Source organism: Catharus ustulatus, chromosome 4 (assembly GCF_009819885.2).
Source record: "Catharus ustulatus isolate bCatUst1 chromosome 4, bCatUst1.pri.v2, whole genome shotgun sequence".
Lineage (NCBI taxonomy): Eukaryota > Metazoa > Chordata > Aves > Passeriformes > Turdidae > Catharus > Catharus ustulatus.
In genome coordinates, this window is record NC_046224.1 from 55,843,361 (window position 1) to 55,987,539 (window position 144,179).

At 38.2% G+C, this 144,179-nt stretch overlaps 2 protein-coding genes across 2 annotated transcripts; both read left to right on the forward strand.

Annotated features, from left to right (window-relative positions):
• Positions 1-3,195: 3,195 nt before the first annotated feature.
• YAF2 (YY1 associated factor 2) lies at positions 3,196-34,208 on the forward strand. Its single transcript, XM_033056987.1, has 4 exons — positions 3,196-3,398; positions 3,537-3,662; positions 22,346-22,498; positions 25,062-34,208. The coding sequence occupies exons 1-4, from the start codon at positions 3,373-3,375 to the stop codon at positions 25,297-25,299; spliced, it is 543 nt and encodes a 180-aa protein (XP_032912878.1). The 5' UTR covers positions 3,196-3,372; the 3' UTR covers positions 25,300-34,208.
• An 8,662-nt stretch (positions 34,209-42,870) lies between these two features.
• GXYLT1 (glucoside xylosyltransferase 1) lies at positions 42,871-73,709 on the forward strand. Its single transcript, XM_033056985.1, has 8 exons — positions 42,871-43,108; positions 50,659-50,751; positions 60,542-60,716; positions 61,673-61,798; positions 62,613-62,864; positions 69,212-69,335; positions 69,633-69,805; positions 71,810-73,709. The coding sequence occupies exons 1-8, from the start codon at positions 42,915-42,917 to the stop codon at positions 71,969-71,971; spliced, it is 1,299 nt and encodes a 432-aa protein (XP_032912876.1). The 5' UTR covers positions 42,871-42,914; the 3' UTR covers positions 71,972-73,709.
• The last annotated feature ends 70,470 nt before the right edge of the window (positions 73,710-144,179 follow it).

A 144,179-nucleotide genomic window follows, 5' to 3' on the forward strand; every position in this document is an offset into this window, starting at 1 on the left:
TAAGCTCAAGCAGCGACAAAGTGATTACTTAATTGCTCAAGATGCTGATAATGCAGCAACTGGCATAGGTTTGATGTGCACAGTGATGGTTCAAGTATTGACTAAATGGCAAAGTCTTTGTATGGATTTACACAGCACCAGTTTGTTCTTAATAACCTTGTATGTGAACACATTTTTTTTGGGAACAAGTGTAATTTTCTCTGCAGTAAGAATTTTCACACAATAGGTTCTTCAAAATTGCTACCATCGTCTTTCACATCCTCTTTATTTATGAATAAACTTTTAGCTGAGAAGTCATGAATGCCAGAACACTTATACCATATATTAAAATATATAACTTCCATGGAGCTATCAGCATATATAATTTTCAATATCATAATCATACTATGAGCATTTTTCTTGTACAATGCTACAAAAGAGGTCAATTTTAAAATAATAAGAGACCGAACACTAGCTCAAAAGTGATAACTGGTGTAAAAAGATACAATTATATTGCCCATCCCTTCTGTCTTAAGTGTGTGTTTACTTTAGCTCAGATGAATTAAAACAGGGGGCAAATAATTGCTTTGGAACAGCTGTACTTGACAAAGTCCAAATTCAAGCATTTTCAAAATGATGGTTCCCTTTTCTTTCTCAGAAATATTTTTTAAAAGATTTCTAATATTGATGCCATCAGTTTTGTCATTCAAACTTTCTAGATCATGTGTCATGCAAATATTTAGCAAAGACAGATGAGTTTTCTGGGTTCACATGAATACCACTGGGTGACAAAATATTTGACTATGGAATTCTTGACTTTTTCCCGTTTATTGAAGTCCCTGAGAATCTCTTCAGTATCTATTACACACACTTCTTACATATGCTTTCCAGCATTGCTGCCAAATAATACCTTTCATCACTGTTTCAACTGCAGAGATGACATGGGATGGCCTGATGCTTTCAGTGCTTTCCTCTTGTGTTCCAATTTGAAGACAGAACAAGGATGCAAGGAAAATAGTTTTTCTTTCATTTTCAGCATTGTTCAAGAATAAGACCCACCCTTGCACAAACACATGGCCACTGTGAGTCGCATCATGACCCACACACCTGAGCTTTTGTATGTACCATCCAAATCACATATCAGTTCCCAAAATAAGGGTTAGTTGGAGCTCAGGGGAAACAGGTCCAATGCTGCTGGGAAAAGATGATGATCTTTAGGCATGAGGTCATTTGGGTGATGACCTTGAAGCAGAAGGTCTGGAACGCAACAGAAAGATTACTCTTCTGTTAGGGATAACATTTATGGCTGGCAGTTGTGTTTCCTCCTCCTGACTAGAAACTGTCCTCTCCAAGAATGGTTCCTGAGGGATTACAACATATCTTGGCGTTTTGTAACTAGCTTGGAAGTTCTGTTTTCCTATTGGTATGGAGAAAGTAGGCTGTGACAGGGAAAAGGTCAAGAGAAAGCAGTTGTTTCAAAATAATTACTCTCCAAAAGTGGGGAAATAATGTTTATTTATACAGTAGAAAGAGTGTGCTATGGAAAAGGGCACAAGGAGACAGGTTTCTCCGCTGCTTCCATCAAGAGATTTCTACATGATGTCAGGTTCAAGCACAGGTGAGACACTTCATATAATTCTATAATTTTAAACATCTGCTTCTGGACTACTGGTGCAAAGCACTCTTTATAGTCAATGGGAAGAAATAGTCCCCATAAGAGAGAAAATTGTATTCCTGTCTTAGTATCAGATCAACCTTCAACATGAGCTTGTTTCTCCTGCTGAGAGCTGGGTCTGGGCTCCTAATTCATGTAGATGTCTAACTAAATGCAAATGAACCCAGGCCAGCTGTCTGTGTGTGGCATGCATCACCCTCAGATGTGCAATCTGTACATTTTATTCATAATTTGCAGAAGACTACATGAGAAGCATAAAGAGAGAAGGAAGAAAGAAATTGCAATAGAGAAAGAAAGGAAAAGGTCAGGCAAATAGAAAAAGAGAACCATAAGGTGAGAAAAATAGCAACACTGGAAACTGGATGTGAATGCAGAAGGAATTCAGGATAAATGGCCAACCACAACTAAATCCTACACAGGTTTCCAACTGCTGACACAGCATTTCCATAGAGACAGAGAAAACTGTGAATCTTGTTAAAGTGTTAGTTCTTGTGCATAAATGTTACATTCCGGTTAAGGAGTCTTTAATTGCTTTCCTAATGTGTCAAGTACTTAGCCTACATTTTCCCTCTCTATCCCAGTATTTCTAGATTAAATTTGTCTTGACAACTTTGCCTTCAGAATCAGAAAGTTTGTCTGTTTCCACTTGCTTAATTTTTAAACATGTCCATGTTTTCATACACTTCAGTGAAACTCCCCTTGGGTGTATTTTGTTCTCGAACCCCCATGATTTCTTGGCAGTGCATCAGCAATAGCTTTGGCCACTGAGATGCTGACCGGTATCATTTCATTGTTCATTCTGCTCTCTACCTGTGTCTAACTGCTGTCTTTGTTACGTACTTAGGACATGTGCTCTTTGTTCTGTTTGCACAGCATCCTGCAAAATGGCATCCTAGTCTGTGCCTGGGTGCACTCTGCTAATAGAGGCGATAAACACCCGTGTCCTGTCTGAGGTTGCTGTGATGCATGAGAACCACGCTGTACTCGCAAGCTTTTAAGTGCAAAAGTAGCACTCGGCACACGGGTACGAGGCAAGCATCGTTCTCTCCTGGTTTTGTATTTGGGAGTATTTGTATTTTTGTATTGGCACCCACAGTGTTCTCCCTTGGCCTCAGGCCAACGGGATGCTTTAGACCAAGACTTCCAAGCCGAAGTTCGTGTCCAGTTTATTCCCATTTGTTTCTTACTGCAAACCACGGCCTCGAGCAATTTCTGTGGGAAGCAGCACCAGACAGCCTAGCCGCTCCTGCGAGCAGCCCCGTGCGATAACAGAGGGCGGCTTTAAGGCGAGCGGGCGGGCTGCAGTCACTCGCCCCGCCGCTCTGCCCGCTCTGCCCAGCGCCGCCTCCCGCCGGGGCCGCCCCCCGCGCCGGTCCCGCCCCCGCTCCGCTCCGCCCGCCGCCCCCAGCAGCCCCCGCGTTGCCCCGGCCCCGCCGCCGCCGCTCGCAGCGCCCGAGCCGCGGCGGAGCGAAGGTGCCGCCGTGCGCGGCCCGCCGGGCGCCGCGGCCTGCGGGCGCCGCTGGTTGGCGGCGGGGGGACACGTGAGCGGGGAGGCGGCGGCAGCGGCGGCGGCGGCGGCAGCGGGAGTTTCCCCGACAGCTGGAGGTTGCGGCGGCGGCTCCTCCTCCCCGGGTCCCCGCTAGAGCCCAGAGACCCCCCGCGCTCCTCCTTATTGACAAACGCACAAAGGGCCGCGCCGGGACGCGTCTGGAGCCGGCATGGGAGACAAGAAGAGCCCGACCAGGTAGGGGCAGCGGCGGCGCTTTCTCGTTCCCCCGGGCCCTCCGGGAGCGCGGGGCCGGCGGCGATGGCGGCGGGGGCGCCCCGGGGGCGGCGGGGGCGTCGCGGCCGTGCTGCCCCTGGCGCGCGTGTGTCTCCGCAGGCCGAAGCGGCAGCCGAAACCCTCCTCGGACGAGGGGTACTGGGACTGCAGCGTCTGCACCTTCCGCAACAGCGCCGAGGCCTTCAAGTGCTTGATGTGCGACGTGAGGAAGGGCACCTCCACACGGTGGGTCGCCGGCGGAGGGGGAGCGGGGGCGGCGGGGGAGCGGCTGTGCGGCCGTGACAGGAACCGGGGCCGGGGGAGCCGCGGCGCATCCCCGGGCTGCGAGGGAGGGCGGCCGTGACAGGAATGGGGGCTCGTGTGGCAGGGGTGGGGGCGGGAGCGCACGGCCTCCCCCAGCCCGGGGCTCCTCGCTGAACCTGACCCAGCGGTGCGCCGGCGTGTGTGGAAACAGAAATGATAAATACCAGGAAGGGCGTAATTGCCTGCACAGCCTGACCCTGGAGAGATTGTGCCCCTCTCACGAAGAACTGTCGCTTATGATGTGCCTGCTAAGACGCTCGTCCTTTCAATTTTTTAAAATTTTAAATTATTTTCTCTATGAGTTTAACTTTGCCTTATACACAACCCCTTTGTTTGATTGTTATTGGTAGTATTAGTATTATTTTAATTCGCTTTTCGTCAGAGAGCATCACCCAGCAGGTTTCCGAGGGCTACAGGGGGTGGATTATAACCGCTCAGTGTTTAGGCAGGAATTGTTAGCTGAATTACACTTTATGGAATTGCCTCCCTGTGTAACTGTGACTTCCCAGGAGGACCTTTTCCCTGTACACCAGTCACAAAGCTTGCGGTGGATTAACTGGTTCCTGTGCCTGCCGGTGGCCTAAACGTGTGTTCTTAGGGAAAGGAGGCTTTTTACAAACCAGTTTGGGTGCTCTCGTAGCCACGCATGCTAACGGAAGAGAAGCTTGCTCAAGAATCCTTTCTTAGGGTTGCCATACCGATGGGTTAATCCCATTGCAAGGGAAGTTTAAATGGCAATCAAGTTGCAATCCTATCAAAAGCTGCAATTACATTGTAGATGTTGGTCAAAGCACTGCTGAGTATGACTTGCAATAAATGTTACATGTTTGAAATTGTAATTGCACGGTTGTGCCCAATTACTTCACAAAAATGATTGTTCTTTATTTCTGGAGTTGGTTTCCCTGACTTCTGAAAAACAGAATGAATAATGGAAGGACTTCTCATAACTTCAGTTGTGAATATTAGTTGAATATTTTGGTTTGGGTTTTTTTTTTCTTTTAAACAAAGGAAATCAGTAAGGTAAATGTGACAAGGGAATTGCATCTGTCACATATATTGTGGTTTCCAGTTATAACAATGGCATTAGGTTTATATCACAGCGAGATGTGTACAGATTGGTAATGTTTAGCAAAATAAGAGTGCTGAATTAATGCAAAGTCTTTTAAAAAATCATGAAAAAAAACCTCTTTAACATCCAGTCAGTTTGATCAGAAAAGTCAGTTTAGAATTATGTTTTATTGTATTGGAAACTCAACTGGATAAAAGCATTGAAACTCAACAAACAAAAAATGGTGCTCCTGAGAAACAAAATATTTTCATTGTCTTCTACTTGAATATTTCATCTTTTGTGACAAAATGTAATTTTTCTTGCGTTAGTTTCCACTTTCTCCCTGACAGTGACCTGGTATATTAAATGTAGTTGATAGGTTGATTTTTTATTTCTCTATTTAAAGTCTGTAACAATGTGTCCCTGAGTAGGTTTATGGGACTCTTTTTCCTGAAAGGTTTAGCGAGATTGCATCTTCATATGATAGCAAAATCCAGGTTTTACACATAGCATGAGGTGGATAAAAGTTGAGGTTTTAGGCCAGGCAGCTTTTGTCTCCAGTTCTGATGTATGATTTGGGCTAGTAAGTAGACCTTTGTGTCCATGAAGAGAATCATTAGGGTGCCAAAGAAACACAAAAGGCCAGCTGGGTGATTGTTTTTTTTTTTTTTTCTCCCCTCCAAGAACCTGGAGTCCAAGGGACCAAATTGTTACCTTGTTGATGTTGCCTATAGGACAAAATGGTTTTCATCAACATAGGGCAGGATAACAATACTACCATGTTTTGATGGCACTGAGAGTGCATTATTTATTTATTTTAGTCTTCCATTTTGAAGCTTGATGTTAGATTAAGGTGATGCATCAGTATGGTTGTTGCTGTGCAGTAGTTCTTACTTAGAAGCTTTAACTGTTTTTTTTTTACTTATTAGAGCTTTGTCTATCAGATATTGTAAAATACTATGCTTTTCTAAATTCGGAGAAATCTTTCTTTGTGTTGAAATGTGTAATACCTGATTCTGCAGGTTAAATAAATGTGACCAGATTTGCAGGTGGAAAACCAGGTAATTGTATTGAAGCTAAGTGGGTTTGAAGGCTACTGGAAATTAGGTGCAAAGTTGATTAAAATATATTCTTTTGAAATACTGATTATGCACATTTGCCTTTACAGAAAGTACAGGTTGGGTTTGTGGGTGTTTTCACTGTTGAATAATTTCTTCTCTCTGAAAATTATCTTTTGTGCCAAAGGCTAGAAGTGGCTTATGTTCTGTAGTAACTGGTACAACTGTTAAGATTAGTGCAAATTATTTTAACAATTTCTTTATTATATTTCTAGACTGAATTTTTAAAGCAAATTAGATCATGGAATTAAATTAACTTTTTGTCTGTGGCAGCATTGCATTGAATGGTTAAACTGGGCTGTCCTTGGAGGGGGATGTCCCAAGGGAATTCCTGGATACTGCAGGAAGTGGTGTAACTGATTCCCAAGGTGGCACTCTTTGGTTTAGTACTAAAGCATGGTGCCAGTTAGATGTGCCACAAGTCAGATTTAAAACTAAGATTCTATCTGTCAGATGGAGATCCCTCTACCTTTTACTCTACAGCTATTGCCAGACGTTAGTTTGGTAATGTCACTGAGGATCTGAAGTCTCTATGTGCACATGGCTTTAGTATTTACTTTCTAACCTAAATTGTTCTGTTTTGTTGCTTGGGTACTGAGAAATTACTATATTCCTCTTGGTAGGAGACTGCACCGAGTATAGTAATTTTCTGCATGTGACCTTTAAGACATTTTGAAATTTTTCTATATGAAAGATGTTGCATTTATGTAAGGAACATAGGACTGTAATAATTACTCCTTTCTTGAACAAATCTCCTGCTGAAGTTCATTAGAAGCATAAGTAAGTGAATACTAAATAGAACCCTAATGTACTGTGTTATAGAGGGAACTGGTAGCAACCTCTATATTTAGGTTGCCTAATAGTTTCCATTATAAAGAAATTGTATGACCTTTTTGAGAAGGTTTGTTGTTTGCAGAAACCATTGTAGTTTGGCAAGAAGAAAAGTCCTTAGGCTAAATAAGTGGTCTGATTTCCTTGCTCAATGAAATTATTTAAGTTTTGCTGAGACTAAATCACTTAAATCTTCATCTCCTTCTGTCACATATGTTGTACAGAAAAGTCTTTGCTAGAACACTGAAAAAGCCCAGATTGGAACAGTATAAAAGCAACAGAGGCAATGATGGTATGCTGAAAATCTAGAAGGGAATTACATGGCTCCTGGAGAGGTTATAATGGGGTTGCTGAATTTGGTTTGAGTCTCACAATTACTGCTTTGTCAAAAGAAAGTTGCCTTCATTGGCAACCTACCATTTCTTTCTTTCCTTCTGTTCTTCATGGCATATCTGAATCAGGAGTGTACCAATACTGGTTGACCTTCAAGAATTTGGCTGGATCCTTGGACAGACCTTATTGCAACGAGTATTTGCTCCCAGTTTGTCTGTCCTTCAATAGATGTTTGGATTTTGCTTTCTTTGCCAGCTAACACCATTAGTCACTGTAATTGTGATGTGAAGCTGAAGATTAAGTTTGTGTTGCTGGGAAGAAGTACATGAGAAGATTGGCATTCCCTCTAGAGGAGTACATGTTTCCTACTCTCTGCTGCCTTCTAGGAGGCTGCATTACTGACTACCCTGTTGTCACCTCTCTGCTTCAACTTCCTCAGAAGTGTTATTAATGCTCTTGTTATTCAGTTAGCAATAGCATCCAGGTTTAAAATTACCTGTCACTTTGCTTTCCTTCATGCGGTTGTTATGCCTGTGGTCTGATCTCTAGTTGCAGGATCCTATTCTTTTTCCTATGCTGTTACAAACCACTTCTCCTTTCTGTGTGAATGATGAGCATCCAGGGCAGTGTAGTGAGAGCTACAGGAGGAACTGCAAATACTGGCTTTTTAAAATTTGGAATGCTTGGAATTATATTCTACTGTGTAAACAAAGGGAAAAAAGCATGCAGGGACATGTGATCAGTTCCCCCTTTTCAGACTTGATAACTTTCAATAACTGTGATTTTTGAATTAGGAAAAAGGGCCAAATTCCAAAGGATATTTTCACTAACAGTATTCCCTTAGCTAGTAGTAGGGGAAGATTTGTTATACAGACATGTATTTTAGGATTGTTATGCTTTTATTTTATTTTTTAGAACTACTTTCATTACTTGCTTTGAATTCAATAAAAATTTAATCTTTGCAGTGAATTTGAGTCTTAGTACACCCTGTTCAATCTCCTCTTTTTGACTAGGGGAAAGGAGAATAAGGAGATGAAACAGGTACAAGTGACTTCTGTGAAGTTTTGTGGGTTTTGTTTTGAACTTGGATTTAGGATGGTTTTTTAAGGGATTTGTCTTTGTTGAGTGAACATGTTGAGTGGAAGCTTATATGCAATATCATTTATAAAATAACCCCTGAAATTTGTAGCCAGAATGAGAAAGTCGTATTTAGTCAGTATGAATTTTTTGTGGATTGGGATCTACGCCTCTTAATGTCCTTTACTGCTGAAGCAGAGATAATATATAACCAGCCAAATGGGGGCATGGCTTCTGTGTTCTGTGATCTATTGATCTTCATCACTGAATTATTCCTTTTCTCACTAAGGCTAAGATATGAAAAGCCAAATTTAAATCCCACCAGACACTTAAGAGTGTGAGATATAAGGAACTGGAATAGAATCTTTGTACATTTCCTCGGTATTTGGTCTGTGTTCCTTGACTGTGCCTGAGAGTGTGGCCATCTAATGTCTTATAATCATAGCTGATGATCTCCTAAATACAAGATACAGGTCTCTACTTGGAACTGCCATGAGTTTGTTTTGTGCTTTGAGATTCATAAATAAAATGTTTAATTTTTTAACTTGGATATCAAGGTCAATTTTCTTCAGAAAACATGTGCAATGTGTTTAGTCATGTACCATCTGGATGTTTATAAGCACAAATCAGTTACATTTAATCAAATCTGGTATTTGTATTTCTGTTGAAATGCAGTACTGCTGAGGACAGAGAGTTGGTACTTCTCTTGTCTATCTGGTTTAACATGTCTGTTTCACAACAGCTTGTTAAGGACTCTTCTGCCTTCCAGCCTCTGTGTGTGCACATGCGTGTGTGTGTGTCAGGGAGAGGGTTGGGAGGGAGAAAAAGGAAAAGCTGCCTGTTGTGCTGATTTTACAAATGTATGAATGTATCGAGCTCAACAGACTCAAGAACTGTTTGTTACTTGTGGTAGTGTAAAGAAGGAAATATTTGCAGGAATTAAGTGAGTGGAAAAGTCATACAGAGCTTGGTAAAAGATGGATTATATATTACAAGTTTTATGGTTTAGTGTTAGCAATAAATTATGACGAGGAGCAAGAATAAATGTTCTCTTTTGCTCTGTACATAGCCAGTGAGTAATCCAGTCATTCTGGACTTCCATTCTTATTTTTAAAAAGAGTTTTTGAATTAACCTTTAAATTGTTTGGGAATTTATTTAGTAATTGTTTTCCCTAAAAAATATGGTGAAACTTAAGAATTCTGCACATATCAATTTCAATATTGTTATAAAACAATTAATGAATTTTTATTGATTGGGCGACTCTGTTAGATGCTCCTCATGGATGTAGCTTGTATGGGCAATAGAGAATGCAATGGACAACCAACCAAAAGAAAATCAAGGCTGTATTTTAGAAAGGAGTAGGGAGAGTGTTGTTGGGTTTTTTTAAGGTTAAATCTCCCGTTAAATTGATAATTTTGAATCTGACAGTTATTTTGTTACTCTAAGAACCTCATAAAAAATTGTAATCTACTTGATCCACTGCAGTCTGGTATCCTTTTATATCTTGTTACTTACTTGTTACTTATTTAAGTAGGGCTTTTTTTCATGTAGTTGTGGGGCCTGCTGTGCTTTGTGCTGTCTTTTTTGGAATTCAAAATTTTCATTTTGGGTCACCTTCATGCAGGATTGTCAGATAGTTCTCACCACCTCTCAGCTTGATTCTTGTTCTATTCCTTATACTTTTGCCCAAAGTATAATTAAAAATACTAAATAGCATGCCTGTAGAACCTCACTATAAATTCAACCCCCTAGATACATATAAATATATCTACAGGTGTTTGTTGGGAACTGTTAAACAAGAATACCCAAATTTTGAACTTTGTTCTGCACAATTTTGTCCTCATCATAGTTTAGCTTAAGTGGTAGAACATTGTTTTGACTGTGTTGCAAGTCAAGACTGGCATAGTGTATTTCTTTTCTCCTAGTCAGCAGGGCTACTTGTCCATTAAAGAAAGAAACCAGACTGTCAAGCTGATGGGCTTTATTCTTTAATGCTTTTATTCTTTAATGTTAAATTTCATTCTAGTATCTTTCTGAAATTTGAGTTAGATTGAGGTTTTTATTTGCCCGTCTTATGATTATTTTTTTCCTTTTTTATTGATTTATTTCTGCAGTACCTGATGACTTTTTTCACCTTTCCTGTAGTTCTCTAAACATTTTTTTTCTGAGGGTGAATTTCACTGGAAGCTGTTCAGTGCCATAAATAGCATTCAGTGATCTATTTCTTATTCTAACTTGAACTCATACTCTCATTTAATTTGATTATATGGAATTAAAACTTTTGTGTGGGTACTGAAGCAAAGAAGACTTTATGCTATCCAGTATTTGCTTTCTTTCCATGAGTAAATGCTTACCTTTGGGGCATAAGTAATGTGTGTTTTGATATATGTAGCTTTGCTTACTGGTATTTGTTTTGTTTTTTGGGGTTTTTTTTTTGGTAGAGATGTCATCACCAGTGGTATTCTTATTCTATGTGTCTTTTCTAGGGAAAATTGTCTGTCCTAGACTAAAAGCTGCAAGGATTTGAATAAACACCTAAAATAAAATGAAGTATGTTAAAAGAAAAGATTAGCTGGCAAAAAGAAAGCACTTGTATCACTTGTAAAGTGATAAGAATTTGCATTTTCTGCCCTTAACTTTTTACCTAACTTTTCCTTGATTGCTGTGACAGCCTACTATGCCTGTTTCTGTTTAAAACTCGATAGAAATATCTGTACTTTTCATCTTGAAAGTCAGGTTAGGACAGTATGCTTTGCAGAACATTTCCTTGGAGTATCAAATGATGTCTTCTTGGCTCATACAGTCAGCTACAAGATACTTTTGAAGTAGGCTAGTTAGAACAAAATACTAAGTGTTCAATTTTTTATACTTTCACTCAGTAGTTTATCCTGGTTTAAGTAGGACAGAGAGATCCTGAGGATTGTCTATTCTCTGAAGTGCATTCCACTGGTATGTGGTATACTGATGTAGAGCAGGCTTGAACTTGGAGAGATTCAGCTGCAGAATGTTGTTGGAAGGCTTTTGGCTGGCAAACTTTCCATCAAAAGTCAGATTGAAAACTAGAAGATATCACCTTGATGTCTGCTACAAGTTTTTTCTTGTTTTCTTAGGAGAGGAGGGGTGGGGAGGAAACAAGCAATTGAAAGTTTTCCCATTCCAACTTACTGAAGATTTGGAACCTATTTTTAAACTTTTCCAAAATGCCTGAATATACTTTCCCTGTACTATACAGCTTGTATGACAGTGCCGAGTAGAAAAAAAAAAAGTCAATAAGTAGGGGTTTGAAAATTCACTATGAAAATAGAGTTCCCGGCTCTAAAAGCTGGAAAAAGTTGTTTTGGCACATGCTGTGAAGGAAAAGTTATTTGTTATGGCTATTGTTGAAATCTGTAATTGAATAAGAAGACTAAAAGAGAATGTGAGGACTCGTTCTGTGACATCTTTATGATTAATATACATCTTAATGAAGAATATTATGGAGACATGATTTTTTAGGGAAAGTGTGTAGCCTTTTCTTCTACTTAAGGTGGGCATCTTTGTGGGGCTGGCTCTGAATGGAAGAAGTTTCTAGATTGTTTTCAGCTTCTGGGAAGATGATACCTGCAGTACAGAAAAAAATAAGATAGGTCAGAAGCAAGCTTCTTCCAGTTTGATCACAAAACTAGGTGTACCAAGTGTTGGCCCTGTCAGTGCAACAGTGATTGTGCTGCTGCATCAGTGTGATCCTCATATTTTACATTTTTTTTTGCATAGGTGCAAAAGGGTTTCATAGTTTCTGCAGGAAAGGGACAGAGGAATAGCATGAATGATCCAGTCCTTTGTGGGATTGGCATTTGGAGGAGGTTACTTCCGCGTGAATCCCAAGGATCTAGGGATCTAGGAGACTGTAACCACTCCTTTTTCTGTAGACTCCTAAATACTGCCTCCTCAGAGGATGTTGTTAGATGAAACTCAGGTTCCTGACCCCTGCTCATATGTAGCTCATTGTCATCTAGGAAACATGAATTAGTTGATATCAATGTTTCTCAAGCAGGGTATTTTCAATATAGCTGTCACACTGAGCATTGGTGCACCACAGCCTGTGACAAATGGGGAAGAATTGTGACAACAAAATGCGAGAGGTTGGAACCTTTTAACTCGTTGTTGAAGCAACATTTGATGGCTGCATTGAAAACTATCCATGAAGATGAACTTTGTCTTTCTAAAGGTCCTGATAGAGATATTTCTTATAGAAGGCTGTTGTGCGCTGTACCAGCTGTCTTCAGGAGACTTGCTGGCCTCATCTGTTAAATGTCATCTGGAAAATGGGGCATTCCCTTTAAGGGAATGATTAAATAGGGACACTGCCTCAAGGGGTAGTTTTCTGCACATTTTTACAGTGACTGATAAAACCATATGGGTCATGTGAGTCTATTCTAATTGAATCAGCTTTTATTGAAAGATGGAATTGCTAGAAATGCACTGAATGGATGAATTCCAAGTAAATGATTCATGGTGTAAAATAGCTACGAATGTGAAAACACAAATCAGAGTTGTCTGACAGTTAGAATTCAAATATACATAGGATGTGTAGAAATTGCATTGCTACTCTGCTAAATGCAGATGGATCTATATCACATTTTCTCATATAGACCGCTAGCTCCATTGTTTGCACTGTCATAATTATTCAGTGGCATTATTTGCAGAGGCAGTGAAATGGCCTGTTAACAGTCATGGATATGACAGAAGTAATGGTAATGAGAAAAAATAATTTTGGATAGCAAAGTGTTGAAGATGCATTTAATCATGAACTGCTTCAATTTAGCAATAAAGACTAGTTTCTCACAAGATGGCTTTGTGTGGTGATTAGTGAGGGCACATTCATGTGACATGGCAAGCTAAACGTAGTTTAATCTGATAATTTTTATTCTATGAATAGCTTAATAGACTACTGATGACTCAGGGAGAGTGAACTGGTCTGTGTCAGAACCCAAAGACTGCTTCTCCTGATAGTGATTTAATTTATTTGCTAGCAACTTGTACTTGCATTACATGAACTGACAGAAGGAAATATTTTTTAGTTGTCATAGGACTGAAACTGTTAAAAATCAGGAGTGGCATCATTGCATGACCTGCTTGCTTCTGTGTAGAACATAGTTTGCAAGATGTAACTGACCACAACATTTTTAATACTCATTACACACATTGTCCCTGATGATTTCCTGTTTGCTTTAAATAATATCACTAATGTGCTTAATAGTCACTGATGTGTATGTTTTTTGTTTGTTTTTTTTAAATTAGGAGGTAAATTGTGGGTTACTGGAACTTGATCACAAAAACCAGCGATAGTAATGGAGCAAAGGTTTGTGCTGAGTTTATAGTGAAGTTCAAAAAGCAACTTTCTTTGTTATGGAATATTGTTTGGCAGAACCTAAAAGCTCTTGTACAAGGTGCTGCCAAAAGAGATTGTGGAGTACATATCATAGTTAATAAAAAGTTAAATATAATTTTAAAAAGCAAATGTTGTTTATGTATCAAATCTAGAAGAAAATGTTAAGTCAGTTGAAAAATTACCTAATAGAAGAAAATAAAGTCTGAAAATATTGTAGCTACTAGTCTGCAAATATATGGAAGGATATATTAAAAGCTGTTGTTCATTTTGTGTGTACAAATGCTTGACAATTCTCTAATTATTTGGGAATTAGTATTTTACATTTGACAAAAATAGTTCCTCTATTATTGAAGCTTAAAAAATATTGCATGCTTTTGATTGTTTACTGTCTGACTAACACTTGAAAATTTCATTGTCTTGAAGCACAAAGAAAGATCAATAGAAAAGGTAGGGAATTTTTTTCTTGGTTTCTGTGCAGTCAGATTGCATATTCTTACACCTTAATGGTACAAATTTAAGCATAAACTGAAATGAATGGCCTAAAATATAACAGTTAAACTTTTGCTTTTGTACTCAGAAGTTTAATAAGACTCTGCCACTGTGTGTCAAATTGGTTGTTGATTGCCAGCATTATTACACTGGGACAGATACTGCAGTGCCTTAATACATGTGTGTGTGTCTTGGTTGTAGTTACTCCTTTCTGTATTATAAAGGATTCAGGTAACAATTTCTTGACTCCTAGGAAATTCTTTTGCATTTTAAGCATTGGTAAGATTATGATGCGATATTTAATTTAGTCCTGTTAATTTTATTTAACACTGTCAATACCACTTCAATGTCTATACAAATGTAGGCCTCAACCTTCCAATATTTTTTGTGAATTCTTACTCTTGAAAAGAAGAGCAATCTCTTTGAAGTGAAACTGTTCAGAGGCAGAGGTTAGCTCGAAGCAAGGAAGAGTCAGGTAGCTGTGTATATGCTTAATTTTTAGGTGAATGTTTAGGTGAAATTGCTTAGATTTTTTGTCCTTAAAACCAGTTACATTGGGAGGGAAAAGAGACTCTGGAAGGGGCATAGATACAAAAATCACTAGTGTCAGTGTTACCTGTTTTGCAGAAAAAAAGCCCTCACACTCTGAAAAAGAGTGAAAACATGCCTGAGGAATGGGAATGTTAATTACTTGCTTGATATAGTAACTTATCAGTGTAGGTGGGTGGGAGAAGGGAGGTAACCCTCAATAAAACCTGTCTGATGGGTGGGGGGAAATTTTATTGACTTCTTAGTAAGGTTTACTTCAAGGTAATGTGGTACTTGTTGCAGAAACTGAATTTGAAATACCTTTCTTTCATTCTGGACCCATTTAGATGTTCTGCCGTCTCAATCTGCATCATTGATCCATCATGGAAAGTCACATTCCAAAGCTGCTGGCTGCAGTCTGTTCTGTGACCTGCTGAGTGAAAAACTGTTTAAGCTCTATTGAAGAGTTAGATCTTTGTACAATTAATGTCTTTTTGAAAATGCACAGGAAGCTTCCTTCTCATATTCTAATATTGCTACAATACTCAACTATAGATGTGCCCTATAAAAATTATGGAGGTAAATGCTGTAAAAACTTTCATATCTATGTGAAGGTGTTACAGCAGTATTCATTCCTTAGAAAAACTTCTGCTTAAAACCACCTCTTCACATCCTTCAATTTGTTTAAAAAACTGCTTACTGTAAAATCATGATGCTCTTTCTATTTGTCTCCCTGCTTGCTTTCAAGATTAGTAACAATCTTTTATTTTTAAATTAATTGTTCTAGTTACTGTGTTAAGAGATATTTAAGAATGTGGACCTTAGTGAAACAAGGACATGTGGTGGAGGAGATTGGAGTAAAGACTAGCTGGAATGTGATGATGAAGTAGAAAGTATGTGAAGATAAGCTTTTCTCGAGATTCCAGTAATGACTGGAAAAATGAAGATGAGAGTATTACTGTGGATATCAGATTTCTATTAGCTTCTTGAGACATTAATATTTAGGATAGATGTAAGTGGAAAAGGATCTTGAAATAAATTATAAGATATTTAAAGCCTGTACATTTGTATTGCAAGATGACCCAGTGTAGTAATGAAAGAATAGAGTAGAATTGGAATGATTCAACTTCATTCTCAACAAGATTTTGATTCCCTTAACTGTGTTCTGTTTAGACTTTAAAAAGACGTGTATGAAACAAGCATCAGGAAATCAGGATTTTTATCAGGGTTTGGAATGTTTACAAGGCATTTCTGAGGTCATTGCTAGATGAGGGAGTAGCAAAAGCTGGTGGAGGAGGAATAGTAGTGAATGATGCGATGCTGGAATTCCATTTGAAAAAAATGTTAGCTGAGTCAGCTTAGTTAGAAACACAGGAACAGATGGAAAAGAGATTGAAAAGTCTGCAGGGCATGAATAATGGAGGGATACAATAATCCCTTCTGTTTACAGAAGATTGTTTTTTAAGCAATTGTCCTTCATAAGCAGTAAATGAAGAGGAAGGTGGGATTCAGGAAAACTTGACTGGTTAGTTGGAGGCGCTCACTGACTTTTTCTGAAGCCCAGTGAGTAGTTCTAGGTAATTTTTCCTACAAGCTGGTTGACCTTGTTCTTTTATGCTTTGCACAAAGATCCTTAATTGAGAATGACTGACTTTGATTTTAGAGTTTCTACTGCATTCGTCAGAACTGTGACAAGGTTCTAGGTTTAATCCATAATACATCAACATGCCCTGTGTTTACAATGCAATTTTTGGAATGATCTCCAAGACTTTTCCAAGGACCCACTGTAAAAAAAGTCATATGCGCAAACTGTAAAGGCAAAAGCATTTATTTTTTTTGTACTGATTCTGTTCTTCAGCAGTCAGCTTCATGAGTTTGACCAAAGATGACATATATAAATTGATTATTTACTACTTGTGAGACTTTTTGACTATAGCAATTTTACTAATTCCTGTAAAACCCTGGACAGTAAAATTCAGGGTGCTAATTGTCTAGACTACAGGTTTCCGAAGAATGAGCCCTTTTTTGCCATGCTGGTGGGACAGAAACATGCTGAACTCATTGCCTAAGGCCTGTGCAGTGAGGGCCTAAAAGCAGCGAGAAGTTGAGTAGAAGATGGGGGAACTTGCATTGGCTTGGGAACATTTATTCTGTCCTCCTGAATCACATGAAAGGGAAAAATACTTTATATTTAAAGATTTTTCATTTTTGAGGAAAGAATTTTGTGACCAAGGGTAAGATGAATCAGTCAGATTTCTGTTTCCGATATTTCTAACTTCTCCTTCTTCAGGAATAAATCTACTGTCTCGAACAAAAAGTCAATGTCTCCTTGCAGGGAAGAAAAGTGTACGTAAATGCTACTGCTTAAGGATTAGGGGTACCTTTGAATAAAACCTCTTTAAGTCTCTGAAACCAGATTTGGCTTTTTTTCCTAAGTGGAGAATAGGATGAAATTCATTTGCAAAGTTGAAATTTTGAAGTGTATGTGATACCATGTAGAGATTTTACATTAAGAAGGTGAAAAATTATGTAGAGATACCACAGGCTTTGTTTTTCTTGGGAGCTGGGTCTTTTTTTGTTTGTTTTGGGTTGGTTTTTTTTCTGGAAAGGAAAACACGGTAGGAGATAAGATTGCTGTTCAGTCTTGAACAATAGACAATTCCAGGTGTATAGTAGTTGCCTCTTCTGTTTGATAGTATCGTGATCATATAGGTCTTTTCCAACTGAAACGATTCTTTGAATCCACGATATTACCTCTCTCATTGAATTCTGCTGTCATTCATAAGGTAATTGATTAGTATTTGGAAGAGAACTCAGAATAAATGAATAAATGAACCCAGAATAAATCAATACCATCTTGGGCAGCTAGAGCATAGCATCCTTCTGTAGGAACAGTTTTTCACAGACAATTTCTTCCTGATTCCTAAGGTGGCACAAGATAAGTTTAATAGGAAACCAGGAAGTAAGAGGAATTTGTAATTAAAATTGTATCAACTTTTTGATAGCTAAATAAAACTGGACTAGATTATTTTCTAGTTATTGGAGGAAAAGTTTGGCAAATAAGTTGACCAGAGCCCAGTAGCAGACTAAAGTATCAGGCCTAATGTGCTATTTTAAAAGTTTTTAGATATGTTGTGTGTTTCCCTAGCTTTAGAAAACAGAATTTGTCACTTGAGACAGGATAAGCCTCTGGCAAGAGCTATTGGCCTGAATTGAAGCCAGGAAGTGGTTGGACTTGAGAAGAGGAAAGGATCACATTAAAATGGAAGCTCTGCTTGACTGATATTCTGGATCCAGGTTTTCTATTGAAGAATGTCTTTCAGCTTGATTGAATAGTGAGGTGACAGCATTTCCTTAATCTAGACCCATTTTGTTTCAATTGGGAAATTGTAATTTTCGTATTGCTGCAGTAGTAAAATATACAAAAAAGGAGATAGAGCTTCTGGAAAGAGTGTGCCCTTGAGTAAGTTGCCCATTCTTCAGGACGTCTGAAGCCTCTAAACTGCACATTATAAATGAAAATACACTTCCCTCAACAGGTTGGAAAAAGCACTGGGATTTAATTGTAGCATCCAGAATATGTATAGAAAAGTACAGGTTTTGTTCTGAGATCTATGGATATTGGGAGGATATGAGTACTGGTTCTGTGTAGACTACTTCAAGTCCAGAATGGCTCCCACTACATCAAAGCTAATGTGTTGGCCGCTCTGTTGAACTGTTGATGTCTCTGCACTGTGCTTTCAGCAGTCTCACTTCTTTGGTGGCACTGTGCGCTGCTTGGCGCTCTTATTTGGCTGACTCTGGCCATTCAGGACACGTGGCACCAAATGGACAAATCTGCTCCCAACTTTACATGCAGGGGTACCTCATGCTAATGCAGGACTCTCTTGAGATGTAGGTAGATTTGGGGTTGGTTCATGGAAAAGCTGTCACAGTTGGCCCCATCATGTTCCTTGTTTCCAGACTGTAGCAGGTGAACCCTAAAGCTGATTGACAGATAAGTAGTTCAGGAGCTTATTCTCTTGAGTAGTGCAGAAGACATCAGATGCTTTACAGACTTGTGATTGTGATGGCTGCAGAAGCAGCACTGTGCAATGTGGTTGTGCTCTATATAAATTAAAATCAGGTAAACACCAAGATGCTTCAGCATTAAACTAGTTTGGTCGTCTGCATGTTTGACAACTCAGGCAAATGAGAATTTACTGTATCTCTGGTCAATACTGAATGAGTTTCTGCACACAAATGCTAGAGCAAGGACAAGCTTCTGCAGCCTCTCTAAATATGCTTTCTAAACCTAGATCAAACCTGGTAAAATAAAATGTAGTCACATCCTGCAACAAGACTAGAGTTAAAATGATGTCATTCTTATTTTTGAGCATTTGTGGGAATTTTAGGGAAGACAAAAACTTTATCCTTTTATGTTTGTCTTTATGACTGTTGGCTATTTAAAGACCAAAAATGTTAATTTTCCTAATTTTTTAAAGGAGACTATGAAGTGCCTATCAAGTAGGAACTTGAAAACAGCATTGGAATTAGATAATTGATAGAACTGTAATGGATGGGATTGGAATAGAAATGTAGGCAGATGTACGATTGATGTCAACTTAGCTGGAAAGGGAAACCTGGTAGTAGAGAAGGGGAGGTGATATTTAGAGATCTTTTGGAAGCTCAGTAAATCAGTTTTTCTGGGTTTTTTTATGGCTGCCGTGCTTAAACCGTAAAGTTCAACTCTGGAAAGAATTGCTAGCTCTTATCTTCCGTAATAGTGTATGCCTTTCTCAGTGTTCTCCTTCAAATGACTAAAGTGGAACTACTGGGTAAAAAATACAAAGCTTTTAGGGGGTGGCTAAGTAATAGGTATTGTTTTTATGAACATTTCTGCTTGTAGTTCTGGATTGTTCAGTTGTGGTGGTCCAATAGTGGTCCAGTGATAAAGGCAAAAATGCTTGTAATCCTAATGCAGAAGATTAGAGCTTCTTTCTAACCACTGGTTAACTTAGGTGCTCTTAAATATTCTTAAACAGCAAATTATCATAAATATAAACAAAAGGGGTGTTAACATCATATCTGCATAATCTGTAGCAGTGTGTTACAAGGAGTCTTTAATTGGTTTTGAAAATGAGTAATTTAAAATGTTGTCCTTTGGCAAATCATCAAAATCAATTTCCTGTTACAGGGTAGTTTATCTTACTTTTATCTTCTCTGAAATAGCCTTTTCTCTATGAATTTATTCATGCTTGAATGACATGATTCAGCTACTACTAAGCTGGAACAATTCTATCAGGTTCCAGCTTCATGAGTGTAGTAGAGTTATCTCCTGACGCCTGCATGGCTTTTGAAGTGCTTGGATGCAGTCCACTACCTCCTTTTGAGTACCTGGGGAAAAAAATTGAGCACTTGGAAGGCATTCCTAGTGTTGAGAGATGAATTGCTTTTTTTTCTGAATGTTTTTAATATAGGAACCTTGGATGCCTCATTTAATGAATCGGGACATGAGAAAACGTAATAAAATTTAGAACAGAGATATAGCTGTAGAAAAAATTGACAAATAAGATGGCTGTTTAATGGAAGGAATCTCTTGTCATAGCAAAGCCACCTATAACCTCTTGATTAATTGTTAGTGCATTTTCCAAAATATGGTTTCTCTGTGGTTTTTTGTCTTTACTGACTTTGGTTCCTCGTTCCAAGGACTTTTTTTTTCAGTCTCATTTGATTTATGGCATTAGGAAAAAAGTTCTAAGCCTAGGACTTAGAACTAAGCTTTCCCAGCTGTACTCTAATAGAAACTACCTAGTTTGCCCTCAGGAACTGAAACTGTAAAAAATTGCAAACTTGACTTGTCTAAGATTGTTTTTCCCCCCTCTCTACCCCTTTTTAACAAGTTTCCATAATCATGGTGTTTTCTGCACTCCTGGGAAACAATTAATTGTGTGTCAAGTTCATTAGTGTCTTAGTTCATAAGTAACATGTCCGATCATTCAGGTCACTGTGTAGTACTGATAAGATTGTCACTTGATTGTCATGAAAAACTGTATCCCTATCTCCTGGAGCAATCTTTGGTTCAGGACAGATCATCAGTTTTCTTTATATACCACAACTATTTTCCACCTGAAATTAAAAGGTTGTGCATCAATTACACCTTGGTTCTTACTCTGTTATGAATTACTGTGGCAAAAGTTTGAAAAAATTCTGGGACAAGTTTTCTTAAAAATGTCTGATGTACTCTGTTAACCTACACATTTGTAGTGCATTGAGTCCATTTGAGTTGTTCACTGTGGGCTCAGTACAGCGTGTGCTTCACAAGGTCCTAGTGCTGTAAGCTGGGTGGTTTTCACTAAAGGGATTTGTTCCTGGTCTTTGTCCCTCCATGAGTCAGCACAGGCTCAGTTCATGCGTGCCTAAGGGGTAGTCTAGTTTTTATCCCTAAGTTCTGTTGAGTTGACAGCTCGTTAATAATCTTTCTTATTTTAATTCATTAAGAACTTACTGTGAAGACTCATGAAATCTCAGCTGATTTATATTAACTATCTTTCGCACACTTTATGAATTCTAGTAATTTGGCTTTCACTCTGTAACTTGAACTATTCCAATCATTACTGAAAATATAACTTCTTAATGGGAGTTGCCTTGATTTCCTGCATTTGTTATTTTTCTCATCTCTTCACCCAAGCAAGCAGTGCCAGTAGTGTGATCTTGTGGGTTGGGATAAATAAGTATGTGTGTGAGCTGATAGCTTCTGTTGCTTTAATAACAGTTTTGTATTTTCAGAATATCACAGTGCATATAATTTGTGCTTTGTCTATTTTAAAAAAACCTGACATCACAATCCAACTAACAAAACCCAAGAGCTCAGCAGGGTAAGCATTCTTTTGGAGAAGGAATTTACATCTTCAAAGTCTTAATAACAGAAACTTTTCTATGTATTGTGACTTGAAATTTCCTAATTCTGTAGAACAAGTAAATACGCTTGCAAAGGAATGAGTAAAATGTTTCATTTCAAACTAGGATCATCGTATTCCAATACAAAACAGAATAAAAAAGTAATCAATTTCAAAATAGTATCTTGGAAAATGTAAAAATAATAAATTGTTGCAATTCTTTTACCTGCCGTTGCTCTTCTCACATGGGTTTTTAGTTTGGATCAAATTTGGAAATGAAACCTGCACTGTGTATACTGAAGAAATGTGGTCTTATGTTTCTCTTGCCAGCTTCCAATGTATGTATCTTCTGACAGCTATATCGTACCAATATTAGTTAGCAGTGTATTTTTGTTCAGTGAATAGCATGATCAAAATTATACACAACAGGATTTATTATTGCCTCCAATAAATTTGTTTGAGCTGAAAACATTTAAGTTTTATTCTATACGGCCAACAATGGCTTTAGCTCTGATACCTCAAAGGTCAGCTATTTTGCTTTTGTGATATGGATTGTCTACTTCTGTATTGGAGAAGACTCAAACCAGACCATTTCAGCATTTGAAGGGGCTGGCACTGGGTGGTAAAGTCATTTCTGGAAGAATTGTCTTTTGGAGCTCTCTATGACATCTGCAAGAAGAGGGCATGTTGCAAATATGGTCTCTAAATCCTGTAAAATAAAAAAAAGGAATCTCAATTTATAAAGCAAGTAAGTGAAACAAAAGGCTGTAATGGGTTTAAATTTTATATGCTATCTTAATGAAGTGTTAGCAGCAAGATATGTTTAAACAATATTTCTTCTTACAGTGATGGTTAATGTTAATTGAAGTGTAGACAGTTTGAGACTTGCAAAGTCTAAGCATTATGCATGTCTATATATATGTGCACACAGGAAACCTCGACCTGTCTCTCAGCTGGTTGCACAGCAGGTTCCTCAGCAATTTGTGCCCCCTACACAATCAAAGAAAGAGAAAAAAGACAAAGTAGAAAAGGAAAAAAGTGAAAAGGAAACAACAAGCAAAAAGAACAGTCATAAGAAAACCAGGTAAAAAATTTAGAAACTTTTGCAGTATTGGTAAAATGTAATTTACAAATAAAAATAAGAAAGTGTTCTTTGATTTTACTGCTTTCTAAGTCCTGTGGCAAACAGGTTATATATTGGTGGGTGGTTTTATTGGTTTAGGCTGTCTATAAATACAAAGACCTGCAGTGTGTAGTTGTGGCCAGAAGATGGAGATCAGCTGAACAGAAACTTTTGAAAAGTTATTTAGGATATTGTTTTAAGGCTTTATAGAAGTATTTTTTATAGCATACAAAACTGTTGATAAACAGATTGATGATATTAATCTCTGGAAAAAAGAGGGGATTGGAGCGATTAGTTTTCATGCAAAATAGTAGTGGGAGGAGAGAGAACCAGTACCAGACTGCAGATGAGTAGGGAAAATGACTTGGTTATTGATAGCCTTGTAGAACCTTCAGCTTTGAAGGGCTGAACTAGAGCCCACATAAATTAATGTGACAGGATAAGGTATATGTATTACCTAGTGATAGAAGTAGCTGTGCCACATCTGGGATGCTGAAGGACTCTTAAACTGAAAACATGAAATATTGCATACAGACAAGCAGTTGTAAAAGCCTTGATCTTGCTGTAAGGAAGGAGGGTGCAAACTGCTAAACAAACAGCAAGTTTAACCCCTAATTCATTGTAATCTAAGCATAAAGTTATTGTGGCAAGAATGCTGTGTCAAAAATCCTGAGAGCTGTTTAAGATATGTAGTCAAAGTAAATATGGGAGGAACTTTTTTTTTTTTTTGGAAGCACTCCAAAATAGCTCAGCCAAGAAATATCCTTTGGGATTAGTTATGCAGAGAAGTAGCAGATGCTTCTGTTGTGCCAGAAATAGGATCATTAGGATCAGAACAAGGGAGGGACTGAGAGTCAGCAGAGAGCAGTCATTAGGAAAGTCATGGTTAGGATTAAGGACATTGAGGTGTTATTTCCTTTCCTTTTTTCTTTGTTAAATACTCAAATTTACAAGTTTACCTCATGTAGCTGAAGTACTTCAGTTATGAAGCATTTGATGTTAGCATAGTGAGTTTTAGTTAAGCCAATTAAAAATTACAAATTTAAATATTAATGGGTAACTTGCAATAATACAGTAAAAATGCAAAAAGTGAGATAGGGAAAGAGTAAGGAAGTTTGAAAAATAACTAAAATAAAATCTTGGACCAAAATACCAGAATTGCATTGAGATTTTTTTTTTTAAATGTTTCAAACAGTTAATTTTTTCCAAGATTTGTTTGTCCAGGTATGATGGTAAGTTAAGAATGCCTGATTAGTTTAGGCAGATTTCTTCAGTCTTCTTTGAAAAATGGATACCCTTTCCTTTTTGCTTTAAAATGTGTATATTATTGCAGGAAACAGCTATAAAAATCTTCATGCACAGTCAATATAATTAATAAGCTTCAGGTACTCAGCACTTGCACAAGGTGATAATTCTGAAGTTTTTCTCTCTATTCCCATGATGCAGATCAGCAGATTTTCAGTTTTTTCTGAGATACCTCAATCATGCTGTTTCAGCCTCAGGGAAGCATGATGCCAAAGCCCATCTCAGTTTTAGTGGAAAAAAGGCATGAGTCGTTTCAGCTGAAGTGAATGGCAACCAATTCTACTTCAAACAAAGTTGATAGGGTAAAGGTTAGAGCTTTGCTGTTATCATAACTGCAAACGTGATGTCATTATTTTATTGCAGCTTGAGCCAGTGCTAGCTGTGGAGTCAGTTAAATACACAAACTGTGCTGTTCATTACTACTTGTATGAATTCAACTGTCTGGTATCAGTTTTTCATGGTGATCATGGGAAAAGACTAAATTGAAAGTCCTTTATACATGTCACTAGCAAAAATATGATTGTAAAAATATTAGCCAAAATATTCTTTAGTTCTTTGTTGTGAAAAATCAAACAATTGAAAAACTGAATGACGAGACTTACTCTGTCAACACTGTATGTAACATTGATCTCTGCATAATTTAAAACAGAGCCTATGCCAGGGATACCAGAGTTATACTGTGAACACAAAGTCCAGTTTAAACAGCATACTATTGTACTATTTGTATTATAGCGGTCCTAGTGAGGTTTTGAAATGAGGTAACTCCTGCTGCAAATTAACACTGTCTATGCTATTGAATCCAAAAGGCAGACACCAACATCTTCATTACTGAATCTAATTTTCAACTTAGAATTGTTGCTTCAAGCAGCTGCAGAAATGGGTGTTTCCCTGGATCAAATTCATAACTTTGCATAGTCAAAATAAAGTTTTGGGTTTTAAAAGTAAAAACCTTCACATATGCAGCACATACATATTGTTGCACAGTGGCATTATTCAAAATATCAACTTCTAAATAGTTTTAGGAGATGGTAATTATATAGGTGTTATATTCAACTATTTCAATGTAGAACATACTTCTGGTACCTTGTTTTCCTACATATTACATTTTGCAAAAAGAAGTCTTATATATATTTGTTCTCCAGTGCTTCTAAAAAGTAGGAGAAAGACAAGATAATAAGATGGTGTGTGTGCTTTTAATATGATTATTTGCTTTATTTAGGCCAAGGTTGAAAAATGTGGATCGAAGTAGTGCTCAGCATTTGGAAGTTACCGTTGGAGATCTGACAGTCATTATTACAGACTTTAAGGAGAAAACTAAGTCACCACCTGCTTCCAGTGCTGCTTCTGCAGATCAACACAGTCAGAGTGGTTCTAGCTCTGACAACACAGAGAGGGGAATGTCCAGGTCATCTTCACCCAGAGGAGAAGCATCATCACTGAACGGGGAATCTCATTAAAGTTTATTTCTTCCAGTTTCTTTAGTCTCTTCAAAACATGCAAATACATAAGTTCTGTCACCTGTTACCACATTTTCATGACAGATTAGTCATGCATAATTGATACGTTGCCTGGAACATAATGCGGTTTTTAAAAAAAGAAAAAAAAGTGCAGTGATAGAAACAGTAACAGCATGAAGCTGAGTCAGGGGAGGTTTAGGTTAGATGCCACAAAAGGTTTCTTATCCAGAGGGTGGTTGGGCACTGGTACAGGCTCCCCAGGGAAGTGGTCGCAGCACCAGCCTGACAGAGTTCAAAAAGTATTTGGACAATGCTGTCAGGCACCATGATGTGACTCTTGGGGCTGTCTTGTGCAGGGCCAGAATTTGGACTCAATGATCCTTTTGGGTCCCTTCCAACTCAGCTTATTCTGTGATTCTATAGTAATTTAAATGCTATCTACAAATGCTTATGAAGCATCTTCAGACCAACTTTTTAATCTACGTGCATAAGGGTGCCATGAAAATGTGGTTTGAATGTTCATAATGCAGTGTTATTGGTATGTCCATTTTCACTTTTAGTTTAGTGAATTCTAACACAACTCTTGGAGTCTCTACTATTGGCATGTACTGAATTTAAATTTTTATAACATAGTTCAAGCTGCCTAAATATGTATTATTTGAGAATTGTGAAACATAGTTATATGTATGCAAGTCAAAGATCAACTTAATCAATTATTGCTGCAACAGAATTTTCATAATAATTATCTTAAAAACACCTGCTGGTACTTGGTGTGGTTAAATAGGAAAAATGTTATTAAAGAAAACATTTGTATGGATTTTTGCCAATGTTTGACACATTTTACTAGATTACTGTTACTGAATTATGTTGATGGTTTTACCAATATTTTTTGACACTTAAAACACTTATTGTAATGTTTACAAGCAAAATAGAAAACGTTCTAAGCATTGATTAGTTAACCTTGCAATTCAGGTAAAGTACTGCATTGTCGCTGTACACTGGTATTTTGTGTTGTGTAACAAATACTGAACCTCAGATGGTGATGCATTTGGCAAAAACTATTTGGAAATATGAAAGTTTGAAAAAGCTTTAAAAAGAACAGAACTGCAGTTATCATTTCTGCTTAGTGCTGTTTCCTTGCCCCAGATTTTTCTTATTTCAGTACAGGAATATCACATGTTGCACAAGAATAAGGAAATATTTTTTTTTTCTTCTTGAATCAATTTCTTTAATATTGAATTGGCCTATTAGAATATATTATGTCATAAATCATTTGAAAAAGACTCAGTATCCTACTTTATGGCATAAGCGGTCAACATTTATGCACTTAGCAATATACTGATAAAGAGCAGAACTATTTACAATACCATCTGGTATTATGTAAAATTACCAATAAAATATTTTTGTGAATACAGATTTTGCATTTTTGTTTACAACCAATAAGTGTTTTGATACATGCATACAATTCATGTATAGATTTTAAATTATATATTCTGGTTCATCACAGAAGTTCATTTAGCTCCTTTTAGTGACATAGGGCACTTACACTCCTGTGAGCCTTTTCATTTTCATTCAAAGTAAATATATTTTTCAGCCTATGTGAAAATTGGATGGACCTTCTTGGTGGTGAATCCAGCCCCAAATTATTACCCACATATGATATGTCTTCTGAACAGCTTAAAACATTGGATTTTTTGTAGCCCCTAACAATTGTGATGTTTGGTGGTTTCTTGTAGTAATGTATTTTTCTGTTTTTAATGCAGTACTTCTACAGGCACAATGGTACTGTTCTATTTTGTAAGATGCTAGTTGTGAAATACAGTTAGTTGCATAAAATGAGAGTCTGATGTGATATCTGAGAACATACATACCTCATTCCTTGGTGTTGCTGTTTAAACTTTTTAGACAACAAATGTTAATTATAGGCTATTTCAGATGGATAACTACTGACCTGTTTATTATGTATTCTGCTTTATCTTACTAAGTAGGATGTCTATTCATTGCTGTTACCTGGCCAAATTTAGTATCTGTAAAACAATGCTTTTTAAGGTTCTTAAGTGTTTTTGGGGCCGGGCTAGTGTTCAGAATAACATGCACTAGTTTTTAAAAGAAAAATACACGCTTCTCAACTTTATTATTTTTATATTTTATTTTTAGGTGGGACTGTTTGCAGAATATACTGATATAATGGATTACAAGAGCTGAAACTGTTTAAAGTAAGCAGTTTAAGGATAGTGAATCTCATTGCAAGAAGTTTTATGAAATGTGTTTCTAATTTGAGATGTAATGAATGCTAACACATTTCAGAATTCCTTGCAAAGAAATAATCTATTACCAATAATTCACTAAATGGGAGATGTATTTTTATTTAAGTTAATGTGAATAAACCACCTAGCACTGCCAACAAAAGCACTCTATCTTCAGAATTAAGTAGCCATTTGGTTTGAAAGGCAGAATGGAGTGGTTTTTACTATGATTCAACTGTCTCTAGAGAATAATCTCAAAAATGTGATACAAGTACGGTTACCAAAAAGAATGCAAAAAGTCTCTCTGTTCTTTATGGAACACGACATTGAAGAGCAATTTCTATTGCAGGTGCTACAGAAGTCATCTAGGATCTTTAAAGCTGTGGTGGTTTTAGCTGAACTATTAGGTTGCCAGAGTTTCATTGCAATGATGCTTGTTTTAGCATTAAGCAAAGTTAAGTTTTTGCCTGTTGGTGATTACAGGTGTATGACAATATTGACAGCAGAGTAGACAAATTCTAAGCAAAATACTGCATTTTGCTCTGTTCATGATATAATTTAAATGAACTTTACTTTCATAATTTCTAAATACTTTTGACTTGTAGTAATCCTAAGTCCTTTTTTCTAACTGTAAATATATTTAAAAGCATCTTTACTCCATTTATAAAAAGTGAAAATTTAATGTTGTAATGTGTTCTGATTAGCTATTTTTCTCTGTGATTGCTCTCTGCATAAGAACTGTTATTTGTTAAATCTATATATGCACCAGTCTTCAACAGCCATACATCCTGGGATGTTCATGAAATGGTGGCCCCACAAAGACAAGTGTGATAGTGTTCCATGTAAATGAGTTCCTTTATGTGCTGATTGATTGTCTGGTTTCAGAAAGGAAAAGGGGGGAGAAATGGGGGAAAATTAAGTATAAATAGTTCATTGATAAAGTGTACAGTAATTCAGTTTCTTAGCTTCCTAATTTTGCCATTAATTGTAGGTGGTATAAGAAAAAGAACAAATATACAGTTGACTGATCTCTTTTTTTTATGAATTTAAATCTATGTATTGGAGATAAACAAAAATTCTTCTGCTCAGTAGCAGGCTGAATTATACTGTATAAAAATCTTGATTCCAACAAAGGAGGTAGTAAGAAATAAATTACATTTAAAAATTTAGGATTCTTGGTATTAAGAGTCAATAATTAAGACTATTATTGAAGTTTCAACCTATTACATGTTTATCTAGATATTTGATGTTTTGGGGCATAGATTGTAAAATCTCAAAAAGGTTTGATTTTATAATTTGTGCACTTTACATTTTTTGATATTATGAATAGCACATTTTCAAGTAGCCATGCAAGACAGTGCTTTCTAGAATTTGTTCTATTGGTTCACTGTAGTGTTTAGGTAGGTCTTCTAAACTTCATATCTTGCATCTTAAATTCTTTACGTTTTTCCTCTCCTGTCTCAAAAGCCTGACAATTTCCTATGTTTTGCTGATTGATTTTACTTTGTTAACAGGATTGATTTGGTATGGAACTGTGTATTGTGTACTTCTATCCAGGGTTCTTTAACTGTATCTGTTTGGGGTTTTTTTCTGTGACATGCCTTTATTTGACCCTGCTCCCTTTAGGGAGTCTGGGTATACTTCATTCAAAATCCGAAATATTAGGGAAATAGAAAGGCATTAACATTTAATTTCTCCAAAGGCAACAGCAAGTGCTATACTTGTAGTAAATTTAGCCTGTGCTTACTCAGGAATAAGAATAGATAACAAGTTAATGCTGGTTTTGGCTAGTGGACTAGTCAGTCAAATATGGCATTTTGAAAATGCGTACTTCTATTTCAGTGTTAAGATTTGAGTGTGCTGGAAACACAGTTTGAGCTCTCAGGGGTTTTCCTAACTTGAAATTATGCCCCAGCTTATGTCAGAGCAGTCTCAGTTTAAAAGGTTATAACTTCAAACTAGTAAAAACTGTACAGTAAAAGCAGTCAAACTGTAGAAAATCAGATGGCTTTCTTTTGTGCTGTCAAAGTTTTTAAAAGAGGATAAACTGTTAAAGAGACTTATAAAACTTGTATAAGACAACAGTCAGAGATTGAGTTTAGCTTGGCATCTGAAGAACCCATGTTTTAACAAGAATTAACAGGAGTTTACTTCTAATTGGAAAAGTACTTCATACGTTAATTACAATTTAGTGGTCTGTAGAAATTTTGTAACTTATTGTCTAGAATAGAGTAAATGGTGCAACAACAATGGAAAACTGCATGCTTGCTGGAAAATACTGTTATCCAACAGCAAGTGATGTTTACACGACTTTCCTAAGAAATTATACCAAAAGACAGTGATATGTCTGTGAATGAAACCCAGGGGTCCAGGTGTGTCCCTCCTACCTAAGCTGTAACACTAGATTCAAACAGTAAAAGAAAATGCAGTGAAAAAATGAATTAGTTTCAGATTCTAGAGACTTAGTAATGCAGGAACTTATTATAGCCTCTATTTAACAGTGTTGGTAAAAATTAATAGAAACAAACCACCATTGACTCATTCTGATGTATTCAGATCCTAATCTTGCCCCTTTTATTATGGGAGACAGACAAAATTCATCAGAATGAACTTGCTCTGTCTGCTGATGGCAGATTTTAAGAGCAGACAGTTTAATGAGCACAGGAAGTTTGAGGTGTACTTTTAAGAAGATGAAAGGCAAAAGCATATTCCATAGCTCTTAATGATTATTATTAAGAATAATTACAAGAGATTGGTGTCCCACTTGGGATTTTGTAAAAGACTAAAATATAACCTTATCTAATAATTCCTTGTCCCATATGTTTAAAAAGAAAATTACCACCAGAAAAAATATTGTTCAGGAACAAGATTCTAAAAAGTAGTTCCAAAATGGTAATTGTTTTGTAGAAAGTATGGCATATCTTGACAGACGGAGGACTATTTGAGCAAGACTATGTTTTCAGGATCTGGGCCACCTGGAAAAGTGTAGTGTTTGATTACACTGTTTTCTATCATGATTTAACCCCAGTTGGCAAGTAAGTACCACACAGCCCTTTGTGGATTCTCCCTCTGTGCAGTGGCAGGGAGAATTCAAAGAGTAAAGAGTCAGAAAACTCCTGGGTTGGGATAAAGGCAATTTAACAGGTAAAGCAAAAGCTGCACATGCAAGCAAAGTCCATTCCCAAGGGCAGGCAGTGTTCAGGCATGCCCAGGAAAGCAGAGCTCCATCACAGGTAACAATGACTGGAGCAGGCAAACACCATCCCTCCAAAGATCTCCCTCTTCCTTCTTCCTCCAGCTCTGTATGCTGAGCACAGCACTAAATGGTCTGGGATATCCCTGTGGTCACTTGGGGTCAGGTATCCCCTCACAATTCCTTAGGTACCTCCTGCTGCCTCACTGGTGGGACAGTAGGAGAAGCAGAAAAGGCCTTGACTCTGTGTAACCTCTGCTCAGCTGAATGATCTCAGCGTTATCAACATTGTTTCCAGCACAAATCTAAAACACAACTCCATACGAGCTGCTATGAAGAAAATTAACTATCCCAGCCAAAACCAGCACATGTGTGTGTAAATACCAACCTTGGTTAAAGCAAAGTGAACGTGCTTCCTCAAGCTTTTAAGACATGTGGCTGTAGACCAATGGTGGTCTAATTTACAGTGTAGGTATTGAGAAGATAGCTGAGGAAAAGTATTTTTTGATAAACTGCAAACCAAGTGCATGCAATTTTCCTCTTCTGTATGAAGAAGAAAAAGGGTGCAGAAAAAGGAAATAAATGTAACCCAGGCTAATGAAATGTGGCTCTTTACTCTCTTCCCAAAATCACTAGATTCTACAAACTTCAAATTCTGTTGGTTCAAAGATAGTCCCAGGTATTTGTCACTAAAGAAGGATGGAGTTGTTCAATCACTTTGCATCTGTTAAGACGAGTGAGGGGTCAGGCCAATTCTACTTTCTGAATACCCACTTTGGGAACACAGAGATCTAATTTGCCATTTATATGCATCTAATATATAACTGTCATCCATGAATAATCTATTTCAAGCTGACTCTTTGCACAGAACAAATAAAAATGCTTCAATGTCAAGCCAGTTCCTGATGGCACAGATCTCTGAGCAGGAAAATCTGGCATCTGACTGTTCATCTCTCTCTCTCTCTCTCTCTAACAGCCTTCAGCTATGAATTAATCTAGGCAAGGGAAATAGCTTCAGGTTACATGTATTGTCATTACTCCCACATCTGAAGGAAACACATTCTGATTCCTGATTCCTTCTTCTCCCTTTTCTTTTGTTTCTCTTAAATACGTCTATAGTATAAGTGAATGCAGTGAGTTTGAAGTAATTTATTATGCCTACTTTTTTAAATGGGGAATTTGATTGCTGTTCCCAGTTGTTCAACTATAGTTTGGTTTCTTTAAGATCAACGTGGTCATTCAGAATAATGGTATGTGGGAGCTTAGAGGTCAATATCAATTTTATCATTGTTTCTTTGTTTCTATATAATTGACTACCTGAACAGATTCTTGCTGAGCAAACTTAGTTACACTGATCTCATACTTTTCAAGCACTCTGTCTAATGTACCTGGCATTCTGGGATGCCAATTACCTGCAAGTTTCTGTAAATGGTATTATTCTATGCTGAGAGGCTTCCAAATGTGGCAAAATAAGCATAATTCTTTCCAGCTGATGGAGGCAAATGTTGCCATGTAAAATGCTTTCAGTTCCCGCTGGGGAAGGAGATCTGAGGAGCATGCACAGATACGAGTGCTTTCTCTGCTTTCCTACAGAAATTCCAAGTAGGAAGCTTCTGTTTCTAAAATGTAAAACATCTTCAAAAACCCTCAGTCCAACAAAAATAGTAATAAGGGAGGGGGTAAGGAAAAACAAAGAAAATGTATTTTCAGAATAGTCCCTAGGAGAGCCATATAATGGCTTCTTTGTCTTTTTTGTCTGTTTAGTGTTCCTTTCTCTGTGTGCTGTATTGGAAGTAGGCAACACGCAAGCTTCTTAGAGGTGTGTCTTGCTTTATAATTCTTGATGATTCTTGGTTGAGTGACATTTGGCATAAAGATGCAGGGTTTTGTGAATTAAATAGCAAATACCATGAAAATTTCACTCTTGCATACAGGTTATTTATTGAAAGGGCGCAAGTTTTAATGAAAGAGTTAGGAACAAAATTAATTCCTCTCATACAATTAGCTACTACACAATTTTAAAGGGTCTAATTCCTGGACTGCTAAGAAAAGGATAGCTTTATGTTGCAAGGGTGGTAAGTACCTAGACTAGAATGGATGTGGCTTCTGAAGAGTTTTGTGGCCAGTAATTCATATGGCTGTTTTCAGTGATTATTCCACACCTTAACCTGTTAATCTTGAAGCATTGTTAGAGCATCCTCACAAACAGATCAAAACTACCAACAGTACTGTCAGATGCTCTTAAAGTTTACTAAGTGCCTTACACGGAGCATCACTGAGGCAATGATTCAATTGCAGGGAAGTTTGATAAAAGATTTACTCCTCTGGTTGAAGTCACAGGTTGTTGGTTGTAACCAATGTAATCTTACATTTTATTGATGATACACATACCTAATAAAAAACAGTCCAGAAATTTTTGAGGCTTTCAGTTTGTAAAACATCCATTATTTGGAGGAGACTTTTTCTTCTAGCCAATTGTGATGGTCTACTGGAATATCACAGAAGTGAATAAAACTTGTGAGTATTTTTGGATGCTTTCACATTTCTCAGTTTCTCAGTCAAGGACAGTATTACCTTTCTAGGGAAGGGGTACCTAAGTTGGTTTTGTTCATAGGGATTATGTTTATCCAGATAGTTTTTTAAAGGTTTTATTATTAGAAAAAGGGCTTGTTATTTTGAAAATAAAAATCTTACCTGCCAGGTGTCTTCCCCAAAATGAGTAAGTGCCTTTTCTGTTCTGACTCTTAGAAGTATTTACTTTGTCAGATTGAATCTGAATGTCCTGGATAAACCAACTATTAAGTACCGAGTGTTACCAATGGCTTGAAATCCTTTCACTGGAACGAGACAGATTGTAAGCCACTTGAATTGTTTTGAGACCTGATGTTATCAGAAGTTTTATAACTGCTACAAGTAGTATACTTCTAAGAACAATGTAACTTTTCAGGAACTTGATATTGATAGGAAATAAATATTTATTAAAAGGAGTATATTAAATAAATATTTATTTACCACTTTGAGTAAGAGAAAATGTTACACCATGGGGGCAACAGTCTTGCTGTTAGCAGTCCTGACTACTTAATGGAAAGTAAAACTGAGGCCCTAGACTCTAACTATTTAAGAAAGGGTAGTATTTGGTGAGAGATTGGGACTGTGAATCTTATGTGCGCATTCTAATAAAGTAATTTTTCCTACCTAAGTTTTTACCAATTCTCAAGCAGAAAAAAAAAGCATGAGCAGATATCAGTAAGAGGCCCTCTGGTTTAATTGGTGCTGCTTCCTATCTCTAGTGGATTTTTTTTTAATTTTTTTTTTTAAACTTTGCTCAGGACTGGTACAGCTGAAAGTATATTTTCCCTTCATTCTTAAGCCTAGACTTTGAATGGAGTTTCTCTGAGACACTTTTGTAGTGAAATCGTATTCCCTACAAACATTGAAGACAAAAATAAACATCTCTGTGAATGAAAGAACTTGTGTGGTTGTAATTTTTTAAAATTTTTTAAAATACAGAAATTTAATTTAAAAAATCTAAAAGTACTCTAAGAAAATCATAGTGTATTGATCTACTTAAAAGGTCTCTGTGTAGCAGTCAGAAAGAACAATTTGCATCATGAGATGTTGCAGATTTTCTGTCTAGTAAGCTCTGTTCAATTCCTGCTTAGCACTCCTTTAACGATGACCATACATTGCGTTTAGACAAGCGTATAGTAACCCATTGGGATACTGCATCCAACTGACCTCTTCCTGACCTCAGTTCAAAGACCATATTAAACAATTTAAAATTCTGAAAGCTTGGCAGGAAAGCTGAGGGGAAGTGTCTGGGAAGAAAGAAGAAGAAGGAATCACAGTGGAAAGACTATTTTTTTAAATGATAAATGTTACAGAGTTAATGATAATGAAATTGTTTAAAAATTTACATCCCTATAGTTATTTCACATTGATGACATATTGTTGGTTTCAGAGGCGCATCAATAGATGTTTTTGATGCCTAGAATAGTGACACACATTGAAATGCCTTTCCCAGGAATAAATTAATACTTGCCTGTGAACAACCTGACAAGGAAGTATTTTTGGTGAAAACTAATGTAAGTGGACTACAATCTTGACTGGCATTGGTGATACTTAGGGTGTGTTACAATAAAATGGTTAATTATTAAATTGTTCAGAACCCCTTTCTGAATGTATTATTTGTACTGTCTAGGAGAAAGTGCAAGAAATACAAGTCAGCAATTCAGGGATAAATAGCAGACTTTTGGAATTTGATCTCAAAATGCCAAGAAGCCTCTGCTAATTTATTGGCAGAGATGATTCGTTACTGCTTTTGGTTATGATGGAAGGTGAGATATTCCTGGGAGTACTGCTTCTGAAGCAAGAAAGTATGAAAGCATCCATGCTTGCAAATTAAGGTAACAAATGAGGTAAGAAATTTGAGAAGGGGTCTTTGTCTACAACTTCATTTCATTGTATGTAAGAACTGTACTTTGCTACTGAAGCAATTTATAAAGCTATGGTCTGTGTGGGTTCTCTCAATTTATCTTCAATTCTGCGGTTCCTGTGTTCAGTTCTCTGAATTATGTATTTGTCATTTGTGTTGCTTTGCAGCATGAGCAAAGGTCTTACAAGGCATTCGTGAAAGAAGCTGATTCTCTTGCAAAGACCATCGGAGTTTCCCATTGGTGTAGCAGGTAACTGAAGTGTCAGCCATGAGTATGGGACCTCATCCCTGCTCCAAGGAGGCAGAATGTGGGACTGATACCTCCTTGGGTGCAGAATGCTTTAGATGCCACCGTGCCATTATTGGGCATAAATCCTCAAATGGAGGCAGCAAGTGTTGGGAAACTGTTGATGTAATGACCAAATTTGGTACTAGCAGAAGTACTAAATTGGCATCAGATACCAGAATAGGGCTATTGTCACTAATTAAAGGAGTCTAATTTAGTCTTACTTACTCATCTCTTTTGCAAGAACAGAAGGGATTCAAAGGAGGAGAGCCTTGTTAAGCCCTTCTATCACCCTTTTATTCATTTCTTTCTGCTATTGACCGTTAGGCAAGACTGCTACACAATTATGTGTCTGAAGATCAAAACAAATTTCTTAAATTCCACACAAATGTTTTGGCAGCCATGGGAGATCACAGCATTCCCCGCAAATATGGGCCCGGTGCCTGGAGATAGTTTAGGACAGTGTCCAATTTTATTTTACCCTTTCTTGTCCTGAAAAAAAATAAAGAGTGCAAACTAAATTTATAAAGTTACAGATTAAAGATGGGCAAAGGAAGGCTAAGTTATGCATAAGTACAATCCTGAGTTAGCAGAACTTCAAATTACTTTGGGTGTTTCAGGCTCAGAGTGAAGCACTGCACAATATCCTGACTACTCACTGGCTCTGCTGCCCCTCGTGCAGCGGGATGGTCTGAGAACAATCCAGTTGACACCATAGATAAGGCAGTGTAATGTCTGCTCACCCCAGGGCTGCACAGGGTAGCACAGCGCAGGCTGACTGCTCACAGTAGTTACTTCAGTGAGCTTCAGGCATGACCAAGGCTGTCACCAATGTGAGAGTGCTGGGTACCTTAGGCATTTGTCTGTGATGTGGCTGTTCTATTCAGTGTTAAAAGAAGCAGTAAAGAGGGTGATATTAGTGTCATACCTCTTCTTCCTCATACTTCAAGTACTAAATGCTTTAAACTACCACATTTGACTGCTTTTGAAGCAGTCATGGTTTTGAATTTGTATTTATAAAAATTGAGCAACCCTTAGAGAAAAATGTGGAGACAAACAGTAGGATTTTATTTCTCTATCTCTGACATTGTCTCTACATCAGTTTACATGTAAAATTCTGCTTGAAGGGGGAGTAAAACCAGGATACAGATGAACAAAATAAAAAGGTAAATAAATTGGCAAAGTCAGTCAACACTACCTGGTTTGATTGATTGACTACTTTCCAAAATGCCTCCTTACTGAATGACCATCTGTTGTCTTTTGCATTTCAAAATATGAGCTACTGGCTCCAGTGTATCATCTGGCTTGCACTGCTGAATGGCTTTTAAGGACCTGACAACTCTACTATACCTCTGTTACCACTTATAAGGACAGCTGGCAGTTGTCATGTAAATTTTTTTTTCATTTTAGCTGTTTGCTAGATGTAGTTTTGCTTTCTAAGACATGTGGCCCTTTTTGATTGGAAATAATAAAATGCATAAAAATTGTAAATCAAATATGAAAAAAAAAAACCAAAAGCAATGTTTTTTTGTCTGTGGTCTGAATATTTCCTAGGCTAATGCATTCATTTCAAGGATCTTAAAAAAAGTGAATAGGATAACATAGTACAAGTAGAATAAATTCACTGTGTGGAATCTGCACTGTTACTGTGAAATGGAAAAGGTAAAAAATACCTTCGATAACTACTTTCAGATTATTTGATACATTTAATCTTAAAAATTGAACTTTCAAGGCATATTGCGGTTACAGTTGCACGTGGTTACTGCTTGTATTTTTTTTTTCTATTAGAGATAAAAAAATATATTGTAGAAATTGAAAAACCCTGACCTGGGTACTGGGACTCAAGATACCCGATGCTGTAGCAAACAACAGCAGGACACAATAAGGACTTTTAAACTTAGGTATTATTATGTATAAATAAACAAGTAAAAACCAGCCATGGTTGCCTTATTTCTATGTTTTTTGTGTACAGTACAAATTTGCATAAATAAGTAAGTTTGCTTTGACTCTTTCCAAATTACTTTAAACACAAATCAAAGAATCACAGATTGGTTTGGGTTGGAAGGGACCTTAAAGGTCATCTAGTTCCAACCACCCTGCCATGGGCAGGGACACCTTTCACTAGACCAGCTTGCTCAAAGCCCCATCCAGCCCGGCCTTGAACACTTCTAGGGATGGGGCATCCACAGCTTCTCTGGGCAACTTGTTCTGGTATTCTACATCTTCATAGCAAGTTTTTTTTTTCTTGTATCTAACCTAAACCGAAACCTTCTTTCAGATTTAGGCCATTCCCCCTTGTTTTACCAATTACATGCCCTTGCAAGAAGTCCTTCTCCAGCTCTCTTGTTGGCCCCTTTATGTAACAGTCTCCCCAGAGACTGTCTGTGACAGTCTCTCCAGGTTGAACAAGCCCAGCTCTCCCTGAGCCTGTCTTCACAGGAGAGGCCCTCTGGTCATCTTCATGGCCCTCCTCTGGACTCTCTCAGCAGGTCCATGTCCTTCTTATGTTGGGGTTCCCAGAGCTGGATGCAGTACTAGAGGTGGGGTCTCATGAGAGTGGAGTAGAGGGGCAGAATCCCCTCCCTTGCCCTGCTGGCCACGTTGCTTTCATGCAGCTCAGGACATGTTTGGCTTTCTGGGCTACCAGCACACATTGCTGGGTCATGTTGAGCTTCTCATCAACCACTGGTTTAGAGACAAAGATATTGTGTAGGACAGTTTCAGATGTTTTGCACAAGTGCAGGTATATGACATCTCTGCACTTCCCTCATTTGTCAGCATTCAAAGCCCACTGCAGGAGGTCACCAAATTCATCAGGCACGATTTGCACTTAGTAAAGCCGTCTTGGCTGTCACCCATCTCCTCTTTATTATACCCTTGCCAGGTCCAGTCTTTGGAAAATTTTAGATGATGCATAGAAACAAATGCCCAACATTGAGAATCCCTTCTGGACTGATGTGTGGGAGCTCCAAATGTAGTAATCTTTACAGAAAAAAAAGCACTTGACACACAAATATTGAAAAAAAAGATAAAAAGAAAATTTTCTTTGTGCTCCTAGAAAGTATTCATTCTGCTTTTTTAATGTAGTCAACTACTAAATACTGTGCAAGTCTACATATATAGATGCATACTGATTTAGAGCATGAAATCTGAACTTTCTTAAGAGGGATGATAGAAGTATTTTGACTAATGTTAATAACTTAAAATTGTTCAGAGAGGAACTATTAAATAAATTTTGAAAAGTAATGTTGATGAAGAAATTTATTCAAATTAGAAGAAACTAGGAAATCTGCAAAGTATTACACCACTTCCTAAACAGTTTACAAGGCAGCTTACTTAATTTTGTGCACTATTGTCCTAAATATTCTTCCTGTTTCTGTTGTCCTTGGGTGTTATTGTAATTATCAACAATAATTGCAAAATATTTTAAGCTCCTGCTTGAAGTAGGAGCTTAAACACACTACACTCCTGCTTAAACACACTACAATGCTAAACAATGAGGGCTAAATAGGAAAAGGATGGGGGAAGGTAATATTTTGGTTACCCATAAAAGTTGATTTTGAGAATTTTTGGGTTTATATGTTTGTTTTTATAGGAAATTTGAAGGGGTAGATGCAATAAGAGTGGAAGGCAGTTTTACCAGACTAAGTCTTTTTCTTAAATGGTAATAGGCAGGGAAAAAAGTGATATCTGGCAGCAAAAGCAAAGGGTCATTGCCCCAAGAAGTCTGATGATACCATATGTACAACACATGGCAGCAAAGCAGTGTCTTCCTTCTTACCCAACCCTGCAGTCTATCATAGCCAAGTGCTGACACTGCAGCTTGTATGAAAGGGCACGTGAACATCAAAGAAAGTGTCTTTGCATTGAAAAACCCTTACTGGTCTTCATAAATGGCAGTATTGACACAAATCTATCAGCACAAAATCTTATTGCTTTACCAACTTAATTAATGGTTTAATTTTGTGAAAGAACTAAACCGGGGGAATGACAGAAATGCATCTGAGTAGACTCCTTTTCTTTTTTTTCTTTTCTTTTCTTTTCTTTTCTTTTCTTTTCTTTTCTTTTCTTTTCTTTTCTTTTCTTTTCTTTTCTTTTCTTTTCTTTTCTTTTCTTTTCTCGATCTAATGAGTTGTTAGAATGTTGTTTTCCTTTTCTGGCTCACAGTGGCTACTCTTATGACCCTTATGAACACACTTGCAGAAGTATCAGATGCTGATTTTTTTTTCAAATTGTCTTATTTAACACCTGTAGTTTAGTAAGATAGCTTTTTTTCTGGGTTTGAGCTAGTTCTGGATGTAGTAAATAGAATTGTATACTAAAGATACAAAAGTTACCAGGGCTAAGTAGCTAAATTCTAGTCAAGAAAAGGATTTAAATATTTAAAATAATTGATACAAGGAGAGAATTTGTATCTGATTGTTACTCTTCATGTTTTTAGTTATTTAAAGACCTTGTAGCATAAAATGTTACATATTGTTCATAAACTATTAATGGTGAGTCATAAAGATACATTGTTATTAAAGAATTTAAAAACAGAATTGGGTTATTATATACCATCTGATAATTTTTTTTCTCAGTGATACAATTTAACTGTGGCATTTCAGTTACTTTTGTTTATCTCCCTTACTCACAAGGCCAAGTTCATAGTAAGAAGCATTTTATCTTTTATCAGACCAACTCATAGATTAAATGGACAGATTTTGCAGTGTGAAAAAAACCTTGTGTGTAAGTTCAGCCGTTTTTTTCTCCCCAATAGCAACAGAGAGCTTAACAACGACACTTTCTCTCTGACCTTGCCTTAGTTATATTTTTAGAGCACTGCAGATACATTCTCATTCATTAATTATTCACAGCACTGACTGAAGAGAAGCCCTTAAATTCATATTTGGGTAATGACATGGTTGATAATAATAAAAAAAAAATATATATTCCTATGTCACCTCTCTTTAGCACTCCTTTTTTATTGTTTTCTCTTCTAAGAATGTAATTTCTTCTTCTGAAGCATGAAACCTTTATTACTACCCATCTGCCACATTCATTCTTGGTGCCACTCTAACACTCTTCAGACCTCTTTCCCTAGCTGGAACACTCTTCCACCTAAAAGACAGGTGTCACACCTCAGCAGGGAATAAGTGGTCTCTGCTTTTAAGCTTGCTGTCAGTAACTACTCCACTGTATCTGTCTACGCTGACTCTCATGTCTCTGAGTTACTCATGCCCTGCCATATGGACTTGACAGCGTATGTGGGGTGCTGTGAAGTGGGAGAATGCAAGAATTCATGACACAGGTCGATAGGTAGATATGCAATGGGAGCAATGAACCTGATTTTGAGCACAAAGACAAAATCAGGGAAGCTGAATGGCAGGCTGTGGCAGAAAGCACTGAGGAACACAGAACAGAAGGGGCAGTTAGGACCTTGAGTGGTGCTTTCAGAGCTAGTTCTTCCTGCAGTGCAAGCCAGTAATCACTTTCCAGAGTTCTCTTTACATATCCTTTGCCATTTCATCTATGACTATCCCATCACCATCTTGCCATCTTTGGCCCTGATTTCTCTTCATCCTCCCTAGTTCTTTACTTCTCTTGATTCTACATTCTGTTTTTTTTCTCAGCCTCGATTTCCCTGTTTGTATCTCCTAATAATAATCCCAGTATCTCCACTGCAAATAGAGTTGAGCATCCCATATTTTCTGAGGGCCACCTTTTCCCCTAATTTCTTTTTTTTTTTTTATTTTGAGGAGGAGGTTATGAACAATTTTGGCAATAGTTCTCTTCCAGCTACCACTGTCGCCAGCTGGCATCCTGCTTTCCCCTTCTTTCAAGCACAGCCAAGAACAGCAGTAGGCTATGGCTCAGGTTTTATGGACATTCACATGTAACATACATCCTTAGACCACAAAAAGTATAGCAGAACTATATTTTATGGTTTATTGGAAATCATGTTGGCATTTTTCTTAAAATGCAGGGTCCTGAATGGAGATATTATCACTTATTTTTAAAAAAGGATGTTTCTAGTCCATAGAAAAAAAGTGAGACAAATGCGCTGTAAGGACAAAAAAGTATGCAGAATTATTCCAAACTTATATATATTTTTTAAACCAGTGTCAGAAGATGAGGGAGCAGCCCTGATTGATGACTTTAAAATACTTACCTTGGCAATAGTATAGGTTAGTTTAGCTGTTAGGTTTTTGCTCAATGGTCTGGGCTAGAGAGAGAGGATGTACTACTGTGTTGGAATCAGCTGAAACCTAACCAATATTCCCCCTATTTAGCAGAATGCATAGCTGTTATTTCCTCTGCCGCTTCCCAGCCCTACCTTTTGTTGTCCAGAAGCATGACTTGGTGAGTCACTTTGCTAGTGACTGCTAACAAATCCTTCGGGCTCAGTTCTCCAAGCTTCTCTGGTCCAGCATCTCCCTGTCCCAGGAGCACCCACCTGCTCCTGTGTGCCACACAGTCACCTGTGTGCCAGGGCCAGAGGTGGGAAGAGGGCTGGAGGCCAAAGTAATTTACATGCTCTGACTGTGTCTATACAAGGAGAAGGGACATCTGTGTAACTTCAGCTGCCTAAGGAATGAGTGGGAATATCACAAAATGGGTAAAGTTGAAAGTGAGCACAGTGGGTCATCTGGTGCAGCCTACTTGCTCAAGCAGGGTCTCCTCCTAGAATACATTGCACAGGACTGTGTCCATACGGTTCTGGAATATCCAGTGAGGGAGACTCGACAACCTCTCTGGACAATCTGTTCCAGTGCTCGGTCACCTGCACAGTAAAGTTCTTCCTCACATTCAGATGGAACTTCCTGAGTACCAGTTTCTCCTGCTGCCTCTTGTTCTATTGCTTGGCACCACCAAGAAGAGTTCGTCTCCATCCTCTTGGCACCTTCCCTTTAGATATTCATACGTATAGAATATCCTTGTGCAGAAGCAGCTGTGAAGCTTTCACACAGGGAAAGTTAGTGCAACAAAAACCTTGAGAGCGGGGGAATAGTGTCATTTTGAGGGAGCTTTAGCCCCACTTTTGCCCTTAATGAAGGTACACACCCTTTCACAGCTTTACACTCTTTTATTGAAGTTCTCAAAACTGTACACGGGATTCAAGGTGCGGAACAGACCGGGGCTGCCACTGTCTCTACTTTTGGCTATTTCGTGTCTCGACTTTTCCCAGGGAGCGATGTTCGGGAGGCCTGAACGGGCACGAGACCAGGGTGAGCACAGAGCTGCGGTGGAGGGAGGGATGCAGCGGGAAAACGGGGCGGTGGCTTTTTTCACTTTCCGAGGAAATAAACAGTGGGCGGCACTGCAGCCCCGCCCTGCGGCCCGCCCGGCCCGGGCCCCGGGCCCGCCCCTGCCCGCCCCTCGCACGCCGGGCCCGCGCTGGGATCGCGCCGCCGCCGCGCCCGTGGAGCTGCCGGAGCCGCCGGCCCGCCCGGCCGAGCCGCGCCGGGCGGGAGGATGCGGCGGTTCGCGCGGGTGGCGCTGCTGTGCCTGGGCTGCGCCGTCTGCTCGCTGCTCTACGGCCTCAGCCAGCTGGCCCTCTCCCTGGAGCAGCAGCCTGGCGGCCGCGACAGGCAGGCCCGAGAGCCCGCCACGCCCGGCGCCCGGCGGCAGGCGGGGAGCGCGGGCCGAGGCGAAGCGGGGAGCGGCAGGTACGCGGCGCGGGGCCGGGGATGGCGCGGGCGGCGGTTCCTGCCGCATTCCTGCGGGGAGGGCTGGGAGCGCGCCGGGCTCCGTCCCGGCCGCGGGCGGAGCGGGGCCTGGGAGGCGCTTTCGGGGCAGCGGGCGGTGGGGGCTCCGTGCGCTCCCTCCCGGCGTCCCGCGGGCCGGGGAAGCCTTAAAGCCTTGAACAAACAAAACTTTGAGTGGCCCCGTGCGCGGCCCCGCGGCGCTGAGCCCGTCCCTGGCCGCTGCCTGGGGGGACGGGGCGAGTGAAGCAACGAGGATTGCGTTTCCCTCTTCCAAAAGCAGAAAATTTCACGGTGCTCCTTCAGGTCTGAAACTTAGTAACTTTATGAGTTTCAACTGTAACTTCAGTGAAGCAGAGCTTTATTTTGGGGTACCTTAATACAATCAGTCTTCTCACAGAAACCAGTGAGTTCAGTTCTGTAATTACAGGGGTGCATATCCGAGCATCTCACACTCTGCATAGTTCTGTTCCCTCTGTCAGCAGAAATTTTAATGCGGCCAAGTGGTAAGTGAGGTTATGGAATGGAAATTACTAGTTTTCCTTTAGATTATAGTTTCATAATCCTGTTCAGCTGTGGCTACCGGAGTCCTAAAGCCAGGGAAAGAGGAGTGATAAGAAATCTGTTGCTGAAATGGAGGAAAAATTAGGACCAGACCATTCTGGGTCAGTTTAGCTCTACCTCTGCCCTGGTTTTACAGCAGTTTAAAGCAAAGTGAGTTTATTGGTTTGGCTTCCCAGTGCTGTACAAGCTCTGGCGCCCCCAGTCCATGTTTCCTTGTGCTCTGAGCGCACGAGTGAGTTCAGCTGGTGCGGTGACCTGCCTGAAAACTACCTGGATTTTGGCCAACTCAGCGCTCTGTATTGCCTCATCATGTAATTGTGAAAGTGTCGATGCAGTTGTAAAGGACTTACGGAGGACGCCAGGATGACAAGCTCTGACTTAACAATCTTAAAATACCGTGGAACAGCATTCTGAATTATTAGGGGTGGAGTCAGCTGAAATGTGAAACCCTGCTTTCAACTGGTGTAACTACTTAAAAGAATTTTTCCCCCGTGTTTTTCTTTAGTTCAAGTTAATACAGATTCTTCTAGCTCACGATTAAAAACTCCTTCTGACTGGTTGAAGTTTACTATTTCTAAATAAAAATACGATGAAAAAAGCCGTATGTATGATTTTTGCTTCACTAAAGAAAACATGCAGTTTAAATGAAGCAAACTTTTGTTGGGTAGAAGATGATAATGTTAATAAATGATTTGTACTATGAAACACTGAAAGGACATTAAGCAGCATCATACTGCTAGTAAGAAAAAGAAATTCCAAGTTTATTTTAAAAGCTATACTGTTTTAGTATTTGTTCTAAAAGTGTGGTTTTAAAATATGAGTGGGGAAGAACCTCAACAAGGTGCAAGAAGCTTCTTGCTGCAGTGATATCAGACGAGATATAAATCTGCCCTGTCTTGTCATATAGAAAAGTTTTACTAACTGAGAAAGTTCTTTTCTAAAGATCTCAAGTGTCACAAATAATTCCACTGCATACAGTTTTGTGGGGGCATATCTCCCTGTAAAATCGGTGTCCATTGTCACTTATGTGGGAATTCTTTGCCTATAAACTGCTGCCAAACTGAAGGCTCAGGGTAAGCATCCCCTGTTATAAGTTATTGAAACATGCTGTTTGTGCAAAAAGTGCATGTGCCAAACTTATTTGTGAGTCAGACTCTAAAAGGCTTTTGTTTAAGGAAGAACTCTCTCCGCTGGCTGTTAAGACTGAATGTTCCTTTAGATGCATTTGTAAATTATTCTCGAGTGTTAAACTGTATTACATTTGCTTTTGTAAGTGACACATGCATCTTGCTGAATGTGTTGGTGTTTTTCAGTTCTTAAACATCAGCTACTTCTTCACTATGTGCATTCACACAGTGCTATGGCCACCTGTCTGTTTTATGCCCACTTCTGTCTTGTGATCATATAATATCCTGAAGGGTGAATAACCTTACAGAGTAAATTGCATTTAGATCACTTTCTAATCCTTAAGTTTAACATTTTGTATGCATTAATAGTAACTTTCACAAATGGGTTGCTTCACCTGTGTTCACTGATAACTTTAAAATACAGTTCAGCAAAGCAAATCTAACTATCATCTTGAAGGCATTCATGCACTCAGCAGTGTTTTTCTGTTTTCTTTAGCCAAGAAGTGTTTTCTTTGCCTGAATAGTCTAGTTTGGTGTATGCCACAAGGGCAGGAAGAGCTTGATCATGCTCTGGGATGGGGGAGGGAGATGTTGGATTTTCTGGTAGTTTTTGGAAACATGTAAACATAAAAATTTCAAGCCTTGAATAATGTTTTGGAATATTACACCTGAAAGAATTTAACAGTGGTGATGGGATGTTTAAGAAGAAAATAATTTAAAAGGAAGTACCGCATTGAAACTAGAATTGCAGGCTGAGGCAGGATCCTTCAACAAACATCATATTCACAGGAATTTATTGGATAATCAGTTTGGTGAGGGGTTGTTTGTTTCAAATGCTACTCTGGACTAAAGGCTTGTATCTTGAGACTTGATATAAACAGCTGAAGAACGCTTTAATAATTTAGTAGCTAAACATCTTCATAAATGCCTTGGATGCAGGACTGGAAGGGATACTTAACAAGTTTGCAGATGAAACAAAACTGAGAGGAGCTGCTGACTCCCTCAAAGGCAATATTTTGTCAATATTGCTACTTCAGTTAGGCAGAAGATGTTTATCTTTCTATTCAGGTCCAAAAAATGCTATTCTAATACCAATTTTGAGATACACAGAAGGAATCAGTCTGTTGTCAGTTCTGTGAATTTAGTGAGGTCAGTGTTTCCCTTACACTGTAGTTCAGCATTTTTGTGCTGCCAGCCATACCTTTCTGCTATGTGCAGCACTGATGTTTGATTGTACTGGTCTCTTGCTCTCTAGCTGTTCTGGCAGAGGGAGAGTTAAGTGGATTATAGCACATGGGAAAGGGTACAAAAATATATCCACAAGCTTAGCAGAGGAGGGTCATTGTGACAGGTAGCTTGTTCTCTCCTTGGCCTGTACACAGCTGTTTTCATCAGTATCAGAGATTAACCAGCAGTTTCACCAGTTTGCTTCTCCTCTATTCTTATTTTAAGAAATTGGTCCAGAACCTGTCAAAGAACTTAAAAATATGAGGTAAACTTAACAGGGGGAAACGTTGAATGATTTGAAGTTGAAAATTAATTTGAAAACTGCTGCATTTGACAAACATTTGACCAGCAAATATTACATTTCATAGGAATGTTGTGAAGCAATGAAAAGTTAACAAGATTTTTCCAGTTAAAATGTTTAGGTATCAGACATCTAGCATTGCATTGACTATCTCCTGTCTAATAAAACCATTGCTTCTATGGCAAGATATGTCATAACAAATTCGTGGTATTGCTGCAAATGTTCAGAAAGAGCTATTGAGGAGAATTAGGAATTCTTAGTGCATTTGGGAGTTGAATTAAACATCTTATCATCCCAGTTTTTTACTTCTGTGTGATTATGGGCAAAAAGGAAATTCATCCTTCCTGTTTTGCTGCACTTCTGGACTATGCTGTAGGAGAGACATTAGTCTGTATTGGTTGGTTCATGCAGTTGATGAAACTTAGGTTGTTAATGAAAGGAATGGCAGGAACATAGTCATCAGGGCCACCCCCCTCACCATTTGGATATTCTACTAAGTTTGCTGTGGAGTTACAAAAGATGCCACATGGATAGAAATGTATTTCTGACATGGTCTCCATTAAAAAAGGAGGTTATCACTGATTGTTGAGGGATTTCTTATGGTTAAAACTTGACTTGCCTGAGCACAGGGCCTCAGTCTTCATGACTGCTACTTATGCAGTGCTGTGTATTTTACACACTAATTTGAAATTGTCTTTTCATTCTGAAAAGTTTTCAGAAATAGACCTTTTCTGTGTCTACAATACTAACATTTCTACTACCCCAGGATGTTGAAGCTAGAATGACTGATAAAGGTGTTAAGAAATGTCTGGTTGCTTAAGGGAGAGATTATTTGAATTAGCAAACAGATCACTGAGAATGCTTGTCTATAAACACCAGTGATTTTTTGAAACTTCACATTTCTTCTATTTTTTAATACTTTTGACAGTGGAAGGTTTAGGATATGTCCAGCCGAGTAGTGTGATGGAGGCAAGGCTGCTGCATTTCCGTGTTCCTGGGTCCAGGCAGTAGCAAAGCGCGGCATTTATTCCAGTGGGATCATAGGCTCTTAGTGCATACACACATGGGTGGCCACAGAGATCAGCACACATGAAACAGTGCTTGCACAACCACAAACAAGTGTCCTGATCCTGCTCCTTTCTCTGACTGATCAGGGTAAAAGGTTTTAATGAAAAATACATAAATGTATGTAAGGTGGATCCCTCCAGTAACTGGCCTTAGACACTTGGTCCATCCGTGAACAGGCTGCTGATCCTCTGGCCTCCACTGTTGCTGACCTGAGTGTGTGAATCCTTGAGGCTTGCAGCCCCAATTATTTTTCTGGTACTCACACCCTCTTGGATGTGCAGACACATGTTGTACAGATGAATGTGCTGGATCTTTCCAGTTACTGGCCTTAGCCTTGTGGCAACTGGCTGCAGGATTACTTCATGAAAGCGAGTCTTTTGGATAGCTGGTCCTTATCTATAGCCTTAAACGTTAACCACTCCTCAAACCCCAGGTGGCCAGCTCAGACTTTCTGGTGCTTCCAGTTGTCATCCCTCAGACCCTAATCTCTTGTGGCTAGGTAAGAGAAAGGTTTTTCAGTAGCTCTGACTCGCTGTTCTCTGCAGTCTGGGCCAGTCCTGTGGCCTGTCTGACTCCTGGCTCCTGAGCCTGTTGCTCTGCTTGCAGGCTGATCTGATTGCTGATGGTTCTGTGCACCAGCATGCACACACCCCACGCTGTGTGCACACACATCTCTCCAGTCCCTGGCACTGCAGGCTCGTGGGCCCCTAGGATCTGTGGCCATCTTCTCGTTTGCAGGCACTTTGTCCTCTGTATGTGCAGATGGAATAGAGCCACTCCTGTCATCCAGGAAAACAGAAGTCTTCACATGTGACTGGACCTTCTTGTCTTCTCTGTGTTTTTTGTCTCCTCCTTCCTCCTCTCCTTTGATCCCACAATGAGTCCTACACCCTTTCAGGCAGTAACCCCATTAGGCAGTTGGTAAACTGGCCTGGAGAGTCTCTCCTGTTATCTAGGCTGGTGGCTCATGGGCTCTCTGCCTCTGTGAATCAGAGCTGTGTAAGGTACTCTATGTGCATTGCTTAGTTTGTTTTACCTGACATTATTTTCCACTTTCTATTTGTGGAGACTGGCCTTTAATCACATAACAATAATAGATGTGAGCAAAATATCCCTCTGTAGTACTGAAGGTGACTTTCCTGTCTGACTAGTAACCTCTCTGAGGTCACAGTGATTGTACCTGTTTGTGAACAGGTACAGTGCATCTCTCTAGTTGTGTAAAGCAAGTGTTTGTAGTCCAAGCTTTCATCAAATTTTATTTCAAGTAAAAAAATGAGTGGCTTTTTATTGACCTTATTGTGAGTGATGAGAAGAAAATGTCCAATTATTCAAGTCTCTTAATTCTTCGTATAAAACAGCTTTGGAGAATATGGTAACATGTGGTCAATTGAGAGAAATTGCTGTTGACAGGAGAATGTCTTGAGCTAACATTAGGTAAATTGCATACCTATGTATCCTGTTTTAAACCTGCTGTTTATGAATCAAACTCAATGCTGATAGTCTTGTGCTATATGGAATGTTGGAAATGCCTAATGTGTCGGAGAAATTACTTAGCCATTATTTCAGATTTGCCTTGGTAGTTTGGGTAGGGTAATTCTCAAGAGAGCTAAGAAAACTCGTTGACAATTGGAAGAGGAATTCCCTGTAATAATAACATAATAGTCTTCCAAACCAGAAAACTCTTTTGGAGACATTGTCTATTAGTTTATCCTAAAAGTAATGAGAAGCAGTTACTTCGAAAAGCTAATAGTAGAGATCATGAAAATTGTTCTTCGTGTAAGTGCAAGACCTTATGTGCCTTGAAGTTTTTATAAAACATCAAAAGCCATGAAGAGTAATATAAGAAAGAATCTGGTAGAGAGAGCTCATGGTTTTTATACTTTGGTAAAGAGTAGTGCAGACATCCCTGAAATAGAGTTGCAGCCTATATTTTCATTTTTTGTACCTAGATATTTATTTGTGGAGAGCATTCTTAAGTCATGAAATAAAATTACTTGAAAATTCTTGCAAACACATTTATCTGCAGAATACAAGGATTTCCTGTCATCTACCAAAGAACTACACCATCCCCCACAGCACTTAAATGAGGCTTTGTGAAACACTGTGTTTATCAGGTAGTTTTTCTTAAGTGTTAGAAAAAGTAGAAATTACACAGCTTGACATTCTTTGATGCTATGTTAAGCTATTATTGTCTGGTGTTTGCCAAACATTGGCCTTTGCAGGTTTCAGATTACATTACCAGGATGATACTGATTAATTTCAAACTTGCAAAGCCAACTTTCAGTAGAGTTCTGAGCTATAGTCCTTAAATTCCTTTTCATCAGCAGCTTTTGGTCAGTTTTCTTCTTGCACATGTCTTTCATTCACAGATACTAACCTTCAAAGGAGAATAAACACTACTGGCTTTGTATCACCAGGGCAGGGAGCAGAGAAGGTCACTCAAGAGTATCTCTTGCTTTACAATATTGTGCTTACTCATTTCAGTTCATAATTCTTGATGTTGATTTTCTCACCAGAATCTTTGAAATATACACTTTTGTTTCTATTATAAAATATTTCCTATATTACTCTTGCATAAAATGTAATGGTGAAGTAGTAAACCTTGCTCTTTCTTTAGCTGTTAGTGTAGCACAAGTCAATAAATTATTAGTCTTGCTATTAGTATGAAGAAAGAAAACTTGTGAAGTGTTGTGATTATTTTTGTATTGCATTAACCATTTGTGATGAAACAATGGAATTCCTCGATGCTACTAAGTTCTGTTTTTTATTAAAAATCAGATTTGCACATTTGCACTGACTAGAGTAACAGATTAATAGGGATTTTGTTAAATGGGTAATGTAACCTCAAAAATGAAAAGTTACAGTTGCTCCTCTGCTTTGAGTAAACAAAGGTATTGAAAAGGTGACATTCTTTCTAGCAGTAAGTGTTGCCATGCACTCCTTAATTTAAGCCTAGAACATAGGAGGATCCTCAAAACTCTCAGCCCTTCTGTTTTTCTCATTCTGAAAACATATGAAGAGGAAAGGCTAAAGGATGGGACCATTTTACTTTTAAAAAATTCTGATTGACATCTAATACCTTCTCCTTTGTATTCAAGTTGCATTACATAACCAGTTTTCTGCCAAATAATTACCTGTTCAAGTTATGCTTGAGCTAGGAGACGTCATTTAACTTTACCATAAAATCAGTAACATTTATATAGGTTATTTTTGTCTTATTCTGTTAGGTGTAAGAATTTGTCTGTATCTTTCTGGAATTCCTATTGGATGCTGCCCTCTGATGTTTGTGGAATGAACTGCTTTTGGGAAGCTGCTTTTAGGTAGGATGTTGTTAAATAGTACTTTATTGTTTGATTGCAGACAGATCTAGCTGATGTTTTTTGGCTCTTTACCTGGGTGACAAAACAAAATATTTTGATCATTTCACCTGCTTATATTGTGATTGCCTTTAGTTGTTTTTTTTCTTGTAACATTATGTTCTGGAATTGTAGACTCAAGTGTTACTATCTAGAGTAGATTTTTCAATTATGTTGCTTCATTAAATAGAAACTTGCTAACATCTTTTAAAAGCCCCTCTTAATATCGTCTGAACAGTTAATGATAATTATTTTCCTAAAATAACATTTGCTGCACACTGATACCCATGATATAACTTGCAATAAAATGATATACTTAGTAATTGCATATTGATTTTTTAAAATTCAAGTTCTATGTTTCATCGAATTTAAGAATTTCCTTCATCCAAAAGCACTGAAGAGACCATTCTGAATGTTCTTTAACATTTCATATGTTAAAGATTAGACTGTCTCCTTAATGCTGCATCTTGAACAATAAGTTTAAATGTTTTGTCATGGTGGCTCAGATGCTTTAGGTTGTCACAGTACATAGATTGCAAAGAAGTAAGCTACTTATCAGGTTGTTCTCTGACCTGCATTGTTCTCTTCTGTATATAACTGAAGTTGTAAGTCTGTTTTTCTTACATTTGAAATTTTGCTGATCATCCTTTGATATGGTTATCTTTTCCTGTTAAAGGGAAAAATTCTTAGCTTCATACGACTTAGTATTTTTTTGAAAATTATAATTATGGGAAGGGTTTTAGATCCCTTATTCTTCTCTGTGTGTTGTCAGTGCTTTTTAAGCTCATCACTTGTCAAGAAATTCCTTAGAGAGGTTACTTAGATTGATTTTTATTCTGTTAGTGAACAATTTGGGGCTGCTGAGTTTTTCTCGTTACCGTTGGTAGCAATCCATACTGTGTCAATCCATAGGGATTCATCTGACTTTGTTAGGCAGATTTAGCTATTTGAATAGACATAAACAACTTTTTTTTCCTTCTAGGTTAGCTTTTGGGAGTTTTGCTTTATGAAGTTTAGTGCAGTGGGAGAAGCTGAATGTTGTTGATTGAGGGTGTAGGAGCTTAGCTTATGCTAGGTGGAGAGATAGAATGTGATTTTAAGCTTCATTTAGTCCTTGGACATCTGGGCCAGTCTAACACTTGTAGTGCTGAGAGAGGAGAGGGTCTTCATGTCTTCTGACCCCACTAAGCATGAAGAAGTCCATGAATACAAAGTAATGCACAAAAATAGCAGAAAAATTCCTTTCTGGATATTCTGTCAGGCTTGAGGCAAATGGATAAATCCCATGCAGTTTAGTTGCACATACCTTAAGCTGTAACCAGTATTAATTTATTAAGAATTCCATATGTGGCTGTGCAGACTATTCTGTTGGAGTATGCATTGATTATGGCTTTAGTGAATGAGTCCACTTTCATGATGAAATATGGTTCATAGTGAATGCCTAATGCTTGCAGAATTTCATGTTTATACATTTTGAAAGTGAAAAAAAAAAGATGCTTAAATGAGTAAAGGGTGTGTAGTGTTCAGATTAAACATTTCACATTAAGATGATTGTTTTATCAATGACCATTGATAATCCCCATGTGTTGTGCTGACTTCAGTGCTTGTTGAATTCCTCAGTGAGATACTGTAACGTAGAGTGGGCCACCACTTCTCTCAACCTTTACTTACTCTAATTCTGTTTAATAAGTTCAGTTAGAGTTGGAGAGGTGCAGTAAGTTTGTGTAAGAGAAGTGGGGAAGATGGCAGGGAGAAGGAGAAAGTGCTTTCTCTTTGGATAGCAACAGCAATTGCAGTGGCCCAACATTTGAACCTGTGTCCTAAGCCTCATTTCCCTGTATGGACTGGAGTAACAAAGAGAGAACTGCAGTTCGGTTTCAGCTTTGGCTATGAGTTATAATTGTGTTTAACTCTCAAACAAAGTGTGTCCATTGTACTGGGTGCACTGGGAAACAGAAGGCTGCTTCAAGTACAATACTTATTAGTTCTCAGGTTTGCAGTAGGATTTTTGAGGGAAGAACAATGAATTTAATTGCATGCATGTTTATTAACCACAGCAAGTGAAGTTTAGCATTCTTATTTTCTGGGATAGTATCTGAAGGGCCACTTCAAGATTCTTCAGGAAGATAGTATCTTGAAAGCTTTTTTCATAAAGAGACAACATTGTGATTCTAAATTTGGTATCTTCTGAAATGGGAAGGAACAACTGTTCTATTTAGGCCAAGTAATTTCATCCTGGATTGACTAAACCTTTGTGTTTGTCGTAGGTGTGATTGTTGCAGTGAGGTACAGAATGAAACTGAACTATGAAGAGACTAAGATAGGGAGAAGGATATAAGGAAAACCTTAGAGTTATGTATCTGATTGAAATCTGAGGATAGCTAACTCCACTGCTTATAAATGGGCCAACAAAATAGCAGGAAACCCAATTAATTTGCTTTTAATAGAGGTGGCAGAGTCTGGTTATTGAAATGCAGTAATAAAAATCTTGAATATATTTGGCCTGATTTAATCCGTGAAAACAGACGGCACTGTTTAATCAGCTTGTAAATGAGCTTGTGAATGGAAATTCTGATGTTCTATTCTTGCTGTTTCAATAAACTAAACAAATGTGTTTGTTTAGAAGAGCACATCATACAGCTGGAATATCTTTGCTAGTAGTGCAATCATAAAATTTATCTCAGAGTTAGAATGTCTCCATTTTCCACTGAAGTTTTTAAAACATTGTGGGCTTTGGGATTTTTAGAATTTTTTGCTGAAAAAAGTTATCTTTTTATCTCTTTGTTTCTAACTTGTAATTCCACTTAGCTTTTTTTCTCCTGGATATCAGAACCACGGGGATTTGTTTATCCCTGAGAGAACTTGACACAGATACTTTAGAAATGCAGCTTTCTACATTATTTCCTATAAGTAGCTCCAAGTGTATTAACTGAAAACTAATGTTGTATGGATTTTTAAGATTCGAGTATGTGTGATAGAAATGTTGGAGACATATAGAGGAATCTGGAAAATTTTTAAGAGAGAGATGTGTATATAAACTTCAGTATGAGTCATGCAGTAGTTGAAGATCATTTGAAATTGATGAACTCTGAACAGTCCTGGTTCTAATAATGAATAATAAGGATCTTCAAGTTGAGCAGTGTAAGATCAATTGCTTTTGCTGTATGTGGGAAGGACATTGTAGCACCCACATTTTTTCACCACCATTCTGATTATCAATTTTATTGAGAATGTCCTATGTTGTGCTTCTGGCACAGAGTATTTATTTGTTAGCTTTCACCTTGACAGAGGAAGCTTGAGATTGCTTTTACATACAGTGTATAGATTTTATCAAAACTTTAAAATGCTGATAAAGAAAACATGAGGCTCAGATTTTGCATGGTCTAGATGATGCTTTTCTGTTCTAGTACACCTTTCAAGGAACTCAGTACTGTCTAACTGGTATGGTTGCTTATTTCCTATTGGGACTGACTAAGAAGAAATTCTTAGGGGTCATTATTATGGCTATCTGACCAGGCTGATTTCAGTTGTTGGATGTTTCAGCTAAGTGGGTTTTAACTTGTATTGCCTGCTAAAGTAGAAAGTTTCACTAAGTTTTTGGGTATTTTGAGCTTCATGTGGTGTGGTTATATTGAGATGTATTCTGACAGTCCTTAAAAAAGGAATTTTTCTGAACTGTCTGGCTCATTGGAGAATGGGACTTCTATTTTTATAGTCAATTTAAAATTACTCATATTTTAACTTCAAACCTAATCTACTAATTGAGTTGGCATTGAGTAGATTACATTGGGACATCATATGCAGTGGTATCATTAGTGTACTTTTGCAAAATGAGCTCTTGATTGTGACATGTTTTTCATGCAGTGGTGCAGTAGAACATTAAGCTAAGTAAAAACTAGAATTTTCTTCACCTTCAAATCCAGATAATGTCTGTAGTTACCTTGATCCTACTTGTAATAAGTATGGGAGCTGCATTTTAATCAGTGTAGCTTTGCTGTCTTCTTCCTCTGCCTATATGCTTTGTTTTTGTCTGGTGACTAAAGGCTGCTGGTTAGGCTTCTTAGTGGTTGACTGATTTAGATCAAACAGGGTACTAAAAGCAAAAAGGATTGCGTATCTACCATTTGATTTTCTGAGGTATATTGTAGTACCAGCTTTGAAATAAAACAGTTTGATTATATGAATATACTTTCTCTGCATAGTTTAGTGAATGTAAGTAATATTTTCTATGCTAATGATGAAAACCACTTTTATTGCACCAAATTAGATGGAATTGCATACAGGATGTTCCTGAGGTTTTGGTACCCTCTCACCTGCTTTCCATGTGTTATATGAGAATAGAACTTTATACAAATAAAGGTGACCTCTACTGCAGTTCCTTCTGTCAAGTCTAAAGGACACAGCTAAGCTTTTTGTGGAGCTGATGGGTATTTTAGTGCCAATGAAATTTGTGTTGGTTTTTTTCCCCAGGAAGTGCAGCTGGGATGCCAAGAAGGTTTTAGAAAAGTGTAGCTTGCTATCAAATTGCAGCTTCATAATTGCTTTGACCTAGAAATGCTAATTTAATATACAATGTGTCATGGCAAACATCTTTAAATATAAGGCAGTGTCTTGACAGACAGGCTCTGGAAAACCTTGTTGTAGCAGATTCACTAAGGATATCCACCTATGTTCTTCTCTCAGAGGTTATTAACAACAGAATTAATCAGTGTGGAATGAAGGTCTACACTTGGCACAGAAATACTTCAGGCAAAGCTTGTACCTGGTCTTTTGCTGCTGCTGAGTAGCATGTTTTAAAATATATGCTTTTTACTCACATTGTCAAAAGTGAATTGTTTTAAATGTGCTTCCTAAACTCATGGGAGTATGTGTGGAGGTCTGTCTCAAGTGTTTTAGTTTTACTGTCCCTACCCCTCATATGTAATTAGTACCCTTATTTCTTCCTAAGACTCAAATTGTCATGGCATCCTGCTCGTATCTTTTGCTGGTTTACAAGTGCCTTCTTTCTCTTTCATTTTAATTACCAGAGGTTTATCTTTCCCTGCAGGAGATAGAACTCCCACATTATTGGAGATTTTTTTTTTTTTTAAGAGATTAGGTCTGTCAAGTTTTCTTTGTTAGTCTATGCAACGTCCTTACTAAAATACAGTTCATATTTCACTCTGTTGTTGCTTTTTCTCCAGCTTTTCCACTAGGTTCTGCCACACCAAAAGATGAAGCTATTAATAATTAGAAATGTGCATATAAAAATCTACTTTTGTGTTTTTCTGCCTCTCAACCAGTTTTTTGAAAGTATCTCCTCACTTTTGAATGCATCTCAACCCTTTCAGAACCTGTATTTGAGTTTCACTGCTGGTTCATACCAGAGCTGTGATACCTGATACCAAACCTGCTCAGGTTCAGACAAATTGCTATTCTTGAAGAATAAATTTTATTTTGCACATTGTCAACTCAGCAACTGATCTGCTAAAAAGAATGTACTGCCGAAAGATCTTGTGTCACTTGGTCATAACAGATGCCGGACCAGTTATTTAAAGGAACATGGTTTTCCTTTCCCTGGCTTCTGGTAAGGTAACTGCATGCCTAACTGCAGTGGAAAAAGATGGGGAGAGGTGGGAAAAGAAGGGAGCAGTTGAAGGCAGGAAATTTGGGAAGAAATTAGTGGAAAAACTGAAGCTGTGTAGGCATAATATTGAAGAAAGGAGTGCAACAAGTAATGACAAACATAATTGGCTCTATATGTGGAACACGTTCACGTTGAAGGTGAGACAGCAGAGCTCAAGCTGATAAGCTGTGCTGAACAATTTACACTTCATGCTGCCTCTCCATCAGGAAGAGGGAAAAGTGATGAAAGATGCTGGCAGCTGAGGGTTATTGGTAAATAGTGTTACTGGATGAAGATGGAGATAGGACTTCTCTCTGGCAGTGCACAGAGGTGTATATGGAAGGGAGAGGAGCAGCACTGAGGTCTGGTTGCTAAAAAGGAGGCTGTGGTTCCCAGTGGTCTGTCTGCAGGGAAGTCAAGTGCAGCTTACAGTCACTAGAGGATGTATTTTTATGGATCTGGTGTAAGGACCACAATCCTGGAGTCTCCTAACTTCTGTCTTAATACATCTAAATGTCTCATTCCTTCTGTAGTGGATAGTCTAGAGAGGGAATGGTGACTCCGTCTGCTTCAGGGATAAAGCTTTATCTTGTGAATTTATGGATCTGAGTCCAGATGTTTCCCATTTGGTATGAGCTGAAATTCAGTTTTTGTTAGTTCTTTCTAAATTTTCTTTTTCATTTAAATAAATAGTTTTTAAGCACAGATTAAAAAAAATTGAACTCAATAAGGCTGAAACTTACAGAAGAGGTTGTGTGAGCAAAGTGACTCTAAGAAAAGCATTATAACATGATCAGTCAGTTTTTTGGTGTGTGGCTTAAAATGTCTTTTTATTCACAGAGGTCACTAGATGTAGAAATAATAAAATATAGTCTTTGAATCTTAGTGCATTTTTTAGTTTCTTCAACATAATTTTTGCCATACTTTATTCATGGAAAGCCTGTGTGTTACATGTAGTTTGGGAGCTTGGGTTTCAGCTATACAGTTTGTGTAGGTTTTGCCCTTATTTATCACATGACCTTGTAATATCACTGTAAGCTCTCATGACTTCAGGGCTTAATTATTGTAATTCCTTTTTGAGTGGATTAGTGATGAGGCTAATCTGCTGCTTGCAGCTTGTTCACACTATGGTAGTGTATTTATTCTGGGTTTCAACTACCCTCATCATATTCAACTTGCATTGTGTTTTTTACATTATTACTTACTACATGGTGTAATGTTTAAATTAGCTTTATGTATAATGGTCTGAATGGGCATGTCTCGATTATATTTCAAGATCTCTCTTTTTTTTTTTTTTTGTGAGTGTCTATGTTAACCTGAACTAATTTTCAGATTTTACTTCAAGATTTATAAAAGATTTCAATCTACAGATTAAATCTGAATATAGATGTCTGCATATTGATGTCTATGTCAGGTAGGTCTTAAACAGTCACTAAAATTGAAAGGGCATAGAGGATGATCCAGGTGACCAGCCATTTAGTTGCTGAGATGTACATGGTTGGTGTTAATCAGGAAGCACTTGGATATCCTAGACATCTCTTTAAGACTAGTAGGCAAAATGATCTTTGAAATACTCAGTATTTTTAGCATTTGGAGATCAAGTGGGATATTCTAGAACTTAATAAATGGCACTATACCTTAGTAGAGTATGTTAAAAATTGATTCAAGCCTTAGATGTTGTCCTGGTTTGGAGGACAGGTGACTGCTAAGGAAGGCAGGAGTCCTACTTTGAAATGGAGAATGTAAAACCCCTCCCTCCAAATTAATATAATTTTGAAATTAAGGGGCTCTCAGACAAAGATATGGGAATTAGGAATAACAGTTCTTTGCTAGGGAAATTAAAATAGAAATACAGTACTACAAAGAAACAAACTCCAAACCCTGACAAAGTCAGAGTACAACCTGACACCCCGTCAGGCAGGGTGTTGGTAGCAACCCCATTAAATGGTGGCTGCATCCTCCTGCAGTGACAGATGTGGCTCAGTTGGAGCAGTGCTCCTGTACAAGGTGCAGTTTCCCTCCAGAGGTCCAGTGGTGATGTGGAGAAATCCGGTTTTCCTCTGGAGTCCAGCGGAGAAAGGGACTCCCTTAGTGTCCCAAAACCTCTGTTTTTATCTTGGTAAGAAATGCTGGGCTCTTCTCCCTGGCTGGAGCAACTTCCAATGGGATGCAGTAATTTTATCAGTCATACAGTGGGACTCAATGGCCATTAGCAGAAAGTGACTGGCTGGAGGAAGGCTGGGTTGTGAAAAGATAAAGAACAATGCCCTGCCTGGTTTCAATGGATGGCCCATTAGCAGAATATCTCCCCTGGAGATAAGGATCACTGCCCCACCTGGTCTCAACAGATGGTGATAGAATAGATACTTTTTATCACATCCTGTATTGTAACCCAATACAGATGTTTACTTTGAAATAAGGTGAATTACTCTCTATACTCCATAACCTGCTCACTAGCTTTAATAAGACTTCAGACACAGTTAAGGTTAGCGTCTGCATTTAGGTGCCCTATTTTGGGTCTAAATCTGATCTTTGATGTCTTTCATTCATGCAATTTTTAATAATGGCCCAAACCTTTACTTTAGATTGGCTACATAATCTAATTAAATTTTTTTTTTTTTTTTTTTTTTTTTTAGTTCCAGGACGTTAAATTCTTTGAAAACTCAGAATGTTTATTAAATGCAGCAATTATTTATGACATTAAAATTCAGCAGTTTTATGGTGATAACTTTGCTTATATTTTGTCTTATGGAAGGGAAAATAATATGTGTAGCTCTTCTGTGCCTTAAAGAAGAGAGGCATATTTGCATATTATCTATTGCAAACTTACAGGAAAACTTGTATGTATTTACATGGTTGCATAGATTGAGTGGAGATTATATGCTAGGATCACATCTGGTAATTTCTGTTTTAACGAGTCTTTCTTCAACAAGTTTCTAAGAATGGGTCATTTGTTATGCATTTCTCTACTGTTATTAATTTGGTTAAGTATTTTCTAACTTCAGAATTTGTTTTATCTGTATAATTTGTCATTAAGCTTGTAGTTTAAACATCCAGATACTTTTGGTTCTATTAGTCCCCTCCTTCTGTAGTCCATGCATACAGCTCAAGTACATAATATTGTTTTGCAGATGGGCTTTGAGTTGATGTGTGTTCAAAAGCTTTGAAAGCTTTTCTGACTAAATCTGTGAAATCCATGAGATTTTTAATATACCCACTGTGTCTGCCACTGAACTAATGGTATTTACCTGATGACAATTTTAGTCTGTTATATTAAAGTGGTGAAATAACTTTAAAATGTGCCCTGTACAATATGTTCCAGGCACATCTCGCCATAACTGTTGCACAGGTTCCTTCAGGAATAAAGGATTTCCCAGTCCTGCTCCTTGCAATGATTTAACCTCAAGGCCATGGACAGTGTTTATGGTCAGTGTACCTGAGGGATTTCCCAGAACCGCTGGGAACACCAGGGCATCCCACAAGGCCATCTGAGCTATTAGTTTCCCCCCATCCAGCCCACATTGTACTCCTGCAAGACGAAAAGACAGGAGAAACCTTTCAGTGTTTTGTCAGTGCTTAGAGAAGCACTGAAAGGTGTGCTTGACAATAAAGGACTTAGTGGAGCAGCACATAGACAAAACCCAGATCAGTCAAAAATGTTCTTAACCCCTACTTTCAAGAAGTTCTGTTGTATCACTTCTGTTGTTGAGTTCAACTCTGCTGTATTTGTCATTTTCTCCTATGTCTGTGTTTAGTCCAGGGAAAGGGGAAAAATTTGTGTATAGACTTAACGTGCTGTCAGCCTTTGGCAATTTGATGTAACTTCACGTAGTCTTTCTTTTAGCATAACTATTTTGATTAATTTCCTTGCTATGATGAATAGAAAGATTGTAAAGAACAAATATTTGTGTATAGATCTTCTAGACCCTTTTTCCCTTGTAGGCTGGGATGGTGAGAATGATTATGAGGATAAATGTAAGCATACATATGAAGTGTAATGCTGTAGTTTGCATGTTCTGTTGAGTTATACTTTGCTGGTTTAAGTATAATAAAGGGTATTTTGTCAATTACTTGCTGCAATAAATAGTAGAGTTTTTCTTTAAGCCTGTGCTAGAAATAATGTCAAATGAAAAAATATTTTTGTATCAGATATGATTATATGAAAACACATCCTTCTGAGAAAATGCATCTAGCAGTGGTGGCCTGTGGTGAAAGACTGGAGGAGACTGTTACTATGTTGAGATCAGCCATTATTTTCAGCATCAAACCTCTCCATTTTCATATTTTTGCTGAGGACCAATTGCATGAGAGTTTCAAAGACATAGTAAGTATTCAAAAATGTATTCAATCAAATTGTAGCACAATTTGTAGCACAATATACAGCAATTCTTTTACTTGTTTGATAGAGTGGCAGAAATGCAGGAGTCTAAAAATAAGATAATAAGGCATTTGTAGAGTTGGATAGAGTTCTTTGAATTTTTTTCTGTGGAAGAATTCCAGCTACTGATACAAGAGTTTCTTCTAGAGACAGACTAAAACTTTCTGATTTGTTATCTTGAATCTGTTAAATACAAGCATGATGTTCTGAATGCAGACCAGTTACTTTGTCTGAGCTTGTTTAGAGTTGGCTTTACAAGAAGAAATTTGAGGTCTGTCCTTTTTTTGTCTCTGTGCTTACAGCATGAGTCAGTCTTATATTGTTTAGAGAAAGTGAAACACAGGTTTTTGAATATGGTAGATACAGTTATGTCTAAATTTAGTAAATTTCAGTTAATGAAACTGAAGCATAATTAAATTATGACTGGAGTAGCAGTTTTAAAAGCTGATGAGGCTATAACTGTGGAGGGTTTTACTATTTTTGTGCTTAAAATATCAAATTAACTGTGATATTAGTATGTTACACATGCTAGTTTATATACACTAGCATGCTAACATGTTATGCTAACAGTAACTGTGGCAAAAATGAAGTAAGATTTAATTTGGAAAGTTTTTGTTGATATTTTTTCTATGATAACTAGTTAAGGGGGAAGAGCTTTAATCAATATACTTACTTTTTATAAATACAAATTTATTTTGCTTCCTCTTCCTTTTGCTTGTGATCTGATGTGTTTTCATAGTGTTCTGCAGGTGCCACTTTTTGTTCAAGTCTTTTGATTAGCTGACAAATACTTAGATTTCTGTTACGGAAAAGATGCATTGCACTTGTGTTCAAGTATGAATTGATTTTTTTCTTTTGTAATAGAAATGAAGTAATTTTTGTGTTTTCTTATTTTCACATAGCTTGATGAATTCCCGTATGAAGGAAGAGTTAATTACACATTATATCCAATAACATTTCCATCTGAGAGTGCAGCAGAATGGAAGAAATTGTTTAAACCGTGTGCTTCACAAAGACTATTTTTGCCAGTAAGTTACTTTGTCATAAGGCAATCCAGAAGTCTGTTTATGAAGCATCAAACTGTCCTTGTTAATCTGATTTCTGTTTGATTTTAAATGAAGAACTATTACTACTCCTTAAAGTTGCTTTTATGACATCCAAAAAAACCCTCTGAATGTGACATTCTCCTATGGCATTAGTACCCTATGGAATAAAAGTCCTTTTCTCACTTGATGCATTATGGTACAGTATCCTCAGAAAGAGGTATAGGTTGTGTCATCATCTCAGAGGTAAGGTGGATTTATCAGACCTCATCTCCTCATTCAGTTGAAAAGTCTCCTGCATGCATGGGTCTGAGAAGTGCAAGGGAATAGGAAACGAAAAATGGGCTATTCTTGCCAATGTTTTCTGCATATGCTCCTCTAAGACACTTCAGAAAAAAGTACTTCAGGCTTGGTGAGTTAGAGCAATGGCAGCTATCTCCCAAAGATGGGCCCCTAACACTTGTTTGATTAGCTGCATGGGAAAACAAAGGAGCAGGAGCAAGAGAGGAGCTTCTGTTAGAGCAACATATACCTGGCCTCCACCTACTCCTAAGGAGCCCTGACATATAAAGTGTAGAATGAGTGGCTTTGATTGCTGTTCTATATAAAACTTATTTTCCTCTACAAAAATTCTTTAAAATGTGAGAAAAATGAATGATGACAAATTTATTGACTGCAAACTGTCAGTGTAAAGTGAATTTATTTGCATATGACAAAAATTTGTTAAACTTCCTTGTGTTTTATGAAGAAAAATTAAATAAAACTTAAAATCTTGTTTTTAAATTTCTTTCCCTCACAGTTAATCCTCAAAAATGTGGATTCACTACTGTATGTTGATACTGACATCTTGTTTTTGAGGCCTGTTGATGATATTTGGGCTTTTCTGAGAAAGTTCAACTCCACACAAATTGCTGCAATGGCACCAGAACATGAAGAGCCTCGTATTGGGTGGTATAATCGTTTTGCTAGACATCCCTATTATGGAGTAACTGGAATTAATTCTGGAGTCATGCTAATGAATATGACACGTATCAGAAGAAAATATTTCAAGGTATGTGTGTTGTCTCAGTTGTATTTTTGGTGGATTTCTGTTTTTTAATTCTGTTTCTGTTTCATATTCATATGTATTTCTCAAAATGTTTTTTTCTGTAATTGTAATTATGCTCTCGAAGTACACTCTGTTTAAAATAGTATATATTTTTTAAGTGTCATTCACTGTAAGACTTGTACTTGAATTTCAAGTGTGCTTGATTAATTTTTCTTAGTTCTGAGAGGTCCTTTGACTTGTTACAATTTGCTGTAAATTACCTTTGCCAATAGATATGCCCACATTATTTCTTCACTACAGGCATCCCAGAAAAACAATTGTAAACTTGTAAAATGTGTGTAGTTGTATGACCAGAAGGTGGTGCTAAAACATTTAGTAAGTTGTTGAAGACGAAGATTTCCAAACTTTGATCTTTTCCATTGTAGCCAGGTGATTATTGCCCTAAGTATCTTTTTATTTGCTTTGAAGTCCTAGTTTTTGTAGACGAAGTTCATCATGAAAGTAGCTATTACTACATACATGGAAGCAATGCACACAGCAGCAGAAATGGACATTGCTTCTCAGACTTGAAGTTTGTTCTTGTGTAGATTATGCTTGGGAGAAAAAGTACATCTCTGTTTAAGAGAAGTTTGATTAGGGAAAAATAATGCATCAAAAACTTCTGGAAGATGCTTCCATAAGAGGAGCAATATAAACTTGCAGTTTGTATTCATATGTATGTGTGTGTATATATATACATGTGTATATATATGTGTTTAAATATGTATATATATAAACAATTATATATAGTCCCCCATTTCCAGTGTAATAAGCAGCTTTCATCCTAGCATTCTTGCTGTGTATTTTTCTTGAAGAAGATTCAGAGAATTTAAGAGAAATGGAGAATGGATTATTTCAACTGTGGTTAAAAGAAATTTATCGTAACTATAGTATATGGTCCAAGAAAACTTCTCTATCATCATTTTATATATATATATATATAATCAGTGAAATCTTGCGTTGTCTACTTTCTTTGTTTTACTGGTTATAGCATAGGGAGAAATGATAATACTGAAAAGTATAAAGAGGAAAACATGAGATTGAAAGCTATATCTATATCTTAAGCTCTGTCAGTGCATTTTTGTATAGTGATCTATTTTCAGTAGTGGTAAACACTAAGATAAAGTTGGTCTTTTATTCATACTGTGCCGGAATTCTGGTTTGGCTTCTCAGTGCAACTTAGGTTGTCAATTCATTGGAAACTTTACGCATTTTTGGTGAAATTGGAGTTCAAATTTTCAAAAGCATACAGATTATGTAGGATACTAAATTGTCAGTAAAATGAGCTGTAGTTTTCTAGAGGACAGCATGAAGTCCTTTCTCCTTAACACCTAAAATTGGTGTTTTCTTCCAATTTAACTGTATATGTATACCTAAAAGATTTATTTAAGTAAAATAATTAATGAATATTTTGAAATTCAAAATGAAATGGTTCTAGAGGGCTAGAATAATTTTTTCTGTGATTCTCTAAGATCAGGGCTAAGAGAGCACTGAGCAGGGAAGCCATTTAGTTTATTCTCCCACAGTACCTAGAGTATGATCCCACAAGCTTGCAGAACATCACAGTGCCTGAATATGCACAAGCTTTATTACAAAAACTACTGTTCATGGAAACTTGCAGAGACTGTTTTCATCATTAGGTTCCTTGAATGTCTTATTCTAAAGCTATGCAGACATCAAAGCAAAACTTAGAAAAGGATTTAATGTAGCTGAGTCTATACGCAGTGGGCCTGAGAGTGTATGACTCTTGCTTGTGACTGATAGCAAAGGAGATACTATTCTCAAACCTTTGCAAAAGAGGTAGACCAAATTCAGGGGTACAGACTGTCCTAATACCCTTTGCCAGTGACACTACAGATGCTTTTGGACCTTATAAGTAACAATTTCATGTTGTGTCCCATTAACTATTCCAGTGAAATACAGTAGAACTAGAAAATGCTTCATTGTGTTGTGGGAAGATGTGAATTTGTTTATATTCTTCCAGGAGGTTCAACAAATTCTTCACGAAGTATATAAATTCTGGGAATTTTTGTATCTTTTTAAAGATGCCTGTAGACCTTTTTGCATGATACAGTAGAGCATTTATCTGGAGTGGAAGTTTTGGATCAGGATATTCCTCCAGTGCTGTGGATTTAATACTCTGGGTTCTTTGTCTGTTGTAGCCCAAATTACAAGCCATGCCGCTTGAGGCCTTTAACATCTTTCTTCTGTTGTCACATTGATTTTTGAGAGTCAGGAGGATCCAGAAGATGTATAAATAAAAAACAGAACCAGAGACTTTAGCCAGTGTTCATCTGGGTAGCAATAACCTGTAGTTTCATGTACTGCTCCAGGATTAAATCATCTTTTATCCACTTACCTATTCAATTTTCAATCTTTTCAGGACTGTCAGGACAGGCCATTTCAGACAAACATCCCAGCTCCAGGCTGTCAGTGGTGCCTAATGGATGTTGTTCCTTCTGATCTTATCTTATTTGTCTTGTGTGTTGTGAGTCTAAATGCACACATGTGTATGCTTGTATATAGATAAATGTGCATGCACAGATGTGTTACTGAATATAGTGTGGTCATTATACTGCATAACTGCACATGAGACTAGAATTCATAATGAAGCTTCTGATGGTTAGTGCCTACATGTTGTCTCTGCTAAGCAGCAGTTAGAAAATGGGATGTAAAAAACATTCAAGATTGTTTAGGATATGAAAGAGGTAACAGGAGGTGACTTTTTTTTGAATTGTATAGATATAGATGTAGATTTTTTTTTTAAATGAAAGAGATATAGCAAATGCCACAGGTATGGTGCTTTTTAACAAAAATACCAATGAAGCAATGTGAATAGAGAGGAATTACTTTTGTCATATTTATTAAGATGATTAGTTGTGATGCCTGAGGTGCAGGCAGTCAAAGAAGGGAACAAGCTTTTAGAAAATCAAACAAGTCTTAATTTATTTAACTTCAGATAGAGTGTGCAAAGTAGAGGTTTATGGGTATGCTTTAGAAATGAAAACAAAGTTGAGACAGCTTCTGTGACGTAAACCATTATGGGGTTGTTCAGCCTGGAGAAAAGGAGACCCAGGGCTGACTCTTTACAACTTCCTGAAGGGTGTTACAACTTCCTGAAGGGTGTTTGTAGTCAGGTGGGGTTGGTTTCTGTCACCAGGCGGCAACCAACAGAAGAAGAGGACACAGTGTGAAGCTGTGCCAGGGGAGATACTGGTTGGATATTAGGAAGAAGTTTTTCATGGAAAGAGTGATAAAGTACTGGAATGGTGTGCCCAGGGAGGTGGTGGAGTCACCATCCCTGCATGTGTTTAAAAAAAGACTGGATGTGGCACTTGGTGCCACGGTCTAGTTGAGATGTTAGGGCATGGGTTGGACTTGATGATCTTGAAGGTCTCTTCCAACCCAGTGATTCTGTGAATTCTGTGAACCTTTTTTTTACCATTCAGTGTTGCTTAGGGCTGTTGTTTCAAGAAATGTGGTGAGCCTGCACGAAACCAAATTGCTTCTAAAAGGAACGTTCCTATCTCTTACCAGCTGCTTTTCTCTGCTTGTCTTATTTACTTGGACATGGCCTTTGGTGTTCAGTCCTTTCTGTGATTCAATTCAATTTGCTAACAGTAGAAAAAATAAATCCTTCTGCTGGGTTATTGAAGTAAATCAGCTTACAAAAACATGCACTAAGTGTTAGCACTACACTGTTAGTGCAAGAACAGGATACAATCATGTAACTAGAAGGAAGAGGGCTGGCTCTCCCTTGGCATTGAGGAAATTTAAGTTGGTCAGCTGTTTGTGGAACACAGCTGCAGTTTGTTTAGATATTGGTGCGTAATTTGAGAATTTTTCCTCAGCTTTATATTTTCTTTCTAGAATTTAGAAAAAAAGTAAAGGCTAAATGTGACAGCTTTGGTAAGTCTGACTTCAGACTTGACCTGGCAGAAGTTTCCTGGTATAAAAACGAGTAATGAACAAGCTAAACAAACAAACAAAAAAAGAGCCCAAAATGTGAGAAAATACTTGTTCTTACACATTTTCTTCTGCTCAAGTAAACTAGAGTTTTGAGTGTTCTTAAGAACCTATGTCTATCAGTTTGATGTCATCACTATCATTTAGGATTTTTTTCTCAAATTGCTAGCATTCTTTGCATATTGTGGAATATTGGAGAGAAGGCTTATATTCTGGAAATTTTAAAATTATTGTAGCATTTTTCTTTGAGTTTTTTTACTTGAGTAACTTCTGAAAAGCAGTTCTATCAGCATCCTACTTCTCAGGCTGTTTCACCTCACTGCAATTTACAATGGAATATTTTAAAAAGGAAAACAAGTAATTATTCAAGTAGTTTCTCTTGCTCCTACACTGGTGTCATTATATATCACTGCTATTTTATTAATATGTAGCTCTTTTCTATTTATGCAAAGGTTATGGAAATACTACAATTTCCAGGTCTTAAATCTGACAGCATTATTTGTCAAGTAGTATTGCTTCTAGAAATCTGGCTCTGTGATGAATGTTCTTACCTGCTTTGCATCTTCTTGGGATATCCTCTGGATTTCTCTGCTATTAAAATTCTATGGGTGAAAATAAAATTCTATTAAATAATGACTTTAACAATTTAAACTTCTATTTCTATGTGTTGCTCTAAAACTATTTGTTACTGTATATTCTCTTACCATTATTTACCTGGTATGAGTGTACTAATTTAATTCTGCTTTTAATTCTTAGCATTTTATCTAAACTTAAACCTTAGGTCAGTATTCTGTGAAATGCAAATTTCAGGTGAGGGAGTAATCTTTACTGACTGTGATTCAGTCTTATTTGTTTGCTTTTTTGGAAGGTTTTGACTTAGTGTTAAAGCCTGTGTTTTATTTCATTTAATCATTTTGCATTGAATTTAATGATAATTCATACTAGCAAAGAATTTTCTTGTGCATTTCTTATGCCTGCACTCATCAAATACTTGCAGGCAATCACGATCATAAATTTTTTAGGAGAGAAGGGACTGCAATATTCTATTTGGCTTCTTGCATATAATAAGGTGTAGATCTTTTTCTGTATTAATTCTTGTCTGAAATCCTGTAGTATTTCTTGGTTTAGTCTTCAGTTCTGAAAGCCCTTCATATTTGATGGCTGAAATGATTTGAGGGAAGAGTAAAAACTGCAATTTTGTGCACTTTCTACTTTGTCAGTGTAAAACTCAGAGAAAGAAGTCTTTGATACTGTAAATCTCAAACTGAGTATTTTGCTCCTGGTAATCTGTCTCTTAACATGATATTCGTGTGTGCAAATCCCAAACTGTAATGGAGTTATAATTTTTTTTTTTTTTTTGCAATTTGCTTAAAATGAAGAAAAGGTAAAGTGCTTGTACTTGTTCAGGAAGTTTCTCTCTATGGTACTTATTTTTATTGCATCCGCACTCTCAAAACTGTGAAGTACAGGGTACAAAGTGAGCTGCCTTGTTCCTTTTCTGTTCTTCTTGAGCTTAAATAAGATGTAAAGATAAGAGATTAGCTTTGGATTATGTAACCATTTAAACTGCAGTTTTGAATCCCTTTATTAACATGGAATTCAGTGTAGGACAATTTACTCCAAGTAGCTGCTCCTCAACGAGAACCTTAGAAGAACTTATTTTCTTTTGAAGTGCCTTTGCTAAATCAAGAATTCGGGAATTTGGAAACAGCTGACTTTTGCTTGCTGATTTTTGCTTACTGACTTTTGCTAGTGTAAAGTTCTCGTGTTGATGTGGAAATTCAAGTTCAGTAACTAAAAAAAAACCAAGCTCAACTTGATGGAAATGCTTCTGAAAACCTTTGAAGGATTTCTGTATTTTTGTACACTGCTTTGTAGCCAGTATTTTTTATCTGTATGTGTTTGTAACTATTTAGGATTTCATTTTATATTGAACTGGTTCAAATTTTTGCAGTTAGCATTAGAACCTCTGTATATTATAACTCTGATAAAGCAAGAAATTGCATGACGTGTGGATATTTAAATACTCCCCATCTACTTGCTGCATGACTTAAACACAGTTTGATGTGTTAGATCCTACTGCTGTATAAAAAATCTATTGCTATTCTTAGAATTTTTGGCTTAAGATGTTAGAGGGAAATTTTTTGCTAAGTTGATCATTGAGAAATAAAGCATATTGGAAATGTCCGTAACTAAAGGCTTGTTGGCTTGAAGGGAAGAAGTTATCTGTACATTGGAGATTTGTACCTTTTAAGTGCAAGGTACTGCAAACCTTTAAGGCATTTCCTTCCCTATAGGTGTAACTGTGCTGAATGTGTGTTGTTTTGCTTTGTTTTGTTTAATAGAATGATATGACACCAGTCCGGTTACAATGGGGAGAAATTCTGATGCCACTACTGAAGAAATACAAGTTGAACATAACATGGGGTGATCAGGACCTATTGAACATTATGTTTTTTCACAATCCAGGTAAATCCACATTGATTTTCAGCCTAATGCTATGAAGCTATCTTTTCAGTGGAAAAAAAAATCCAGGAAAATATTCAATTAGCAGACTTTTGGGTGAAAGCATTCAAGGAACTATTCAAGGAACTATTCACTTCTTTAATTCTCTGAAAGCATTTGAGAGACAGTGCTGGAGCTTGCTAGAGTGTAATTTCAAAACAACTGTAGTAAAGAAGCTGTCCTAAATAAATAAAGAGAAGATTGGTTTATTTCCTGAAACAATTTTCATACTTAACCCAGAGCTCTCATTTTTCCACACAGAAAGTCTTTATGTCTTTCCTTGCCAATGGAATTACCGGCCTGACCACTGCATCTATGGAAGCAATTGTAAGGCAGCTGAAGAAGAAGGTATATTTATTCTTCATGGAAATAGAGGTGTTTACCATGATGATAAACAACCAACTTTTAGGGCTGTCTATGAAGCAATAAAAAATGTAAGTGATTTTTGCATTGTACTTGTTATTTCACGTATGTTTATCTGTAGTAGTACATGTATTGGGTGTGTTGATATTCATCTTGACTGCAGCAAAATATTTTTTTTCTCTTTTAAGTAATGTCAAGTGTTTTACCACTTTTTTTCTCCTTTCTTGTTTGGATGGAGTTCCAGTATATTCCTGTTTTGATGAGCATCTTTTGAAAAGAGTGTAGACTATATCTAGGTTAGGATTCTAAGAAAATGCCTGTAGTTGTCAGTGTTAATTTGAAAGGCTTTATTCTCATTTATTTAATAAATCACCCAGTAAACTGTTTCCATGAGGATTTGGACATCTTAGAATATCTGAATAGGAAGGGGCTGACAAGGATCACTGAAATCCAGGTACCTGGCTCTACACAGAACCATCCCTGCGAGTCACACCATATGCCTGAGAACATTGTCCAAACACTTCTTGTACTGTGCCAGGCTTGATGCTGTGACCACTTCTCTGAGGAGCCTGTTCCAGTGCCCAGCCACCCTCTGGGTGAAGAACCTTTTCCTGATGGCTAACCTAAACCTTCCCTGACACAGCTTCAGGACATTTCCTCGGGTGCTGTCGCTGTCACCAGAGCAGAGATCAGTGCCTGCCCCTCCTCTTCACCTCATGAGGAAGCTGTAACTGCAATGAGGCTTCCCCACAAGGCCCTTCACCGTCTTTGCAATCCTCTTTTGGGCACTAATAGCTTTATATTCTTCTTATATTGTGGAGACCAAAACTGCACACACTACTTACTCGAGGTGAGGCTACACCAGTGCAAAGTAGAGAGGGACAATCTCGTTCTCCAGGCTTAACAAGCTATCACCAGAAATTTCATTTTTCTGGAGATTTTAAAGTGCAGAAAAAAAAATCCCTTCTTCCCAGTGTTTGTATGTATTTACTGCAACACTTTAATACCTAATTGTATCTACATTTGGATTGTAAAAAATTTTGTATACTATGTTTTGACCTTTTCCAGAAATTCAGTGTATTAAGATGTTACTGTTCCTTTAAGTACTAAGCACAGTAACTTCTTTTCATTCTGCAAATAAGTCATCTAATGAACTATTTATCACTACATCAGCATACTCACTGAAGAGCTGTAAAACTTAGCACTGATGCACATTTTAATGTAGCAGGCTATTGTGTGTGTATAACCTACAAAAATCAAGAGTATATTTTAATGTTGCTTTATTACATATTGTCATATTTAGATATAAAAATGAAGAAAAGTACTTTTGGGGGTCTGAGAATATACATTGCAGGGAAAGTGATTGTATTTCCATAAAAATATTTCTTTGTTTCCTTTGAGCATTGTCAAAAATCGAAGAAAAAATTGTTTCCTTTTATTTATGATCCTATTTCGTACATGAACGTGTCAGAGAAAGTACGTAAACACTACTGATTCAATGGTAATAAGATGAACAAAATTATGTTACTTCAAAATGCTGCTGTAACTTATCATTTGTTTATAAAAAGCATTGCAGTGTTGGGCTAATGACAACTTTATTTCATGCCCGTGTTAAACATAGTATGTTTTGACCATCATTCAGTTTAATGAAACTTCAATACCACTTTTTATACTGTTGTTTCATTATAATTTGATAAGAATTGTATTACTCAAAGGTTATCTGTTATTTGAGAAAGTTACCATGCAACAAAAAAAAAAAAAATCCAGAAATCATTTTAGAGTTGTAAATTTTTAATTGGGTAAGATAATTTTAGTTATCTGAATATATTCATTTGCTTAACATTTAAAAAAAAAAATCTTTCTTGTTAGGTTTATTGAAAACCTGAGAATATAATTCTGTAATTTAGAGGTGTTTTTAAATTATGGCATTCAGAAGCACTTGTGAGTTCTTGAAAACAATGAATAAACCTATAGACAGCAAATATGATGCTGAAAGTAATTTTTATAAAACTCTAATACCTCTGAGTAATGACAATCTTCCATATTAATCTTAAATTTTCATTATCTCTTTACAGTATTCATTTGGAGATGACCTGGTTCATTCTCTGCTGCAGCCCCTAGAACAGGAATTACAGAAAACCACTCATACATACTGTGGAAGAGTATACAAAGTGTTCATAAAGCAGCTAACAAAAAGCATAAGAGACTTGTATGCCAGAAGATCAAAGGGAAGGTGATTTTTGACTCCTAGTTGTTACATCAAGAGACTGAATTAACACAGCTGGTCAAAAGGTGCAAGAATTCTATTGCAGTTTGAATGGGCTTTTAATGTGCCCAGAAAAAAAGTTTACTAGCCTACATAAAAATGAAGAAAATATTAATGTAATGAAGAACAAGAACTTTTTTTCTGCAAAGGTGACTTTTGGTTTTTTGAAGTTTAATCAGTGCTAATGTTTCTCATATCTGATGATTTGGGTGTTACTGGCTTCTATGGTCAGTACTTGTAGTCTGCATAATTCAGTTATCAAATGATAAATGAACAAGGAAGAAATGAAGACGTCTCTGTTGAGAGTGTACCTCATATTGTCTAAAATTCTCTTAAACTGTGAATGTAGCAATAACTGAGTCAGCAGCACTAACCTCACTTTAAAGGTGTGAGCCTTTATGTAAACAAAGATGTTTACAAGTGCAGAAAATACTCTCCTGTCAAAGAAATGTGTTGTAATCATTGACAATCTGTATGTGCCTTTATATGTTCATCTCTTACATGTTGAAGTACTGTTTTGACAATCTTGTTTTGTTTATCTCAGCTGTAAACTGCACACTATAAATATGATTTTCTGAGAAATTAATGTCTAGTATGTGATACTGGTTTTCTCTGTTAGTTAATACAGAAACTTTATATTAAAATTATTTTGTTTCAACATTGTAGAGCCATTAGCACCAAAAGCCAGAGCAGAACTGAGGGGGTTTTAAGTAAAAGTCCACTTTGAAGTTACTTGTCTTCCAATGATTTTTAAAAATTTCACGGTTTTGCAGCTTTATAGGGCATTTTGGAAGTAGGAAAAAAAAGCCCAGTGGTGGAAGCTGTTGCTGTTGGATTTCCATACTAAGAATAGTTATTACTTGATTATTGTTATACAGTATGTAGTAAAGAGCTGTAGTAAGAGTTCTAATGCTGCATCAGAATGTGTAGAAGATGGGTTTTTTAGGGAATGTATGTTGTTATAATATTTTTTTAAGAAATGGCTTTAAAATAGTTTTGGGGCAGACCCTCAACTACATGAATGCATTGCTGTCAACGGGGTGATAGTGATTTGCAACAGGTAAGGATTAGGTTCCCTCCCTCCAATTATCTTAGTGAAAAATGAAAAACTTCTGTTTGAGTAATAAAAACTTTTTCTCCAGAGAAAACCATGAAGAAAAAGGCTGAGTTCTAGTGTTATGGTAAAATATTTAAACTTGCATGGTATGAAATGTATTTGTAAAGTATATATGAACTTAGATAACCTGTCTAAGCGAGATGAAGTCTTCATAAAGTGAGCTTTTGGATTCCAGGACAGTTCCTGTGTATTGAACATGGAGGATCCACTCACTGACTTGCACCTTCATCCCAACCCCATTTTAGAAACTTAATTTTTGTAGCTGTTTCTTTGTCAAAGATAACTGACTCCCAGATCTGACTTCTGACTTCCAGATCCATGTGAGCTGGACAAATGCTCTAGCAGTACAAAACCACACTCTACTGTCAGCAGTTTGTATCCTGCTTCTAATTTCCCTGCAGGCTCAGGGTATAAATTTTTGGGATGGAATTGAGGAAGCAGTCTGCCTCTCATGTAGGTCTGTTTTCCTTGCTGTGTAACCTTTTGAAACCTGAAAATGTAGAAATCTCTGTGAAGGTGAATACTGTAACTGACTGGTTTTACAATATGCAGTGCATTATTTTTTTTACATAAATACTGATTTTTATATCTATATGTCTTCAACTTTCCTTTTTACTTGTACCACGTGTTTGTATTTAAAAAAAACCTTTCAACTTATTTTTTGTGTTTGTCTTTGCAGAAACTTTCCGTTTCAAATTTATTTTAATATGTTACAGACACGTCAAGTTACTGTTAAAACCTCATGGACCATTTAGTTAAAAAAGGGGAATGTGGACTTTAGCAGCAATCTTTCCACTTAAATTTCAAATTTTGTGGGGGAATAGAACAAAAATAATTAATATTGATGCTTATTGTAGGACAAAAATTCTTACTTTGTGCTTATGTCTATAAATGTTTACTTAGCATATTACAAATAGCAGTATATGCCCTTATGCCATAGATTTTGATTATTTTTTTTAAATATAAATGAAAAATGCTCACCTCAGATCATGTCCAGGAAACACTCATGAACACTTTGAAAAAAAGCAAGTATCTTCCATTATGTAATTCTCCAGAATATTTGTCTGTTTCAAATACATTTTTATTTTCTCTAATCCCTGTGTTTTAAACTTAGGAAAAAACCCTACAAAATCTGGCTTATAAGGGGAACATTGGGAGACACTAAAAAGGCTGGGAATCCAGGCAATGTGATAGAAACCAGTTATGCTCCCAAACATTTCAATACCTGGTTTGAAAGGTTAGATGCTTAGAAGCGTAGAGCTTACATCTAGCTTGGGATTCCTTATTGCTGTCTAGTTTTAGAAACATTTGCTTTTTCTACAAACATAATGAATACTAACAAATTACAGACCTTTAGAAATCCCATTTGTAATTATTTAGTTTTTGTAAAGTTATTATACAGAGTAAAGTTTGGTAGAAAAATGTAAACATCAGGAAATACACATTCAGGTTAACTGAAGATAAATCTGTGTTCCTCTTCTTGATGAGTCTCTATGTGATGGTACCATTATTCTGTTTCTTCTAAAGGGACCATGGTATTGTAGTAAAGAGATCTGTGTGATGTTATTATCTTATTTGGATATACTTCTGTCATTCCTTGTAGACAGTTTGAAAAGCAAGCTATCCCTTAATGGGACTGCATCATTTTTGTGTGTGGTGCTAGTCCCATTGTCAGTTAATAAGGTCTTATGAAAATGTCTGTCCAGTTACTTGTAATTTTACCAAAACTTAAACTGAGGTGACCTTTAATGCCAGTTGAATTGGTTTTAGTAAGCTTTTGGTTTAAGTTTAGAATGATTAAGAAAGCAGGTTTTGAATGGGAAAAATTATTTCTCATTATTCTTATTTTAAACATATTTTAAAAGAGTATGAAGTTACCTTCTGCTGGTTTTGACCTTAGTTTGGTCAAGTTGTAAACTTCTGGCACAATGCTGATTGGAAGACTGAACTGTCAGTGTATTTCTTAATTTATACCAGATTTCTGTCCATACCAGACATAATCCAACCATTCAGGCTTTCCACATTCCATATGTACACTTTACAAAACAGGATGGCTAAGAAACCAGCTTTCTTTTCCTCCTCTCAAGTTCCTATCTACACAGCATGGAAAAGGAAGTAGCTACAGTCCAGTGGTAGGAGGAGGAGATGGTCTGGTTGGTTGGTTTAGAAGCAGAACATGTAGGAGGTATAGCTGAAGGCATAACGTGTTGGCTGTATATGCATTGTTGGACTCTTTTTTTTTTTTTAATGGAAATAACAGTGAATTACTGCTGCTTCTTAACTGGCATTTATAGCTGTGGTAGAGTTTGTGGCAGATTAAATAGGGTGAAACTGAGCAGTAGCTTCAGCTTATCTGTAGGAAAACACTAGACTTCTGGTTTCTTCTACCTGGTTTAAAAAGGTGTCTCCAAATGTATAGATATATATATATAATTTCTACTCCTTAGAAAGCTTAAGTTATTTTTCATTGTCTGTTTTCTGGTTCAGACTGAAAGATTTTCAACTGTCAAATAAGTTTAACAATATCCATTTACTGGCAGAATGATTTTTTTTTTTAAATTTGACTAAGTGGAATATTCATATATAAGTAAAATGAATGTATAGGCTTTTGTCCAGATTTTTTTTAGTAAATTATCAATTTTGAATAGTTACTATTTTAACTTTCATGGGATCTTATGTGATTGTGATAGTTGTTGTGGCTTTCCTGCCCACTTCACTGCTTGTGAATGGATGACATTTCAAACAGCTCCAGTGATTTTGTGTGTTAAAATCAGTTGCAGAAAACTGTAATGTGAATATATTACTTTGATTAGCAGAAAGTGGATTCTTCTGTAGCAGAGACAGTAGAAGTAGGAAGTAGTGGGAAGGTACTTCTCATCAGCATGGATCTTGCGGGGTTGTTGCTGTCAGTCTGAGCATTTTTCTGTGCACAGGAACTTAGAAGTGATTTTTCTGTTTTATTTCTAATATCTTTGAATATCTTCTGTTTCTTTTTTGAAAGTTCAGTTTTGTCCAGCTGCTTTTTTCTGTATATTTGAGAAGAATAACTGATACTCCTACAGAGTTTTGCACAAATAACAGCCAAGTTATTTACTCAAGTTGTCCAAATGGGCAAAGCGTGAACCCAGCAAGTAAAACATAACTAAACACAAGTCTATGCACCCTAGGTTCCCTTAGGAAACAAAAAACGTTGTTTGATCTTTTTAACACTACAGAGAAACATTTGACAACTTACTTTCTGTATTCAACTGCCAAATCTTAATTCAGGATAATTTCCTATAGAAATGCAGGTTGCCTCACAGTTACATTGTAGTCTTAGTAGCCTATTCAAAACTATTACTCAGGTTTCAAAACAGAAGTTGTTTACAGAGGTAATAGTGAATTTTGCACTTCAGGAAGTGAGGAGAAAATCTCATTTTAAAGTAGTTCTCAAAATCTCTCTCTTGTAACCATTTAGTAGATGTATATGGGAACAGCTTGTCCTGCAGAGCTGTCATGAAATTTAAGATATGTTGGTCTCCTAAGATTTTTCAAGCCTTCGTGGACCTATTAAAACTTTAAGTTTCTGGAAAGAGTACTGAGTAATTGGAAATTCTTGTGTTAAAGTTCAGTTGTGTCTCTTCAGTTTTGTGGTTGCTTTATGCACAGCTGCAGTCAATTCTTGAGAGAGTCCTCATTTAAACTTATGAATGTGCATCTTCCTCTATATTTGCTTGCAAAATTCTGCAAGGCTTCTTTATGCTCCTTTCTGCCTTTTCCCTGCACTACATTTAAAGGATAATCACTAAGCTCTTCTTTCATTTGAATGCTTATAAAAATTGCAGGAGGTATTATTACAGGTCTCTTTGCAGAAACCTGTAATTAAAGAAGGACCTCTATTCCTGCTGTGGTTGAGTTTTATTTTTTTTTCTTCAGACTGCTATTTGATGATGTTCAGGTAGGAGGAAGTTTGCAGCCATTAGTAAAATCATTATGTTCCTTCGGTCATCGTCTGGCAGTTTCTTCCCTGAATATCTGTTCTCTTATGATAGATGCATGGCCTGATGCCTGCCTTCTTCATCGATATGATTGCAAGTTTCTTAAATCAAAGCAATGACCATCAGTTCTGTTAAAACTGGATTTTTAAATGCTTCTCTTATATCTGGGTGCCACCTTAGTTGTACAAACCAGGGACCCAGTCTATTTCCACTTACAGATCATAGAATTATAGAATGGTGTGGGTTGGAAGGGACCCTAGTTGCAACCCCTTCTCCTGGGCAGGGACACCTCCCACTAGACCAGGTTGTTCAATGCCCCATCCAACCTGGCCTTGAACATTTCCAGGGATGGGGCATCTACAACTGCTCTGGACAACCTGTTCCAGTATCTCACCATCTTCACATTAAAGAATTCTTTCCCTGATACCTAATCTAAACCTTCCCTCTTCCAGTTTGAAACCATTCCCTTATCCTGTCACTAATGCCTTTGTAAAAATCCTTCTCCAGCTCTCTTGTAGGCCCCCTTCAGGTACTGGAAGGCTTCTCTTAGGTGTCCATCTTTTATTTAATTTCCTTGTTTTATTTTCCAGCTAATCCATAGGAAAAAAATAGACAGATAACAAGGAATGCACAATTTTTCACAGCAGGAACTAAATAACTACAGATTTCAGAGGTCCAATTAACTATTTGGAAAAAGTTCTCTATCCTTGAATCTAATTTCTGATTTGGGGGATGTAAGAATTGGTGTCCTTTGTCAAATTATTTGACTTTTCCCTGTGTCAGCCCCTTATATGGAGGGATGGGCAGATAATTCTTAAAAGACTGATTCCTTGTTTGCTGTGAATTCCAAGGAAAAGAACTGTAACTTGTCACTGTAGATTCTTAGTATGACCCTATCAAAATTCTTTGAAACTAGGAATAACTGCCCCCCTTGCTGCTGTGTTGTTGTAGTGGTTTTACTTGTTCCTTAATGGCCATGCTAAAAGGGGAGAGGAAATGATGCCGTTATTTGCATCTCCTTGTTAGTTCCTGGCCTTCTGTGTTTGAATTCCACATGACACTTAAAAACCAACAACTAAACCCAGTTTCAGAATCTGGGTCAAAGGCAGAGATTAACACCTTCATTTAGGAACATGGATCATGTGCTATACTCATAAATTAGACATCAGGACAGTTTCCTTGTGTTGTTTTACCAAAACAGATCTATGAAAGCAGGACTTCTCAAGTCTGATACAGTTTGTTGCTGTTTTAAGAGTGCCAGACTTATAAAATGCAGGCGTGTTATAATCTAAAAGAAAGTGTGTTAGAAGCCTTTAAGCATATAATCTAACCATATAGTCTGTGAGTGCTATGACTACTTTTCAAGGTACCTGTTGAACTAATATTCTCACTTAAATTCCCTTCCCCTCTTTTCCACAGGTAATGTATTGATTTGTTTGTCTCCTTAGAGCAAAGCAAAAAGGTGGGAATTTACTTTAATAAATGTTTACTTGAAACCAAACAGAATTTTGTAAGGGGAGAAAAGAGATTGTGAAGTTTGTTTACTAGGGATTGTTTCAGCACTGCAGAACTGTCTGAGGCCATGGAGTACAAACTTGAGGCTTACCTGTGGCTTTCTGACTACTTGGAGAAGTGCTGCTAGATTGTGCTGTCTTTAATTTTCTCATTACAAGCATTGAATACCAATAGCTAAAAATGCTCTTAGTGCCTTTCTAAGTGGCCTTTCTATTTTATGCAGCTTGTATTAAATTATTAAACTGAGATGAGCAATTTATTAGAATTTTCTACTACCTTAGTATTCTGGGGGGCCACTTTCCCTCCTGTTCTTCCTTTGGGTCATTTAATATCATGCCCTCATTTTCAGAATTATAATCTGGGCACAACAGGTCCATTTTTTTCTTCTATGTCTTATGAATGTTAATGTTCTGCCAGTCATTTCTGTACACATTTTACTAGAGCAATTCACATTAAATCAGTCTGTAATATTTATAAGAATAGCTTTGGAATACAAAAGTAGATGTAGAAGTTATCGTAAATTGCAAATCTTTGTGGTTGAATTAATGAGTATTTAGGGCATTTTTTTTAGGCTTCCAAGAAAATTAAAGCAATGTAATCCATTTTAACTCATGATTTAAGACTAGGAAATCAAATTTAATTAAAGCTGATGTTTTAGCCTTATAATGCTGACCTACTGTGTCTCACTGAGCAGCTGGTGTCTAGGAAACTCTGCTTGCCTATTGGATTTCATGAAACTTCTCTCAAGTATTCAATGAAGTTCTGACTAGTCTCTGGTATATATATTTTCTTCATTTTAAAATATTTTGCTATGTTTTACTTTATTATTTTGTTTTACATTTTTATGCCATGGATCGCATTATTCAAGATTAATTTGGATTGCAGATATAAGCCCAAGAAATAAAAAGCTCCAATTTTGCTACCCAAAGTGTTTTATGTAGTAACATTGAGCAAGTCTGGGCCTTGGACGTGTCTGCACAAGTCCAGGCCATAGTTGAGGTTATGTGCACCAGCCAAACAATATTTAGCTATTGTTGTCCATATTTTGCTGTTTAAATACTTTTCCCTTTACTTGACTGTACTTTCCCATGTTTGGCTGTTTTTGTATATTTTTTAGTTTAAAAACATGTTTATAACAGGTACAAAGAAGAGACAACTTTAAGGATTTTTCTGTAACTTGTTTTAAAACCCTTCAAAGTTACTGAAACATAAACTGTACTAAAACAAAAGAAAAAATAATAAAAAACGGAATACCAAAATTAAAAAACCTGAAATAAAGGTGGGCAGCAAAGACCTAGACAAATGGCCAATCAACATGCCTGAGAAACCTCATACAAGATGTGTGAACAAAGAAATTCTCCAATCAAATAATGTGTAATTGCATAAACAGTAGTTCTAAAATGTATAATTAAAACTGAATATAAACAGTAAATCAACTTCTACATAATCATATTAATTTAGTGTCCAAAAGTCTGTTTCTCTGCTGCAGTTTTACATAGGTGTCTTGGGTTACAATACAGAGTGTGATAAAAGGTATCTATTCTATCACCATCTGTTGAGGGTGGGGGCAGTGATCCTTATCTCCGTGGGAGATATTCTGCTAATGGGCCATCCATTGAAACCAGACAGGGCATTGTTCTTTATCTTTTCACAACCCATCCTTCCTCCAAGAGTAATTTTCTGCTAATGGCCATTGAGTCCCACTGTGGGACTGATAAAATTACTGCATCCCATTGGAAGTTGCTCCTGCCAGGGGAAAGAGCCCAACATTTCTTACCAAGATAAAAACAGAGGTTTTGGGACACTAAGGTAGCACCTTTTTCCATCTGGACTCCAGAGGAAAACTGGATTTCTCCACATCACCACTGGACCTCCGGAGGGAAACTACACCTTGTACAGGAGCACTGCTCCAACTGAGCCACATCTGTCACTGCAAGGGGACTGCAATCACCATTTAATGGGACTGCTGCCAACACCCTGCCTGACGGGGTGTCAGGTTGTACTCTGACTTTGTCAGGGTTTGGGGTTTGTTTCTTTGTAGTACTGTATTTCTATTTTAATTTCCCTAGTAAAGAACTGTTATTCCTAATTCCCGTGTCTTTGCCTGAAAGCCCCTTGATTTCAAAATTATAATAATTTGGAGGGAGGGAGTTTACATTCTCCATTTCAAAGTAGGACTCCTGCCTTCCTTAGCAGACACCTGTCCTCCAAACTAGGACAATAGGTGTGTCTTTGGATTTACTGTTATTCATCAGTCTTATGGGTGAAATTGATGCATTGGGGGTTTACTGACTCTTATCCTTTCTGCTTGTTGTTCCTAGTTTGTCTCCTTTCTTCACTACCCCTCCAGTCTACTTGCTGCCTGTCTTCTCCAGGGGTTGCTGTCACTCTACCTTTCTGATCTTTCTGGATCTCACTGGCAGTTGTATGTTTTCTGCCACCAGGTCTGTGCTTTCAGAGCTGTTTGCTGTAAAAGGTAACTGTGCTAGCTCAAGCCAGAAGGGTTCCCTGGAGCAGGCATGCTGCTTTTTCCACAGACCTACTGCATGAGCACCAAGTCTGGGCATCTAAGGGTGTTCTTGACCCAGTGTAGTTCATAAGCAGTGCTGTATGTTTCTTGACTGTAACTTGGGGAATGAATTTAGTTTCCCTTTCAGCTTTGTATAGACTATTAGAAATTTTAATCATCTTTATTTTTCTTTAGAGATAAAGGCTTTCACCAGAGGCATGCTTTGAGGATGAAAGCTTGGTCTGTTGAAGCCATTACAGTTGAAAGGGAGGTGATCTGAGCCGTTCTGCTTGCCTGAGGCAGACAGACTCAGCAGGACTTCTGAGAGCAGCATGAGCACCTGGCTGCCAGGGCACCTGGTGTCAGAGAAGGGCTTGGTCTCTGCCCTGTTCCTCTAGGTGCTGGACAACCTCTAAGGAAGAAGCAATCTTCAATCAACTCTTTTTCTGCGAAAGTACAGGAGAGAAAATTGATTTATGACTTCAAAAAGCCCAAACAAAGTTTTAGAGGGATTGCTGAATGCAATAGAGTTCACAGTATGCAAAATTTTTCTGGCTGAAAAATTAACAGCTCCAAATAACCCCTTGAAACACACAGGATTTTGAGAAGTACCTTCTTCACGGATCCATAAAAACAATGAATAAACTGAGCCAAAATTAGTGATGGTAAGATATTGCTTAAAAACTAGATCAATATCTTATTTTTGCAGTAATTCTATTTTGCCTATTTTGATTATTCTTTGCCTAGAAGGATAGGGTGTAATTAATGAAAATTGATTTAATTTGAAGAATAAAGCATTAGCAGTTTGCTGTTGTAAGAAAAATGAAGCAGCTAACAAATTTGCTGTATTTTTTCATGTGCTCAAGCATTCTCTAAATTAATTAGAAGTCACTTTGTTAGTGTATATTTGTCAAATAATACATTGGAAAAATTTATATATTTGTACAAAAAGTACTTAAGTATTTTTATAAGTTTTAGAGTCCAAGTTTCAGTTAATACCCTTTTGCAAAATAAATACATTTTGAAAACAGCACCAGCACATGCTATGCCATAACTTTATAATTGTTAGATATGAAAGTGCTTGTTCTCTGCATAGAGTAGTATTGTGTCTCTGAAAAGGTTTAATTTTTAAGGAGTAGGTTATGTCATGCCTTGTACTTACCAGCACTCTTCACTTTCATCTAAATTATGACTCTCTGAGGATGCAAATTTTTTTGTGTGTGTCAATAAAGCAAGCATCCATTACCCTAAACAGCACTGGAAAATGAAGAGTTTTGTCATTATACCCACTAGCACCTTGGCAGGCATTAGAGGAGAGAAACTGAACTGAGTTTCTCAAACAGAACCATTTAGCAGTACTGTGCCTGACTGAAAACACTGGCTCACTGCTTCAGAATAAGCATAAAGGAAGTACAGTAATACTCAGTGTTTAGCAAGAAGGATAAATACAGACCTTCTGACCTCCTCAAAAATCCTCCCCTAAATTAGTAAAACTAATTAGTTTTACTCCTGAAATAGATGTTTCAGAGCTCCTTGAAGTCCATTAAGGATTTGACTATTGATTAAATATGAAAGTGCTCAGATACCCCAGCAATGGATAGCAGCATAAAGCACTGATAAATCAATTAATAAAGTTTGGCCTTGGGGGGAGGGTGTTAGTTCATCTAGTCTCATCAGTCGTATATCACAAGCCATCAAATTTCTCCCTGCTACGGCTGTAACGAGCCCAGTAATTTATTTGACCAAAGCATAACTTGTGTCCAGCTAGCCCGTGCCTTTCAGAGAAATGTCCAGTCCTGATTTGACTGCATGAAGAAGGAAAATGCTTCCTTTTGCCTTTTTGTTGCAATGGATCGTTGCTCTCACAGTGATGAGTGTGTGCCTCATGTCTCATTTTAATTTTTTTCTAGTGTTAGATTTCAGCCATGGATTCTTTTTATGTTTCTCCCCACTGGGGTAAAGAGGTCCTTAATATGCTGCAGTTTCTCCTTGTGGTGATACTTAAATGTAGCAATCAAATCACTTCTCAGTTTCATTTTGGATAAGTCAAATAAATTGAGTTCATGAACTTTTACTCAAACACGTCTCTTAGGTTTTGTGGCTCCTTTTAATACCTTCATCAGTTTCCCAGAAGCCTCCTTTAAATATGGGCACAGCATAAAATATGGTATTCAGGATTTCAGTATAGTATACAGTTTAGTTAAGGATTTGGTAACTTTAATATATAGTAAAAATTGGCCTAGCAATTTCTAAATTTATACATTGAGTGCTCATGTTAGCATACTTTCCATTCCTGGGTTTAGATCTTCACTCCTTGCTGTGGGGGCATTTGTCTTTGTTAGAATGAGCTCAGCCTAACGCTGTTGCATCACAGTAATGCAGATTCAGCTGTGCAATTGCTGTTGTTATCACTGTTTATTATCTTACCAGGTATTGTCATCTGCAAACTTCACCAGCCGTGATTTCATATTTACTTCCAAATTACCAGTGAAAGCTTTTAATAATGTTGTCCTTCATAACTTCACTGGAAACAGCTCTTTGATAATGATTTTCTATCAAAGATTATTTGTTGAGAGCAGACAGTTAATCTTTCAGGTTTTCTTGTGTTTCTGGTTTTTGTCTGCATAGCATAATCTTAACTTCATGGAACAAAAAAATATATTAAGGAATAAATACCACATTTGTTGGACAAGCTTTATTTTCCTGGAAAGCACATTGATTAATTCTGATTGTACTATTTTGTTTAAATTTCTTTCTAGATAATTGTGTTGCAACTTCTGTAATTTTTTTTGGTGTATGACAATAGTCTCATAGTAGTCTTAACTAGAAGTTGCTTGTATTTGAAATAATATTAAAATTATTTAGATTGTTTTGTGGAAATTCTAAGATTTGTTGAACCTATCAACAGCAGTGTTCTTCCAGAGATTCTTTCATGGTTTCCTACTGTAAATTGTCTAGATCTGTTTATACTTGGTCAATGTTTGCTTAACTTTCTTCTGATTTGCTAATGGACACAAAAGTATTTCAACACTCATGTGATGCAAACATACTTTATTTCTGAACTCAGAAGACTTACTTGAATGCCGTCACATTATCAACAACATTAGTAATGACCAGTCTTAATTTTGTTTGTTCCTAATTTATTCCTAAAAGTGCAGCATTGTGTCCCGCTTAATTGGGAAGGGAGGTGGTGGGAAGTGTTGCTTTTCAAATCAATTCATTGGTAAGGACAAATACTATATTATCATTTTAGAGCTGATATCTTAGAGATGTGTTGGAGTGATGTCTTGCTGAAGAAAAGGAGGTACCCAGTAATTTATTCACGTTGGAATCATGCTACAAGGTTCAGAGAGGCTGTGACATATTATTGAGTCAAACAAAAAATCAATACCCTTACCCCGTCTTCTCTCTCTCTCTTTTTGTTTTGTGCACAAAATTGCCTGTAGATGTGTAGTACAGGGACATAGGGAAGAACATTCCTTCCCCCATCTTCTAGTTTTTTTAATATCCAGATTTGACATAGAAATGGAAAAGTAACTTTTGAGACTTGAATGACGGATGTTGCACTTGCTTTTCCTGGATGTGAAGTAGCTGGTAAACTGAGTAAGAGTATATTTTACAGCATATGCAGCAGAACCTGAATACAGAGTAATTTCTAGAACTTACAAAAAGCATCTTAGAATCACAGAAGGACTGAGGTTGGAAAGGACCTTCAGCCCCACTACCTAGGCAGGGCTGCATAAAGAGCTGTTTGCCCAGGACAGTGTCCAGTTGGCTTCTGAATATCTCCAAGGACTCCACAACCTGCATGGGCAACATTTGCTGGAGCTTGGTCACCCTCACAGTAAAAACAAAATGTTTCCTGATGTTCAGAGGGAACCTTCTCCATGTCAGTTTGTGCCTGTTGTTAAAATTATTGAAAAATCAAACTCTTCAGGGAATGTACATAATGCCCATTCTCTTCAGTCAGCAACGAGGAGAAACCTTGCTGGTCAGGCTAGTACCTGCTTCAGAGCAGAGATTGTGTCTTGCAGTGTATTCTCTCCTTAAAGTTAACAGTCTAGTTGTATCACCTTAGGATATAAACACTATAAACACTAGGAATTAAACAGATGATGAACTTTGGATATGTATTTCCATGAAAACATTTCTGCTACTGAAAGTACATTCAGTTTATTTCCATCAGAGTTCTCCAGCTTTTGTGTCTGGTGTCCTTGAACGGGCCCGTGAGTTACTTTTTATATGGCAGTCCTTTGAGTTGTAAACTTGTATTGATGCAAAACTATGTAATTATTGCTAATGGTCTCATGTGTCTTGGATAACAGTTCTGAAGTAGCTCATAGTTATTTCTGTTGCATTCATGTAAAATTTAGGTGCAACTCAGTTCTTTTTTATCGCTGCAGTAATATTGAATAACTTTGTAATGGAAGTGAAGAATTTATACCAGGTACTACTTTTCAAGTATTCTTTGGTGCTACTTGCTAGGACACACCCCTGAGGCAGATCAGAGCACAGCAAATGGCCAATCGTTTGAGTCATTAACCTTTAACATTTCAGTCTCTCACACTGCCTTAATGAGGAACTCATGCGTCAGGAAATTTGTAGCTCCTTTACTGGAAACATGTTGGATTCATAACACCAAATTCTCTGAATTAATGGTTCTAGACCACCATTTAAAGGAAATTCTGTCGCTTGATTCATCTCAAGGTAGACATACACTGTAAATCAAAGAAATTTTACTCTAAAAGCTGTTGTTTTTTCCCTGTGGATACAGATTAGGAAGTGAGCTTAGAATCAAGTGCCATAATGCAGATCCCTAATGTGAGCTAAGGTGAATCCCAGACAAAGCTGGATCTGTTTAAGGTTTATTCCTTTCTATTGCAAGTATTTGAGGATATGTCCAGGAAATAATTTTTCTTCTTGAAACACTTTTTGAAATTATTTAAATGCTAAGTGTTGGTCTGTGGTTAAAAAGAAATCAGTAGATAGTAAATGATCATGTTCTGCTTCCTGGTAACATCATGCATTAGGGTTTTTGATGCAAATACAAATGTAATTTCTGCCCCCTCCACCCCCCAGCTGACATATCTGAAAAATCTACTCTGTGTTACTCTCTTGTTAGTAACCTCTAAGGGGATCTAACAATGATCAATAAAGTTCAGATTGGGCTTTAGAACAAGGTTCTTAATTGAGAGGGTGGTCAGTCATTGGAACAGGCTCCCCAGAGAAGTGGCCACAGCCCCAAGACTGCCAGAGCTCAAGGAATATCTGGAAAATGCTTTTAGCCATTTGGTTTAGTTGGTCCTGTGAGGATGAGAGAGTTGAGCACAATGATCCTTATAGGTCTTTTACAGCTTGAGATATTCAGTGATTCTTAAGAAAATTAGCTTCAGGTCAACTGACTGTTGCAGCATCTACACATTATATCTGTAGACTACTGCTGATCTGAGAGTTTTGGCTGATATGTGAATTATGGTAATCTCTACGTCTGCTCCTCAGTCAGCATTTCTAATTCTGGCTGCTGGATTGTTTCCCAAAGTCCTTTTGATCACAAAAGAAGGCCTTTGTGTAGGTAATGCATAATTAAAATAAGAAATACTGAACTTCAGGGACTGATAGAAGACCCTTCTGCCTTTCATTTCTGGGAAGTAATCCATGTATGCCAACAAAGCCAATTAGGAAGTTTCCACAAGTTACTATCTTTTCGTTTGTGCTCTGTGTACACTCGTAAGTTCTGGCTGGATAGCAGCTTGAACTAATCTCTGCCAAATACTCACCTTTGAGATCTGCATTAATTTTCAACATTTTGGAAACTATATTCACTACTTCTCACCTACTGTGATACAGGGTTTGATTGCACCCTCAGTAAGTTTTCAGATGACACCAAAGTGGAAGGGAATGTTGATCTGCAGAGGGATCTGGACAGGCTGGATCAATGGGCTGAGTCTGATGGTATTGAAGTTCAATAAAGCCCAGGGCTGAGTCCTCCACATGGGTCACAACAACCCCACACAATGCTATAGACTGAGGGAAGAATGGCTAGAAAGCGGCCTGGTGGAAAAGGAGCTGGGGGTGCTGGTTGACAGCCAGCTGAACACAAGCCAGTGTGTGCCTAGGTGGCCAAGGGCCAGTGGCATCTGGCTTGTGTCAGGAGCAGTGTGGCCAGCAGGAGCAGGGCAGTGATTGCCCTCCTGTACTCAGCACTGGTGAGGCTGCACCTTAAGTGCTGTGTCCAGTTTCCCCTGAGAAGGAAGGAGCAGCAGAGACATGTGAGAAACTGATTGCAGCCCCCATTCCTCATCCCCCTGAGCAGGGGCCAAGGAAAGGGAGAATTCAGGAGTGACCTTGAACCTGGGAAGAAGGGAGGGGTTTAGGGGAATGTGTTCTTAAGATTTGGTTTTATTTCTCACTGCCCTACTCTGATTTCATGGGTAATTAATTAATTTTTCCCCAGGTTAAGTCTGTTTTGCCCCTGACTGAGTAACTGAGTCTCTGATCTCTCCCTGTCCTTATCCTGACCTACAAGCCTTTTGTGCTGTTTTCTCTCTCATGTCCAGCTGAGGAGGGGATGATTGACTGGCTTTTTGTGGGTACCTACTGTCCAGCCAGGGTCATCCTACCACACAAGGTCTAATGAGAGTAACCCTTCATCACTATTTCCAGCCATGAGTTTTATAAGGAGATGTTGGAAGTGGTTTATGAGTGGATTAAATACTGTTTTTCCTTTGATACTGTCAGGCATTTTATTTTCCCTGGGGCTGGCTCCATGGAACGCAGAACATCCCCTACCCCATGGCCATGGCTCTCTGTGGCAGCTCTGTACACCCAACACTCCTTGTGCCCCACTCCTCTCCCCATCACATGTGGGCTGAACCTGCAGCATCCCCCATCCCCCCTGGCTCTGACAACAGTGCCCAGTGTGGGCCCCAGCCATGCTGCAGGGAGGCAGGGTGTCAGCACCAGCTCTGGATTTAGGGGTTGGTGTGAAACCCCTGCAAATCATGGCTGTGGCTCCTAGCAACCTTGGGAAGAGGCAGGAATGCCCTCCAGATTTCCTCCTCTTGGTCCTGTTTATCTGGTCCATCATATGCTTGAGGGCATCCTTGTGGCATCTCACATGGCAGCATAGCTTTATTCTCAGCTGTTCCTTTTTCATCTGGAGATTGCAATATAACACTGAGGGGGCTCTTTGCCTCTGGAAGATGTAGCATTTATGTTTTGTCACTGAAGCAGACATTATCAATGCCAATTTGGGTCTCTTACTGCTGGTCTGTTGGGTGTTGAACCAGCTTGCTTTTTAACAGCTTCTGCATTGGTATCTTGCTGCTTTGAATAGCAGGATTTATTTGCTTTGCATTTCAATAATGAAGTAGCTAAAAGTCACCTTTAGTACAGTCCTTAAAAGTAACTAATCTCTTGATGCTCTAGGGCTTTGAATCAAGGGTTTTAAATCAATATTTTCTCTATAAACTTACTGTTTTTCTTTACCCTGCACTCTATGGACTGAAAATTTGTGGGGTCCCTTTAGGAATTGTAGAGAAAATGGGATAGGCAAAGAATTAGGTGTTGTGTTCTTTTGGGAAATGCATGAAATTAAGAAAATAAGTAGCACTCTTCTCAATAAAACCTCTAGTGTTATAATTGTTTTCATGCAGTTTTGTTCTTAAATATCTCTTGGATACTAATTGAAAAGGAAACAGAATTTTATTTTTCAGGATGCAGCAAAATCTCAAACAGCAATTAAAACACAGAATGGTTTGGCAGTCTGTTATATAATTGGTTCCTTGGACAAGAAATGCTTTGCATTTCCTTCACGCTTGGTCTTAATTTTAAGAGACCATTACTACTTGCAGTCATCTAGGAGCTCTAGATTCAGTGGAATCTCAGGGGAGAGAACAACAGTGCAACTCCAATAGCATCAGATGTGTGTTTATCTCAACTTTTTAGTTTGCTTTCTAAATCTGTTATATTAAGAGTGTATATTAAGATATACACTACTACAATCTGTTTTCTTTGAACTTCTTCATATGTATATTTTTGAGAGAAGTTACTTGGTGCAAAATTGAGTTTTCTAAGAAAACATTAATTTAAAAAAACAGTTTTGTTTTCCTTATGTGTGAATTCAAAACATTCCTGTGGTCTGGAGTAAAGCAGAAAGAATATGGCCATGTTTTTGATGCCCAAGACCTTCATTCTGTTAAAGGTTTTCATGTTTTTCAAGGTTTTTTTGAAAATGATGGCTGTAGACTTTCAACCGGTCACTCACTCCAGTGAAGTGATATAAACTCAGAAAAATTAAAAAACGTGTGATTCAATAGCTATGAGAAATAAGATGTTTCTAAATCTCTTTAGCCTCTATAGCTGCAGAATTAACTGAATTATATAATTTTGATTTTGTTACTTCAGCAGAAGGGAAAAAAAAAGTTCTCATCCAGGTGTTTTCATCCCAGACTAGTGTGAAAGATCACAGTACTGCATTTCTCCAAGGAAGGAGAATGGCTTTTCCTGTATTCTCTCTTGGTCTTACTGAGCCCTGTGATAGTGCTCAGTAGAGGGGGAGAGACAGAGGAGTGCTGAAGTGTTCTGCTTCCTTTGTATATTGAAGTCTCACTTTTAGGGTGAAATCTGCCTGCTTTTGGCGGTGTTCTTTAGTCTAGTTGCTTTCACTAGTCACTGACAGCTCAACTGTTAAAATAAAATCCAGTTTTTAGTCTCCCTTGACAGTTATTCTTTTTAATCTCCTTTCTAGATTTAACTGTGTATTCCCTTATTCCCCTGACTGATGGGTGCTGCTGACTGGGCCACTTCCACAGCAGGCTGCTCTGCTTGGTACTTGTGGTGCTCCCCTGTCAGCATCCACAGTTCTCCCCACCTGCCTCACACCCTCACCCTACCCCTGTGTGTCCCCAGTGTGTCTGCCCACGACCTCCATACTCACCATCCCATCCTTAGGGTCATCCTGACGGCAGTGTTTCCACTGTTAGTCTGTTTGCTCAGAGCTTCAGAGGCTGCAAACCCACCTGTCTGCTCCCCTCTGTTTCTCATTTGTTTCAACCTCTCCTCATGAGTTGCCATCAGCCTAATTCATCAGTTCATGGTGAGAGACAGCTCTTTGCTGCTTTATACAATTTCAGCTGCTGGGCATCAATTCTGAGAGAAAGCAACCATCATATAAATGGTGTCTTGACACAGCAGCAGCCCACAAAGTCCAAATGAAATGGCAATGACAAAAGCAGCTCTGTCCAAATTAGGATGATGATGGCAGCTCCATCCAGTTAAGGATTCCCTACAGACCAGACCGTGACTACCCTTTCATTTTGGGGTCTTATCCAGGTGCTTTTGTGAACTGGATCAAACTGTGGATTGCAGATCTCTGCAGGCTATTAATAGAGCTGTCTGACTTGGTAATGATTGATATGAAGTGAGTTATGCGAGGAACTCTAATTTCTTATTTACACAGGCCTGCAGAAGGGCAGTGACAGTGGTAAAGTACAGCTTTTTCCTCTAAGGGAAGGTGTCAGAAATGGCTTGTGTTTCTTCTGGTTGGTTGATGCAATAAAATTGCACATCATGGACATGATTTAGAGCTCAGGGGAAACAACTACTGCTCTTAAAAGTATGGAAGGGTTGAATTAACCTTTTTTCTAATAGGTTTCACTGAAACCATGCTAAGTGAATGACTGGGCTGAAGTCAGCAGAACATTGCCAGCCTTTTCTGCCAGTCACAGAGGTGTTTGGTCACTGTGCTTCCAGGTATCTTCCTTCACTGGTATCTATCCACCTGAAAAACTGCTTGGACAGTCCTTTTTTCTTCATTCTTGCTCCTCTTGTGAGGCTATAGTAAATATGCAACCCCTCTCTACTTATGTCACACTGTTAGGTTGGCTTTGGCTTAGGGATTTTTTGTGCAGGTTTTGTGCAACTATCACTTTGTCTTTGGACATGTGCCAGTACCCCAATATCCTTCTTTTAATGAGCAGCCAAAAATTAAACACAGGATTCAAGGTGTGGCCTCACCAGTGCTGAGAACAGAGGGACAATCATTGCCCTTGTCCTGCTGCCCGCACTGTTTCTGATACAAGCCAGGTGCCATGGGCCCTCTTGGCCACCTGGGCACACACTGGCTCATGTTCAGCAGCTGTTGAGCAACATCCTCAGGTCCTTTTCTGATGAGCAGCTTCTCATCCACTCCTCCCCCAGCCTGAGGTGCTGCCTGGGATTGTTGTGACCCAAAAGCAGGACCTGGCACACTTGGCCTTGTTGAACCTTGTACAATTGGCTTTGGCCCATCAATCCAGCCTGTCCAGATCCCTCTGCAGGGCCTTCCTTCCTTGCAGCCTATCAACACTCCCATCCAACTTGGTGTTGCCTGCAAACTCACTGAGGGTGCACTTGGGAAGAGGAAGGGCAGGCACTGATCTCTGTGGTGAGCAGTGACATGACCCGGGGGAATGGCCTGGAGCTGTGCCAGGGGATGTTTAGGTTGGATATCAGGAAAAGTTTCTTCACCCAGAGGGTGTTTGGGCACTGGAACAGACTCCCCAGGGAAGAGGTCACAGCACCAGCCTGACAGAGCTCAAGAAGTGTTTGGACAATACTCTCAGGAACATGGTGCAACTCTTGGGGATGGTCCTGTATAGGGCCAGGAGTTGGACTTGATGATATTTGTGAGTCCCTCCCAACTCAATGTATTCTATGATTGTGTGATTATTGCTCATTTGTATTGCCCATTGTTTAGTGGGCAATTTAGAAGAGTGTCAGTGACTCTTCCGAGCAGCTGATAAAGGGTGATGATTGTATCATGAGATGTCAGGCTTATGAAGAGTCCCTTATTCTCTTCAGGACTGGGAAAGATCCTTTACACACCTTATGTGCTCTTTCAGTTGGTGACTTTGAAGTCTTTAAAAGAGGCAGCTTTTCCTCATTTCTATGGGAGATGTTGATTTGGGCATTTGGAAGTCTGAAATGTGAATTTCTCTTCTATTCATGGTACAGAAATCAATCACTTACCATCACTCTTGTGCTGATCAATGGTTCATGCTGGATGTGTTGAAGACAGGTTACCCTCAGGCTTGCTGGGTGCTTCAGGAGTCATTGGCATCACTCCTCCTAACTCTCAGACCCTCTGCAGCCTGTGACATGCATGCCTAAGCCTGATCTGCTTTTTGAGATTTCCCCAAAGAACTTTCACAAAGAAAGGCCCCTCAAAAGGCTCATCTTCAAATGGCTACTGACATGAGGAGGATTTGCACAAAGATGTGGCTCCTGAGCATATTAATTTTCCTTTTCCTGAGGTGTGCGCATACCAACCCAACTTCTGAGTGGTTTATCATAACAATGTTTTAGCCTGAGCTAGTGGCTCTGTCAAATGACATGTCAATATTGTAGCATACAGATATGCATATGTATAGGCTGTCAAATTCTGAACTTTTAAAAATCACAACCATGCTAGTCCTTCCAGAGAAACAAAACTCTATGCTTTGTTTTCTCCCTGTAGCTTTTGACAACTTACTGTGAACCCTGGGTCTTCATTTGTCTCTCTAATTTTAGACTCTCTCCATCCAAAGCTCATGGTCGTGCATTGTTGGATGGCAGTTGGATGGACCTTCCATATATCCCAGCTATTTGGAAAACTTAAGGTAAAGATGGTTTTCTTGCAGCTTTTGTTCTGAGACATTTGCAGGGCTGTACAGCAGATGGTGCTCTGCTTCCCTTTCTTCTAGAGGCTGTTATCATTAGCTAAACTTTTCAAACTGGAGGTTATTAATAATGTTTTCTGTACTGGCTGAGAAATTGGAGCCACATATTTTCAGGGACGGTTTGCTTAGCCATGCACTGGTTTTGTTTTAAGGAGCAAGAGAGCATAAAGTCTGTTTGTGGGTTAATTTACAGCACTAATCTATCTTCCCAGTGCAGTTAAAGCAGAGAAGTGACTTACATTTATTAAGGTATTCTTTTCATGTTTGCAAAACCAGTACTTGTTTTAAATGGGTAATTCTTCACTAAAATGAATGAATCACAAAGGAAAGTACAGGTTGAATTTAAACATTGAATCGCTAAAACTATCAGAATCTCTAAATCCAGCATAGAATTTCACACCTTAATTAACCAAAATGTTTATCCAGGTACCTGAAATTGGGTAAAATAAAAATGTTTTTTTCTGCTTTTATGCTGACTAGTTGAATTCCTGCTCTAGCTCTTTCATCAGAGTAAATTCTGTTTTCTGACACTTGGCACAGTTGGTCCAGGCTTTCAGGGGCTTGTTTCACAAGTGATAGCTCTTAGACGGCTAAAAGTGGTGTGGAAACTCAAATCCTTTTTGAGGATTTGGTGAGATACAGCACTGTAAGCTTTGAAATATTGCAGACTGCAGTAATACCATAGTAATCTTCAACAGCATTAGCAGCTTAAACAGACAAGCCTATATAAATTGGTTTAAAATCAATCAGGTAGAGAATGTCACTAATTCAAATTAATAACTCTGTGGGCTGTACTGTGAATTATCAGATTTTGCAAATTAGAAAGTAAAAGTATGATGCAAGGCTCATGGAAATCAAAGTACATACTTCCATTAGCATTACTGTACCAGCATTATCCCCTTACCTGGATTTCTGTAACAAAGACAACAAGAATACTGAAGCATGATAGGTAACTTGCTCATATGGACAATTTTTCTCGATTTGCTACCATTTTATGACATTACCTATTTCACTCTGTGACAATGTAATTGATAAAAAAAATATTGTTTTTTATGTGTTATTAGAGCTGAGAACACCAGTCATTCACCTGAGCCAATGGTGGATGCTGTGTGAACATGAACTGAGAGGACAGTGCCTGAACTTACTGCTCAGCATTTTGCCACTGGGAGGCTGTCTTGTGAACAGCCTATCAATAGAAAATTTTTCTCTGAAGTTCTGTGATTTTATATGCAGTATTTCAGATCTCTACATTTGTAATTCAGTCAGAAAGAACATCCTTATAAATTTATTACTGGTTTTCTTCACTCTGAATTTTGGAGTCAGTCTACCTATGAAAATAAAAAGCAAAATTCCATTTCTGTTTGTTGATACCTACTCGTTAGCAGAGTATATATCTCTTAAATAGATCCAAAGTATCTGTTTCCCACAGAAGATTTTATTTTCTAAAAATAAATTAAAGGGTTTTTGTTTTTCTTTTAAGGTGTGAGGAAGGGTGGTATGAAGATCATCAATGAGAAAGGGATCAAAATCTATATTTGTCTTTTCGAGACTATAAAAAAACCTGCTAAATATGAATTTCTGACTTGGAGAATATTTTCCCCAAGCTGTTACCTAAGAAATGTGTCTTCAGATTGATGGAAAGGGAACTATTAAATATAAATGTGGTTTGTCACTGAATTAGAGATACGAGGAATAAGACATACCGAGCAAAAATAAAAAGAGGAGATCAATTTCTTCTCAATTTTAACATGATTGCATGTAGACTTATAATTATCAGGTGATATGTTTCACCAGTGTAAAATTTCCACACTCTGGGAGGCCAGGACAGCTGACTTAGACAACTCAGATTAAGGCAAAATCAATCTGGACTGGCAACAGATGGAGCATGGAGAAATAACCATGGCATTTCAGAGTTCAGGAGGTGTCAGAAATCAGTCAGGCATTGAGTTCATTGCATAGGGTTTAACACTGGGACTAAAGGGGCCTGGATTCTCCCTAATGCTTGGCCTTCATTGAAGCCAGCTGAAATACAGTAAAAGTTATGTATCTCATATACAAGCTGTACCATGGCCCTCAAAAAGGTACTAAATTGGTAGATTGCCTCTGTCACCCACAAAGGAAATTTTGTGGACAATGAGAAGGGAAATCTGATGCCCTTTGAAGCCCCTTGAATTCAATGCCAATATGTTTCAATCCAGCAGAAAATGCTGATAACTCTATTCCTCCTTCCTCAGCTGATTTGATGAAAATTAACTTTCAACATCCACATCTGATCAAATCACAAGCTAAAATTATGTGCAAGCATGAAAAAAATGATGGCTTATTCCATAAATACACACTTAGTTGTTACTTTCAAATTATGTTAACAGAGTTCACACAGTATTAGTCAAATCCCTGTCATTAAGAAATGGTATTTCATAAGAAAGATGATAATAGGATACAAAGATCCTAAAATGATTAGATGATGACTTGTTAATGGGAATTCCTTTTTGTCATAACCAGTGATTTTCAGTTTATTCTAACAAAGATGATCTCTCTCTGATGGGAGATGGTAGTGTAATAAAAATCTGGAAATTATGTAAAGAAAAGAAACTGAAGATTGAATAATAGATTCAGTGATTTTGTAAAAACAGGATGATTCAATTTTAAAGACATTGTTGGGGAAAATAAGGTAATTCTAAGGCAGAACCTATGCCACTTCATATTGCTTATCTGCCAAAGCCCCTCTCCTACTCTTTTCTCCTGTGGGCGTGCGGTATCTCCCTTTCAAAGCATCACTAAAATCCAAACAAAGCTTTGTACAGGAAGCTTTCTGCCCCCTCTGGAGCAAGAGCTGTGGCTGGTAGTCTGACCACACTTCAGGCAATGGCAAAGGTCTCAGAGAAAGTTCTCTTACCATTGGTGAGAAAACTATTGAAGTATTACGATTTTTTCCAGGGACTGAAAGATCGTTTTTCACACCGTTAAATTATTTGAGCTGACCAATATATCAGCATACCTCTCATCAGCGTTTCAACTTTAGCTTTGTAAGTATTGGTCAGAATTTCTGGGTCTTGCCTTTCTTTGTTTTGGGTATACTACATTAACTAGGGCTAAAGAAATGTACCTTGAGTTTGTCATAGGAATGCTCCCACTGTCTCATGTCCTGCTGGGGCTCAAGCTATGGGTTAAGGAAGGGCTTTTTCTTTACAGCCTGCACACACAAATAATGTTGGTACATCTTTCTTCCTGAATGGAAGTTGCCTGCACTCCTTTCAATAATTGGCTTTAACGTAGGAGAAGGAATGTCATCTAAATGATTCCGGCTCCTGGGTGAAAACCTATATGATTTTTGAAAGGAAAACACTGTAGTCACTGAATGTCAAAGCTGTGATTAAAAAGCAAAAAGCTGACATGCTGACATGGATACCACTGTAATAGGGTATGTCTCAGTGGGAACCCACTGCCACCATCAGCTTTTTACGGTTTTTGTATTGCTAATATGAAACGAAATGCACCACTAGGAATACTGTTGCATATCAGACTATCTTATTTCATAAATTATTACTATATTACCCTTTAAATGTCCCAGTGAGTATAGCAGCATCAAAATATGATGTAAAAACAATAAAACCAAGCAAACAGCTATTATTGAACTGTTAGATATGTACAACAGTTTTTTAATTTCCTTCTCTTTGTTTTTATTCTGAATAAATTAACAGATTGCAACAGATAGGGTCATTCAACCACCTCTGTGATACCCTTGTTTCTGAATTGGAACAGGGTAGGTAATTACTACTGGGAATGTGTTGTGACAGGCTTTAAGAGTGGGTAAACTGGAGAATGACTTTTGATATTCAAATTTCCTCTCGTTTCCATATTCTGCTGCTGGCACTTACAAAGGAAGATGTATGATGTGTCTCATCATGCACTTGGAAGGGCTGAGAACTCACACATCTTCTCCCTTCTCAGCTCTCCATCTATGAGCCAGTTGGAGCAAACTTTACACAGGAAAGATGAAAAAAAGTATCTGTGAAAAGACATATTTTCTCATTTTCAGGAAATCATGTAGGATGGTTATTCAGAAGCCGTAACCTCTGTGGGAAGAAGGTTCATCAGTCACTGGCCTCATAAAACCTGCTGGTTATTAAGTAATTTTAAATATTTAAAAATAAACTAATTAAAAAAAAATCTCCTCCAAAAAATTAAATATGTTCTGTTGTTCCTTATCAGAATGTATTTCCAAGGGAAATTAGAGTCAGGTATTGTTGAAATAATCAGTTAGACCATTCACCAGTCAGCATTTGCCAGTGGAGAAATACTGTATCATGAGATCTATGAGTGTATCATTCATTCAGAACAATTTCAATAAAAACAGGGAGGTTAAGATTTATTTGATTTTTCTGAAGTTGAGAAGTTCTATTTAAAACTGTGTCAAAGTTCATTTGAGAGATACTGTCTGATCTTTAGATAGACCAGAATATAAATAATGTCCTGGCAAACAGTATTAATAATGTCTTTGACTGAGATATCATTAATAATCATAGTTCATATGGCTACAACTCCAAAATAAAAGGTTATCGTGGTGCAATAAACCAAAGAAATACACTCAACTAGTTTATGACTTCATTAAAATGGTGAGCTATAATTGCTACCTTGCAATCAGCAAATGCAAATGCTCTATTTGTAGTGCAGTCAGTTTTATTTAATTGTAACTTTCTCTTCAGAGAAGGGAAGCTTACCATATTTTTCTTGGATTTCAGTCTGCTGAAAGTTTATTCTTTGGAAATGTACTAATAACACAGAAATTAAATCGGAATTGTGAAGTATCTGATGCCCTTTTTGTCCATTTATGATGTGCCTCAAGGAAGAACACTGCTTGTAAAATACAAAAGGACTAAAAAGAATGTAGTTGTCATGACAGTATATGTGTCCAGATTGCAAGCCAGGCAACTGTCACTGATAGTTGGGATATAATTGACCACAGTATATGATAAGCACACTATTGATTGATTAGTGTGACCTAGTTGTATTTGAAATGTCAAAGAGGAAAATTGAGTTGTCATTTTGTATCATGTTCTTTCTCGAGTTGCAGATAAATACTATAATTAATGACTTTTCACGAAGGTTATCTAAAAAATTTAGGGAATATTAAACATCACATTATTCACAGTCACCATAGGTGAATATACTATTGATGAACATTGATAAATCTTTGCTTATGTGAAGCAAACATCAAAAGAAGTTCATATACTTTAATACAGCTTTTTAATAAGACATTTCTTCTGATCACATTTTTAAAATAATTTAATTAGGTGAATAGAGTCAAATTACTTTTAAAATTTAATAAGGTTTTATTTGTCTGTGGAATATTGAACTTGAAGGTTTAAGTTTGCCTCTGTTGAAATAAATTGTGAAACTCCTGTTGTCTAGAAAAGAATTGAGGGCTGATACATGCCTTGATACCATTTTCCCCTATTTACACAAAAGAGCCTTAAATTTTCTCAGGTAGTTGAAAAAACATGCTTTAGGAAAGGAATTTCCAAAAATCTTTCTCAGCCTTGCAGTAGATCTCAAAGACTCCTCCTGGCTATGATGGATTAAACAAAGCCAAAAAGAATCTGCAGCAAAACTCTGAAATGTTATCACTCACCATTTGCCTGAAGTACACCTGCAAAGGGAACTCCCTGTCACTAGGGGACTTCTTTGCCAGAAAATGCAAAGTCTCCAACATTTTGAAGGCAAAAAGAAATCAAGAGTAAAAAGTTTACCTGAATCGTTTCAGTCTTCATTTTTAATTTTGGCAAATTTGGATTTGTGTCACGCCTTTCAGGTCAGATATTGTTTGGGCTTCATAGTAACATAATAATTTAAGTTGATGGTGATTTCTTATGATGTCCTATGAAGTCCTTGAGTGTCCAAAATTCTTTCAGTGTTTTGAATTCTTGATACCAGTTCAGCTGTGTAAATGCAGGGTTCTTGTGTGACTTCAGGTGCCCCAGTCATGGACATGGGGTTACAGCTGTGCCACCTGAACCCTGGGAGATAGACACCCTCCAGGACCAACACCCAAAAGGCAGCTGGGATCCCCCAGGGCTCCTTGGGTAGCTCTGAGCACCTGCATTCAGGTACAGAGCTGAGCCCCCAAGTGACTATAGCACAGTGGGCTTAATCCTCCTTTTCTGAAGTGAGTGCATTGACTAAAACCGCAGAGATAAAATGGAAGCTTGGCCACCCAGTCCACATGTAAATATGTATATGTATATGTATGTATATATGTATGTAAATATGTATAAATATGTATTTGTAGGCATGCAGATTCTCATGTTTTAACCTGGGCTGAATCCCAATCTTTGTTATGTGAGCAAACATTTCTCAAACTTACATGAATCATTGGAAGAGAGTTCTGGTTTTTCTGGGATAATTTTTAAAATATGGGGCTTGTCTCCTTTGGTAATATCCTTGGAAAAGAAGAGGGCTTCATCAGAAAAGTGAGTGCGTTAGAGAATAAGCCAAATATACCACAATACATTTTAAATTTTCTTATATTATCAGTCTTCCAAAGCAAAAAATACCAGATAGAGGCTTGCTAAATTGTTCTCTGAAAAACAAAGCCCAATCATACTGCCTTCTCAAATCCTTTCAGAGTTTTAACATTGTATGTCACACTCCATCCTCAAATCCAGTATTACACAATTAACATAGTCTTGAGTTGTGCATCTGGAGAGGCTTCATTTTTCACCCAAGACTAAATGAGGAAGGACTGAGCAAAACCTCAGTCTCCCCCAGCTAGTGCAGCAAGCATGGCAGTAAGGCAGTAAGCAGGAATCAGTTGGCAGTGAATGATTGCTGCTCTTATCCTCTATCCCCACCAGGCTAGGACATAAGTACATGTCCTAGCATCATTATGGTCCAGGAGTTACATTGTCTGGTAGGATAAAGCCATTCCTTATCAAAGTGATGCCTAAAATGCAGCCTAGCCTACAGTTTATGGTGAAGATTGTGAGGATCACAGATACTGCTGCACTGGAGTAGAGGTGCCACTGACAGAAGCCAGGGAAAAGCACAAGGGCCTGTTTCTCTTAACCTTGAATCACCTCAGCATCCTGCCTCAATCATCTGCGGCTAAGCCAAAGGACTTGCCCCAGGATATTCTCCAAAATAGCTGATTGCATTTTTACTTCTCTGTTTTTCCTATAGTGGGATGTTTGCATGCAAGCACGCGTGCAGGAGTGGTCAGCAAATGGAGCACAGGACCCCTTGGGTGGGAAGGAGCATCAGAGGGACACCGCAGGCAGCCTCCTTCCCAGTGAGCTGGTGAAAGACTGGTGAGAACAAACAAGTGCTTATTCTGCCTCTGAACTCCATCATCAGGAGCCAACCTGTCATAAAGCTCCTTAATCTTCCAAAGAGTTGGAAAACAAAATCATAGCTTTCTAAAGGACAACCAGTTGTTTAACACAGTTATATACTCTGGGTAATGTTTTGAGCAAATGTTTAATTACAAAAGGATGGTGCCTAAATTGCCATAATTAATCTGTACCTGTGCTAGAGTTCACAGCAGCCAAGACTTTTTACTCTGCTGAATCACTCTCATTGAAATACTCTGTCCTTAAATAGCAGGAAAAGCTGCTATTAGAAATCTCTGTAATAGCTTTTATGAAAGCTATGGCTAATTTAGAGCCCAATTAAACCCAGAAATCCAATTATTTCGGAATAACATAATTGCAAAAAAGTAACTAGCATTGTAAGTATGCACTAGCTATTATGGAAGATGTTTTAATAAAAGAAATTCAGCTCCGAGCCACTGAAAAGATAAGTTCTTGTCGTAAGGATGGTCTGCAAATTTCTAAATTCTTCTATTTTCACTGCTTTGCATTGAGGGTATGTAAACCTTGGTGCTCTGCATTTCATGGGTCCATTTGGAGAGCAGATAAAAGATGCTAGAGCAGAGCCATTTATACAGGTGCTCGAAAAATCTCTGTTGAACGAGACAGTAATTATTAACTAGCTGTGGGTGGGATTGAATTTGGCCACCTACACACATAGAAAGGTTAGAGAAAATAAGGCAGACCGAGCTCCTACCACAGACTGACAGTTTTGCTCCTGATGGGAAAGAGAATCACAATTAGCCTGCCCAGGGCTGTGCTGCTGTCCTGGTGGGCATTGGTAGAAACCCAGCACTGAGCTGCTGCCCTGTAGCCCTTGGCTGCAGCTGGTGAGCTCCTGGGGCCACTGACCTGGTAGCACATTGCCTGAGCTCTGCAGCACCTTAGCAAGGGTGGTCATGTAACATCCTGCTGCTCCTCAAAGCCCTCGCAGGCAGAACAGGGAAATTCTGCTTTCCCAACATTGTAGGAAGCAGTATCTACAGTTTTTTGCATTCCAGATTTTGCATGGGTTACAGGCATTGATGAGTGAGGAGGAATTATGATGGCATTGGAAAATACTTCATAAACTCAGGGACAGAATTTTGCTTTGACTTTTCCACGGAGGTAAGTAAAGCAGAGGTTCACTTCACCTAACCTAGCTACTTGCAGTAACTTTCCACTTTTTTACCCCCAAAGCAACAGTTCAACTTTCAATTACTATTTAGGAGAAATTTCCCTCTTGAATCAACTGGAGTTTTTCTGGAGTGAATATTTTCCTTATTAAAATTTAGCTTACTGATTTCACTGTAGTCTGTGTTGTGAAAGACAACACGAATAAAGCCCTGACTATAAAGGAAGGCAGAAGGAGGAGAAAGAATGGCCTTCTGAAGGAGTGAGAAATTTCAAGTTACTATATATGATAATCATCTGATCTTGGTTGTAGCCAAGGAAGAAATTGTTTCATTAAATTATTGAGGTCTATTACAGAAATAGTTGCTAAATACCCAAATAACTTCAAATGAGGAGAGGGCTGGTGCAGCAAGGTTATCAGCTCAGCACTGTACATAAAGCTCTGCACACAGTATCTCCCCGTTTGATGGAGTTCAAGGTCAATATTTAGTGTTTTTTAAAGACATCTGAGTCATGAGCACTTAAAAAGCCATCTGAACAGAGCTGACAGAAGGAATTTATTATTTCAATTCTGGAAACACATTAAAAGAAATGAAATAAACTCTAACTCCAGAGTATAAGTTAAGAAAAGAAAGTGCTTATTTTCCATATAAGCTCCTGCCAATTTGGCATGCTTGGACACAGTAACTTTGTTTAATACATGTTGGAAAATAATTGCCATAAAGGGAATCAGATATATAAAATGTAGGGCACTAGCTTTACATTTTGATTTTAGAAGGATAGTAGATGTTTAGTATTGATAAAAATAAATTACTGTGTATTATTTAAGAACAGAGCTCATGATCCCAGTTTGAGACCATTTTGGTGCTAGGAAAAAAGAGTTTTTGTTAATTATGCTTTTAGCATGAGGCAATCTTTGAAAACTGCATTTTCAAATATCAAGGTTAGATGAAAGATTTCTTCAAAATTTGTCAAATGAGTGATCAGGAAGAGACTGCACAAATAGAGTGCATTAGCATTGTTGCCTTGTAAAATCAATTAAAGGAATCATCTCAGAGAAATTGAATGATTCTACTACTGCAAAACATAATGATTTGTGTGATTGGAGGAACTCAGCCAGAATCCAGTTTGAGTGAATTATAGGTCTTTATAACCAAGTACTTAGTTGAATTTTTTTTAATTTGGTTTTACCATCATATCAAATTTACATGTTTGAGGTATAATTAGCCAGTCTGATTACAAAGAAAAAAAGACTATAATTTAAAAATATAAATTAACATAAAATGACAAGCATTAAAAGTTAATATCAACTCAATGTTCATTCTTTTGCATTCAAATGAGTCTTATTATGTCCATCTAAATATCAGTATAATTTTCAAGTAATACACAATGTGTTTCATAATCTGTCTCTCTCCCTAGCCTTCCATTAGCTCTATTGTTTCTCTACAGCTTGTTACTCCAAAGAAACCATCTTAGAATTACCTTGTTTCATTTTTCACATAAAGTGCATAACTTGGGCTTAGAAATACAATTTTGGTGTGCCCTAGACCTTTAGTGACCATGTGTTGACTCTAAATATACTGATACAGGCAACGGCCTTTTTGTGAAATGTGCATAAAGAAGCAATAACTGAATTTCAATAAGCAAATCAACCCAATTGGTTTAGAATTATGATGCTTGGCTTTCTAATGCATATTCAGAGTGGTAGAAAAGAAAGTATGAAATTTAATTGTACCATAAAACTGTCATGAGAAAATATATACTGAATATCAAGCAGGATTACATTTCTTCAGTAGTGATCATCTGTGGAAAACTTTATTTAAAGAACTGCTGCATTTCTAATGCTGTATTTCTGGTCAGAGTTCTAAGAGCTACATCACTGAAAAAAGTGACAAAATATGATTTATTTGGTTCATCCTCTAGAGTTGAATGTTTCTGCACAAACTCGAGTAGTAATGTCTGTTTGGTACAAAAGGCAGAGTAGTGAGAAAAGTAAAGCAGCTTCTATAGCATTTTCTGTTTTTACAACAGTAGCACCAGACCAATAACACTCTGGAAGCTACAAAAACTGAGAAGTATTGCCTGATATCTGCAAGGGCCCTTTGAACAATTTGTATTATTTATTTGCCAGACAGCATAATCATTAAATTTATACTCTCCCTCATTACATATGGAAACACACCTTATCATAATTTCTTTTACACTGCAAGCAATTCATTTTATGCACATACATGAATTTAGCATTGAAACTACACCTCTAAGAAAATTAAATGAAAGTCTGATATATAAAAAATAGAATCATTGCATACAATATGGCATGTGTACACATATGTATCCAGCAAGACATCTCTGAAAAATGAGGTTTCATATTTTAGTAAAGTGTTTTCACATCTGTCAATGGATATGCTGCGTTAAACTGATTCAAATGTCGTGGAGTCCAAGGAAACAGTCAGCACTAACTTGGATAGCCTTTAAACTGAGTCTTGCCTGTTCCTACTGATTTCACTAACCTGAAAATAGAGATGAACCCATTAGAGAATCAGTAAATTAAATTTACTTATCATACTTCCAGTTACATACATTTAAGTGCATAACTAGTTATTGCAATCTATTATGATGACAACTAATGAACCAAAACCATTTAAGAAAAATAATATTAATGATATTGTTCCTTGTCACTGCACCAGGAGTAAGTTTAAACAAGATACTTTACCCCTCATTATTTCTCTAGGCATTTTTTTTATCATGCAAGAAACCCTGTTGTGGAGTCAGTATTTGTAGGCTACTTGTTCTTTTTTCTCTTTTCTTAAGAGACAGATATCATTCCTGTACCATTTTTGTGTATGACAGTATTGAGAAGATGTTCTTTATTGCCAGTGCCTTAATCTCAAAAGCACAGGACTCAGTTTGAAAATCTGCCTGAACAACCTTTTGTTGAGAGATGTATTCCTCCTCTTCCCAATATGGAGACATGGCAGTGGAGGAGTTGTGTTTGTTGTGTCCAACTCTGCTTCTAGAGCCAATTGACAATAGTAGGTGCAGGGGTGAATAAAAGCATTCTCTGTGCTGTTCATAAGGAATTAAAATCTGTGTTGAAGTCTTTGGTCCAGCTGGTGCTGACAGAGTAAAGTTTTTATTGGGCAGAAATAAAAATGCAACATGAAAAAACATTGTTACATGCATTTGCAGGAAGACAGTTATGAAGAATTCTGTCATCTGTGTCCAGCTGAGAAGTCTTTTCAGCACCTGTCAGTGACCTTGCTGATGACCCCTGTGAGCTCTGGGAGATATAGTGAATATCCTGATAAGCATAACTTGGCTGACCAACAAAAAAAGAACAATTTAGTCGGTGATGATCTTGACCTCACAGATAGAGATAAGTGTGTTAGTAATAAGTGACAACCAGTTTGCATAACTTTCTCCTTGCAGTAATTTGCATTACTGGAATTTGAAGGCTGGCCATGCCTAATCAAGTGCCTTGGGTCTTTAGACTCCTGTGGGATGTATTTAATGGTGAAACTTCTCACATGGTCTGCTTTTCAGTATGCCAGACCAGAGTGCAGTCTCCCTGTCAAATCAATGAAAAATAATACCTAATACTAGGACACATGGGTTCTTCTACCCTCAGGCCACTGCTTAAAATCCAGCTGAGTGTCCAGTCCTATCCTGCTCCAAAGACTGTTACCAAGCAACAGGTGTCTGGTGGCCTGGTTTCACTGAGCAAGTTGTATTGTCCCTTTTTAGGGAAAATAATGTGCTTACATGGTTGCTGACATGCCCTTCTCACAGCAGAAATATGGAGTACCTGAGGGACTCCAGAGAGTCAATTGTCATTTCAACCCTGAAGCAAGTCCTTCCACAGCATGCTTTGTTTGAGGCACAGGCCTGTGTGTCCCCATCTTCTTTGTCTTATGCCTTTTCTGGACAATAGGACTCTCACGAGGGCATTTTGTGAGAACACTGAATAGATTTTGAAAGGAAATCTTGCCATTTTCCCAACACATGCTAAGGAAACTATGTTATATCTATGATATCTATGCAATTCACCATTCATATTTCTAATATCTTTTTGAGAGGTTTTGAGAAGACCTGTGGTCTCCTCCAGGCAGGAGAAGCAAGAAGAATCTGAGAGAAGCAGGAGGGACTGTGAGAGAGAGATGAGTGGGGCTGTGACCTGGGGCAAGACCAAAGTGAAACAATCCACACACAGTAAGTTGTGTTTTGATGGCATGTCCTGTTTCCTACTGTGCACATGGTTTTGGGTTTTTTTCTTAAACATATGGACCATTAGGAAAAGCTTTTCTCATCTGACAGGTGGAGGCTGAACCAAGGAGATTGGGGAAGGGGATATATAGAAAAAAGGTTGCAATTACATTGGGTTATGTAGTAACGTACAGAGCACATGTGCTAACAGATGTGTGGGAGAACTTCTTAGCACTTCCTCAAAGAAGTCAATTCTTGCACACTACTTTCAGACATTCCTCCATTCCCCACGTCTGTGAGAAAGGACATATGAATACTCATTTTTCTTCTCACAGTTGAGTGCCACTTTTTTCAGCAAGTCTTCCCCACAAGTTTCAGCAGACTCAGGGCAATGCGGTGTGCTGGTGAGCCAACACTTGTTAGCTGGGAAAAAAACTTCCCTTAAGCTTCCTCAAGAGCAAACTACAGACCATTACTAGCACAACAGAGTTACAGAAACTGCCTTACTTGTTAAAAGTGGGGTAGTGTGCTTGATTACATTTACATTCATAGTTAATTGCTGGCACTGCAGAACATATGAAAAGATAATTATGACAATGGTGCTGGTTATTTTTAAATGGCTATATGAATATACATTTTTTAAATGACAACGTTAAGTGCATGTCTTTATCAAATGAAAAATGTATGTCTGCTATTCATTCATTAGCAAAAGATTTGCATCCACAGTAAAATATTTAGCTTTGACTGAAAAAAAGGTTCATTAGTCTTCTGAAGCAAAAGCATAGAATGAAGTGGAAACACTTTCTAAGTTTTTGCTGGTGGTGCTAGAGCAGCTGGGAGTGCTGAGGACCCTGAAGACTCCTGATGCCTACCACCCAGATGTTGCTCATTCCTCTGCTACTCCCATCAGCAGAAGGTATCTGTGTATGTGTAAGTAAACAGACCAGTCTGTACTGAAGTTTTGAAAATATACAATTGAAAATATACACTGAGACCTGTTTCAAAGCACAGTAGCAGGGCACTGAAGGTTATGTTCCAAGACTCACTTAAGCTGCTTACTTCTTAATCTGCTGTTAAAAAGATTGCTGACTGTCCTTTGGGTGCAATGCAAGAGTTAGAAGGTTGAATGATAAGACTCCTGGTCTCTCTGTTACAGATACAGACATTGCCCCAAAGGTAAAAGGTTTGTGAGTATGTAGCTTAGGAAAGAGCTTCATTGTCCAACAAGAAGAAATTAATAAGTCTGTGAATTTGCATGTTTCAAAGATTGTAATTGAATATTTGTGACTCTCAGCCACCAAATCAGCAAAATAAAGGATATGAACAATGAGTATGTAGAGTGAGGGAACATCATGCTGGAAGACGTGATGGAAAGGATCTCCAGCAGTGTGATTTCTATTTGCAATGCTAATTTCCTATTCCGGAAACTCTGAGCAGCAGTAACTTAAAAAATGTTCTTCAAAAATCTGTTTCTTCATGTACACTGAACTGACATGGGGCAGGGAAAGTGAAAAGCAATTGCCCTTACACAGTTACTGCCAGCATGCAATGCACTAGCACTATTGACCAAGAACACATGCCCTCCAAACCTTCAGTTATTTCTTGGTTTTGAGTAATTCTATGGAAAATTGTATGTGGGGGGAACTTTCAGCAATTCCAATTAAGTATTTTTCTTTGTGATTTCTTTCTCCAGACAGTCCTATGATGTACTTGGTGAGGCAGCAAGACCCCAACACTGAAAATGTGGGTTTAATTAGTAACAGTGAACTTCTCCTACATGCTGTCACTAAGCTCTCTCTGTGGTGCTTTATTGGTGGTAGGACTGCTTTTATCACCACAAGGATATGTGCAAAGCCTATTGAAGTCAGGGCGTATTAACAGGCACAGTGAAGGCAAAAATGACATCCCTTGAAATGGGAGCCAGTAAGATACTTCTAAAGCTGTCATTCTGTGTTATTTGCTGAAAGCTGGAACTTCTTCAGACTTGGTGACAGTCCAGAGGGAACACATCTTTTTCAAAAAGTTCTTCAAAATTCATTTCTATATAATATAATGATACAACAGTAACCTTATGGTGTATTGTGGCTAACAAGTCACTTGCAGTTTTGCTAGTGACATTCAGTGGCAATTGGATCAGTCTCACAGTGAAAGAAACCTTACAATAGCAGCTAAGGGATATAACAAGAATGAACTCTTCTGGTCCCTAAAGACTTTAAATCCTCCAAGCATTTGCTTTATCCTTGTTCTCTTTTGGAGGTGAATGGAATTCATCCTTGTTTCTGGACTTGCAGTAGAGCTCCACTGCCTGGGTGATTGCACAAGGGATTGGGAGATCAATCAGGATCCAAACCAAGCCTCAGCATCTCAGTTCCTTTCTGCAGTAAGTGCTTCTTTTATATGAAAAGACAGAAAACTATACTGTTGAAATCAATGACAAAACTTCTGCCTTCATAGAGGCTGATTTTCATTCCAAAAAGTGATGGTATGTTACTGAACAAAAAGTTTCAGTAGGAATCTCATAGTAAACTGTTGATTGATCCTAGACACAATCTTGAATAAAAACTCTTTTCATGATTGAGATCACAAAGAAAATCAAGTGAGCCTAAAGATCCTGGTAACTTTAACAGCAAATAAAAACATGCCTTAGAGGCAGTCATCTTCTGGCACTGGAGCTATTCAGACTCACGAAGTTACCTGCTGAGAATGCCCCCAGCATTCAAAGCCAGCAGCAAAGCTCCTGCACAACTGCTTTCCCACCCTCCTTTCCCAGCAGGGCTGCGAGAGAACGGGAAGAGAAAAAACAAGAAAACTCATAGATCAAGATAAAGACATTTAATAAGTTAAAAAACCCAGACAAAACCAAGTGATGCAAAGTCAATAATCACTCATCACCTCCCACCAGCAGAACAACGCCCAGCCAGCCCCTGAGCAACATCAGCCTTGGAAGCCAAAGCCCTTCCGCTCCTTTTTTATGCTAACCCATTGCTGAACATGACCTCACATGGCATGGAGTATCCCTTTGGCCAGTTTGGGTCAGCTGTCACAGCCATGTCCCTTCCCAATTCTTGTCCATCCCCAACCTACCCACTGCAGGGTAATGAGAGGGCAGAGCAGGAAAGAGAGAAGGCTTTGATGCTGTGAAGTACTCCTCAATAACAGTCTAAACATTGGTGCATTCTGGACAATTTTTTAGCTACAAATCCAAAGCTTAGCACTATACAGGCTAAGAAGAAAGTTAACTTCCCTTGAGGCAGACCTGTTACAGTATGACATGTTTAATTGTATTATGTTGGGAGTGAGAAAAGCCTTACTGAAGCCTTATTAATTAATAAAAAAAAAAAGAGAAAAATTGATCTATTCCTGTATGGAATAAATAGAGGAGACACTACTGTTGTACCCCAAAGCTCAATGCTACCTTCAAATCTGGCAGACATTGAGCCAGAGGATCTCAAAAGTGGCTGCTCTGTGTCTGGGGGATTTCCCGGACTAAATCCGCGCATCGTTACTCTGACACCTTCAGCTCACATCATCCTTGCTGTAGGTACACGAACCATCTGTGTACCACACATGTCATTAATTTGGTAGACCCTGGGGCTGCCAGATTTCTGGCTAGTCAGATGAAGCTACTGTGTAGGTATTCCCATAAGTTGCCACATATCTGGAAGTCCAGCAAATGCAACAATCTTTTTCCTTCTTCAAATTCTTCCCAGTTAAAATTTCCAGCAAAAAGCCAAATACAGCCAACAATCTGATATACGGTACCACATTTTCAAGAGCATTTTCTTTTTTACAGTTCACTATTTCAGGAGAAGGGATTTATGAGGGACAGGTGAAAAAAGTATGTGTTCTTTATACCTAGAAACAGTGTCTACTCCAGTGGTTTTTAGTTGATGTGTCCAGTATTCTCAATAGAAATTTTTGTAGCAGACTTTGGTGTATATTGTGTGTGCATAATGAAGAGTTGAGAGTACAGTGCAAAATAAGAACAGAAAAGATTGTTCACTGCAAAGATAAAACTAAGAAAAGGAGATTAATTATGTGCTACATGTTCAAAACCAGAAAAAATGACAATAACGTTGCATAAAGCCTTCTAATTTTCTTTTGTGTGCTGCTTTGCAGGGGCTCTATGGTTGCCTTTGTAAGCTTGAGTAACTAGTGAAACGTCTCCTAGCATCCACTGCCTGGACACACCAGAGCATATCAGCTCTGTTGCATATTTATCTGACTTGCTGGTCAATATGAAAGATCTGTTTCATCCAGCTTTAGCATAACGAAGAGTGTGAGCACATAACTGCACAAAAAATTCCCAATACACACTACAGCAGCCTGAGTGCATGAGCACTGGGAATTTCTCCTGTTCTCCTATGTACTGCTTTTCCTGCCTGGGCTCCCTTGTGCCTGTCTGAGTAACTTTGGGAACAGCTGGAAAGTCCTGCAGAGAACTGATGTGGAGATGTCATGTACTTCCAGCTCCTGTGGGCTGCAGTCAGACTTGTCCCTGCTCAGTGCCAGGGACAAGGTTGCATTAGGAATAGGAATGGATGGATTCCACTATGCATCCACAAAGGAAAAAAAACGACAAGTTAGAGTCAGCCAGTAAAACACTACATGACTCTGGTATAAAATTAGCAGTGATATTTAGTGAACACATTGCAGAGTGGAAAGCAGGCTGGAATATATATCTGATCATGCATAGGATAAAATAGGACAAAAGTCTTGTTTTTGGCCTGGTAGAGAGACTCAGACAAATATCTGTTTCCCTCTTAAATTTCTTCTGCTCCTAAGAGAAACAATCCACCAAACCCTTGAAAATTTCCTAACAGCTTAGTCTAACAATGACACAGTCTGAGACAGGTTTTTTTTTCCAGAAGGCCCTGAGTCCATGCAATGCAGAGGATAATAGTGAATCAAGGCAAGAAAGAATATACATTTTGCCTGAAAGGCAAAGTTCATTTGTTAGTCTGGTCATGCTAGGCATCCTGTAATGCAGGTATGATCCTTACCATCAGCTTCAACACCTTGTCTGCATTCACTGGTTTACTGATCTGTAAAACTCCTCCTCTTGGCTTCCAGGAGTTGGAAAAAATCATAGAGCAAGGTCTTGTAATTGAAGCTTGCAGCATGAGACACAGGCAGGAGGAAGGATAAACTGAGGTTGCACAGAAGTATCATAAATATCTTGTTTTCTAATTTCTACAATTGTTTTTATTATTAACATTTTTGTAATTCTTGAACATCACTAAGGGAATGGCAGAGAAGGGGAGAAATGATAGACTAAGAGTATTTGAAAATTTGGAAAGGTGTCATTTAGGAAAACTTTTACAAACAGTTTGACATCACTGGGAGCAGGTTGAGGGCCAGAAGTTGACAGCATTTTTTTTTTTTGTGTGGGTGAAAGTCAAAAAACACTGCTCATATAACAAACCAATGTTTTACTAGATGTCTATATCTTTGCATATATTTTTCATACTGTTCATGAAAGTTCCATTTGAAACCACTTTTCAAAAGGATTAAATTTCTTGACCATGGATCCTCTGTTTCATACCCAGTGAGACATAGTGTTATTGATTCATAAAATTAGGGTGTTTGATTTCATTGAATGTGAATGTGTGTTGATTAATATTTACACACTCCTCTGAGGTGCATGGTGCTGTGCAGACTGTAGAGATTACAAAATCCATGCCCTAGGATGCTTATAAAACAGACAACACAATGAATTACATTGGCTAAGAAGGGTCACAGTGGGGGTGAAAGAGAAAAGGAAACAACAGAAAGCGAAAGAAAGGGGATTTGTTTCATGAAATACTCATATTTACAAAGCATGACCATCAGGTAATTTGATTCCATTTGGCTTTTATTTTGGATTTGTTTTTCACTTTGTTTTATTAGGTTTAATAATCAGGCATGGGTGAGAGAGTGCACAACACTAGAGCTGAGATTAATGATGAAAGGCCAGGAGAAAGCTGTGGCTCTTGAGGAGGGATTTCAGAAAAAAAAAGGCATTTGGTTTTGCACTCATTAGAAGCAGGCAGGCTCAGGCACAGAAGAGTTTCACACTTGCGTGAAACTTTAAATTAACCACATGTGTAAGTCTTTGTGGGAATAGGGGACTAATTGGGTAGATTAGAATACAATTAACTGTGAAGTCTGGCTAGCACTAACTGACAGTGTTTAAAGAGTGGAAAAGCTGATAAAATCCTGCCTAGTTGAAAAAATAGCTATGAAGACATCTGGGGAGGGAAGGGGACCCTTTACCATTACAGGATGAGTGCCAGAAACAGAACTACAGATGAACTTTGTGCTCTCTGCTGTTGTTGTAGCCTTACTCAGCTACACTGATTTTTCTTCCAACATCCATTTCAATTATCTCATACCAACTAAGCCCACTGCTGACCTATAGAAACATTAATCATCCTCAGATTTCACAAACAGGAAGATACTGTGCTGCCTTAGAACTGGCAGAGTAGGGATGGCTCATGAGCACCTTCTCCAAAATCTAGCATCACTTCATCACAAAGTGTCCTGAAAGGTACTAAATTATTTAAATTACTACTTTAAGATATTATCACAGTTATTCAAGCGTTAAAACTTTGTGGGTATATTTCCTGAGCATTCAGTCATCTAAAGAAATACAGATAAAAAGTCCTGCCAGAACTTTCTAAGAAATACTAGGTAGTTTATTCCATTCATATATAAAATTTACATTAAATTAATGTAATACAATAAAAAGGAGTCTCTTTCCAAATTACACATATTCCACCTGTCAAAGATCTAAAACCTCTTCTTCATATTTTTGAATTGTCTCAAATTTTATGAATTCTTAAATGAAAGACTGACTTTCCTAAGGTCATCCATCAGATAATATAATTTATAAATGCAGTTTATATGCCTAGTACCTGCAGAAACCTGGAATTCATGCTGTTAAGTCTTACACGATTAAAAAACACTTGTGAAAAGTGTATAAACATTTTGTCTTTTGGAAGGATAGCATGGAAGAGTTGGACCCTGTATTGGAATCTGTTTGACCTTCAGTGGTTAATTGCCCTTCACAATGCAGCGTCTGAAGTCCTTTGTGTCCAAATGGGATCTCTGACTGAAGGAGTGTGTTGGGTTTGCTTAGCCAGGTTTTGATGGGTGTGTGTGTGAGGTGGCTTCTGTGAGAAGCTGCCAGAAGCTTCCCCCATGTCAGAGAGAGAGAGCCAATGGCAGTCTGCTCCAAATGGCTCCACTCATGACCAAGACTGAGCCCATCAGCCATGGTGGTAGGGCCAGATTTAGGAGGGGGAGAAAATTCCTGCACAAGAGTAATTGTGCCCAAAGAGAGTACTGAGAATATTTCAGAGAAACAACTGTGCAGAGACCAAGGTCAGTGGAGAAGGAGGGGGAACAGCAGAGGCTGTGACCCCATGGGATGCCCACACAGGAGCAGGCTCCTGGCAGGACCTGTGGCTATTTGGAGAGAGGAGCCCATGCTGAAGCAGTTTTCTTGCAGGATTTGGGATCCAGGGGGGGACGCATGCTGGAGCAGCTTGTTCCTGAACGACTGCACTCCATAGAAGGGACCCACAATGGAGCAATTAATGAAGAACTGCAGCCTATAGGAAGGATTCATGTTGGAAAAACATGGAATGCTGTCTCCTGTGAGAGGGACCCCATACTGAAGCAGGGAGTGTGAGGAGCCAAGGAGCAGTGGAGACAACATGTGATGAACTGGTCTTAGCTCTCATTCCCTGTCCACTTACGCCCCGAGGAGGGAAGGGAGAGCATTTGGGAGTGAGGATGACCCCAAGAAGAAGGGATTGGTGTGGGGGAGGTATTTTAACATTTCAATTTATTCTTCATTATTCTTTGATTTGATGGACAATAAATTAAATTAATTTCCTGAAGTCAAACCTGTTTTGCCTGTGATGCTAAATGAATGATCTCTCCATTTCCTTATCCTGACCCACAAGCCTTTCATCCTGTTTTCTCTCCCCAGTCCAGCTGAGGAGGGGAGTGATAAAACACTTTTGGCAGGCACTTTGCATTGAGCTGGTGTCAGCCCATCACAAGAAGGAAGGCAAATGCCTCCAATGGTGGCAGTGATTGAACAGAGAAACTTGTCAGTTCAATACTGGTAAAAGTTTAGATGCCTGGAGTTGAAGAAGAAAAAACCTACATGGATGTTACTTTGAGCACTGTATGTTAATGGCAATTTAGGTATTGTTTTCAAGATAATAAAAATAAAGTAGTGCATATAAATGTCTGACCAATACAACTTTCTGCTTCTTATACATAAATAATTAACCCTGATGTCTTTTTTTGCCTTTCTTCCTAAATATGCATTCAGCAGGATATATATGGTCACATACACAAGTGTGTGTTCAGATGTGATCAAAGACCACCATCTTCCATTCTTATATCCCAAGTCAAGGTGAGAAGTATCATGCATCTAAAGAGAGGACTATATGCTCCTGCACAGAATTTAGATCATGTTGAAAACAATAGTCACAACATTTTAATAAAGCACAAAATTTGTATCATCTGAGATACAGAGTCAAAATTACTTCTTTGTCTCCTCTATTCTCACTGAAAAACTGAGCAATCCATGAAGCATTTGAAAATTATTCACTCCAGTTTCACTGTGGCTGTTGGACAAATAATTTGACAAAATATTTCCAACAGTTTCTATTGTTTATGAAGATTTTTTCAAAGAAAGTTAAAAATTTGGCTTTGTCAAACTTCCCAAGGGACAACAACATCTTTTGTAAAAGTGGAGCCCTGAGTGCTATGTATTAATGGTGCTTCATGATGACCTTATTGCACGCTGTCACATGAAGGGCCAATTCCAAGAACTTCTTTGCCCTGCCAAGTACTTACCCATCTAAGAAATGATAGTGAAACGAGGTGGTTCCTGCTTCAATACAGGCCAAGCAATAAAGATGACAACTCCATGATCTAGTCCTGAGGACTAGTTGAAAAAACAGAGAGGAAACAAATCTTTCTTCTGTGTTATCTGAATTTTATAATAATATGCTGGTTTTGCACACCATCTCTGAGGGCCAAAATTCACTTAGGAAGAGTCACCTCTGATTTTTATGAACAAGATGAAATGTAGCAGTATGATTATGTTTGTATAATATAATATAAACTCATTCATGAAGGCAATATCCATAAATGTAAACTGCTGCTGAAGTAAATGCTCTTATATTAGTATATTTTTGTTGTTGTGTATTTTCTATTTCCTTACTCCCATTTAAGCCTGCCAATCTCCATCCTCTATGCTTTCCAAATTAAGGTAACCCCTTTTTGCCAGAAGCTTTATTAATTACTTATCATTAGTCTACTTGGTATTATACTGCTTTAAAAAACACTCATGCAAAAGGTTAATCTGATAAAACCTTGAATTATACTAATGACCACAAAAGGCCTGAATATTCTGTGTATACTCTAGAATGTAAATCCCTATGTGTAAATATTTCACCACTGGATTCAGCTGGAGTAACGTAGAACCTGGGTGTGTTCTCATTTTAAGCACAGCTTTTCCATTGCTGTCCACAAAAGGCAAGATGTTTACAGTCAAAGTGAGCAAAATCCTTGTCCCTTAATTTTTCACTCATTTAAAATATACTGAAATGATTTTTTTAAAATACAGGTTTTCACAATAGACATTAAAGAAATCCCCAAACACCGACAGTCTTAAATAGGACTTTTCTTCTTTTTGCTGACATAAACATCAGTTCTTAATGTGGATTCAAGCATCTGACTAATTTAAAATTTATTTTCAAACTGCTGTGAGGTTTATATTTGAAAACAGCTGCTGAGCATGGCCCTGAGCCCTGAGCATTGCTTCTTTTAGCAATGTTTTATTATCTTGACTAATCTTGTAATGGTGATTCTCTACTCTACCACTGACATCTTAATGGCTGCTTCACCAATACTGATGTTGTAGGAAGTATGTGGGACTGACTTTTACATCCATAATGATATGGTAATGTGAATCATTACACTGTCAGTGGTGGTTTATTGGCATTATGGTTTAAGATTATGAGGGTATTACAATGTCAGTGCAAACAAATACTGCTGCTTTTAAAGTAAGCAGATGAAAGACAGAAAAGTGCTAAAATAGTTGTAATATTAAATTCACAATAGCAAGATAATGTTTGCTTAAGGCAGCTCCTACCCTAAATTCATGTGTTATTTGCATAATTCAGTAATGCATACTGTGCAGTCATCTCCTGGTGATTCCACAACATCAGGCAGAAATAACAAATTACGCAGGGTAAATACGTTTGCCCATTTTGAGCAATAAGGAATTCACCCTAATTTTAGACCCTATCAACTGGAAGATCAGAGCCTGCAGTCAGAAACTGTCTGATATGGGGAAGAATACCTCTGAATTTCCAAAACCAACAGTGTATAAAATAGATTTGTTGTTGTTGTTGTTGTTTTGTTCATGGCTTTTTGGTTCCAGAAGGAGGCTGGTTAGAAGCAGAAAAAGGAAACAGCAGAACAGAAACGACACTGTCTGATAAGAACATTTGTATATCTAAACATCAGATCTGTGAACATGAACTCTGGTAAGACTGCAGACTGATCTGAAATTCACATATTGAGGTTTCCAGAGTCTTTTCCCATGGAATCCCTATTTGCATGATTCATCAGGCTTTCTTATCTAAACTCTTCCCACAAAAGAAAATGAAAAAGAACAATTTTAATATACTTGATAGTAAGTACTTTGATAACACTTTGCAGGATATTTTTAGAAGGCAGAGCAAAGAGCTGCTAAGAAAGGACTAAAAAAGAAAATCAGTTTTACATGGATTTTGTGTTTTGAGGGACATGGTAATTTCTAACTGATAAGAATAAGCAGGTTTATCTATATAAGAAATACTGTGGTGCAACAGGAATAAATCTATAAAGCAAATCACTTGGTGCTGTGGATCCAGCAGCCCAGCCCCATTCTTCACATTTTGGAGATTTGGTGCAGATTGGTTTGTACCAGGCTCTTCTGGTCTCAAGGATTCAGCAGTGGTTATGATGGGAGAGGATCCATGTACTTCTAGATTGCATCTTTTGGTTTAATTTTATCTGAAACGAATCCAGTTCATGCTTGTATAGCTCTGCACACAGTCAGGCACTTCTAAATTGGTGCAATCAGGAGGTTCACTTCGTAGATGTGTCACTGTTCTGTGCTAAACACTAACAGAGATCACAGAATCACAGAACTTTCTGAGCTGGAAGGGACCCACAAGAATCAGCAAGTCCAGCTCTTAAGTGAATGACCCATACAGGGGTCAAACCCACATCCTTGGTGTTACTGACAAACTGAGCCAGGATCAGAGGATTTGCATCAAGTGGGTCCCGTGCTCCTGATCCAGTCCTACCAATGTTAAACTCTGAGGATTCTTTTCCTCAGTGTCCTCCTGTCTCTGGTGGAACACAGGTGTTGTGTAAAATGAGAACTGATGAAAGCATCTCAGCTTTGAATTTTAGGACAGGATCACTTCTGCGGAGTGTTCCATGCACAACAGGACTGAAGGCAGCAGGAGGCAGCAATTGTAAGTACGTATGGTGATTTATAGATCAAAAGGTAGAGGATACAGATGACCATTTGATATTGAGCCTAACCCCTCTTATCACTGACCTTATAGAGCTCTGAATAATCCTTCTACAGAACTCGTCATTGCATCATAAAAATAACTGAGTTGTTTGTTATTTCCCTTTCTTCACTCAGAGGTGATACCAGGAATCCACTCCTCTCACAGTTAGAAGCCTTTTAATTTCTGCATGAAGTTTGTTCAGGTGGGTATGTACCCATTTAATCCTGAGTCAGCCTTGTGTCTTATGTACCCATTTAATCCTGGGTCAGCCTTGTGTCTGTGGAATAAAGGTCTGGCACTGTAAGTCCACCAGGATGAATTTTCCTTACTGGAACTTGACCCTGCTGAAAATACCGGTATATCCACAGATTCCTTTTGGGTCTTTTTATTTCCATAATATACTGGCCCTTCACAGTCACCATGCACTCACCTAGTATATCCAAGTTTATCTCTTTTCTCTCATTTCTATTAGGGATGATACCGGCTTTTAACAGAAACTTTTTCTGTAATAGAGTATTTTTACAGGCATGATCTATCATGTCTTTCATTAAATTCTCTCTATTACCTAAGTCTTCAAGGTTACACAGCCCCTATATGACACTCCACTCTGGATCTTTTCTGCAAAGAATTCCTCAGCAAATTTTAGAAGTGTACCTTCCCCCCGCGCCTTCTTCATGCATAAAATTCCCTCTAGCCCAGGATTTAATTTTTCCATTACAAACAGGATCATCTCTCCTTCAGCTAGTTAGCTAGTTACATTGCATTAGTATGCAATGTTGAAATTCATAATAATGTCCGTATTTTACTCTTTAATAAATAATTTCTCATTTGACTTTGAAACTTATAATTTCTGAATACTCTCTGAATAGTTCTGTTTAATCTGTCTTGAAAATAGAACACAATATCTAAGAGTTTAACATGCAAACTTCTAAGCAGATGATATTAACAAGTTGAGCTACTTTCAGTCAAGCAAAATGCTCTACAAAAACATGAGGCCCGTGCATAAATCACCAGTTCTAGCCATGTATCTGCGAGGAAATACATAGTCCTCCTTGTAATCAGGGCAACAGAGGACCACTGAAATGTTTTGGGTAAGAAAATTTGAAGAATCTGGAAGCCCCCCAAATCAGAAGCACTTTGTGGACAGTCTAGTCTGAGGATGAAGGAGATAATGAAGTTTTTGCATAGTCAGGGGGTAGAAAACACATCTGTATCAAAACTTTGTAATATTTGATTAGCTACTACATAATTTTTAAGAATTCATTCGTGAAAAAATTTATACAGCAAATCTCCAGGCAAGATCTGTCGAAACAACAGAGGCAGGTGCCAGCAAAATGGAAAAGAGAGGTTCAGAGGCTAGAGTAGGAAACCTACAGAGTGGCATAATATGCCTGGCATGTAGATACATATGTATAGCTCATCAGGTCTTTCTCTGCCTCTGTCTCAGCGAGGGGTGGCTAGTTATCTCACCCACTGACCTGTGTCTGTCAGCAGGCTGCTTGGCACAGGCAGCCAGGAAACTAAATCGTCACTGCAATGGGAGAGGTGGGAATGCTGTGAGGGACTGCGTGACACAGTCAAATAAAATGCACAAGCAGAGCAAGAGCCTGTGTGCAATGCCTAGAAAAATCTTCCCCGTTTTCCTCAGTCCTTGTATCCAGCTGAGAGCAAACAGCCAGAGCTCTGGTAGCTCAGTCAGGGGCAGTGTTCAGCAGAAATTGCTGCATAAAGTGCAAGGGACATGGAGGAGGGCATCAGTGGGCTGCCATGTGCGACTGGAGCACCAGAACACTGACCTCCTGCTCATTTCTCAGAGAAACAAACTGAACTTGGGAGCCTAGAGTGTCCTTTCCAAACCCCAGGTTGTCCCTAGCAGGGACAGGTTTGCAGCATCACTTACATCTGGAAGCATTGCTCTGCAAACCCATTGACATGGTATTGCAGCTAGTTTTAGAAGAAAATTAATTTTCACTGAAAGAGCCAGCTAGCATATCTATTTTTACAGAATGAGTCAAAGAAAGAGACATTAGTAATTTTTTTACCTCTCCTGACTCTGAGCAGGTCAGACTAACAAAGGCCAAGCTACTTTCAGAGATCCACAATCCTTACCAACAGGATCTAGGCTGGGGAACAATCAAGTCATTTTACATACTAGGAGGCCCCAGAAAAGCCATTGCACACCAACAATTTTCAATAACTAACAAATTTTATTATATTCCAACTTAAGTTCAAATGCTTTTGAACTCCTCAAGATGACCCTTGCTCTTATTGCTCTGCTGGACATTATATGCATAACCAGACTCCCATATGGATAAGCATAGGTAGGATGCTGACCCTGTGCTATTAGCTCTTGATGCACAAATAAATCAAGAGCTAATAGTACAGGGTCAGCATCCTACTTCATCCAGTAGATGAAGCATCCCTGTGTCTGAGACAGTGTTACCCTTGTCTGCCAGACCCTAACTCAACCCAAGGAGAGATGCAGAGATCAGGCTGTGAGGGTACATGATTTACTTGGGCATACTGATTAAAGAGGGAGCTGAAGATTTTCAGTAAAAATCTTTCAAAGCTTTCTAGAGCGTAGGGTGTTTAATTCTATATAATTTGAATAAGGAGCGAAGATTACAGTGTTCCTAAATGAAAATCCGTTTATAGTTTACTCCTGAAAGCTGTTGAGATGGAATTTTGATGTGGATTTGTCATTACGTTGAGAGCATTCTGAAAAAAATTTACCAACTTCATTGTAATATCAAGCTATTTGTCTTGTTTGTGTTTTACACACTCTTGTACTCATTGTTTCCAATATACTCCATAGCATTATTAGGGGCTTCTATTTGGGACTTTGGATATTTTTATCAGTGATCTACCCTTGTATTTACCTTTGGTGGATTCATATACCTCTGGTCCTTTAGTTTTTAGTTTAATTACAGACTTTTAGTTTGACAGAGTGCTGAGAAATAATTTGTTGTCTCTGATGAGCAGGGCTTTGTGAAACAGATGTTTCAGGAACAGCAGACTCAGAAGGACTATGGTCCTAGAAGCTTGAAGCTTGCTATAGTCCTATATATTTTGTCTACAGACTAAACAGTTATTCCATATTGTTCTCGATTGCTGGGAACTTGACTTAATGATCTGTGTGATCTTTTGCAGACCTATGCTTCAGTATTCCCATAAACACTCTCTGGGTGAAGAACCTTTTCCTGATGTCCTAGCTGAATCTCCCCTGACACAGCTTCAGGCCATTCTCGGGTCCTGTCACTGGTCACCACAGAGAAGAGATCAGTGCCTTCTTCTCCCTCAGAATAACTATGCTGACACCCAGAGAAGTCTGGTTGCTGATACACAGCAGTGTTTTTGTCTCTTGGGGTTTTCAGGAACGATGGTTAAATCAGAATATAAAATCTGTGTGAAGAATTCAGCTGAAGGGAGCAGAATAGGCAGCAAACCCAGATATTAATTTTATTGATGTTTTCCAACTCTTTTTACATAGTTTACTCTTCTAGACAACTGTGGTAATGTGGTTTTTATGCAGAAAGAAATAAGATGCTGTCATGAACAAAAAAAATACAGACATTATCCTTGCAAGTATCCAGAAAAATCCTTCAAACTGGAGGTGGTGGGAGCTTTTGACAGAAGCATATTGGAGATGGAAGAGAGGAAGAGCAAAGCTCCTCTGTTTGAAAGTTGCTTTCCATGACCCAAGGACTACAGATGGACATTTGCAGGAAGCTGTTGGCCACCCAAAGCTGCCACTTCAGTGGCCAAACATACCAAAGAACCATGCTAGGATTTGAAAAAATACTTTTTCTAAGAAATCAAAGTGGTGATTCCTGTTCTCTTTGATCTCTGCACTTTTCACTGAGAGAGTGGGTTAGATTGCATTGCAGGAAAAAAACAGATTGCATTACAAAAATCACATATTTGTATTTGAGTAAAATTACAATAGATTGTTTAAATCTAGCTAGGGCCCAAGTAAAGCTTTGCAGCTGATATTCACCACAGCAAGTTCTTGCTGTCTGAGAAATGAAGTTTGCATCCCTAATTGTTTTTCTCCTTTGATAAGGCAGTCTCATTGACTCGGCAGCAGTACCAGTGGGGATCCTTCTGTCAAGACATTTGTTCAGAATCTGTCAGCTGTAACAAGCAAGTCCAATGATTGAATGGGACAGGGGAACTGTGCTAAATGGTTAAATCTCTCTCACATCTGAATGACACTTGGCAAACACTGACACATTCTCTTACTGAAGTGCTTACCAACTTCCTTGAATGTTATTGGAAAAGATATATACTCACTGAGGAGTGAAAAAAGGTATATCTCATTTAAAGCAGAACCCTCATTCTTGTTGCATGTATTCTAACATGTCTTGTAGTCAACAGCCACAGGCTTGCCCATGTCTTCTGTATTGACAAACTGTGACTGGGTTTCTCTGGTAACATGTTGCCTAAAGTTGTATCTCACTAGTTTCCTTGCTTTTTTCTTTTCCTGCACCATACGTTAAATACTACTAATTCAATTTTCATAAAATGGCTTCAGTCCCCTTTCTTTTCATGAAGGTGTCTCAAAGATGACTGTGTGATATTCTCTAACAGTATGTATGAGCAGGGATTGACCGGACTGACTGTGTATCACAGAGGAATTGGAGGTCACTTCCTTTGCTTTCAAAAGGTTTAATTCCAGCCATGCTGTTTTACATGATCTTTAATTTTGAGGCTAATGGTTTTGCTATTATGAGGCACCAGGCTACATTATAAAATGGCAACTCATTCACATGGGAGACTCACCTGTGCCCACCATCACATAGCCCTGTCTCCTGTTTGAGGCAGGCTGTAATCTCTCTCCCACTCTCAGACCTTATGAGCCAAGCAGTCATGCCCATCAGCGCCATGATTTATGGAGTATCCTTGAATTGTGAGCCCAGTAGGCCTAGGTAAGCTTCAGGACATGAAATTAGCCTCCTTTCTGGTGGCTGCAGTGCCAGTGGTCTTTGGGGTCTGTCCGCCTTCTTCCCTCTCACAGCTGGCAGGCAGGAGGGAAGAATTTGCAGCTTCAGTTCCAGTCCTTCATCCAGCTGCCTGGGGTGGTGCAGGAATGCGAGAGCCACCAGAGTTTGCTGACACTGCCACAGAGACAAAGAGAGATGTGGGGAGGTTGGGGGAGGTTGGGTGAGGTGAGCTTTGTCAGGAACACATCGTCCCTCCAGGCAGGGCAGCTCTGCAAACCACAGCTTCCTCCAAGCCATGGGGAAGTCTCAGTCCCTCCTGTATGGTGTGTGCAACATGGGAGAGGCATGTTCCCAAGTTCCAAGTCTCAGAATGCAAATTTTCAGTCTAAAAATGGACTCAGATGAGGTAAAAAATGAGGTAAAAACAAATGGAATGGGTGAACAGGTGAGTCATTGTGTCAGACTATCTTTGGGAACCTGTCTTCTTGCAGAGCTAAATCTTCTTGTTAATATTAAGGGCCCCAAATCTTATCTGTATATTGACTTATTCATTAACAGTTTGTGTGTATGAATAATTCACCATCTACATACTATAGCTCCATTTTAAATGCATTGCAAAGCATATATTAGAAAGAGATTGACCTCTACTGTAGTTAACATCAAGATTTATTGTTCAAGGAAGCTCCAGATATATTGACTTGAATCAAAGCCTGAAGGTTCAATTAAAGTTGATACTGTATTAACAAAAGGCCACAAGTCACATTTCTTCTGTACTCTGCTTTGTGAAGGATGTCAGTTCTTTTCCTTTAATTTTTTTCTACTGGGGCTGGAGTACAGCTGTGATCATAAGCTGCTTGCCTAGCTCAGCCTGGCCTTTCTGTTTTATTTAGCTGCCTCTGGGATCCTGCTAGAACATTATTAATGGTATATCTTGCTCTAGCCAGAAAATAGTATTTGTGTTTTCATCTATACTAGTAAATGTTTTCCTTTCTAAAGCCATTGTTTCAGTGTAATGTGGCAGATTCTTTGCTTTTTTCGCTTTAACCCAGGAGCAAGCCTACACTGAAAAAAAGCACAAAGAAAATCCTGTTCCAGTGTGCTAAAATGGAATGGGGTTGCTAACAGTAAGGCAGGAGTGGGAACAAAACACTTTGAATTTTCCTCTGCTTTTGTCCCTCAGAGTTGGAGGTAAATGAGGAAAGAATATTTCACAGACAGGCTGGGGAGTATGACCTCCTCTCTAGCTGCTGCATCTGATAATGTTCCCATTTCTCTCATGATTATTAGTGTGACCTTTTTATACCTTTCCTTTTTCCTTTTCAAAAAAATGCTCTGGTATCTTTGCACTATCATCATGTGCTGCACATTTCATTGCTAAGCAACAATCAGCAGTGCACAGCCTGGGCACCACACATGAACTTTTACTTTCATCTCCAAAGCAGAACAACTTTCACTCTGTATTACTGAAGCTCATCCTTGAAGGATGTTCTCTGAGGTGGAGATGTGTGGGTAGCCAACACTAAAGAGTTGTGTGTGTGCACTCCAGCTCCACAATGGTGCCCTTGCAGGGAAGTTTTCCTTAATTAGATAGGGACACACACTGTCACCCATGCCTTGTTTTGGAAGGGATATTAAGGACTAGAGGCACATCCAAAGAACCAAGATAACCCAGATTTGAGGATGGGAACTGCCATGGAAAGAATAATCATTGAAACCAAGTTAGAGAGGAAAGTATAGGCACTTCAATTTCTTCCAATCCAAAGCTCCTCTAAAGGTACCAACTTGGAGACCTTGCATGAGACCTTCCTGTACTTCCAGCAGCACAGAGCTAAAACAGGAAGGGGAAGCCAAGGAGTGTTCCATACAAAATGGGCTGGCAGGATCTTGAAATTATGGAAGGTAATCATGAGATTTACAGCTGTTAAGAAAAATTGATATTTTTTAGTGCATGCATATAAATCTCCTCAGAGACAGCTTAGTCCTAGACACAAAACACACAAGAGGGGGTAAGGAGTAACATTTTCACTTGTTCTCCTTGAAGAATGTACTGGAAAAGCCCCCAAACTACAGATCATTCAATTTCTTGAACTTTCCCAGCTTTAGTCCTGGAACAATAGTATTTCCTCTGATCTAGATTCTGAATCTTTAAATTTATAGCACCACAGAGAGGACACAGAGAAGAAAATCAAACTCACTCTCCAAAGATATTTTCACAGCCTCAGGTTCTGTTACCTGATTTTGGTCCAGACACTCCAACATAGAATGAAGGTAAGTGCTGCATTGCTGCATCACAGGCAATGAGGGCAGATCAAAGTGAAACAAACATAATATAAACATCTCTTACCACACTGGTGGCTTCTTAAAATGTTATGCATGTGATATGCAGTGACATGGTATTAAAAATATTGTCCAAGTACAAGGTAGCCAGAAGTTGATACAGGCTAATAAGGAGAGTTGCTGCAAGCAGTAGCTAGTTATCTACATGAGGTCACCCACCATTACACTTAGCTGGAGTGCCTGAACATATCCATAAATCTTACTCAAAGTTCAGATCCTGGTCTCGCAGTGGATGCTTATGAGTCTCAGTGGGAACTGGTGTAAGATCCTTTGTATGGGACTACAGGGAAAAATTCACCTTCTTACCCAGTATAAAGCAAGTGGGAGAAATTCCAGTACCTGCAGGACAGATTCCTGATAATGAAGGGTGTCTGATATATTGCTTGTTGTAATGGATGGCTCCAAGCTAAGTGTACTTAGGCTGCTTTTAAGTATCTGCTTTAATTGCTTCATCTTGCACTCAGCTTGTGGCATATGTGGCATCCCCCTGATTGTACTGAACTAGGAGCAGATAACTGCAAACCACAGGCCATTATCTATAGCTTTTCTTCATGTTGAGGGCAGATGGGGAACTTTTGAATCCATTCCTTCTCTTCTAGCCATGACATGTCCTTGGAGAGCAGGTATTGGCACTGTCTCAGCTAGAATTTAAGGGCTTGCTAATGGTTCTTGCTTAGTACACCTATGTGACATGTTCTAAAAACCTGCCTTCTGCAGGCAATGCTCCTTAACACAGGTGGAACTGGTGCTGAGAGAAGAGACTGCACAGCAACTCTTTGGCCCCTGTCCTTTCCTTGAGAGAGTGAATGCTTTAGTAATTGGCTCATTCTTTAAAATATGAATTCCCATCTACAGTGGGTGTGCCAGTGCTTTAGATTTGTTCATAAATATCCCAGAAAGCATGGCTTATTTGAGTGGCATGATGCTGGATCTCCAAAAGCCTATTAGCAGTGATGATATTGTTTCTATTCCTAGTAACAATCTGGGTTAATGCTTCGTGAGAAAGAAGGAATATAAATGATAAAATCCTTACTTCAAACAGGCAGCTGTCACAGCAGTTTCAGTCACCACCACAGTCATGTCTGGCCAAAGAACACTTTTAGGTTCTTTCTGTTCACTTTTTAGATGGAAAGAACAGATTGATCTCATTAAAATCAAGGTACAGGCATAACAGTTACCTGTTTGGTGCAAGTGGCACACACCAATAATCATTCTTTTATCATGAACAACTAGTTGTGCTTTGCTAGCCTCACTCCTAACAGGCTCTGGCACAGCACACACTGGAGACCACCTAAAACCCAGAGCTCCAGCTGGGGGCAGAGCCTGGCACAGGTTCTGATGTGCTGGCATGTTACTCAGCACAGCCCAGGACACAAATATCTGACATAAATATCTGACATAAATATCTGCTTGCCCTTGGCTGTGTGGGCATTGCAGAACCTCAGTTTAACATGTTGTTGACAGGGAGGTAGCTTGCTGACCTGTGAAGCCAAAATAAAGTTTGTCTATCAGGATGTGTCTGACAGGTGCATTAACCTTTCCCAGTCCTTTCCTGAAAGCATGAGCCATAACCTCCTGCTCTAAATGTGCAGCTGTGCTTTGTGATTTCTGTACAAGATGAGAACCAAGGGCAGAGAGTATAAGGATGCCACAACTCTTCATGGGTTGAACACGCAGAGGAAAAAATTGTACTATCTGCTAGCAGACTAAAAGCTTTAAAAACAATATTCCAGGCTATTTTTTCTCCCTGGCTCTGAAAAAATTGAGGTTGGAAGATCTCTGAACTAAAATTGTCTGGTAGTGTTCTTTGTGAAGATTTTCTCTACACAGCTGGCTTTTTGCATTTTTTACTTAGACTCCTGAAACAAGAAAGCTATTAGAGCCTTGACTCCTTTGTTTATATAGAAATACTCACTGACCCTTGACTGCAGAGGTGCTCTTGTACTGCTGCAGTAAATGCCAGGCACATCTAACATATGTACAATCCAGGAATGCTCTGGCTCCTTGCCAACAGTCTACTTCATGCCTTGTTTCTAATACTGCTATGGCTAAAACAGTTGAGGAATTAGGATCTATTGTGAGCAGTTTTTCTCTTTAGTGGACATGAGTGTATCAGAAATGCTACTTGTCTCTACAGTTTAATTGCTCCAAATAATTGAGAGTGATATGTTGACTTAGTTATTTTTTTAAATTTTTATTTTTCTTTCACAAGTTTTTTAGTACTATTCTGTCCTCCCCTAGGAATTAGCAGGAAATCTTGCTCAAGATGTGACAAAGAACATCTGGGAGATCATGTCTTCAGTGAGGCTGGTGGGAATTCTGTCATTGTCGTTCATAGAGACAGATTTCTCTATGGGGTTTTTCTGCCCTGTTTGATAAGCTTTTCAAATCACTGTGGCTTAATACTTTTTTTCTGTCTATGTGAAATGGTGTATCACGGAGGGTGCGCTGATCTAAATGGTTGGTGTCTCTCCATCCCCAATTTCTGGTTGCAGGGTGTGCTCTCCCATGGATTCCCAAATAAATAGATGAGAAAAAAGGCAATATCCCCCGCCCTCCAGCTTTCTGCCAGCTTAGTGAGCTGGACAGTCTTATAGAAGCATCTAAAAAGTGCAAGACACAAATCAGGAGTTGGAGAGTAAGTAGGTGGGGTATTAGGGATGCTCTCTAAGAGGCTCCTAGCCATTATGGCAGCTCCATTGGCACATAAAGTAGCACCCTTCAATACCTACAAATAAAGGAATTTTCACTGCTCTTAACTCTTTCGCTTGTATAAAGAGCATCTGTATGTCCTTAGCTATGTGTCCTTTTTAAACTGGGTGTTAGAGACCTGAGTTCTGTCTGTGCTCTGGGTACTTTGCTCCTGTCAGGTCTCTTCTTCTGACCCACAACCCTGCATGTGGTGGGCAGCTCCTGAGCTGGTGTGAGTGCTGCCCCTCGTCAGCACTCAGGAGATCTCATCGTGTCTCTCGTGTGTGTGGCAGAGCTGTGCACTGCCAGCAATGCATGGTGTGCAAACTACACATGGTCTGGCAGCTGGCAGGTGGCCTGTGCATTCAGTACCATCAAGATACATCTGGGACTTCAAAGAGAACTGGATGCTGGATCTGCGTGAATTTCACCCCTTTAAGTGTCTATATGCACCTCACCTTCCTTCTCCTGCCTTGTATCTGGGTCTGTATACAAGGGTCTGTGATTCTTAGGGAGAAATCTGGATTGCTTGTCCAGGGTTTATTTAACAAAAGTTTTAGAATCTCCCTGATTTTGTGAATCTTTTACAAATGCTGAACACATTTTCAACCTGGCTGTGAATTTTCTGATACATTGACATTTTCAATCTTTTCCATTGGGATGAAGAAGGGTTGTAGGTTTTCATCAGCATCTAGAGATCTGTAGTTTCTTTACCCTGTCTGCAGCTTTACCTACAAAACTACAGATTAAATACTGTTCAATCAGCATGTATTAAAATACCTTCCCCCTAGAATTTGTAACTGTCATAATGACCTCAGCCTTGGACCTCTCTTGAAGTTTAATGGCCAGTTGGGTTTAATGGCCCAAAGTTCCACCTCAGGCTATTAACACTGTCAGCAGTCGTTAATTCTCACAAAATGTCCAGGGTCTTTATTGCTGTTGCTTAAGTGATGCTCAAATGACTGTGAATATTTACACCCCTGCTGTGGGTGTAAGAAATAGGCCCAGTGCACAGTATTTCAGATTTCTCACTGCTGAAAAAGGTCTGAGTACCTGCTAGTAATTTCTTGCATGTCAGAGGTTAATAAAGTAACTCCTAACTGGCCATCAACAGTAGTAATCTAAATTTGTGGTTGCTTGTATTGATGTGTACTTTGTTTAAAAAAAAATAAATATACAGGCAGACTCCTTGCCCTGAAGAGCTTGCAGGCTAAAGTCTGTGTAAACATATGCTTATCTTTGCTCAGAATACTTTCAAGGGGTAACAGACTTGTGTGTGTTGTTATGCAGATACTTCTAAATATAAGTCAACGATGCTTGCAATTTTTTTTTTATCATAACAGCTTATGTTTAAAGCTTTTTCTGAGGTGAGATGCAGGACTGAGCTGATCAAGCTCCTCACCACAGCATACCCTCTTCTAAGAAGAAATCATTGCACTGGTTGACAGATTGTTTAAGCAATCAAATTTGAAGAGAAAATGTTGATTTGTTAATAGGTATTATAATAGGAAAAAACATAGGACTGGAAGCAAGCTTGTGGGTCATGAGTAGAGTTTCTGTTCTCTTGAACAGTGATGTTAGATCACTTTTAATAAATGGACTGATTTCAGCTTGAAGAGGCTCAGAGGTTTTCATTCAAACAGCCTTCCCAGTGTCTTTTTCAGAACTTCACTGCTCTGGGAATTGGACAGTTTCTTAAAATGCCCAGTAAAAATGTATTCACAGCCAGTTTGGGTGTATTTGTACTTGTATTTGTACTTGTGCCAGTATTGGCTTTTAGACTAAAGAGCTCTTCCTTTCCCTGGTGCTTATGTATTGGATGTGTTTACAGAGAGGCAGCTTGTATTTTCCCAGAATTAACAGACACACTTTTGTCTTTCTGTTCCCCCGATTATGATCTGCACTTGATCCTGGCTAACACCTCCAAAATGGTACACAACTGGCTGGGGAGCTCTTTCCAATGCTTTGGGTAGGGAAGCTACAAAACCAAGGTGAAGCAAGGTGGCAGTCACAGATGAAACAAAGCTACCTGAACACAAAGATGGAAGGAGTGAGGCTTATTGATCCATGACATGAAACAGGATATTAGAGGGATAACAGAAACATGATAGAATACTGATTGCAACTGGAGTGCAAGTACTACAGGGTGCACACTGTGAAAGGAATACATAAAGAATTGCAAAGATAATGTGGTAGCATTATATATTAAGAATATGTCTGGCAGTAAAGAAATGTTAATTAATAGTATGGATAAGACAGGATCAGCTTATGTCAGAATGTAGTGGGAAAGGGAATGAGTTCTACAATGAATGTTGAACTTGGGGTTACTTTAGCATCATGAGAGAGATAAAGCTACCTGGTGATTGTATCATTATGGGAGAATTTAAATTCCACATTCATAGACTGGAGAACAGATGTTACATCCACAGAAGAATCTAGTAATTTTTCAGAGCAGAGATTAAAAACCTCCTATTTGAAGAAGCTAATGGAACTGCTAAGAGTTCCTAGTATTTCAAGCTGGTGATGGGCAAATTGCAAAGTTATTATACAGAAAGTAATAGAGAAATTAATGCACTATTAGGTGATGTCAGAACTGATCCAATTCCAGTTTAAATGAAATAGCAGTATTTACAAAGACAAGTTGGTAGTTGGGGTGTTAGGTTGTAAAGGAGAGAACTATATCATAGCAACTCACCCTGAGCAGCAAAGACACAGAATTGGGATAGAGTGCTGGTTTGAAATTTATACTTTTAGGCAATAGAACTCCAGACCACTGTAGAAAAATAATTCTGCTAATCTGGTTGTTGAAATTTGTCAAAAGATGTTCAAGATCAGAGTCAGAAGGGATTGTCTCAGAAAAAGAAACCAGAACTTGGAGGATTGAAAGTGAAGGACGAGAATGTGAACTGGGATAATTTAGACCATGAGGAATCAGAATAAAGAGTTAGAATCATAATAAATCAAGAGTTAGGAAGAAAAAATAAGGATACTATATGAGGCTAGTGCAGGGATGGTCCCCCAACAAATAATGCTTTTTCTCTACCTCTGAAGACAAGCAGGTGGAACAGAAATGTGATAGCAGGACTGTTTATGGGAAACAGGATAATAGAAAGTGGAAACAGCTCCACAAGTTGGTATGTCCGTCTGAATGGAGCCAGCAAGAGCCAGTTAGAAAAGCATGCTAAAAGGTAAGCTAGGCAGCCACAGGCCTATTCTGATGTGCACTATTTCAGGTAAAATTAAAACCATGGGGAGTAATAGACAATTTCCTAAAATACAATATCAGTTTACTAAAGGGGACCAGGTTTTAGACTTCTTTAATGACTGTTTTGTGGTTTGGTTTTTTTTTCTGACCCCAAGGGAAAAATAGAAACAGAGTAGCTGTAACGTAACTGTTCTTTAGCAAAATATTTCATATGGTGGTTATGTATTCCTTGACATGAGAATTAGTACAAAGAACTCCTCAAAGGGCAGGCAGTGATGGATTATACTGAAAGACAAACTAGCACTCTAAAACAAGATTCCTAAAGATGTTCCTTAATTACTTTTATTAGTGATCGAGAAGTCAATGTGCAATAATTAAATTTGTTGAAGGTACAAAGCATATCAACAGGGCAAATTCAGTAGAAATTTGGTTAACTTGAAGACAACACCTATAGAGTGGAATTAAATAAACTAAAACAAAACCCAAGGTGATTCTTTAAAGAACGAATAACAAGAACAGTTGCTACCCACTGAGAACGGGTAGAAAAAGAGAAAAAATAGATGGTTTTGTATTTTTCAGCCACAGGATGTCTCTGAGCCACTGGTGTGACCAGAAAAAAAAAAAACCCCACCAAAAAAACCCAAACAAAACCAAATTCATACACTAGGCAGTATCAGAAGTATTTCCAGTAGAGAGGGGAAAGAACCCATGTATTGTCATATGTTACTTGGAGTAATTTTTTATGTTCATCAACATTCAAGAAAGAAAAATTCAAAGAAAGAAGTACAGAAAAGTGCAACGGGAAAAGAGAACTCTTGGTACAGGAGCAAGGGGCTTTTGTGGGGTTTAGTTAGTCAAACAAAAGCAGAGTTAGAGGAAATAAGACCACTGTCTATAAATGCATTGATCCAGTAAAAAAAGGACAAGAAAGATGTTTAGCTGAAACTAAAATGTTCACAACATCCAGCCGCCCAAAAATCCATAAATAAATTTATGTTACACATTGAAAGAGGACTACTATTTACCAGGGGAATTTGTTGTGCACAAAATCCTGTCTTTTTTTTTTTTTTTAAATGGAGCTTGATAAATGTAAGGAAGTGACTATGGAGCTAGCCAGAAATAAATAAAGGACTGGATAGACGACCCAGGAATTCCCTGACAGCTTATCCCTGGATTTTCAAAATTTCGGTAATGAATAAATTCTGAATCTGTACCAGGTCATTTGACCTGAGGGGAAAAGTTATTAAGTACTCCATTTAGGTGAGTTTGGTTTTAGCCACAATGTATGCACACAGGACTAAAACTTGTTTGTGTTGTTCTGGGGAAGCCATACAATGATATTTCTCTGTGCAAGGTTGAAGTCAGAAGAATTACTCCACTAGAAACCACAGTTTCTAGCTGCACATCCCCTCGTGTGCAGATGGAGTGCAGAGCACTGTTTCCTAGCAACTACTAAGGACCACTGGCTTTATAAATCAATCTCTGCCAGGATATCACAGAAACCACGATAAATGGGAAACATTCAATAGTCAGAAAGCTTTCTACTTCCTCCACTTTCTGGTCTGCACAGAAGACTCTTTTCAAGAAGTAGATAATATCAGCATTTCTTCATAAGTGGACTGAATTCAAATTCTTTTCAGGTGACTTGTTTTTCAACTCCCCTGGGGTCCATGTTCTCATGTCCATGAATGATTCTTCCTTAAAAAGCCAGTTACTGGGCTTTCTCAAAGACAAAATTATGTGAAACTTCATTTGGGGGAAAAAAAAAAAAAAGAAGAAAATAAAATGCAGAAAAGGAAGGAATGAATAGCAGTAGAAAAAACTCCGAAGGGCCTGAGAAGATGGGGTGTGATAACAATGTGATAACTCTTCCCTTCTACACAGTAAACTAACTTTCAGTGTCACATTCATGTATAAAATTCAAGTAATATCTGATTAACTGCAACATGGAGTTAATTTGATTTTTTTTTTTCAAAAATAAGAGTTTCCACTGATTTCTCTGTTTGTTTATACTCCTCATTTTTCAAGTTGCCAGCGTCCTCTGATACAGCTAACAATGTTAACTGGAATGTTCTAGGTTGTTACTACATTGGAAAATCTCGTTTCCTTTTCGTGTAAAGCATAGGAGAGCAAGCTCTCTGTTCAGCAATTTTGATTAGGATTTTGTATCATAAATACACCAGTGATTTTTTCACTCTGGTAAGACCAGGGCTACAAAGTCCAAAGAAGGTTCCACCAATATGTAAAGGGAGAAAAAAACTCTTCTAGTTAAAAAGTAAAATATTTAATTTAAAATATAAATATTACATTAGATAAAGAAATTAATATTTTAGTCTATAGTTTGATTATTATTTGTTTTAACATTCTACTGTGTCAATCTCACCTGTAATTGGGGAACAGTATTGATTACTTAATTTCTAGCATAGAGTGGTGTCCATTGTGAAATCATAGCATCAATCTAAGAATGCTCTGTGTCATCTTTTTCCATGAACACTAACAAAAAAGGAGCAGTAGGTGAGTTAAAGCTAAGTTTCAGAAAAGGAGTATTCAGGATAATAAACTTTTTGACTAATGGTATAATTTGAGAAATCTGATGCTTAGACTGTAAGCTCTTTAAAGTCCGAAATTGCTTATATATCATAGAAAAGAAGCCATGCACTTTTGTGATGTCCTATAAATAGGGTGCAATCTTTCTGCTTCTGAGTTGCAAGTAAATTTAAGAAGGTCTAATATTCTGCATTTCAACCTTTTTTTCTTTTGTCTTTAGAAGTATTTTAAAAGTTTCATTTCACTGAACTATTTCTGCTTTGTTATCACTAGTAATATATTGTTGTAATCACACAAGTTATTTTCTCTTTTGCTTGTACTGTTTATAACTTTGTCTGAATCAGTCTATTCAGAGATGGGTTTGTGTTACACTGCCATCTCAGATTATTCTTTGCCTTTTCTGTTGAGTTCTTTTGAAGGAGATGTGCTTATATCCCCACTGTTCAATCAAGAAAGTATGCAATTACAAATCTTTGGTCTTCTGGCGTGTTTAGCAAATCTTTTCAGTGTATGATTTACCACCTGTGGCTTTTTTCATCTCTCAAAAATGCTATTATCTTAAATGGCCTATTTCTAATTGCAGTGGGTTTAATTGCTTGGATACTCAAGGGTCTGTGTTGGCTACTGCTGTTTTCTGGACATGTTGAGAAAAAATGGGTGTCTGTGTACAGCTGTTTCCAGAAGGGGAAAGAATTTCAATGCATGTTTTCCCTTAATAGGAATGGATGTCAGCAGGTTTACAACAACATTCCTGGAATTATTGCCCTCCTGAGAAGAATTTCCATTCCAGACCATCTCTGTTGGAGATCTCTATAAAGATGTTACCCTGGCCATATTTCTTGTGCTTGGTACTGTGTTTGAAATGTGTGGTGTCACTGGAAATCTCTGTCTCAAGCCAAGAGTGCTACCACTGTTTTCAGGGAAGTGTTTGACAGTGGCATATGTGGTAGTATTTATTTTAAGGAGAGATGAAAAAATCATTCAAAAGAGAGAAGGTTTGTTAGCAGAAAGCACCTGGAAGCGTGCAAAATTGAACAGTGTGTCTATATATTTTATTTTTTTTCCAGAAATGTATGGTGTCATCTTTATTTGTAGAGTCATGTTGCTAATTTGCAAACATTTGGAGAACTGTCAAATGTTTTTGTGAATATTTATGAGTCCTCAGTGTTTCACTGTTTTTAGCACAGGTGGTTGTTCGCCCAAAAATTCCTCTAGGAAATGTGCTATTCACTGTTCAGCATTCATCTTTCTATTGCATAAAAGGTTTGTCAACCAGTTAGAGAACAAAATAAGTGGGCTGTGAGGCAGGATGCAGGGTAACCCTTGCAGTGGACAGCTGAAATAAATAGCTTCAAACAAGCCTGTGTATTATAAAGAAATAATGTGCAGAACATTATTTCTTTAAACAACTGAGCAAATATTTATCAACGGTATGGCCTCCAGGGCACACATTGTCTTTTTATTTTCCTATTTATTCACTATCTACTACAATAGAATTGCTAACCTTGAAAAGGTCTTTAGGCATTAATATAATAAATATATACAATAACAGAGATAACAAATGCTATTTAAGAACTCTATATTGGATAGTAGACAACTCAGAAATAAAGCTAGATTAGAAACAAATTTCCTGCAAGTAGGCTCACTTCAAAATAAAAATATTGCCAAATCATTCTTTCTTTACTCACATGAGTCCTCAAGCTGAAGAAAAGCTTCTAAGGCGGATTATAAGACTTCACTCCATACACTGCAATTTGTATTTTAACAAACCAGAATGAAGTTTTCAGAACTGTGAGCTGTGTGAAATTAGCTCCAAGAAGTCTTTTTTAATGATCAAGAAAAAGAGAAAATATTTCAGAATACAGACTAAAACTTTTGAAATTTATTTTGGTGCAATGTTTTAATTCTAAGTTTTGATTTTCATCCAGCCATTAACATTCAATGACTACAAAGAGAATCAGGAAACTATATAAAAATATTTTTTTCTGGATAAATCCAACACAGAGGAGTTTAGTGGGCTTTCACTGTAACTACTCACACACTCTACAATGACAACCAGGGATTAGGTATCCCTATATGTTAGATCCTGTTGTGTTAAATGTTAATAATATTTAGCAATATTTACTGAATTAGTTACCTCCTGAAGTTTATGAATTGTCATTGTTCTTTTAGATTTATCCGCGTCTTTACAGCAAGTTAAAAAATTCATTTTATTTTTCTATTAAAATTCCAAGACTTTGTTAGCCCAAGTTGATTTAAAACTGTGAAGAAATTTTGTAATCACAGATGGCAAGAGTGATCAATCAGGCTTTTACTAATCTTCCAGAGAGAGAGATCCCCTCAGACAGAGACACTTAAATAAAATCACTTAAAAGATAACTAACTTCAACCTTTGCCTTGGCAATCCCCCACTCTTCCAAAGGAACCTATGGCATGCAAACCTTGTCCTAACTCCATTCAGAGGTCTTTCCTTCCTTTCTTTCAGATGTTTACCTGGACAACAGACAGTACCTTTGGTAAGGTCAAGATCTTGAGGCCTCCTAGGTCTGGAGATATCCGGTTTTCAGGTTTTCCCCACTCCATCCAATTGTAAGGTGATACCCCAAGGGATTTCGTTAGGTCAGCTTTTGTAAATGAGCTGGGTCTGCGATCTGACCACTGCTGCCCCTACAGAGACAATGTTAGCTGCACAAAGTCCTTTTCTGGTATGCACTGAATAAAAGCCCTTATGAAGTGCTGCTTCTGTGTATAGGGTTTCTTTGCCTGGGAGTCCTCTAAAACACGAGTCAATTCAATCATGTGGCCATAGACATCCATGTGAGATGCCCTGAGGTGCCACAGGATTTGCTCAAGGTGGCACTTGTGACAGAGTTCCTGCTGGAGACACACTCCTCTGGGGAGCAGGGACAACCCAAGCCATTTCCGGCATCTCAGAAATTATAGAGAGGTAACTCAGTCCTCATCAGCACAAAGAGAGGAACTAGAGAATCTCTCTTGGGTTGGGTTTCTGACAAGTAATCCCTGAACCTGTTGGGTGTCTAGAGCAAACTGAATTGGTCTCCAGACTCTCAGGGTCTGCTGGCTAGATCTCCAGGGACTTCAAAAGGAATTTACATGCCCAGGGCACAAACAAATGCTCCTCATGCCTTTCCCCAGAACCTGCTCTTTGTTCGTTTCACCACTTATACTGTACTTTGAGATCATAGAATCATTAAGGCTGGAGAAGACCTCCAAGATCGTGAAGTCCAAACTTTGACCACCATGCCCACTAAACTGTACTATAGAGTGTCACATCTACTCAGTTTTTGAACACTTTCAGGAATGGTGACTCCACCACTTTCCTAGGCAGCCTGTTCCGCTTAATTCTTAACTGAATTCTAAATTATTAAACTTTTCCTATTATCCAGAGTGTCCCTTGGTGCAGCTTGAGGTCATTTCCTCTTGTCCTACTGCTTGTTATCTGGGAGAAGAGACTGACCTCCACCTTACTACAACATCCCTTCAGGTAACATGGTAGTATTGCTGTCCATGTCCTCACAGACACACATACATAAGATTGGTGAGTTTGTTACGCCTGTGTTACTGTTGTGCTTATAGTAAATTCTATAGAAACTTCTATAGAAACTTTAGTTAAATTTAAATTAGGCTGTTGATTAAATGTTGAGTTTAAGTGCTGTTAAACACTGTCAAATCTAAGGATAAATTTGGCAAGAAAGTTCACTCTAAACCTTGTGACTCAACAGGAGGGTGTCCCTTATTCCTTTTTATTCTTATTATTTTTGCATCCTTATCCTTTGCATTCCCAGCCTCCATGCATATAATTTTTGATTGATTTTAGTTTTAAATTGATTGAATTTAGATTTTAGTTCAATTTTTCTCTGTAGCTCTGACCATCTAGTAATTAGAAGGGTGTACCTTGCCAACAAACCTTGTCACACTTCCACTTTTATATTAAACCTGATTTTGCCGATACTTTTGCTGGTGATTCTTTGAGCAACCTAAAAACTCATTCATGACAGGTAGATATTACTCTTATTACAGAGAGTAATAAGGGCTCTCCTGAGCTTCCTTTTCTCCAGACAAAACAACCTGAGTTCCCTCAGACACTCCCCATAGTCCTGGATACCATTTGCCCTTGGGCACTCGGTTGGCTCATGCTCAGCTGGCTGTTGGTCAGCATCCCTAGATCCTTTTCTGCTGAGCAGTTTTCCAGCCACTCTTCCCCAGGTCTATAACACTGCAAGGAATTGTTGTGACCCACACATGTGCTGGGTCTGATGCTTTGACTTGTTGAATCTTATACAAATTGGCCTTAGTTCACCAATCCAGCTTGTCCCAATCTCTCTGCAATCTTCCTGCCCTCTGGCAGAACAACACACCCACCTGTGTGTCATCTGTGTCATCTGTGTGTCATCTGTGAACTTGCTGAGGTTGCACTTGATCTCATTATCCGGATCATTGATAAAGATATTAAACAGAACTGGCACCAGTACTGAGCCCTGAGGAGCTCCACTGGTACCCAGCTCGATGTAACTCCATTCACCACCACTCTGGGCCTGGCCATCCAGACAGATTTTTTTACCCAGCAAAGAGTGCACTGTCCTAAGCCACAGGCTGTCAGCTTCTCCAAGGGAATGATATGGCAGACAGTGTGAAAAGCTTTGCTGATGTTCAGGTAGACAACATCCACAGCTTTTCCCTCATTTACTAGGTGGATCACCTAATCATAAAAGGACATCAAGTTAAGTCAAGCAGGAGATACTTAGAAAGGCTGCAGTTTTACCTCAAAAACATAGTATTTCTGCACCCAGTTTAGATGTAAAAATTGGACCATCAATACCCATTGAGTGCAAATGTCTTATAAGGCAATTTGTTCTTTATAGCTTCAGTTCTTCCACATCCAGCACTGTGAGAGTCTTACAAGCACCAACATCAGCGACAAGTAAATGTGCCTAGTTCTACTCTCCTCCCTGTTCCAGGTGCCATAAGATGATGTCTGTCTTAGGCTGAGGCCAATTGGGAAGATTGCAGGAGCGTGCTGGGTACTAGAAATATGCATATGGAATGTGCAGGTTCTTCAATCAACAATGCTGTGGTTCACTAAGAAAAAGGACATGGTCAAGGGATGGGATGGCATCCTTAGCAGTGCTGATGTATCTGCTCTGTAGGCTGTCAGGAGATGCACATCAGCTGTGTGAGATACTGTCACCCTTCCAGAGTAGCTGCTGCTTCTGTGCAGACTGGGGGAAGTGTCACGCTTCTCACGAACTTCCTCACGCTTCAACATACAGAACCAGCATGAGTTATTTTTGTGGGAGCTTCTAAATGCTACTTCAGTTTCATGTAGCCAGACTGACAATAGCCATTTTATCCACACTTCTTGACAGCTTCAAAGACTACTGCACAACACATTGTGGTTCTGCATAAAAGTGGTAAAATTCAAATTTATTGTTTTTTTTAAGGGTGGGGGTGAAAAAGCAATGCAAGGATAAATTCAGGATACATTTCAAATTCACTTGAATGTTGCATAAAGGCGTGGATGGAAAGATAAAAGATGTAAGGTATTTCTCACATCTCAAGTGTGATCTCAGTCCCACTGAAACTGATGGAAATCTGACTGGCTTCAAGGCTCATTGAACCTGGGCATACTGAAGAGCAATTAAAGCTCAATATTTTTTTACAGAAGATGATCCTGCCCTGAAGCCAGCAAACAAACCAAACAGAGGCTAGTAAATCCTCTCCTGGATAACAATGGCTCTCTGCTTATCAGCCCTTCAGAATTCCTGTTTATCAGCACCAGGTTGCTGCTGGACTTTTTCGATTCTGCTTGTTAGCGTCTGATCAGAGGCTGCCTTTGTCCAGCTTTAATTATGGATGAAACCCAAACAAACATACCATAATGGGTAGAATTTCTTCCATTGTTTTAAAAAGGTTTGTATAATCTTTCAGAACAAGAGAAAACCACAATTACTGCCTTACACCAAACATAAGAAATACAACTAGGTTTGCCTGTAAAAACAGATGTCTTTCCATCTTTTTTTTTTTTTTTTTTTTTTTTATGCTGCTGCAGTTTCTGTTTTTGACAATTTCCTGGTGAGGCAGATAAGCACATAATTCTATTAATGTTGTTATTAAAATTTGTAACGTAAGTGAAGCTTAGAATTTAGTGGTTTATAATATTAAGAAATGCAGGTAGAATATGTCTTTTATGTTCTATAATCAGCACTAGAAGACATTATAATCCCAAGGAGAAAACTTTCTGCTTACTATATCTAATTGCACAAAACTCTTGATCAAACAAGCAAAATATTTCTCTTTGACTGAGATCACTTTTAAATAATAAAGAATCCAAATTAAAAAATTATATAAACATGGATTCCACTGATGTCCTCTTCTGTTGATGCAAGGACTGTACCTCTTTGAGAAGTCAGAAATGCATCAGATCTACAAAATACTTCTAATGTTTATAATTTGGTCACATCACATTTTCAAGCGACCCAGTCTGGAACAGGATTAGAACAACCAAATAAAAATCTCATTTGTACATGCTTTTCAATCCTCTCACATCAGGCATTTGCTTATATAGTAACTCCACTGGTTTTGCAGACATATATTAGTCATATTATAGGAAACAAGGGAGTGTTCTTAATGGATAGCTCTACTGGGCACTCCTGAAGAATTAAATAAACTCCAGGAGCTTTAAAAATCTTTTATTTAAACTTCAGTTATATGAAGAGAGAAAGCTAAGGTCTAAAGAAGAGGCCTACATCTTCCTTGTTGCAAGATCTTTTCAGGAAGTTGGAGAAGGTGATGTGGTCTCCCCTGAGCTTCCTCTTCTCCAGGCTAAATAACCTCAGCACCTCCAGCCACTCCTAATATGAGTCACTCTTTAGATCTTTCTGTTGCCCTTCCTTGGACATACTCCAGCCCCTCAATGCCCTTCTTTTAGCAAGGGGCCCAGAACTGGACACAGCACCTGAGTTGTGGCCTCAGCAGTGCTGAGTACAGAGGAGCAATCACTGCCCTGGTCCTGCTGGCCACATCATTTTGGTACAGGACAGGATGCTGTTGGCTTTCTTGGCCACCTGGGAACTCTGCTGGTTCATGTTTAGCTGCTGTCTACCAGCATCCCCAGGTCCTTTTTCTGGTGATCACATAGAGATTAGCCAGATAAAACTGTTATTTGTAAAGGATATACAGTGCCTGCTAGATTACAGGAAACAAGTCCTGATGGCAAATTCTAAACTCATAAATTGGATGTTATCGATACTTGGCATTTTCTCTGGATTGTTGTAAAGTTCAGGAATATTTGTCGAGATCCTAGTGCAGTCACAAATATAATCACAGATGTTGCCTCTAGATATTGATTAGCTACAGAACCATCTTTTTATATGTGCTTATGTTGTGTGATGAAGCTGTACAAAATCCAGCCAAATTTGTACTGGTACTTCCCACAGATGTTGGTATATGTGTTTGTTGACCAAGTTACTCAAAATGCACATGGGCACTACATCTTTGTTTATCTGCAAGGAGTAAATTAAAAAGCCAGATTTTATAGGGTTAATTCTCTGTATAGAAGGACGATATTGGCTGATTTTATTTATGTCTATAATTCATACGAGGGATGCCTTAGACATTGGATATATTTTATATGCAGGAATCCAACCTATGTCAATTGGAGTAGATGTAAAATATGATCCTCACTATTTGTGGTCACTAAAGGACCATTTCTTATAAATCTGCTGATGTAAGTTTCTCCTTGGCATTACAAGTGGCCTGCCTTAACTGTACCTTTCATGACAAAATTTTCTAAATTATTTCCCAACATTCTCCTTAAAAAAATTATATGACAATATTTTTGTAAAAGCTGTTCCAAATATTTTAATAATGATCATAAGATTTCTGTACATGCAGCAGTTCAGGACCTGTCAGATGGGAGGTACTTCAATAACAAAAGGCAGTATTTTTATAACTGTTCGTGTTTTTTAGGGGAGTGGTATTACCATTTCAGAAAGTTTTTACTTTTCACATGCAATATGATCACCTTCTGTTGGTATGCTATATTAAATAAAACCACTTTCAAGTCTATAATGCATTCTCTTTTTAATGGGATCCACATCAAAATAGAAAATGAACACTTTAAGGACTGAGAGGAGGTAGTAGTACTTACGAAATGGTTCTCATAATTCTTATGACATTTTTTTTCTGTGTCTCAGTGAGGTGAATGCAAAGATGAAATTATCTTTTACAATCAGCATTACTTAGAATCTTGAGGTCTATGCTATATTTATTCCACTGTACCACCAATATGCAATGATTTAAACATTTGTTTTGGCTTTTAATCTTTGCTCATATATATACACCTGCAAAATAAAAACCAATGGAGTATGCATACCCATAAATCTGTCCAACCTTCCACTCTTCTGAGATATTTCAGTAAAGGCTTGACGCTTGTAATCAGAACTAGGTTTGGATGCTGCCTTCAATTCATTTAACAAACACCCTTCCCCCACTTCTCCATATTCCAACCTCCCTCTTTGTTTCATTTTTAAACCTGAAGGTTTAACGAAGGAGAGAACTCCTTTGAAGGTGCCTGAGGAAGAAACCTGGCAGCAGTAAGAGGTGCATTCTTAGACTGAGCATCAGTTATTTTCTTTTGCATCATAAGCGTGCTGATTTAATATATTTAATGTATTTGTGCTGTAGCGAATATTTTATAGTTTCTCCTCCTCAGAGCTTCTCATCTCTAAACACTGTGTGATGCCTACTCCATCTTTTCAGCTGCTGCTACCTGCACCTTTTCTTAGCTCTGCCCTGGGGGGCTCTGCTGGGCTGGTCAAATCTGGTGAGATGCTGGGACAACCCAACAGTCTCCCCGCAAATACTTAAAGCCAGTTTCAAAGATGGTGATGATTTCCTCATGAAATGGTTAATGAAACAACATGGGGCAGTGGCCACAAATCACAGCTCACGAGGTTATGTCTGGACATTGGGAAAAACACCAGGAGAACATCACAGCACTGAATGCATCGCCCAGAGTGACAGAAATTTCTACACCTAGCCTCTTAGTATTGTGAGAGAGCAGAAGTATGAACAGTACCTTAGCATAGCACTGAGCTCTGCAGGAGGAGACCACCAATGCCTCCCAGGCCAACTGGGAACACAGCCATGCCAGGACTGTGTGGTCAGTGGTAGGAAGGGTAGTCATGGGCTTTTGGGGATCATTCGGATCAGGTGGGGTTTTGAAAGCTATTGGATGGATCAGAAGTGCATTTGTCTGGGAAGGATGGGAAAGCTTGCACAGGGTTTATTTTTTCACAGGACTCTTCCTTGCGGTCTTGCTTCCTTGTATATAAATAGTATTGAAATCAAAATAGGAAAAATAAATTGTATTCCACACAAAGAAGGACAGCATTTAAAACATTATAGCAACTAGTCTGGCTAGGTAAATGCTCAGCTAAGCCAATGCTATGTGGTGTGTTCAGCAAAGAGAATTTGTGGATCAGAACACGAAACTGACCTCTGTGTAATCTATTTGTGCAGCTCCATTGGTCAATAATTTCTATTTAACCCAGGGAAAATGTCCCAATTGAAAGGAATGATTTCAGTTTAGTTACTCTGGATTTGAACAGTGTATCTGAGATCAGAACCTGGCCCAGAGGCTATAGGAATAAATGGGATTGGGAAGATATATTGTTTTGAAAAGGAAAAGGTAATTTGATATACTGGGCAGCAGGAGAGCTATTACTGTGATTAAAGGCATTTTTCCTTCTAAGTTTGTGTTTGCAGGATATATTATTTATTGCTGGGATATAGCAGATTATTAGATCTTTCAAATCATTTTGGTATTTGATTATGAAGCCAAGTTTCCCTTTTGAAATTTTCCTGGTTACAGTGCTTTTTTTGTTCAGCACAGAATTTTCATTGGTTTCGTTGGTTTAAAAAAATAAATGCTTTTCAATTATTATTTCCAATATTGAAGAATGAAAGTTATATTTTATTGGGAAATATTTCCTTCTTCTAGGATGACATACTCTTACTCTTTGAAAGGTAAAGATAAAAATAAGCCCAGATGCTATTTTTCCTGGTTCCCAAAAATTTTAAGTGCCAATTAAATAAATGATTAAGTATTAAAAGCTTTTTTGCTTTCATTTTTTAAAGTTGTAATTTCTTGCCTCCTAATTTTTTCAGACAACTTATTCCATATCTCATATTTTTCTTGGAATTTGGTCATACGGCAGAAGATTCTGCTGTAATGGACTAATTTCCAATGACAGCTTAAGAATATCACTAGATTTTAGTTGCCTTCACACAATAAGCCTTTTAAGATCTTGCCATGTGGAGAAAACAAATCATTAGAAGTTATCCAACAGACACCGCTGTCAGAGCACCATAGATTTGTCTCTTTCATTTGCCTGTGGGTAAAAAGAAAAAAAACACAGAACATTTTCTGTCAAAGCCTGCTTTGACAGAACTGGACAAAAACAGGTTGATGAACAGTCTTTTCTCAGAGATGGGTTTCATTTCCACTGAAACACTCTGTGACAACTCATCCATTTCTACTGTTTCTTTTTTTGTGGGAAAATTTTGAAATTATGAGGTTTGACTTTACCATTTTATTTTGTGGGGATTTTAAGCTCATGCATTTTACATCACAGATGAAGTGGCCTTAGAGTGTGCATCCAGTCACGTATCATTTCTCACTGATCACGCAGCACCTAGTTAGGCAGAAGGAACTTGATTGTGTGTAGTGATCTCAGAGCCCATGTCTGTAATTTTGGAGGACAAGGGCTTGAACTGGTCTCTCCAGAGCTCCCAACACTGATTGTCCATGAGTGTTCAGGACTTGAAGTGCTCTTTTTTCAAAGGGAGGAGAAGGGCAAATCCTGTAAACTTGGGGAAGGGCCTTGGCCATTTGCCTTGTTTAATGTACTGTTGCTTGGATCTGGAGTTAAACTCTTCCCCTGCCTGAGAAAAGCTTTCCTGGTGTGTGCTCCTCAGCTTTATGTGAAATCACCAAGAGACAATTTGGAACTTTAAATTTACTTCCACATAAGAGAAAAGTTCCTAGAGGCCATTGTTTGAAGGGTAGTGGTTGAAGCTGATACTGAATTAGTCACACTGGCCCCAAGCTGCCTGCCTGTGCCGAGGGAGGCAGGAGAATGATCCTGGCAAGCTGTCCCAGGCAGCGAGCTGGTGGCAGACTGAGTCTGTGGGGACAGCTGTGAACAAGCAGGCCTGAAGGGATCCCACATGTTGGACTCTGGAGAGCTCCTGTGATGCTCCTGTCACCAGATGCAAAGGACTGAGCTGCTTATGTGGTTAGGCATGCCCTGAGCCCAAGTCCCTAAATCCCTTGCAAGGCCTGGCAGCC

Bases quoted from the DNA above. Each gene is read 5' to 3' on its own strand.
- GXYLT1 (XM_033056985.1), top strand. From the start codon at position 42,915: ATGCGGCGGTTCGCGCGGGTGGCGCTGCTGTGCCTGGGCTGCGCCGTC. The intron at 43,109-50,658 runs GTACGCGGCGCG...TTATTCTGTTAG, and splicing joins GGCGAAGCGGGGAGCGGCAG to GTGTAAGAATTTGTCTGTAT. The intron at 62,865-69,211 runs GTATGTGTGTTG...TTTGTTTAATAG, and splicing joins TCAGAAGAAAATATTTCAAG to AATGATATGACACCAGTCCG.
- YAF2 (XM_033056987.1), top strand. From the start codon at position 3,373: ATGGGAGACAAGAAGAGCCCGACCAG. The intron at 3,399-3,536 runs GTAGGGGCAGCG...GTGTCTCCGCAG, and splicing joins GACAAGAAGAGCCCGACCAG to GCCGAAGCGGCAGCCGAAAC. The intron at 22,499-25,061 runs GTAAAAAATTTA...TGCTTTATTTAG, and splicing joins AACAGTCATAAGAAAACCAG to GCCAAGGTTGAAAAATGTGG.